This window comes from Vulpes lagopus, chromosome 12, assembly GCF_018345385.1.
Source record: "Vulpes lagopus strain Blue_001 chromosome 12, ASM1834538v1, whole genome shotgun sequence".
Classification (NCBI taxonomy): domain Eukaryota; kingdom Metazoa; phylum Chordata; class Mammalia; order Carnivora; family Canidae; genus Vulpes; species Vulpes lagopus.
In genome coordinates this window covers 59,406,480-59,540,708 of record NC_054835.1, presented here as the reverse complement: position 1 = coordinate 59,540,708, position 134,229 = coordinate 59,406,480, and the positions used below count along the sequence as shown (strand labels likewise).

Sequence of the window (134,229 nt, the reverse complement as noted above, 5' to 3'; positions counted from 1 at the left end):
CTAATTTTTATGTAACCTTTTTCCTCTTAATTTCTAAATGATTTCATCATAGTCAAGGAATGTGAACTGCATGATTTCAGCTCAGTTGACCCATCAGATTTTTTTTTTCAATTACATAGGCTCCACGCCCAACATGGGGTTCAAACCCACAACCCTGAGATCAAGAGTTGTGTGTTCCACCAACTGAGCCAACCAGGTGTCCCATCTATTAGAATTCTGCTTTTAAATTATTAATTTATTTATTTTAGAGGTAGGAGGGGCAGACAGAGAGAGAGAGAGAATCTTGACCAGGCTCCATGCCCCACGTGGAGCCCGACATGGGGCTTGATCTCACGACTCTGAGATCATCACTTGGGCCAAAATCAAGAGTCGGATGCTTAGGCAGCTGAGCCAGCCAGGTGCCCCAATCGATTAGATTTCTTTTGTGGCCCAATAAATGGACAATTCTGTGACTGGTCCGCTTGTGTGAAAATAGTAGAGCTTCTGTTCATCCATCACAAAGTTCTATTATAGAGATCTGTTGGATCGCATTCGTGAATGGTGCTTTTCGAAGCTGTCATATACTTGATTGTTTTTTGTTCACCGGGTCTCTGGGTGTCTGAGAACGCTGTGTTAAGATCTATGTGCAGATCTGTGTGCACTATAATCTTTTAAAAGATTTTATTTTCAAGCAATCTCTACACCTGATGCGGGGCCAGAACTCACAGTCCTGAGATCAAGACTTGCGAGCTCTACCCACTGAGCCAGCCAGGCGCCCCCTATAATTTTTTGCTCTTTGTGTTTTGAAGGTGTGTTGGTTGGTTTATAGCAATTCGTGATTGTTGTGGCAGACTGTGTGCCTTGAAGACGGGGGCGTCCACGTCACCTACTGTTGGCCAAGGAGATGTGGGCAGACACGTCTAAGGACTTCTCCTAAAAATAAAAAGGAAACTTTGTCGAGATAAAGCTTTACCCCTTGGCCCTTCCCTCTTCCTCATTTTTGGAAACAGGATGTAACTAGAGGCGCAGCAACCATCTTGCCACCATGAGGACACGAGACACATGCTGCCAGAAGGCGGAATCTGTGCCTCTGACCATTTCCTCAGGTAGCTCTCTTAATCTTGGACTGCCAACATCTGCGCTTTGCCTCATGAGACCAACAAACTCTGTGTGTGCAGGTCACTAATAAGTTTTATGTTATTTATTTTTTTAAATATTTTTAAGGTTTTATTTATTCATGAGAGACACAGAGAGAGAAAGGCAGAGACACAGGCAGAGGGAGAAGCAGGCTCCCTGCTGGGAGCCCAGGACCCTGGGGATCACGACCTGAGCTGAAGGCAGATGCTCAACCACCGAGCCACCTAGACGTCCCAAGTTTTCTGTTATTTGCAGCCAAACAGCTACGGAACAGCTGACGCAATTGGCGCGGCTCTGTGGCGGCTGGACGTGAAATGCGGTGGCCTTCGGGGGGTCTCTTCTGTGCCTTTTGCCTTGAATTCCATTTCTCTCACTAATATCGCTACATATGTTCCTTTTTGTTAGCATTTGATTCAGCATGTTTTCTGTAATCCCATGAATTTTTCTTTCTTTTCGTTGTGGTAAAATATACATGCGAAATTCATCATTTTAACCACGTATAAGTGTAGGATTCCGTGACACGAGGAACATTCACAATGCCGTGCCACCATCACACTGGTCTGGCATTTTAAAATTTTGAATCGAAGCACAAAATACATACAGACACGCACCTATATTAAATGTGTAGCCTACTGGGGCGCCTGGGTGGCGCAGACGGTTGAATGACCAACTCTTGGTTTCGGCTCAGGGCATGATCGCAGGGTCTTGAGATCGAGCCCCACACTGGGCTCTGCACTGCGTGGAGTCTGCTTAAGAGCCTCTCCCCCTGCCCTTACCCCTGTGCTCTCTCTCTCTCTCTCTCTCTCTCTCAAATAAATACACCTTTAAAGGAGTATATGTGCAGCCCTACAAACTCCCGTGTAACGGTCACACCGCGCACCCCACATGCAGATCAAGCAGCCGCACATTTGCCTGCTGTCACCTGTGAGCCTCCTACATTTTCTCTGCTCGTGCAGCATTTTCCTTCGGGAGGGCGTGCAGGGGCAGGAACTCTGTCTCGCACTGACTGGCGTCACCAATAATGAAGTTTAACATTTCACACGGCAGACGGGGCAAGCACCGGAGGTCCAGCAGTGTCTCCCAGGCCTGGGGTCCTGTGCTCCGACTCAGAGGTGGGGAAGGGCCGGCTCTGCCCTGAGCCTGGTTGCAGGCTTCCCACCCAAAGCCAGTAGGACCCAGGGGGAGACCAGAACATCTCCGGGAGCGCGCCCAGAAATAATGAGCTTGTCCTGGAGCACGTGTCCCTTTGCAGGCGTTCACACCCACCCCACCCGGATCCGCCTTCAGCAGCAGAGTCACCAAGATTGGCCTGGACTCTTCTGGGCACCTTAGGGGTCTGTGGATCCTTTCTCAGAATAAGGCCTTAAAATACAGGAAACACATACGATTATTATAGAAACCAGTTATATTGGAATACAATCACCAAGGTCTATAGGGCTTGTGTATGTTTTGTAGGCGTGTGTATTGACATATTGTAACAATCAATATGTGATATTTGAGCATCTTCATTAACACATTACATCACTACAAAATTTTGGAAGTACTGGTGGACAGAAGCAGTATTTCAGGGGTGCCTGGGTGGCTCAGTCAGTTGGGTGTCCGCCTCTGGCTCGGGTCCTGATCTCGGGGTCCTCAGAGGGAGCCCCGCATTGGGCTTCCTGCTCGAAGGGGAACCTGTCTCCCCCTCTGCCTGCAGTTACCCTTGCTCATTCTCTCTTTGTTGAATAAATAAATAAAATCTTCTATTTTTTTAAGATTTTACTTTTTTTTTAAAGATTTTATTTCATTTACTCATGAGAGATACAGAGTGAGAGAGAGAGGCAGAGACATAGGCAGAGAGAGAAGCAAGCTCCATGCAGGGAGCCCGACGTGGGACTCGAGCCCTGGTCTCCAGGGTCAGGCCGTGGGCTGCAGGCGGCACTAAACCGCTGCGCCACCAGGGCTGCCCAATAAAATCTTTTAAAAATAAAAAAGAAACAATATTTCAAGGGGTCTGCAATAATTGTAGGGTGGTTTGAGGGAGTGTCATTGCAGTCAAGTTGTGTATTCATAACCCGAGGCAACGCCAAGTTGCAGTTGGGAATGAGAGAAAAGATGGGAATAACTGTCCCAGGCAGCCCCGGGGCCTGGGACTCCATCCAGGAGCTTCCCGCCTGGGCTCTTTCCATGGGCCCCGGTTGGGTGTTGGGACCAGGCACAGGTCTGGACTTTGAACTTTTTTTAAGTATTTAAGTATTTTAAGTATTTAAGTTTTTAAGTATTTAAGTTTTTTTAAATATCTTTTTTTAAAGATTTTATTTATTCATGAGAGAGACAGAGAGAGGCAGAGACACAGGCAGAGGGAGGAGCAAGCAGGCTCCATGCAGGGCGCCCCATGTGGGACTGGACCGTGGGTCTCCAGGATCACTCCCTCGGCTGAATGCAGCCGCTCAACCTCTGAGCCACCCAGGCGTCCCTGGACTTTGAACTTTTATTTATCCCTTTTATTTATAAAGTCTCTGCCTTTGAATGCAAGACTTTAACTTCTTCACGTTTATTGTGATTCCAGTGTACTGAAACCCAGTCCTGTGATCTAGCCTCACGTTGCCATTTGCAGGTTTCCTGCCCGCACCCCCCACCCGCCGTCCCCCTCCCGCCTTCATTTCCTGTTTCTGTTGGATTCGAAATTTATCTTTGTTCTAATTTTTTCTTCTAATGGTTTGGAAGTTCTTGTGGCTTTTTTTCTTAAATCATATTTCTATTCACCTAGTCGTTACTTAAAATTTTTAGCATTCATATTTGAACTTACCTTTCCCTACCCATGTCGAGAATGAGTCAGTATCCCGATTGTCCACAGGATTAAGACACACTTTCCAGCTTTATTTCCCTCCTCCTCTCCCCACCCTGCTCAGGATGAGATCATCTGGATTTTCCTCCCAGACTGTTGAGAGTATTTTCCAGCACGAGTTCCCCGATAAAAATAGTTTCACTGACTCCTGTAGGCCATGTCTTCCTCTTGGATTCATTTTTCGTTTTGCTAGAGCATATAATCTAGTAATTATGTCAGATAGTATTTGTTGGAAATAAACTCTCCGAACACTTGGCATGACCCAAAAAAGTGTTTGTTTTTCCTCCCAGCTGAATGGCTGTTAGGCCTGGCAGAGAATCATAGGCTCAAATAATTTTCCCTCCAAACTGTGAAGGTGCCCCTAGATTGTTTGCAATCCAAAGTTGCTGATGTCTGACATCAGGCTTATCCTTTTCTTTCTTTTTTTGGAAGTAACATGTTTTCTTCCTCCACCGCCCTCCCCCGCCCCCACTGGGAGCTTTTATTTGCTCACTTTGTGTTCCAAAGTGTTGTCATGTGTCTTCTTGGGTCCAGGGCGGCTTTCCTGTACTCTTCACTGACGGAGAGCATTTCCCCTGGTCTCTGTCCTTTGGAATTCCACTTAAATAACTGGATGTAGGAAACTGTGAAATCATTTTTCTCGTTTCTTAAATTTTCTTCCTACATTATAACTTTTTACCTTTCACTCTGTGTTGTACAGAATTCTTCAGCCTGACGTCCCGCCTCACTAGTTCGTGGCTCAGCCGTTTCTAGTCCGCTCCTTGGCCTACCTATCGAGTTGTGGTTGCTCGTCTCTTCATTTTTTTAAAGTCACCTCTATGCCATACCTGGGGCTCGAACTCACCACCCTGAGATCAAAAGTTACATGCTCCACTGACTGAGCCCACTAGGCGCCCTTGAGTATTTTTTTTCAGCATTTTTTTATTTCAATGTCCAAATTTTTTACACCCCAAGATAGTTGACTTCTGGAAGGTATCTTTTAATTTTATTTTATTTTTAAAGATTTCATTTATCTATTTTCCAGAGAGAGAGAGAGAGAGAGCACAACCAGGAGCAGAGGGAGAAGGAGAAGCAGGCTCCCTGCTCAGTGGAGCAGGACTCGATCCCAGGACCCCAGGATCATGACCTGAGCCGAAGGCAGACACTTCACCGACTGAGCTCCCCAGGCGCCCTTGGAAGGTATCTTTTAAAACTTATTTTAATTTTTTTTTCCACAACAAACATGTCTTTGTTGTTTTTTCCTCTGAACATAAAAATAATACATTCTTGTAAAAATCTATGATACCTAAAATTATCAAAAAGAAAAAGAAACCAAACATCATCTGAGACTTTGCTTCCTCAGATGCTGTTTTTTTTTTTTTTTTTTTTCAGATGCTGTTTTTAAAGGATAAAAATTCTTTTCTCCCTGATGGTATTACCGATGATGTTTTAAACATTCTACGTGTTCCGGAAACTCTTGCTTCTTCATGTGTTAGTGCAGCTAAACTAATGTTACACGTACACTCCGCACGTAACTGCTCACACCCATTAGAAGCTTCTGTATCTCTCACCACCCGCCCAGGGCGAATGTTCCAGTCGGGGGTGTTCCACCTATGACACGTGGCTTCCGCGGTCCCCCTGACTGTCTCCGCTCCGGCCGAGGGAAGGGGAATCATGGAAGAAGGCTCAGAGGAGGTCTCCGTGCTAGTCTGCAGCTAACACACGTCGCTCCTCGCACATGCTGTTGGGCAGAACTAGTTACCCGGGGAGCCCGGGAACGTCGAGCATCGGGGGCCCGTGCTGGACGTGGACACATCTGCCCTTAGGCCTCCAGAGGTCCAGCAGCGCCCAGGCTTCCCACCAATCTCGGGGCGGGGGGAGGCGCCCACCCAAAGCCCAAGTCTCTCACACGTGTGCAGCCTCCCACTGGGCCCAGGTGTGCATCCTTCCTGTCCACCTGACGGTCTAGCTGTCCGGGGACCTGTCCCCTGCCCCCTCCAACCTCATCCTCACCGGATCTTTGCTGCAGCTCCCCCCCCCCCCCCACCGTTGGCCCAGCTGTCTTCCCTGAAGGCCCGGGAGCAATCGGGGTTCCTGCTCTTCGAGGTCTAAGCGCTCGGCTCCCGTCCAGTGGGTCCCCGGCCCCGGGGCCACTCTGCAAGCTGACCCTCGCTTTTCGCTAACGCCACAGCGAAGCAGCAGGCACCTGCCAGCGCGCGCCCGGGCCCTAGTCTGTCACTGCCCCGGTTTTCCCAAATGTGCTGCCGCGACATAACACGGGAAGTGTGTTATTATTTCCAGCTCACCAGAGCCGTTTCCCCGGCATCCACAAGCCAACCGCTAAGCCAACACCACATAGTTTAGGGCTTTGTCACGCCAGCTCCCTGGGCACCCACTTCTGCATCAGTGAGGGTGGGCGTATTAGTCAGCTGTTGCCACAGCAATGCTGCATAACAAACCTCTCCGGGTTCGCGGCAAAGCAGCCTCCCGATGCTCACACCGCAGCTCTGAGGGTTGCTGCAGGCCGGTTCCGGCGGCTCTGGGGCTCCCCCCCCCCGCAGTGAACGAGGCGGACCCCGCTGGCGCACTTGGAGCCCCCACTCGCTTCACACCGGCCACCAACGTGTTGGCCGAGGGAGTCACACTGCCGAGTGCAAAGTCCAGGAGAGGGGCACATCCCGCTCATCCCGAGGCCGTGGCGTGGCCGGCAGACGTGAGATTCTGGTGCAGGGGAGCGAGGAGCGGGGATCCCGGGAAGTTAAATCACCCCCAATGCACAGGCCCTGGTGTGCCAGCGCAGACCTATGAGAAGCTTCTTTCTCTCTGGCGAAGCCACAGGAAAGGCCCCAATTTGGCGGTGGCCTTAGCTCCCGCCTTTGTTCAGGACCCCACGCTGACGGTGACCAGCGGTCTCTGAAGCTCCTGTCACCGGCTGCCACCGGTTAGGCTCCGGGAAGGGGAAGCGTGCGGAGCAAGGTTCTAGCCTGGAAGGCGCACCTGTCCTTCTGCTCAGGCTCCTCCGGAGAGCGGCGGGTGTCCTGGCCGCACTCCCCGGCTAAGGAAACTGGGGAACCGGGGATCCCTGGGTACCTCAGGGGTTTGGTGCCTGCCTTCGGCCCAGGGCGCGATCCTGAAGACCCAGGATCGAATCCCACATCGGGCTCCCGGTGCATGGAGCCTGCTTCTCCCTTTGCCTGTGTCTCTGCCTCTCTCTCTCTCTCTCTCTGTGGCTATCATAAATAAATAAAAATTTATAAAAAAAAAAAAGGAAACTGGGAAGCCGGGACACGGCGTCCAGCCCGCGCTCTCGGGGAGGGGCATGCGACCCGGGGGACAGCTGCAGCATCCGCCCTGCGTCGCGCCTCCACTAGTGCTGCTCGGTTGCCCACGGGTTGCCGATTCCAGGTGGGTGCTCCTCCTCAGACGCCAAGTTTGCCATTTGTCCGTCAGCAAGCTGTCAGTGGCCTCGAGCCGCTGGGTGGAGGGCCCAGCACGCTGCTGGGGGCGTTGGGGACCGCCCAGGGGGGCGGGGGACACGGGCTCCCTGTGCCTTCCAGGTAGCAGTCACAATAGGGTTTCTTCCTTGTCCACCGTCCGCTGCCGGGCACACCCCAGACCCCCGACCCCCGACCCTGCAGCTGCTGCCCCTGAGCTACCATCAACTGCCAGCCTGGCTGCCTCTGCGCTTGTAGCTTGGTTTCTTCCCTCAAGCCAGGGCGACCGTTCCCACCATCACCCATCTTCCCAAAGGCCCTGGGGATTTCTGGTCCACTGAGGGCACCTTACTGTTCTTGTGGTTAGAATGAATTTTATTTTATTTTTTTAAATATTTTATTTATTTATGCATGAGAGACATAGAGGCAGAGACTCGGGCAGAGGGAGAAGCAGGCTCCATGCAGGGAGCCCAACGCGGGACTCGATCCCGGGTCTCCAGGATCACGCCCTGGGCTGAAGGCGGCGCTAAACCGCTGAGCCACCCGGGCTGCCCTAGAATGGGTTTAAACTCTTCTGTCATTTCCTGGTTATCGAGGGTGGGAGTCCAGAGACTGCTAGGAAGGGTCTAGACCACCATCTGTACTCAATCTCCTTGTGGCACCTAAACCTGATCGGTTCTCAGGACGTGGGACGCTTCATCCCCAGGACAACTTCCAAGGCCAAGCTGATGGGGTCTGTGGGGCCTGGGCCATGGAAAGCCGCTGCTGGCCTTCTTGGACCTGCCTCAGGATCCCCTTGGCCTGGAGTGGGGAACCCCAAAGTGGACACTTAGAGGTCACTGTCTTGTGGCCTTGGAAATAGGGAGCTGCCTGGTGACTTTGGTGGCATCAGCTCCAGTGGTGTGGGGACCGAGAATCCTCAGGCCAAACCCTATGAGTCCTGGGACGGTTGTGACATGGCAGGTCCCTCTGGCAGCCAGCACCTCACTCCAGTGTCCACCCCCCACCCCCCACCCCCGGGAGGGTCCGCACCCTCCAGAGCGGACATTCCAGCGTCTGCGTAGGTCCAGTGCTTTCAAAGTGAGCCACCCACAGACTGCAGTGCTCAGGTTTCTACTTTGGTTTATTTGCGATTTTATTTTGAGCCCAGATTTGGAAACCAAGGCAAGTTTGGAAGCCACCTTCTCTGAGGACTGTCTCCTGGTGGAACTAAGGCTGTAACTTCTACCTCCAGAGAAGGTAGGGAGCGGGCGCGGAAGGCCCCCCAGGAAGAAGCAAGCCAACCTGCTTTTCGTGTGTCTCCCTGGGGGGGAGACCGGGAGGAGCAACTTGGCATCCTGGGGATGGGGGGTTCACCTCCTCCCTCGGTGGGGAGCGAACAAGGACATCATCCAGGGGCCAGAACGCGTCCCCCGCACGGGGCGGGGCGTGCAGGAGGGCTCGGCGGGGACCCTCCCCTGGGTGGGTGCTCCCGGTGGGGGGCGACCCCGCCTGCCCCAGGAGCGGGGCGCAGCAGGCACCAGCCCTGGGCATCTGGGAGGCTCCGGACCTTGCTCAGGGGCGCCGGCTGGGCCGCCCCCTGCTCGGGGTGACCCGGGTGAGCGCGGCCACTCCCACCCCGGGGGACCCGGTCTGGGGCGGAGACGCCTCTGAGCCGCACGTCCCTGGAGGCTGCGGCGCTCAGGGTCCCCTCGCTCCCCCGCCGGGGACACGCGGGTCCCGCCGCGCACGGTCACGGCACAGGCGGCTCCGAGAGCCTCGGGCCCCGCCGCGGGCCGCCCGCCTCCGCCCCGCCGCGCGCCGACCGGGTCCCAGGCTCCGCCCCCCGCGGCCCGTCCGGGCAGCCCATTGGCCCAGGCGCGCGCCTCCCGCGTGTCCGCGCGCTGCCATTGGCCCGAGCCCGCGGCCCAGACAAAGGGAGCGGCGGAGGCGGGCGGTGATTGGGCGGCGGCGGGGGAGGGCTCGGCGCGGGGGCGGGCCGGGGGCGGGGCGGGGCGCCCGGGAGGGCGGCGGCCGCGGGGCGCGGGGAGCCCGCCCCTCCGCCCAGCACCCCTCCCGCCCCGGGGCTCCTGCCCGGACCGCGGCCGCCGCCGCCTCCTCGTCTTCCCCGAGGGCTCCGCGGCCGCTCCGCAGCTCGGCGGGGGACGTGCGCACGCGGGGCCCCGGCCGGGGAGGATGCGCCCGGGCCGGGGGCGGGACCCGCGACCCGAGCCCCGGCCCCGGCCCGCGGGGACCCCCCGGGAGGAGGCGCGGGCCCTGGCGCCGGCTGCAGGACGCGGCCCCGGCGGCGGGCTCCGCGCGCGTCCGGGGAGGGGGGGACGGGCCGCGGGGCGACCGGCCGGGCGGGGAGTGGCTTCGGGGGCCCCTCGGAGCGCCGCCAGGTACGTGCGTTTCCTTGTTTCCCGCGCGCCCCGAGCGCACCCGGGTAGGGAACGAATAAACCCGGCTGGTGTGTAAGAGCCCTTCGCTGCAAGCGTGTGTCCGCGGGCTCCGGGGCGCCTCCTGCCCGCGCCTCTGCCGCTCCGGGCGGGCCCCTGGAATGCACCCAAGAGACCACGAGCCCCGCCTCGGCCCGGAGCTGGGGCGCCCGGCTTTGTTCCCCGCACTCTCCACCCTTCTCCCCTGGAAAACCCGGATTCCGTGGAGCGCTGCGATGCTCAGTTCGGGGGGAAGCTGGAATGGGGAGACCCGAGCTCGGCCGGTGCAGGGCTGCAGCTCCCCTCGCGCTGCAGCGAGCTCCTCCTGGCCCCAGGAGCCCCGGACTTGCCAGTTAGGGCAGGCCGTGGGCTTTGTTTTTTGGGGGGGTTGATAGGGGAGGCCGCATAGCCAGCCTGGGGCGGGCTCGTCCCCTCCCCCATGCCCACGTCAAACAAAAGAAGTCCTCGGAGAATCGTTTTGGGGGGAGAACTCTTCTGATAGTGAACCTGTAACCGCCCCCCCTCCACCGCCCCTGCTCTTAGGACCGAACTGAATCTTTGCAACAAAGGGGAGGGTTGGAGAGGGTCCTCGGAAAGGGCGCAAAGGGCGCGCTTTATTCGGGGGATACTCTAGGGAAGGGAATGCGTCTTCTCCTGCCCACTCTCCCACCCGGACTGATGGTCTTTAGGTGATGTTCGGACGCGGGGTGCTTTTGTTTGGAGACTTTCACGAAAGAGTCCTACGTGGGAAACTGGGAATTCGGCCTCTACCGGGTGGGGGGGAAATCCCCCTTTGGAGTGAAATGTGTTCCTCGCCGTTAGAGGGGAGGCTGAAAAGGAAGAGATTTGATGATTAAAGCGGAGGGGGGCATTTTGTGGCCGTTTCTCCCGCTCCCCCTCCCTCCATAAATGAGAACAAAGGGCCCAGGCGAAAGGGGTGGGGGCTCAAACGGGGCACACTCTTAAGAAAGGCCTCACCTCCCAGGCCCCCTGCACACCCGAATATTGTCTTTTGAGTCTGAACTGGGAAGAAAAGGAGGCCCCCACCCGGGCTCGGGCTCTGTACCGATACCTAGTCCCTAAGACCCTGCTTCAGTTCGTCCCAAGTCGTGGTCACCCGGCGGGGGAGAGGGGCCCCGATGGCTAGAAGGGCCTCTCCTCCCAGCAAAGTGCAGACTTTCGGTTTCCAGCTCCAGGGCCGCGGCCGAGGGGTTCGCGGCGCCCTCGCCGAGCGCGTCCCTGGTCGCCCGGGCACGGCGGCCCTGGCGCAGACCCGCATCCACCAAAGCCCCGAATAAAACTCAACAAACCGTAAAGGCTCCCGATTCCCGGAGAAAAGGCACCGAAGATTTATGGTCCCCCGAATTCCCCACACTCTAATTATCCCTGTTTTTAGTTGACTTATGGGTGGTGACCACTAAAGTCATTTTCCATTTTAGAATTTTTTTTTTTAAACATGAAAAATGCAAGTTTCACTCCTTTCTTACCCGCTTGGGCGGATCTTTTATCTTGTGGGAAGAAAAGAAATCCGGCCTCCCTCTGCCTTCTCTACTGCCTCCGGTTGGGCGCACCCGGCCGAGCCCCCTCCACGGACCCCTCCACTGCAATTTAGGGGAAGTATTTTTTTCTTTCTCCCGCCGCCCCAGGGCACTCACAGGGAATCCTCCCAAGGAGCCCTGCCTGCTGGCGCGTTGGACGCGCTACCGACGCTCCAGGCTCGGAGACCGGCCCGGGGGTCTCGGCCCCCACCCTAACCGGTGGCCGAGGGTGAGCCGGCCGGAGAGTGAGCACCCCCCTCCACCCCGGGATGGTCACCCTCCGTGGGGGGACCTTCGCCTTCCTGGAGACCCAAGCAGGGTACCGCCTGGGGCATCCTGGGGCCCCGGCCGTGCTGGGGGGGGACCCCGCCGATTCCCCGTCGCTGCCTAGAGGCCCATCCCCCATCCTCCCTTTGTTTGCTTCTCTGGACACTGAGTTGAAAGTGGCAGGAACAAAATAATTAGATGGAAGTCAGAGATTAGGCGGGTGCGCTGGCGGCCTCGGCCAGGCCTGGCCGACACTCCGCCGGCGCCTCATAAATCTGCGGCCGCCTGACACCGAGCCGCGTCCTCCGGTTACCTGGGAGTTTCGAGCCACTCGACCCCCTCCCTGCCGTCCCCCAACAGCCCTCTTCCGGAGCGCGGGTGGAGAGTCCCGGGGCGCCCCAACTTCTGGCCGGTGCACACGCTGGACCCAGCCTGGAGTCAGTTAATTCTGGAAAACGGACGGAGGTGTCGCCGAGGGAGGGTGTGGTCTGGGCAGGGAGGGCTCGGACCCCGGCCCCCCCCCCCCCCCCCCCCCCGCGGGCACGCAGTGCAGCACCCCACTCCCCGGCTGCCAGCCAGGTAACCGCTGCCGGGGTGCTGGAGGGCCCTGCTCCGCGCTGCTGCAGCACGGCCCGGGGTGGGCACGGACAAGGGGGTGCCGAGTAACCCCTCGTGGGCGACTCCTTTGTCTGGCCCGGCCACTGCGGGGAGCCGCCACCAGTGCGCTAGGCCGCAGGCCCTTCCCCGGCCCAGGTGTGCGGGCACAGGGACGTCGGTAGGGGCCGGGCCACGCGGTCCCCGCACCGGGGCCACAGGGCCGGTGCCCGAGCTCTTCGGGGCCCATGTGCGATCCACCCGGGAGTCCCGTCCTGGACGCGTCCAGCCACCGAGCAGAAGAGAACGCCGAGGACGTCCCGGCCGGTTCAGATTGTTTTAAAAACTCGAATTAATTGGTAAAACGGTCACCGTGCTTCCCAACACGGAGAAGGGGTGAAGGGAGGAAAGCCTTTTTTTAATTATCCCCCCTTGTTGTGGCGGTCCTACCTGACCTCTTCCTACTATTAAAAGAAATGTTGCCACATTTAATTTTTGTTGCCATGAGATATGGAGAGGGTAGCCCCACATTTTGAAGTAATTTGATAAGCCTTCAAGTAGCAAATCCGAAAGGGAGGCTGGCCCCAGGTATGGTTGCCTGATAGCCTGAATTTACAATGAAAGCATTCTCCTTTATGGATATAATAGATTAGATTTCACAACTTAATTCACCGGAATGGCTCCGTTTAAGGGAGCTCCGGCTGATTTTATTACGCCAAGCCAAATTGGATGTTTGTGGTCTTAACGAAAAGCGATTGTGACATAAAATATATAATTTTTTAAAGTAAAAAAGAAAAAAAAACACACACACAACGGGCTCGACCCTGTCTCCCCCCACCCCCATCCTTCCTTCCCACTCCCCGGCTCCCCAGTTTGGGAAATACCAAGAATTGTTTGTTTGTTGATTTCTGCCCCAGAGACAGGAACTCACACCCCGGGCGGGGGCGGGGGGAGCTGCCGCCGCGTGTCCCCCGCGGCCTCTCCCGCCCGGCGCCGCCCGGTACCGCGCACTGGGCGCCCTTTCCCCGCAGCGGGCTCGGGCCGCTCCTCTGGGTCCTTCGCCGTGTGGAGAGCGCAGCACGGGCTGCGGAGTCTCGGGCCGTCCACGCGGGCAGACGCACCCCCCCGCCCGGCAGGGCCCTTGGGGACCCTGGGGACCGAGCAGGCCCGGCCGTGCCACCGCGTGCCACCCGCCTGCGCTCCCTGGAGACCGGGGCTCGCGGGACCCTCGGCGCCCTGCCCCGCGGGCCCGAGCGGCCAGGGTGGGGGGCAGCCCGGGGAGCCTCCAGGCCCAGCCGGCCCGCCCGGAGCCCGCGCCCTGGGCGCCCCGCTGCCCCTCCGGTGGCGGCCCTGCCCGCTCCCCCACGTACTGGGTGCTTCCTTGAGCCCTGCTCATCCCAGCCTCCAGGGGCACAGTCCCCTTCCCTTCCCCCGGGGCAGGGCCTCGCCCCGCCGGCGGCCTGGACCCGGCGGCCTGGATGCGCCCCAGGCTGGGCTGGAGCCTCCGGGCCCGAACCCCGCACCCGGGCACCCGGGCGGCCAGGGCGGTGCGCGCCTTAAATTAGATCTCCGCGGCGCCTGACCTGGTTTTTTTCTCGGCCCGATCACAGCAGCAGCTGTTTTTTCCAGAATTCCTGCTGCTGGGGGAGGGGCGTTATTATTATTATTTTTTTTGGTTGTCACAACCTCCTGGAAATATTCCCTGGCCTCGGAAAGTGTAACAATAGCCCAGCGGATTTCTGGAGGAAGCGCCCCCTCCCCTGCCTTCTGCCGGGACGCCTTTGCCCTCTGGCTGTGGCGGGGACCTCAGCGGAGAGTGGGGACCTCCGCCCCTGCCGCAGCCCCTGCCCCCACCCCCTGCTGGGCTTTGGGCTCCGTCCGGCCCTGAAATCTACCTCCGCCTTGGGGGCCGCAGGCCCGGAACTGGGGACCGAGTGGCCTTCTCCACCATCAGCCCGGCTGCCTGCTGGGCCCCGAGGTAGAGCCTTCCCACCTGCCCCCACCCCTACCGGGGCCCACTCCAGGTGGCCCCCAGGCGGAGCGTCCCTTCCCCAGGAATCTTATTCCTGTTTGCTTTCGGGGTCAGCGCTAGCCCAGAGGCAGTTAAAGATTAATGGGCCTGGGGCCCTGGGGGCTGGGCTGGGGGTGCCGGGGATGGAGTCCGCACAAGTGTTCTCAGGGCTCTCGGTGTCCCTCTCCATTGGGCACAGAGTCTCATTCAAACCCCAAGGTCGAGCCGAGGTTTTAAGAGGGTCACAGCCACGTGTTCACCTGTCCTGCCCGCGCCGAGATGGGGAGTTCAGTTGCCACCCGCAGCCGTGATCAGCCCTGCAGGCTCCTAGTGGATAGTGTAGAAGGAGGAGGGGACCCCCTGGGCCTCCTGGCCCTGTCCTGTCGTGGTGCAAGAAGCCGGGGAAGGTGGGCTCGGGGAAAGCCAGGCTCGCGCCCGTCCTTGTGCAGTGTGGCCGATCTGGGTCTCTCGCGTGAGCCTGGCCACGTCAATCCCGTCTGCTCCTCGCTCCCTGGGGGTGTGCAGTGAGTGTGGAAGGGCTGCCGGGGCCCTTACACAGCCATGTTTGCATCATCGCCCTCCTTGGTCAGGAAAGAGAGTGGGGGGGTGTCACAGCCCCCACCCCCTCCTGCCCCAGGCACAGAGCTCTCTCTTCCCAGGACCCCCTGACCCCTCACCCAGGAGGCAGGGACTCCACCTGTAGCCTCCAGGACCAGCCCCAAAGCCTCTGATTCTGCTCATAAATTTATTTACCCTCGAGTTACGCAGGTGCGTGGACGTGACCCCAGCATCCCCCAGCCTGCGTGGACAACAGGAATTGAACTTTAGTCTTCAGGCGATTAAGGCCGCAGGGACTAGACTTCATTAGTAGTTGTTATGCAATAAAGGCGATAAGATGGCCCCTACTTATTATTTCAAAATGCGATTTATTTTAATTTACGTTTTTAAGTACTTCTGGGGTTTGATGGGGCACTAGGGCATCAGCGGAGGGGCCGCAGCCCCTCCACCGGAGGGACAGGAATGGCCTGGCCCAAGTCGGCCTAGAGCAGCAGGAGACGGGAGGGGAAGCTGCAGCTGCAGGCCGAGGCCATAGGCTGGCAGATGTAGAATATTCTGGGCTGCCTTTGAAAAATCGGTGAAAAGTCACTCTGAGGCCTTGCCCTTCTGTTCCTGGACCCTGCGGGGCGGGCCTGGGGAAGCATTCCTGAGCCAGACAGCTGGAAGCTTGCTGGCAGGACTGTCCCCCAGGGCCCTGGGATCTCGCGCACAGTGGTCCTCCGCTCATCCCGCGGGCAGCAGGGCTGGTTCCTCACGTTCACAAGGAGGCTGCCCCGAGGCTTTAGAAGCACCCCCGACCCCCGTCAGGAGCCTACCTTGGCTCTGCACCCTTCCCCAACTCCTGGCCTTATGCGTGGATCCCACTCCCGTTTCTGAAGGCTCTGGAGGGTCCAGCTGACTCCTGTGGACTCTCTCTGCCAGGCCAAGGCCTGGGGGCCCAGGGAGCCCCTGCACGTGTACCTCCTGGTTTCCTTCTGCACCCCTCTGCCCCCTCCCCATCCCGTACTCGGACTACGGGCCAAGGCAAGAGCCAGGATGGGATTGGGGGGGTGGTTCCTGAGAGGTGGAGGAGCCAAGGCTAGCAGAGTGGACCCCAGTGTTGAAGTGGAGGGGCCTGGCTTTGCACAAAAGGGAGAAAGGACGTGAAAGACAAGGACTGGGGACCGTCCAGCAGGACATCTGAAAACCTGAAACACACTCGGGCCCTGGTTGTCACAGGATCCAAGGCCACCAGCTCCTGCATTCAGACGTGGTGCTGAACTGTCAGCTTTGCTGTTCACACGTGTGCACTGTGAGAGCCAGGGCTCCCAGCCCAACCTACCACGTCTGGCCCCCAACACACACTCACACACTCACACTCTAGCAGCAGCGGCCCAGAAGACCAGGACCAAGGCAGCCTTGCCCCTCCTGCCATTTGCCAGTGGCCATGGGTGGGTAGGGGCTGGGGGCGGCCTCCTAATTCCTCTGTGGCCCTCCGAGCTCCTGAGGATCATGGAGTCTACACCTGCTTCCCCGCACGGCCCTCGCCAGGACTGTCCTGGGTGTCTGCCTGCCTCTCCCTACCTACTCTGGGTGCCTCGGTTTGCTGAGTTAATTGGCAAACTTCCCCAGAAGTAAACTTGGGGATGGAAATTAATAATTTTCCTGGCATTGAACTCACTGCTAATTATGCCAGCTGGGAGTCGGGGGCCCGGGTGCACAAGGACCCCTGAAAAGCCATTAGTCAGGAATCCCCCCCATGCAATTTAGGGGCTGCACAGCCCCGGTGCCCAGGTGGAGCTGCAGCAGGCGTGAGGGTGCTTTGGAAGGGTTCATGCCACCCCGCCTCCCTCCCACTCCAGATCTTTCTCTGGGTCACCTGGGCCTAACGGGGTCTTCTGGGTGCTTCCAATTGAGGACTGGAAGCCCTCACAAGAGAGGTGCGGGAAGTAGGGGGCCTGACTGGGTGCCCAGAGACCTCCAACTGTGGGGGTGGGGAGGCCCTGAGAGCCCACGAGGGGAGGCCGGAGGGGGTGCCCAGGGGCCGGGGTGAGGGAGCAGGGCCACCTACCCCTGTTTGGAGCTCTCCTTTTGGAGATAAGTGACCGTGGTCTCACTGGTCCACTCGCGGCAGAGGGTGCCTGGTGCCGAAGACCTTGCCCCGGGACTCCCCCAACCTGGAAAGAGGCACGGCCTCCTCCCTCTCATCTTAGGACTCTGGGCTGGACAGGCCCGGTCCTGTTGGGGTTGTGAGGGGCACGAACGCTCTGGCCGAGCAGGCCTCCTCTCGGATCCACCGTCCCAGGAGGGAGGCGGTCGGGTCCCCAGCAGGACCTCCGTCCGCTGCTCCGCAGGTTCCTCGGCCTGGCCTTCAGCACCTTCCAAAAGATGTGATGGTGCAGGGGTTCTCGGGGTCCCTGGCGAAAACCCTGACGCCAGGCCCTCCCCTGGAGAGAGGTCTGGGAGGCGTGGGGGTGACGCAGGGAGTCCAGCTACCGAGCACCCAGGACACCGGGAGGCGCTGCCGGGCCGGGAACTGGGGCAGCGGCCTGGGATTCATCTGGCCCCGCCGTCCAGCCCACCCAGCACCTCCGTGCTGCCAAGATGTGACCAAAGTGCAGCCGGAGGGGCCAGGCTATGACCGAGGGGAAGGCAGTAGGAACGGAGCCAGCCCTGCTGGGCCGCACGGCATTGCTCCCAGCTACCGGGCACCACTGGACGGGCCTCTCTGCTCACCTGGCAGGTGCAGAGGCCACCTGTGGCCACCTCAGCCGTCCTCTGTTTACCCCGAGCCGTGCTGACCCCGCCCTGGGCTTGGTGGTTTTCTGCTGGGCCACCGCCCTGCCAGCCCCAGGCACCCTGAGAGGACTGCCAGGCTGCTTGGTCTGGAGGCCACAGGGACAGGGGGCAGGAGAGAGACGGGGAGGAAGGGACCTGGCTCCCGCCCGCACCTGTACCTGCTGCATTTACAGCGTTAGCACCCTGGGTCCCCCTGCCTGGGGACGAGGAGCGCAGAGAGCTTCGGTAGCTTGCCCAGGGCCACACGGCAGGATTTGAACCAGGTCTGCCGACTGGGAAGCCGGCCTTTGTCCAAGACCCGACAATACTGCAGATTAATTAAAATCGTCATCCCAGCAGGGCACCCGAGGGGTCCCTCCTCCCACCTGGGACTGGGTCCATGGCCCTGAGCCACCCAGCTGACCCGGCTTCCTGGGCTAGGTGGGCTGGGCGGCCTGCTTCGGAGGCTTCCCGCACATCTCCGGGGCCCCGGGGTGGGCCAGGGGGCCAAGGGGACAGGAAGCTCTGGAGGACAGTGCTAGGAAAGGGGCGACCCTTCCAGGAACAGTCTCACTCCCCCCCCACCTGTCTCTGTCCCGTGGGGTGGCCGGGTGTGTGGGTCAGATCAGCACAGGACACACTGCCCTGGCGCTGACCCCGTACCCCCCCAACACACACCCCATGGCCGAGGGCCTCCGCGCACCCAGGGGGCCTGTCCCTGTCACTGCAGGTGATAGTGTCCTTGCAGGAAGTCCCCACGGGCTTAGGGGAACTTTGCAGATACGGCCGCCCTGTCAAGGCCCCCCGGGGCGAGGGCATCCCCAGGCACCACGGGGGGAGGCCTCCCCAAGGGGAGGGGCACGGCAGGAGCGGGGGAGCAGAGGGGTGCCGGCTCTCTCCGGGGTTGCAGCCCCTTCTCCCCACCCCTAACCTCTGGACACGCCAAGTCCTGCCCATCCTGCCCCTGACCTCTTGTCCATAGCTCCACGACCCCTTCGGGGCCTGATCCCTTATGCGTCACGGCCCCGCTCCCGGCCTCCCTGACCCAGCCTTTCTCCCCAGTGGATGCCATCCACCTGGACCCACGCATAGCCAGGAGCGTCCACAGTCCATACACCGTCCCCGGTGCCAGGCCTAGCAGGCCTCCGCCCTCCCTGACCACGTCCCAGCCCCGGGATGGCCGTCCTCACGGCATCGCAGCACCGGGGACATTCAGGGGGCAGCGCTGGCCCTGGGGAGACCCCGGAACCAGGGTGGGCAGCGGGATGCACTCCCCTTCCCACCAGGGTGGCCCTGACAGGTGCGTGCAGGGGCCCAGCTGGGGCCGTGAGCTCTGGCCCCCCATCCTGGGGCTTGGGAATCTGCTGTTTGGTGATGCTTTCATCGAAATGGAATTTGCTCTCTGGTTGTTTATCGATTTGGGTTGCTGTGGCCGGATGGGCGTGGCTTGCAGGCGGGGGGGGGGGGGCACCCCCACCCCGCTGCTCCGACCCTGAGTGGGTGGGTGCTGCTGGTGAGGAGGCGGGTATGCTCCCCGTCCCCGCTCTGGGCCACAGCTCTCAGGGCTCCCGCCCCCCCTGGGCTCCCGGAGTGCCTTCTGTCCAGGTCCCGGCTCCCCCGGCCCTGCCGGCCCCCTGCAGGTGCCCCCACGGCTCCCTGTGGGCGGGCCCGTCGGGGGATCCCCCTGGCAGATCCAAACCACACGCTGCTCCGATGGCCTAGTGCCCACTTGGCAGCGGCAAGGCGCGCGGGCTGGGAGCGCTGGAGACGGCAACGGAGAGGCCCTCCCCGGGGCCCCCAGAGCCCCCACACCTAACCGGCGGGGCTCCCCTCTGCTGCAGCCACAGCACCTTCGGGATTGTGTCGGAGGAGGGCTTGGGGAATCAGGGAGGCCAGCCCCCTCCAGGGAGCCCTGGCCTGACCCCACGCCCCTGGGGCTGCAGGCGCTCCACCCCCCCAGCCCCCCGGAGTCCCGTGTGCTCCCCTCTGGCCCCCGGGTCAGCTCCGAGGACGCCCCGCAGGCAGGTACCACGGCGACGAGCCTGCCGTCCGGGCCTGGGGGTGGCGGACGGCCCCGTGGAGCCCCTGCAGCAGGAGGGGGAGGCCAGGCCCGCGGTGGTGACCGACTCGCCCGCCTCTCAGAGCCTCCGGTCCCCCGGGTGCCTCAGGTCGCGGGTGTGATGCTCTGTCCACGACACTGGACCTGAATCGAGCCCAGGGAAGAATGAGGAAACCCCGACCATAGGACGTTCCGCCAGCAGCCACTCTGGAGGCTTTCAAAGGTCAGCGGCAAAAACGGCGAAAAGGTGGGGTGTCCGCTCTACAGGAAAGGGGGTTAAGGAGACGGCACAGTGCGAGGCCCGGGCAGGGTCCGGCCCCCGAGGGCAGCGGCGAGGGGACCTGGGAGACGGTGCCGGCTACCCCCAAGGGTGTTCGAGAGCCCGAGAGCCCTTCCGGGACACCAGCTGCCCACCTGCTGGGGCCCGCCCGTCAGATGGCCGAGCATTCCGGAGTGAAGTGTCACAGCGTCCGCCACCGACTCCCTAGTGGTTCAGCGATTTTCTCTCAAGGGAGGAAAGAGAGCAGATGCCACAGCATCTTTTAAAAAAGAGCTGCTGGGAAGTGGGAGGGTGCCGGGCTGGCTCAGCCAGAGGAACATGTGACTCTCAGTCTTGGGGTTGTGGGTTCGAGCCCCACGTTGGGTGGGAAGGTTACTTAAATACATAAACTTAAAAAGATTTAAAAAACCAAAAAACGGGATCCCTGGGTGGCTCAGCGGTTTGGTGCCTGCCTTTGGTCCAGGGCATGATTCTGGAGACCCGGGATCGAGTCCCACGTCAGGCTCCCGGCGTGGAGCCTGCTTCTCCCTCCTCCTATGTCTCTGCCTCTCTCTCTCTCTCTCTGTCTATCATAAATAAATAAATAAATCTTAAAAAAAAAAAAGCTGTTGGATACAGAGTGAACGTGCACACATATATTTTACTCGTAGGTACTCGCAGAAAGATGCCTCCTGGGGCCCTTGGGCAGCCCCCGCTCCTGCCAACACCCACGGACTGTGCGGATCCCAGCGCCCGCTCTGGTTTCTGTGGCTCCAGTGGCCCCCACCTTGGCAGTCTGGGGTGTTCGTGGGGGAGGTTGTGTCGCTCAAGAGCACCTGAAAGGAAGCTCACAGCCCCCCCCCCACACCTGTCCTCACACCTGAGGGACAGAACAGCCTTGAGGGCCCCCCAGAGGCACTTGAAGGGGAAACCTCAGTAGTCACACAGTCCTGTCTCACATACAGACACCAGGAGTCTGCTGTTAACTCATTTTTATTTTATTATATTTTTATTTTTGTTTTTTATTTTTTTTAAATGGAATATTGTTTTTATTTATTGAGAGAGAGAGGCAGAGACACAGGCAGAGGGAGAAGCAGGCTCCTTGCAGGGAGCCCGATGCGGGACTCGATTCCGGGACTCCAGGATCACACCCCGGGCTGCAAGGCGGCGCTAAACCGCTGTGCCACTGGGGCTGCCCTATTTTATTATATTTTTGAAATATTTTATTTATTTATTCCTGAGAGACACAGAGAGAGGCAGAGACACAGGCAGAGGGAGAAGCAGGCTCCTCGCAGGTAGCCCGATGTGGGTGGGACTCGATCCCAGGACCCCAGGATCACGCCCTGAGCCGAAGGCAGATGCTTAACCGCTGAGCCGCCCAGGCGCCCCTTAACTCATCTTTGGATAGGAAACAGAGGGGCACCTAGGGGGGCTCAGCAGTTGGGTGCCTGCCTCTGGCTCAGGGCGTGACCCCGGGGTCCTGGGATCAAGTCCCACATCGGGCTCCCCGCAGGGAGCCTGCTTCTCCCTCTGCTCCTGTGTCTCATGAATAAATAAAATCTTAATAAAAAAAAAAAATAGGAAACCAAGTCCAGGAAAGACTAAAGCTCAGGAGAAGCTGGTGACACCGTGGCTCAAGCCGACCCAGACCTCACCATGCACGGGGCCCCCCTGGAACCCGCGCTCGTCCCCGTCCACGCTCCACAGCCCTGGGCGGGCTCCTCTTCGCCACTGAGGACGAGGGTCCCGTCCCCGGGAGGGAGGGCGGCACAATGAGCACTGAGGACTCGGGCCCGGGCCACCTCATCGTCGTGAGGTGGAGCCTCCTCGGCCGGCTGGGCCCTCCAGAGGCATCGGGGAGGCCGCGGCCTCTCGTCTCCTGCCCCTTGAGACCCCGGGCAGCCTGCAGAGCCCCCTCAGCCTCCCCCCGGCTGCCCCCAGGCCCAGCTCACCAGAGTTTGCCTCTTCCCCTCCCCTGGTTAGCCTTTCCTGTGCGTGAGACCCCACACCCGCCGGGGGACGGTGGGCCTCGTGGGGGTGCAGGGGGCACGGAGGGCAGGGCCGGGGCTCTGAGCCAGCTTGCAGGCCTCCAGTCTCTGCTGTCCCTGAGGCCGGGGGCTCCAGGCCGGGGAGGGACTCCCAGCCTGCTCCTCAGCTCACGTCACAGCCCGGCCCCCCCAGGCTGCCGGCTGCCCGGGGCCCCCCAGGCCCAGCCGAGGCTGACGGTGCTGGCCTCCCCAGCTCAGACGCCTCCCTGGTCGGGACGTGCCCTCTGCCTCTGTCCGCTCTTGGGCACGCCTCCCCCACAGCACGGGGCTCCACTTGGTCCCCTCGGGCCAACAGGCACGCCTGCGTCGTGTGTCCATCCCTTGGAGGTGCTCAGCAGGCTCAAGACAAGAATCCGTATTTCTCCGATGCGGGGTGAGCCTAGAATGCAGGAGTCTGGCTCTGACCCCCCATGTTCTAGAAGCACTTGGACTGGGGGGGTGGGGGACCCCAAACCCATGCCCATCGTGTGGGCCTTGCCTCCCCCTCAGGACTGCTCCCCTCCCACGTCACCGGGACGCCAAAGGACAGGAGTGAGTCCCCCGGCCAGAGAGGGAGGCAGGTGTGAGGCTCGGCTTGGGACACAGCCCTTGTGCACCCCGACGCCAGGAGGCCCTGGCCATCTCCTACCCCCTGTTCCCCACAACGTCCCAAGTCCTAGATCCTGGTCCCCCGGACCGAGTCAGCCTGGCCCTGCCCAGGAGCCACTGCTCTTCGCTCTGCCAGGAATTTGTTCTCTGCTCCCCGGCGGCATCTCCTTTGTCAGGACTCAGCCAGCTCCGGAGAGGCTGGTGTCCTGGTGCCACTGGGCCTGGCAGACAGGCCTCTCCTGCTGCCGCCTGGACTGGCCCCCCTCACCCCCCCCCCCCCCGCCAGCGTGTCCTGAGTGGTCCCAGCCCCCTCCACCAGGGAGCGTGTGGGAAAGCTCTGATCCCGGTGTGTGCTCCCAGGGCCCGGAACGCCTAGCCCTCCGCGCCAGGGGACAGACGGAGGGGTCAGGCTCTAGGTCTCGGGAGCCTTGGGGTCACCTGTGATGCCTGCAGAGAACCAGGACCAGGTGCAGAGGCCCGGAGAGCCAAGCGGCTCACCAGGGCTGGAAGAGCACAGGAGCCTCAGTTTCCAGCCCTGCCATCAAAGCAGGTGCTCCCCGCCTCGGGTGGAGCCCCCCCCAGCTGAGTGCCCGGGACTCGGGCCTGGATCCTGGGTGCTGGGCCCCGGGGGGAGCGCAGCTGCAGTGCCAGTGCGGGGAAGCTGCCAGGCTGAGCCGGCCGCCCTGGCCTGAGGCCTGCGTGGGTGTGGGAGGCAGCCCGCAGCCCAGCCACACCTGTCCCGCCGCGGGCCCTGGGGTGGGGTTTCCCATCTGTGCTGGAACCGGCTCAGGTTTCTCACTTCACCCCGGGGCAGGGCGCAGCGCGAGTGGACCCTGGCCAGCGAGGAGTGGCCGCCCGGCCTGCGGCCTGCCTGCCAGGGCTCCGCGGACGGCGGGCAGGGCCGGGCTGGAGCATCGGGGCGCCTGCAGGGGCGGGGGGCTCCCTCAGGCCTGGGGGGCAGCTCCTGCCGGCCCGGCCCCTCCGGCCGCTCACCCGGGCCCCTGTGGGGGGAAGGGGGCGCACGTCCCGAACCTGGGTGCCCCCAGGCCGCAAACCGCTATTCGCCCCACACACCTCCTGTCACTTCACGGGTTTCTTTTTCACCTGCTCTTGTCCCGGGAGTCAACATCTGTGCAGTTGAGGGCGTGACGTGTCAGTTTTGTTTTTTCCAGCACATGCTCAGAGAGATCATGCATTGAAACCAACTTCCGGGGCCGTCTGTGGATCGGGTCAGGCACCCCCACCAGGGGCAAGTCCAGTCCCTGCTTTGCAAACGTGGGGCCCACAGGGGGTCCGGGCAGCGGCGCAGGTGAACTGAGCCCGTGACCCTGAGTCCAGTCTGGAGCCCCCCGCCTCACCTTTGACAGGCCTGGACCCCCAGAAGCAGCCTCTCTAGGCACAGCCGGGGGTGCCCGCAGTCCTGGGGACAGCGTGCGTGCAAACCCTGGGTCCCGAGCAGGCTTCCCGTGGGCCCCACAGCCGCACCTCCCCGCCGACACGTGTTCGGGCTGCGCCCCTCGTCTCCTCGGCCTGCGCGGGGTGACCTCAGCCCCTGGGACCCACGTCTGGGAGAGACCAGCATGGCCAGACCTTCCAGCCGGGCCTGCAAGTCGGGGCGGAGCACAGCTGGGCGCGCCCCAGGCCCAGGGCCAGCGGCCTATGCTGGGTGGAGTCCGCAGCCCCCCGGGAAAAGCCAGGGTGTTGGCGGGTCGCGGAGGCGCCCCCTGCCGGACAGAACCTTGGGCCGCGCTCGGCCTCCTGCCCTCCGCCGCTGGCCGCCCCTCTCCCCGTCAGGGGCAGGCAGCGAGGAAGGGAGGAGCCTGCGCCCCTCTGCCCTCCTCCCTGCACCCCGGCCCCTCCGCCAGGCTGCCAGGTCCACCCCTGGGGCTCTGAGCCTGGGCCTGCTGGGGGGCGGCGCCTGGGAACAGTTTAGAGTCGGACACAGTGTAGACAGGGCCCCTGAGACACCTGGGCTGGGTACTGGGGGTCCGGGGCCATGTTCCCCAGAGGGAGGCTGGGTGTCCCGAGGCCAACGTTATAAGGCACTGGTGACCCGCCAGTGTGGGACTCGTGCAGGCCTGTGTCCACACTCAGAACCTCCAGATAGGTACATGCTGCTCTGGGCACCTTTGACAGATGGGGAAACCGAGGCACAGGGTGAAGGAGTCACGCCTGGGCTGGGTTGGGCAGCGCCGTGGGGAGATGCCCGCTGGCCCAGACTCCAGGCAGCCGGCAGGTCAAAGCGCCCCACACGGCTGCCTGCGGGACCCTCAGCCACCCGCAGCTGTTCCCCGACATCTCCCATCTTCCCGGATTCCCCTCTGGCCTCAGGGGAGACAAATATTTTTTTTTTTTCAAAAGTAAAAATGGGTTGAAAGAGGAAGGGGGTTTGGTAGCTCCTTAAAAAGCCAAGCACAGAGGGGCGCCTGGGTGGTGCGGTGGGTGGTGTCAGACTCTTGGTTTCAGCTCAGATGTGATCTCAGGGTCAGGAGATGGAGCCCGTGTCGGGCTCTGTGCTGGGGGTGGGGGGTCTGCTTGGGATTCTCTCTCCCTCTGCCCTTCCTGCTTGCGTGCTCTCTCTCTTTAAAATAAAGAACTCTTGGGGGATCCCTGGGTGGCTCAGCGGTTTAGCGCCTGCCTTCGGCCCAGGGCGCGATCCTGGAGTCCCGGGATCGAGTCTCACATTGGGCTCCCGGTGCATGGAGCCTGCTTCTCCCTCCTCCTGTGTCTCTGCCTCTCTCTCTCTCTATGTCCATCATGAATAAATAAATAAAATCTTTTAAAAAAATAAAGAACTCTTTAAAAAAAGCTAAACATGGAATTACCGCGTGACCCAGCAGCACCACTTCTAGGTCTACATCCCGCAGAACTGAGCACAAGGACGTGGACACATGTGGACACCCGTGTTCACAGCAGCGTCGTCCACAAAGGACAAGAGGTGACACAACCAGAGCGTCCATCGGGGCGGGGCGGATAAGCAGGAGTGCTCCGTCCAGGGGTGGAGCAGAGGCACCGGGCCTGGGGCACATGGGTCTGGGGATGTCGTGCCGGGTGAAGGAAGCCAGATGGGAAGGTGACATAGAGGGTCTGATCCCGCGTCTCGGAAGCACTTAGAGCGGGCAAATCCGTGGAGTCAGAAAGCAGTCTGGAAGCTGCCGGGGCTGGAGGGAGGCGGAATGGGGAGTTACTGCTTGATGGGTCTGGCTTTCCATTTGGGGTGATGAGAATCCTGCAAATTGACAGCACCTAGGGTCCAGGATGCCGTGGACATGCTCAAAGGCCCCAAGTTCTACACGTCAAAATGGTTACGGGCGCCTGGGCAGCTCAGACGGCTGAGCGTCCCACTCTTGGTCTCAGCTCCGGGCGTGATCTCAGGATCGGGGGTTTGAGCCTCGCGTTGGGCTCCATGCTGGGCGTGGTGGAGTCTACTTAAGAAAAAAGGTTAGGGGATCCCTGGGTGACTCAGCGGTTTGGCGCCTGCCTTTGGCCCAGGGCACAATCCTGGAGTCCCGGGATCGAGTCCCACGTCAGGCTCCCGGCATGGAGCCTGATTCTCCCTCTGCCTGTGTCTCTGCCTCTCTCTCTGTCTATCATAAATAAATAAATAAATCTTTAAAAAAAAAAAAAAAGGTTAAAAGGGCTGATTACATGTTATATAGGTTTTACCACATTAAACCAATGATTTTAGAAGGAAAGGGCCCATGAGAGGCACGTAGGGGCTCCCTGGGCCCCCGTCCCCGCCCCATCCCTCTGAGGCCCCAGTCCCCAGCCCACCTCCTCGGCGACTCGGCTGCCAGACAGGCCCCGTGGAACCGGAGACGAAAAGCAATCCTGTCCACTTTGCTTTTCTTCAAAGGTGGACGGAAAAGGACGACGCCACGGGCACAGATATGGGCAGGGCATCACCTGCAGCCTCCTGCACCCCTCGCGGGTCGGCCGCTGCCGGCCTGGACTCGGGGGCTCTGTCGTCGCCCCCCCCCCGCCCCCGTGTGCGGCCCCACCCCTTCTCGGTCGCCGGCCAGTGCCTGAGCCCCCCCAGCGGCAGGAATGCCAGCCTGAGTTAGGGCCTCCTTCCGCCCCTGCCCGCCGCGTGGCGTCGGGTGCACCGTGACCTTCCTGGGCTGCTGAGTCTGCGCGGAGTCACCCCACAGCATCAGCAGTGACCTCCGTGTGTGAGCCTGAGACACCGGCCCCGGTGGTGCTCCAGGACGGTGCTCCTCCCGCGGGGCCTTCAGATGGCGAGGCGGAGCCCCTGCTCTACCAGAGCCTCCCGTGTCACTTGGCAGCCCCCCCCAGCCCGTGGGAAGAGCACAGGCCTTGTGGGAGGCAGCGCCACTGCTTTCAAGCTGTGCTGCCTCGGGGCAGAAGCTGACCGTCTCCGACTCCTTTTTCCTTTACTTATAAAGTAGGGTAACGCCATCCAAGTCCCAGAAGTGTGAAAATTAGTGTAAGAAAAGCACTTATTGGTAGGACACTTAGACAGCATATGACCCCTCACAAGTGGGTTCTGGGTGAGGCTGGTCTCTATGTACTGGGTTGAATGGTTACCACCCCCCCACCCCCCCCCGCCATACATCTACCTGGAACCTGTGAGTGTAATTTGGAAAAAGGGTCTTTGCCAGGCCACCCTCACTCAACCCACTGACGCCCATCGTGCGGGGCCCATTGTTACACCATGTTTCCTGCCCAGGTTGCCCTGTTCAGCCCCCAGGCCGAGTGCAAGGGCCACCATGGGGCGTCCGGCCTCCTGGGAAGGAGCCCCGGGCCCACTGCTCCAGGAATTCTGCTTTGTCCCCTCCCCTGGGGCTCGGGGCCCGGGTGCTGGGTCTGACTGGCAGGCAGCGTGCAAGGCGCCAGCAGGGCTCGAGAAGAACCAGTCGGCCTGCAATGGGCCCTGGCACGTCCAGGGTCCTCTGTGAGCTTCCGTGTCCTCATTGGCTGAACCCGGGGCACCCGTAGCTCACGTAAGTGTTGGAGAATCACCGGCGTCATATTTACCCAAAGGCCTCGGTGGCTTGGAAGGCTGCTGTGCTGTTACTGCCGCGAGCGTGCAAATGCTCCCCGGAGGGGGAAAGGCCCCGCACGCACGGTGCACGGTGTCGGCCTGGAAGGCTCAGGGTGCAGAGAGCGCGCTGGGGACTCCCTGGGCCCAGGCAGTCCTTGGCTGACCTGGCTGCGGCCCCAGCGTGACCCCAGCTCCCCGGCCAGCCCTCTGACGCCTGGGCAGGCTAGGACACGAGGGCCTGGCCCTTGCAGCTCGGCGTCCAGAGTCGGGGGACGGCGGTCCCAGCGAGAGGAGGAGCTCCGGCGGGTGCCCCCCGCCTGTCCTGGCCGTTGTCACCCCCACAGGAAACAGGCCCCGGCGGCGGTGGCCTTGGCCTGGGTGCCGGGGTTCGCGCGCCGGGCTGCCCAGCCCCACGGGTGTGGAACCGATTTATTCGGTAGCTTTGCTGCTGATTAGTTGCAGGTGAGTGGATGGCACGTGGTTCGTGTTGTAACAATATTTTGGGACAATTAGATTGAAACCACATTGTTGGAGGGCCTGCTGGCAGCTCGCCGCAGCCCTGCACTCTGTGTGCCCTTTGCGGCTCCCGGGCTGGCCGGGCCACCCCCAGCCCTCTGGGGGCCCCGGGGCCGCGAGGCAAGGGGGCCGGGGCCTCCCCCCGCACCCCCAGCCGGCTCTCGCCACTGGCCTCCGGCTGACCCCCGCCTCCCCGTGCCCCAGGAAACAACTGCTGGGAGCCGTCCAGGGGAGGTGGGGGGCCTGCGGGGCCCTGAGGGGGCTCCCGGGCTGGAAGGCCACCCCCGCCCCCGATGTTATCTTGCACATCCCTGCCCCTCCTCCGAGAACAGCCCCCTCAGCGCTCCTGCTCCGCCCCTGCCGACTGCACCCCGAGACCACACGCCCTAGGAGACAACTCCCAAACCCAGGGACCCCAGAGGAGGAGGGGGTGGGGTCAGGTCGGCCCGCTGCTGTGGGGGTCCTCGGTCCCGCCCCACCCCAGTCCCAGGCCATGGGCAGAATGGCCTAGACGCCGGGTCATCCCTCCCACCACAGGCGGTAGGGGCCGTGCACCCTACGCAGGCCCTCCGAAGAGGCTGAGGGCCCAGGGTCCGTCCTGCAAGGGAGCCCCAAAGGCCCGGCTCAGACTCAGGAGGGCAGGTGCTAATGTCCAAGCACAACAGAGTGGGCGGAGTGGGACAAGGCCAGCCCCCACTCCGGAACAGCCGGTGTCACCCCTGGGCAGGGCCGGGGCGGCAGTGGGGGGCACCTGCAGATGGGGATTTTACACCCAGACACACCAGGTCCACTCTGAGCCTGGACTAGTGCAGGATGGGAGGTGATGGGGGTGGAGGTGTGCTGCCTCCTGGGGCAGCATCAGGGGCTCTGACCTGCCTTCGCGTCTAGAGAAGCTGGGGGCAGGCAACAGCCCCTGCCCGAAGCATTCTGGGATAGCCCCTGGGGTGGGGGCTACGCTGGGACCCTGCGGCGGGGGGTGCAGCATGTGAGGGGCACGGGGCCCACCACTCAGCCCTCACACCGGGGTGCTCCTGGGTGCTGGGTGCGGGGTGGGAGTCTACCCCAGGGGCCCACCCCTGCCCCCGGGAGAACCCCCAGGACCCCCGCAGAGACACCAGTAGGACCGTGGGAAGGAGAGACTGCGGTTTGCGACCAGGTGCCGGGGGTTATCCGGACGCGGTCTCCACGAGGCTCGTTAGCAGCCTGTGCTCCTAACGCTTCCAGAGCACCTACGAGTAATTTTTCCGAATGAGAGTTCCCTGGAGTTCTGCTCACTTGCCCACTTTAGCTCCTGCTGTTCCTTGCCTGGGACCCCGGGCTCTCCCGTCTGCCCTTCCGCTCCTGCGCAGGCCTGTGACACGGGTCAGTTCCAGGGACCAGACGGGAACAGGCCCAGGGCCTGAAATCTCGGGTATGTCTGACGTCCGGAAGCCACCTGGCAGGTCCCCGGCACACAGAGGGGACAGCCGGGTTTCCCCTCCAACCCCACACGCCTGGCTCCATCCCGGGAGGCCTAGCCTCGCTCTGGGGCCTGAGGCTTGGCGCTGTGGAGGCCCCTCTGCTCCCTGGGCCCTTCACCTCGGGACTGTCTCTCTCTCTGAGTGACTCTGCCCTGTGTCACCACCCTGTGTTCACGTCTGTGTCCTACCAGAACCCCTGTCCTGGCCCAGGAGTGAACAGGGGGCAGGCGGTATGAGGGCCATGGAATGGCCCTGTCCCGGGTGGGCAGGGGCCTCTCAAAGCTTCTGGAAGGCTGGCCCACGCCTCCTCCTTTCTGGGTGTCCCCGGAGTAGCTCTTCAAGGCCCTCCGCAGCCCCGGGGCCCTGCAGGGAGGGCGCCTTCCCCAGGGCAGAGAGAGGCCTGCTCCTCGTTGTGGCGTTGAGGAGGCCTCAGAGTCGGGGTGGGAAGTACGCACAGAGCACCCTTCTGGGCTGAGGGGGACCAGGCCAGGCTCCCAGCCCCGAAGCAGGAGCTTAGACCCACCTTGTCCCCAGATATGGGGTGCTGGCACGGGGACTGGATTCAGGCCCTGACAGCCAGCTCAGGGGGCCCCTGTCCTCCTGCAGCCTGGGGGTCCCTGGGCCTTGGCAGCCACAGGCAGCAGCAACCCCCCTCCCGCGGCTCTGGGCTGACGCTGGCGGGCGCCCTCACCCTGGCACACGGCCTCCTTAGGATCCGGGGGTGTCTGGAACCGTGGGGAGCGCCTGCCCCAACACAAGCGCTCCCTCCCACCCACAGCCCCAGGCAGGTCATTCGAGGGCATCTCTAGGGCCTGGCCTGAGTAGGAGTCGCTGTGTGCTTGTCACATTGCCTGTGGGCGTGTACACACCTTGGGTGCCTCCAGGGCGACCTCACACTGACAGGTGTGGGACAGGAAGCGGGAGAGGTGGTGAGGCCCCCACAGGTGCACCCAGCCTCAGCTGCAAGCGGGGGTCCCCTGGGAACCAAGTCCTCCCCGCCCTGGGACTCTGGCCTGGGAGCCAGTGGCCTTGCCTGGGGACGGGGCATCTCCCTCCATCCCACGCCGTGTGCTGCATGAGTCCGGCAAGAGCTCGCCTGTGACAGGCCCAGGCCTCAGGCTCAGGCTCATGCAGGCAAGGGCGACACCCCGGTGGCCATCCCTGTGGGGCACCCAGCCCCTCACCGGCCCTCAGGCCGCCACCAAGGACCACGCATGAGAGTGGAAGGGAAGCTCTGGGAGGGTGCAGGCCTTGCCCGGCTGGGTCCAAAGGGCGGAGCCACACACCTTCCCTTCTGATTGTAACCAAGGCCCTTGGGCAGCCCCGGTGGCTCAGCGGTTTAGCGGCGCCTTCAGCCCAGGGCGTGACCCCGGGGTCCCAGGATCGAGTCCCACGTCCGGCTCCTTGCATGGAGCCTGCTTGTGTCTCTGCCTCTCTCTCTTTGTATCTCTCATGAATGAATAAATAAAATCTTTAAAAAAATAAAGCGAGGCCCATGGTCGCCTCCCATCAGCGGGTCAGCCCGTCAACCCCAGGGCCCCACGGAGTTGGGGCAGGGGCACGGCCAAGCTGGCCAATCAGAGCAGGCCACACGTTGATCACCTGGGGGGGGGGGGGGGCCTGGGCCTCCCCCACCTTAGTAGAAGGTGGCCACAAGCAGGGGAGGCACCTGCTCAGGGTGGCCTAGCACCTCCACCTCCAGTCGGGCACCTGCAATTAGGAATGTGGGGTGCAGACCTGTCTAACTAGAGGGGCGCTGGTCTGCGGCTTGCAGGGCGGTGGGGGGAAGGACCTCCTGCAGCGAGGCAGGCAGACCCCAGGAGCTGGCAGGGAAGAGGGCGGGAGGCCTGGGGCTCAAAGACCCAGCCTGGAAAGCATCTGTATTTCTTTTTTTTTTTTTTTTAATTTTTATTTATTTACGATAGTCACACACAGAGAGAGAGAGAGAGGCAGAGACACAGGCAGAGGGAGAAGCAGGCTCCATGCACCGGGAGCCCGACGTGGGATTTGATCCCGGGTCTCCAGGACCGTGCCCTGGGCCAAAGGCAGGCGCTAAACTGCTGAGCCACCCAGGGATCCCCAAGCATCTGTGTTTCTGTAAAGACAACACAAGCCTGGGGAAACAGATGTATGATCACAAAGTTACAGGATGGGCTGAGAATGGGGGGCCGATCCCCCACCCCGACTTGCTTTGCTGGGCTAACAGTAGGGCAGGGCGAGCCGGGTCCTCCCTGTCACCCCCGCGTGGCTGGGAGCCCAGTGTGAGGCTGCCTGGCTCCCAGTGGGTGGACCTGGGATAACCCCCCCCAAACCACAGTGAAGCTCACCCGTGCCCATGGGGGTGGGGGGGACACAGGAGGCCTGGCACCGTGGGGGCCCAATGCACATCCAGGACTCGGAAGGGCTCTCGCACGGGCCTGTGGGGCTGGGGAGGGCCGCCGCACATAGGACCTTTGCGCTCCCTCCCTTCCAGATGTGCGGGGTCACCCGCTTTCCCCCACAGATCAACCCAGAGCCCAAGGCACCCCGGCGTCCTCCCCGTCACCCCCGGGGTCTAACCCACATCCCTCCTCCTGCCCCCACCCTGCTTCTTCCCGGAGGCTCTGCTCTGCTGAGAAGGTGCCATCTACCCCCCCTCGGGGCAGCAGCTACAGGTCTCCCCCCAGGAGCACCCCCTCATCGGCACCTGCCCCCGCCAGCACCCCTCCCCCAGCACCCCTCCCCGTACCAGCACCCCTAGCACCCCTCCCCCACTAGCACCCCAGCACCCCTCCACCCTCTGGCCTGGGGCTGTTTGGGAGGGAGGGCTGGGGGGGCACGGGGGGGGGTTGTGACTGGCGTAGGGAACAGGGAGGCACGAGGTGGCCCTGATGCCCAATGCAACCCCCACACGGTAACGCCCTCCTGCGCCCACAGCCCCCGGGGGGGCCCACTCTGTCCCCAGCACTGCCTCACCGGGGAGCCGCGGACCTGGTTCTTCGGCTAAAGCGTAAAATCAGAGACCCTGGTCCCCGTGGCTGAAGCCCACAGCTTGGGGGGCCTGGCCCCCACCTGTACGGAGGCCACACTGCAGGCTGCCTTCAGGGGAGCTGGGATGGAACTGGGATGTGGTGAGGAGGCAGTGCCCTGGGGGGGGAACCTCCTGGGGGAGCCCCCGCAGGAGCTTGAGTGAGAGGGACACATGAGAACAAAGGGCAGGGGGGCCAGCAGGGGGTGGGACCCCGGGACGCGCCCTCAGGGGAGGTCCCAGCAGGGGCACTGGGTGCTCCAGCGGCTGGGAGACCGGGAAGGTCAGTGCCACCCCCCGTCACAACAGGTCTGGGCCCTTTGGAAGCATCGACTATCCGATTACTTCCTTGGCTGCCCTGGTTTCGCCTCCACACACCTCCCTCGTCTGCCCGGTGGGCGCCAGCGTGACAGCGGGGCCCTCCCTGGGGTGGGCACACGGGGGGCCCAGAGCAGGACCTGGGTTCCTGGAGCTGCGGGTGCCCGTCTGCCCACCGGGTCCCAGGGGCACGCCACGGCCTGGGTGGCCTTCCCGAGCACACGTCGGCTCTGGGCTGGGGGCCAGGGGCCTCTATGCACGGCTGCCGTGGGCCCCCCGAGCGTGAGCCTTTAGGGGACACTTCTGACACACGTGTTTGGCGGGCTGCAGCCCAGGGGCCCGCTGCCGACCCCTGTCAGCGCACCTGCATCGGGCGTTCCTCCGTCCCCTTCTCACCCCTACGCCCTGGGGTAGCTCCCAGGGCCACAGGGCCTGCTCCCGGGGCGCGCAGGGAAACCCCAGCAAGCCTGCTCGTCTCCTGGGGCTGCCAGCGCGAGGACCACAGGTCCGTGGCTTTAAACAACGGACACTGATTCTCTCCCAGCTCTGGAGGCCGGAGCCTGAGAGCCGGGTGCCCGCAGGGCTGGTCCCCTCTGCCACTCAGACGGGGAGCCCTGCCTCGCCTGTGTCCCAGTTCCTGGGTCTCTGGGCCGCTCCTGGCACCCCTTGGCTTGTGGCTGCTTCCCTCCAGTCCCCCCATCCCCGCCGCGTCTTCACATGGCCTTCACCCCCTCCGTGCATGACGTGTATCCTGTCCTCCTCTTACGAGGACACCTGTCATGGGTTTAGGGCTCCCCTATTCCAGCATGACTCTTCTCGGGATCCTTACCTGAGTCACATCTCCAAAGGCCCTTCCTCGACACCCTGAGACTCCGGGTGGACACACCATTCAACCCACCGTGGCGAGTGACCCTGGAGACCCTGTCGTCATGGTCAGGGAGACAGTGGGTGGCAGCTGGCCTGAGCCTGACGGAAGACTCAGCAAAGCAGATGTGACAAGAGGAGGGAATGAGGGAATGAGCCCTGGGGGGCTGGCTAGGAGGGGGGGGGCCCGGCAGGGCAGGGGGAGCAGGCCGGGGAACAGAGGCCGGGGCCCTGAGGGGGCATGGCCCGTGCTGACCGTGGCTGCACCTGTGTGCCAGGAAGGAGAGGGGACAGGTGTGGGGCTCCCTGAGCACGCGGCCTTGGTTCACAGGTCAGGCCCACTGGTCTGGACCGCTCCGTGAGCCCGCTGAGCGCCTCGGCCCTGGGGGCATCCAGCTCCCTCCCTGTGGCCCCAGGGTCCCACAGACGGGCTCACTGTGTGGGCGCCTGCGGCTTCCAGTGGTAACTTCCGGCCTCCTCCAGCTGGGGACCCAGGGACAGCCTGTGGTCAGAGGGGTGACAGTCGGGAACGGGCGAGCTGTGCAGATGGCAGGACAGGACCCTTGGCGTGGGTGTCGGTGTCCATGGTCAGGGGGTGGGGGCGGTGGTTGGGAGCCAAGGTGGGGGCCCCAGCATGTTCGAGTGAAAGGGGCAAACACCTTCGAGTGAAAGGGGCTCAGCCTGAGGGGCCAATTTCTGGGGACTGAAGCCGTCGCTTCACAACCCGGGTCTAAAGGGAAACCGATAAAACCCGAAACCACCAACAGAAAGAGAAATTTATTACACAAAATGTTTGAAATGTCTGCATGATAAAAGCATCATTATTAATAAATGTCAAAAGGCAACAGACTAATCAGGCAAATGCAGCTCAGAACCACAGGGAGACCCCCCCTGCCACTCCTGGGGAGCTGGGGACCCAGCCCAGCTGCGGGGAGGCAGCCTGGGGCTCTGGGAAAGCTCGGGCACCCCGCCGCTCCCCCCTGCGGGCTCACCCTTGAACGAGCCGCCTCCTGCTGGGATGTTCCTTAATAGACACCCCCCCCAGAACAGCCCCATGGGCCGACCAAAGGGACACACCCCGAATGTGGTCCACCCGGGTCACGGTCCTTAGGTGGCTGTAGGAGGATACACACCACAAACAGCGGATATGTCTCAAAATCGTCGTGCTGGATGTAGGAGCTGCTTGTTCTACATGATTCCATTTCTCTTGAAAATATTGCATTTATCGGGCAGCTCAGGTGGCTCAGTGGCTTAGTGCTGCCTTCAGCCCCGGGCGTGATCCTGGAGTCCCACGTCGGGCTCCCTGCATGGAGCCTCCCTCTGCCTGTGTCTCTGCCTCTCTCTCTCTCTCTCTCTCTCTCTCTGTGTGTGTGTCTCTCATGAATAAATAAAATCTTTTTAAAAAATCTTGTATTTATTTATTTGAGAGAGACAGCGAGCGAGCGCACAACAGGGTGGGGGAGGGACAGAGGGAGAGGGAGAAGCAGACTCCTGGCTGAGCAGGGAGCCCAACAAGGGACTCGATTCCAGGACCCTGAGATCATGAGCTGAGCCCAAGGCACTTAACCTGCTGAGCCACCTGGACGCGTCTCTGATTCCATTTATATGAAATTCTACAAAAGGCAAAGCCATGCTGGAGTGACAGGAGGGGGATTGGTGGCCATGGGACTGTCATCGGGTGTGGGGCTGATTGTAAAATGTCCCGAAAGAGCTGCCCTGGGGGGCCCGAAATGTTCCACCTTGATCGTGGCGCCCATTACGTGGCTGTAGACATTTATCCAAACTCACCGAACTATATAGCACTTAAGATGGGTGCATTTTATTGTCTCTAAGGTATATATTAATAATGATTAAATCTTTTTTTTATTTTTTAAATTTATGATAGTCACACACAGAGAGAGAGAGAGAGAGAGGCAGAGACACAGGCAGAGGAGAAGCAGGCTCCATGCACCGGGAGCCCGATGTGGGATTTGATCCCGGGTCTCCAGAATCGCGCCCTGGGCCAAAGGCAGGTGCTAAACCGCTGCGCCACCCAGGGATCCCAAATAATGATTAAAATACATAAAATAAAGTAAAATAGAATAAATCCACCAGGACACGAGTTGTCACCTATCAGACGACAGAGGTCAAAATGATTGGTGAGACCCAGCTGCGCCAAGGACACGGGGCGCGAAGCTCGGGCCTGCGGGGGTGATGCTGGCACGCTCTTGCTGGGCGGTTTGGCAATAGCAATCGAGATTTGAGACATGCTTGCCTTTTCACCTAGAATTTTCTCTTCTAGGAATTGTATCTTCCAGATAGGCTTGCACAAGGGCGCAAAGATGTGAACAGAGGCGTCCTCTGCCGCAACATTTGGTACATGGAGAAACTAGAAGCGTCCAGCCGTGTAGGAGCGGGCGGGGCGCTCGGAAGCTGAACATCTGTCCCAGTTTCCCGGGACCGTCCCGGATTAGCCCTGAAAGTCCCCAGGCCTGGGAAACCCCCAGCGGATAAGATTAAATAAAATGACCAAGTTGCAGGTGGCATGGAGCCATTCACAGACGTTTCCTCCGGAGACCCGGGGTGCTGGGGAGACGCTACTTCCCCTTTGCACCTCCTCGTGCCACTGGTTTCATTTATTTTGTGCGTATACGGATTTTATAATTAAAAAAAATATTTTCTTTAGGAAATGTGACCTCGGTCTGCAGTCAAACGCGGTGGGTGGGGCCTCTGAATTACAGCCCCCCCAGGCAGGTGGGGGCGGGGGAGGGGCCCAGGACCCCTTCAGCAGGAGAAGGGGTCTGGGACGGGGAGGGTTGTCTCAAGGTCACAGTCTGGGGCCCCGGGTTCCCCCCGCAGGGGAGGCTGTGGACCTCTGGGCGGCCTCCAGCCCTCCGCTGCCTTTGGCTGGTGTGGACCCCTCTGAAGGCGCCCCCACCCGGATCCGCCCCCCGGAAATTGGCTCGGCTGCGGCTGCCTTTGAACCCAGGGCCGCCAGCGGCCGCCCCCCAGCCTCAGCCAAAACAACGCAGCCCAGGATTGTCACGCAGATCGCAGATCGGCTGGGGGGGCCCCTGAGCCCGGCTAATTCCTGTGTCTTAATGAGTGGGAAGACGAGCTTTTTATTCATCACTGGGGCTTTAAAGATTGCAGTAAAGTGGCCCACTTTATAAAGAAAAAATCAATAGAGAAAACAGGAGTATGTAAATGGACAGAGTGACAAAAAGCAGGCCAATTACCCCCAAAACGAGACTCAGTTATGGCTCCATTAACTCAATTATATTTTCAAAAAGATTTCTTGCGAGGCCCCCACCCCAGCCCACCCCCACACGCCTGTAATTTTTACATCAACTTCAAGCCATTAAGTTGCATTAAATTATTTTGTGGGAGAGAGAGGTGTGTCTGGGGAGGGGGAGCTGCGGGCCTGTCCGGCTCCGCTGGGGGGCTGAAGGCACCCAGGGGCGGGGGCACCCAGCTCTCAGCAACCCCTTCCCCCTGCCCCCCGACCGGCCCCTGGGACATGGTGAGGAGGACGCCACAGGCTCCCCACCACGTGGCCACACCAGGTCCTGCTGGTGTCCCGGCCCGAGGCCCCCCACGCCCTGCCCCTGCGCTGGCATCCGCGGACCACCCCCCTCTGCAACCCACCCCTACCCCCACCCCGGGGCTGGTCCTGAGCCTGCAAGTCCATGGTGGGTACCTAACCTCCCTGGCTTTGTGAGCCTTCTCTTTGTCTTGTTCCAGTTGGAAAACTTCGTTTTTTCGAGAAATAGGAAAATTCAGTATTTTTAAAAATCACCACCCAAACTGGAGACTGAACAGGGATATATCCGACTCCCTTTGCCGTCTCCCTGAAAGTGAGGACCCTAAAGGACACTGGGCAGGTGGTTGTCCCCGCGTGGGTGGCCCTTCTGTTTGCCCAGGGGTCCGGGGGTGGGGGAGGCCTAACAGCCCCCTTCCCCCCCCACCCCTGCCACCCTCCCTGCCCCACGCTGCCCAGAGCCGGCCCACCTCCGCCCCCTTCCTCCACGGCCGCCCGAGGCCCGAGGCGCCGGCTGTAACCTGCTTTTCTGCCAGCCGCCCCCAGGGATCCCAGGCCTGCCCTACATAAGCCTGTGTCTGGGCCAACCGGGATGGCGCTTAATATCAAGGATTCCAGGAGGCTGGAGGAGGAGGAGGAGCGCTGGGGCACAGTGGGGCGGAGGAGCCGTCAGCCGCAGTGTCACTAGGCAAGATGTCCAGGGACACGGGGCCAGGCCTGGGGCCAGAGAATATGAAACCAGTGGAGAGGCAGGCTGAGCAGGGGGTGGGCGACGCCGAGGCACGCGCCAGGGCCCCTCTAGGGCTGGCACAGCCAAGGCTTAGGTCACAACACAGACAATCACCGAAGAATCAGCCCCCGCCTGCCATTTGGGGCACGAGACCCAGGCAGCAAGGGGCCCGCTCAGGTCAGGCTCCGGGGACAGGTCTCCAGATGTCGCCAGCACCTGCCAGGGGCTGTGGGGGCGGCGGCAGGGAGGGAGGAGGGACAAGGTGAAGACAGAGGCCTCTGTGACCTGGAGGAGGTGGCCGCAGGGGCAGCTACTGGGTGACGGCAGCGTGGGGGCACTTGTGTGACCTGTGGCCCCTCATAACCCCTGCCGACCACACGCACCCCAACCTCATTGAGCTGATGCAGCTGCAAGACAGGCCCCCACTCCCTGCTGCCCACAGCGGCCCACTCAAGAGCCCGGGGCAGGGCAGGGATCCACAGCTGGGGGAAGGGACACGCACATGGACGCGTGTGTGCACAAGTGAGTGTGTGCGGAAGAGCAGCACCTACACCCGCTCCTGCCATCTGCGTCCATGCCCTGGGGAGCCTGAGGCTGGGCAGTGTGTGTGTCTGGATCCAGAAGTGGATCCACAGGAGAGTCGGTGCTCCAAGCTGGGGCCACCGCGTGGTGTGGGAGTCCCCAGGTGGGGGGGGGGCGTGGGGCCAGGGGGTGGTGGTGCCGGGGTGTGGAGGCAGCTGGGGCACCAGGGCTGGCAGGCTGGCCATGGTCGGGGCCCAGAGGCATCAGCCAGGGGGTGCGGGGGTGACAGGCTGGCGGGGTACTGGGGAGACCTTACAAAGCTGGCTGGGGAGCGTCCCACCCCCACTGCAGCCCTGCCCCCGACCAGCGCTCCCCAGCATGTGCCCTTCTATCCCCTCATCCGGCCCAGCACCCCCCTCAGAGACCCCCTCTCAACCCCCAAGCCCTGAGGATGCCTTCCCTAGCCGCCCTCCATCCCCTGGGGGCCCAGCATCCCCGGCTGTGGGGGACCCCGCCTCCCTTGGGCCTGGACCCTGGTGTCTCCTTGCTCCGTCTTCCTTATCAGTCGTCTGTCTGCTGACTGCCAGGCCACAGGCCTCCAGCCAGACGTGCCCTTGCCAGCAAGTGGCCTGAAAGGGCCATTGTCCCGAGGGGCTCGGCAAGGGCGTGGAGACCCGTCTGCTGTCAGCCAGCCACGAGGTCAGACCCAAGGACCGAGGACCAAGGACGGGGCCGAGCCAGTCTCAGGAGGCTCTCCAGGGCCAGCGGTGCCGGGACAGCCAGGGGGCCCCAGGGGCAGTGCCCAAGCAAGGCCTGGACTCCGCGGCCACCTTCTCTGCGCGTGGTCCTCCTCCCGCGTGGCGAGTCCAGGGCCCCGGAGCCTCTGGTCCAGCTGAGCTGCAGGAGGGGCTTCCCGCGGCCGCCCAACGTCAGTCAGTCCCCGTGTCCTCCTCCTCGTGTCTCTGTCTCCGGGCATGTCTCCACCTCTGCACCCGCCCCTGTCCTGCCCCCAGTGCCCGGCCCCCGCAGCAGTCAGGCTGCTGGGCCATCAGAGGACAAGGGGTGTCCAGGGGCGCCACGCCGCAGCGGGCACCGGGTCACCTGCCGAGGGCCCCGCAGCTGGGCGCTGCCCCTGGGGGGTGGGTGCCTGCGCGGGTCTTCTCCCCGGGTCTGCTCAGGGGAAGGCCCCTCCCGTAACTTCCCCGGCTTTTCCCCCCACAGCATGAGCTGGGGGTCCTCGGCCGAGCTCTGTGGGCAAGCCCCGCAGCCGGAGGACGCGGGCGGGGGCGCGAGGTGGGGTGAGCACAGGAGCTCGGGGAGCAGCTGCGGTGGGCGTGGAGGCCCAGCCCTCGGGAGGCCAGCACCCCCTCCCGCCCCCGGGGACCTGAGGGGCAGCGAGGTCGCAGGGCCCCCCAGGGCTGGTCCCGTCTCCGCCCAGGGCTGTGTGTGCGGGGGTGCAGGTGCGGGGGTCGCCCCGGTGGGAGTGGAGCCCGGCTGGGGGGCCACGGGCAGCCCCGGGCTCCCGTCAGGCCCACGTGCTCTTCCCACCGCAGAGCCCCCCAAGCTGATGAGGGCGACCTTGAGGGCTCTGGCTGTCCCACACCGACGTCCAGGCATCAAGGTCACCGCCAGCCTGCGCTGCAGGAAGGGGGAGGGGTGGCTGGGAGGTCGGGACGAGGAGGGGGAGGGAAATAAAAAGAGATTAGATTTTGTAAAAGGTGCTCTCGCGTCTGCTGACACCGTCTCTGGTCTCCATCCGTTTTATAGCCTGACGGCTCAGGCAGCCGGGCCCCCTCCGTCAGGGCGCGGGGGGAGGGGGGGAGCCGAGGAGCCCCCCGGGGCGGCCTGCTGGACGTGCCACCCCTCCCCCCGGGCCTCTGCTCAGGGGCCGCCCGGGCGGCAGGACGAGGGCGCCCAGCGCAGGCAGGACCCCGAGGAGGGAGGAGAGCCCGGGCCCGCGGGCGGCCACTAGCGCTGCCCATCTATCCCCCCTGACAGGTCAATTTTCTCCCATGTTTTACAGAACCTTTCAGAGCAGGAAATGTGATCCTGCGGCTGATTTATGTCCTTACCTGGTCTTTGTTCACCAGCTGCCCTCTGCAGGGCTGCGCCGGTGTCCAGCCCGGCTGGAGGACCTCTCCCCGAAGGGGTTCCCACCCTCTCTCCCTTCCGGGGGCCGCGTGACTGCGGGGCTCACCTGGGAGACGGGGGATTGGGCCGCCACTGCCTTCCGTGAGGGGCTGTCTAGGGGGTGGTTTGAATTCCCCGTCCGCTGGGCTGGCCTGGGGACATCCTTCTCGCCACCTGCGCTCATGAGTAGCGTCCTGGGCCCCATCTGGGTGGGGAAGGGTTGTCCCTTGACAGCGTCTCCCCGTTTGGAAGGGACAGTGACGGGGATCATTGTGCTTTTTCTTTCCACAGTAAATCCACTTTTGTTTTTCAGACTGTTCTTTGATGTCGTAGCTGAGCTCCCAGGGCACACCTGGGCACAAGGGTCGCCTCCCAGCAGGTCCCTCCTGGAGGAAAGAGCTGTCCCTTCAGCAGCTGCCTCCGGAAATAACGAGAAATCTTTTGTGTACAACTGATGAGCTTGCAATCTTCCATAAAGTGGCCCAGAACGTACTTAGGAAACTTCCAGTGGACGTTCCAAGGGAAGACCGCTCAGTGTGACGCGGCCGCTGCCCAGCCCCGGGCAGGCAGACTCTCCCTGGCTCTGTCACCAAGTGAAGGCCCAGATGGAGTCCCCTGGTGTGGCTGACCAGGTGACCTGTCCAGGCTGTGCCTCCTAAGAGGTCGGTAATGCTCTTCCTGCTTCTCATCCGCCCGGGGTCTCTGCTCCCAAGTCCACGCTTTAGCCGCCTGTTTCAGCTGTGAGCCATCCCACTATCCTTCCCACCTGACTGATGGTGAGAACAGCCCTGGTTGCTGTCACCTAAAGCTGATTGAAGACATTTGGCCGACACAGGACCCACCAAGATAAAACTGACAGGGTTGGGACTTGAGATTCCACTTGGAGGAACCTGTAGTCCAGGTTATACCCACCCACCCACCCACCCACCCATCTGTCCATTCATCCACCTACCCGCGCATCCATCTGTCCATTTATTCCCTCATCCATCCTTACCTATCTATTCCTACCTCTGCCACTCACCTTCCTGAACAGGCCGCTAACGATATTCCAGGCCTGGTACTAGGCACCGAGACCACCATGGTACACAAGTCCTTCCATTAGTCTTGATCTAGGGGAAGACACAACAACACGTAAGTCCAGGGGGCTCTGGGTCCATAGAACCCCTTCCCGGGGGAAGGAGCGGGCCAGGGAGGCCTCCGGGGGAGACTGGAGCTTCCAGATGGGTAGGGAAGGCAGGCCTGCGGGGCAGAAGCCGGAAAGTCTTGGTTTCTTCAAGGTGCACGGCCCGAGGAGGCCAGAGAACAGAGCCGGGGGCCAGGAGGAGGGCTCGGAGCTGCGGGCCTGACGTGATGGGGCTCACTCTACCCATGGGAGACGCATGAGCAGTCCTGTGTTTTGGTGGCTGTGGCTGTTGCACTAGGGGTGGGGCTCTGAAGGGACGGGGCACACCAACCAGCTAGGACACCCCAACACCCAACTCCAAGAGACTTCCTGAGGTCCAGCAGGAGCCTTTCCTCTGGCCCCGGGCTTTCCTTCTCCCGGCCACCCTCCCAACCCTCCAGCCACGACTGGCATTTCAGCAAAAGTCTCCTGACAAACACGATTGGTTTCACAGATGAGCGTCTGGGGGTGCAGCAGGGGCCCCAAACCCAGAAGGGCCCTGTGCTTTATTGTTGTCTTGAAATTCTGAATAAGAAAGAAAGAAGAAAGAAAGAAAGAAAGAAAGAAAGAAAGAAAGAAAGAAAGAAAGAAAGAAAGAAAGAAAGAAAGGAGGGAAGGAAGGAAGGAAGGAAGGAAGGAAGGAAGGAAGGAAGGAAGGAAGGAAGGAAGGAAGGAAGGAAGGAAGGAAAGAAAAAATTAATTCTGAATAAATTCCCCTTTTAGCCTGGGTTTGGTGCATGGGACCCTGGAGCGCAGCGAGAGCAGAGGAGACAGGTGCGTGGCCCGTGCCGTGCGCCTCGTGGGCAGGGTCCAAGAAGCCCCGGGAGCCGATCTGGGGGCCGTGATGCGAGAGCCCCGGGTGAGCACAGGGTGTCCCGTGTGGGGAGCAGGGGGGCCCTGCAGCCTCCGCGGCTAAGGAAGCTGGGGTGGGGGGGTGGGCGCGCGGGGGGATCAGGTGACCCCGGGGCGTCTGCCTGGCCTTGGGGTGCACTCCGGCGTGTGCTGACGGTTTACAGTTTTCTTCACTGAGAATGACCTTAAGGAGCCAATAAAAGCCCCACGAGGAGGGGAGGACGGCGGAGGAGGGAAAGCTCTGTGCTGCGTCCCCTTCCTTCCCCGGCGTCGTCCCGCCTTCAGCGCTGGGCCCCGCAGGGCAGGCGGTGGGTCCTGCAGATGACAGGGGGACGTGCTCTTACCCACGGCTGGGGGGCCGCGTGAGAGAGGCCTGGGCTGGCACCTCTCAGGAGTCGCCTGTGGGGGTGACTCCCTCCCACCGGCTCGGGTGACCTCCGTCCCTTGTCCGCTAAGAAACTGAGGTGACCTTGTGGCTCAGCCTCCAGGGAGGAGCTCCCCACACAAAGCGTCCCTTTCAAGACCCCCGCCACGGGCTGGGGCTCCCCAGGAAGGATGACTGCTTTCCCCAGAAGAGTCGGGGCTTCTCGCCTGCGTGGGCCTCCTCTCTGTGCCCCCAGAACGCTGAGCGTGGACTGGCGGTCGTCTGCGTGGACAGGAGGGGGCAGAGGACTGGCACCGCCGTGATAAACGGCTGTGGGTTAGCCACTGTGCACTCTGAACCCCTGCCTGCTGGTCCGGGCCGGTGAGCACCCCACTGCCTGCCCCGCATCAGGGGAGGAGGAGGGATCCTCCCTTCTCCAGACACACCAGGGGGTGGGGATGACTGGAGGAGCATGGCCAGGAACCCGGGTCTGGGGGACCAGTGGGCCCTGGGTGACTAAGCTTGCTCAGTGCCCCCAGCCTGAAGTCTCAAACCCACCTGTGTTACATGAAAACGTCGTCTGTGTTTGTCCGGGCACCCAAACGACAACGACAGTGACACCAGCTGGCAGGATGGTATCCACGTCCCCAACACACCTGCTGTTTCACCTCTGACCCAGGTGCTGCGACTGCCCCCTCCATCCCCAGGGCACAGGGGCCTGTGAGCCACCAAGAGCCCAGCGAGAGGAGGCCTGTTTCTCCAGTGCAGAGATAGTCGTGGCCCCACCGTGGCCACTTCCGGAGTGAGGGATGGGCGCCTCCGGGGGTGGGGTCCTGCGGTGCTCCAGCTTCTGTGAGACCCCATTCCTGCCCCTGCCATGGGAGGGGTGGGTTAGCAGTACATTTCAGGGGAGGAAACTGAGGCGGGGGTGAAGACCCTGGTCCAGGCTGAGGGCAGCAGGGTGGGGAGAGGATGTGGGCCTCGTCTGGAGCCTGCGTGTGGTGTGCATGGAGAAGAGGGCTGAGGCCGCCACCCCCGACGCTAGGCAGGAGAGGGGTGGGGGTCCTGCAGCAGGTCAAGGCAGAGACCACTCCCCACCACAGGAGGGGCCTGAGGATCCCCACAGTCCTCAGGAACTCAGGGGTCAGTCAGACCCCTGCCCCAGCCCTCCGTGGGGCCCCCAGGGACAGCTTGTCCCACCCCTCCCACCTGTGCTCCTGTCTCCATCCCCCCCAGGGTGTCACAGGCTCTAATTACCGGGGCTCCATCAGCCCAGGGCCCCTGCACAGCTGGGGAGGCTCTCAGGCTCGTCCCTCGCCTGGGCATGTCGCATTCCTGCATACCTCCCTGTGGCCCAGTGTCCTGCTCTAGTGCAGGGCAGCCTTGGGGGGGCTGCAGCTGCGGGTTGAGGGAGCCTGGATACAGCCCAACTGAGCCCCAGGGCTCCCAGCTGTGTCTCCCTCCCCTCCCCACCGCAGCCCTTCCTCCAACCTGGCAGGGAGAGGAGGGTAATTCATCACTCAGGGCCCACGGGCCGCCTGGGGAAGCACTGGTGTCCTGAGGGCCAGGGGAGGACTTCCCCAGGAGGGCAATGTCCCAGAGAGGCAGGACCATCTGCTTGGCTGGGGTCTCCCCCCATCTGCTGCAGGTCGTGGCTTCCCCTGGAGCCTGGGCAGGGCCCTGGGGTCTTGTGGGATGTGGACAAGCCCTCCCTGGGGCACACCTTTCAGGGGTGGGGAGGATCAGTTCTGGGGAGGCGTCCCTGCGTCTGGGGCCCGCCCAGGTGGACCAGTGTAGAAATGGGCATCTCCCCCTGGGGGTGCTGGAGAGGAAGGCCGGCAGGGACCCCCAGGACCTCCCGCCCCTGCAGGCCACACCTGCCCCGGGGGCGCTGCTGCAGTGGAAATGGCTGTTCCCCACTCTCTCTCTCAGAGCCTTTGGGGTGTTTCACCCACGTGGCAAGCCTGGGGAGCCTGGGGAGGGCCCAGCAGGGGATGGTGGGGCGCTGGCTGTGCCGGCCCCTGAGTGAGAAGGGGCTGAGCGGCCCGCAGCCTGCGAGGAGGCCAGGGGAGCGGCTCCTCAGTGAGGAGAAGACTGTAGTGATCCGGGAGGCAGATGGTGGTAGCCTGGATCCGGGTGGGACAAGCCGAGTGTGAGAGGTGGTCGGAAGTGAGGCTCTCTGAACACGGGCTCAGCAAGACTTCTCGACAGACCAGATGGGGGCTGTACTAAAAGGGAGAAGCTGAAGATGCCCCGTGGCAGCTGGAGCTCCAGCCATCACATCCGCATTCCAGGCAGCAGGAGTGAGGAAGGAGGGGAAGGTGATACGGACACTGAGAAGCCTTGCGGAGGCCGGGGACAGTCATGTCTTAGCCGGCTGCCTGCTGTCAGCACTGATGGCGAAGTGCAGCTAACAGGGGAGAGGGGAGCGTGGATGCAGGTCGGGGGGCCACTCGGGGGAGCACAGGGAGCACGGGGAGCACGGAGCCCAGGCAGCCGGCCGCCGGACACCCCTCCCCTCTGGAGAGGACCAGCAGTGACGTCACTCGGAACAGAGCACCGCACCCCCGGGGTCCCCCCACCCGCGGCCGAGCTCCGGCTCTCCCCGCAGGGCCTGCCGTCCTCCACCCCGGAAGGCCGGGGCCCGACAGAGTTCCAACTCCAGGAGCAGCATCGTTTCCACTCTTGGGGCTCAAAAAGGAATGAGAATTTGTTTTCTTGGGGGGGGGACTTTCATCTCCGCCGTCCAGCGGCTGGGAGGGGAGGGTCCTGCGTCTCCCACGCACCTGTGCAGAGAAGCACGGCGGGGAGCGGGGCAGGTGGCAACCCAGCCCCCCTGCTCTGTTCCGACCCGGCCTGTCGCTCTGTGCTCCCTCGTCTCCCCACGCAAAGACCACGGGGACACCATGGAGTGATGGCCTCAGACCCCCAAGCCGTCTAGGGGGCGGCCTCTTCACGCCCGTCCCAGGGCTGAGCTCCGGTCCCTGCAGCGTCCCCCCCTCACCCCACAGACCTCCTGCTGGAGCAGGTGCCGGAAGTGAGCAGCGCAGGCCGGAAAGCTCTGAGAACACTGGAGGCTGCCAGTGCTGAGGTGGACACCCCAGCACCCTCTCGTTCCAGAATTTGCTCCAGGAGAAGAGAGCCTGCAAGGCTCTGGGCCTCTGAGCTGGGGTGCGTTTGCATGAGGGGAGCCCGGCAGGGACTCCACGGGACCCGCGCCCACTGGGCGGCCGATGCTACAGAGAAGGGCAGAGGGCACGAGAGCCTGAGAAAGCTGGGCTCCTGCCAACGGGGTCTCCGAGGGCGGCACAGAGCCAGGGCTTCAGGCCAGAGTGGCCACCTGGCGGGGCAGGCCGGAAGCGACAGAGGTCAGAGCCGACGGGGAGCAGCACGGGTCCCTGGCGGGCTCCTCACCTTCCCACCTTCCCACCTTCTGCGCCCGCAGGCACCTGCTGGAATCAGGGCAGGTTTCCCCTCGGCACGTGCCTTCGGCAGGCCCCGGCAGGGCCCCCGGGTGCTCCAGGGTGACTGCTTCCACTCAGGTGGTCTGTGCTGGGTGTGCAGCTGGCCTGGGCGGCCAGGGCGGTCAGGGTGGCCAGGAGAGACGGCGGGGGGCCTGGAACCCGGGGGTGTCCCGAGCAGGCGGCATGCCCCTGTCCTGGGGCCCAGAGCCGAGCTCCGTGAGCCGGGACGTCCAGGCACAGGGCTCTCCCGTCTGCCAGGTGCGGACACAGAGCCGGGGCTCAAGGTGTTGGCAGTTCCGTCCTGCCGAGCTCTCTCCCGGCGCTGACGTTGCTGGCACCCCTGGCCCGCTGGCGAATGGCTCCAATCCCCGCCCGCCTTCCCGGGGGTGCTCTCGCTGGGTGCACATCGCCCTCCGCCCTTTTCGCTCACCAGTTACTGCATTCGGGCCGCCCTCCTCACCTTAAGCAATTACATCTGCAAGGATCCTATATCCTTCTCAAAGCTCCTCAAGGGCCCGCCTGCCCCAGCCCTGCCCCCACCCAGGAAGCCAAGGCCAAGGCCCTGAGCAGCTGGGGCGTGGCCCTCGTCGTGCCTGGCAGGGGCGGGGGGGGGGGGGGGGGTTCCAGAGGTGACCCGCGGAGGGGATGCTCAGGGATTCCTATTCCTTCTGCTGGGGCCGCTGTCAGTTTTACGGCCGCGGGGTTGTATAAACAGCGGGAGGTGGGGACGGAGCCGCAGGCCTGGGCTTCCCCCCACCCTCCATCAGACACCTCCCAGCAATTGGGGCAGCCTCAAGCTCTGCAAGGGGGAGAACCAACCCGAGAGGGATGCAGGCTACAGTTTCTAGAGGGTGCACCCACGGGCTGCAGTGAACAGTTAACCTGCACCTGCCCGGCCCCACACAAGGTTCCCCAACACCCACATAGCCCGCACCCCCCTCCCCGGGTCCCTGACACTCATTTCCTGGCCTCCCGTCATGCCTGCTGGGGGACAGAGATAAAGCCGCTCTGTGGGAGAGAAGGGACCGGTCCTTGTCGGGACGGTTGCATGCCCCATCACGGGGAAGCCCGGGTGGGGTCATTGGCTCCACCGTCCACTCACTAACGCGGGACTCATCCTGCCCACTGGCCCACGTTCTCCTGCCACGGGCTCTCCTAGGGCCCTCGCTGAAGCGGCCACAGCTTCCACGCAGACTGAACCCAGGGTGGACCCCTGCATTTCTTCAGTGAGAATGGAGGTTGGGGGAGCAGGGGGAGACACACCCCTGGCAAAGCAGCACCCCACCCCCTCCGGCTGGGGAGGAACAGGACCCTTGCCTCACTGCAGACAAGTGCCAGTGTCCCCCTCTTTGAACACGGAGGCTGGCAGCACCCAGAGTCAGGACCCACACCCAGCCTCCTTCCCCAGATAGTGGTGGGGTGCCCCAGAGCAGCCTCACAGAGGGTCACGAGCGTGCCTGGGGTCACACAGCCTTACAGCTTTCTCCCATGTGGCCCATCGGCTGTGGTGGTCAAACTCACGTGCCAGTCGGAAGTGTGGACAGGGGTGCGGAGTCAAAAATGGCCACGGTGCTTCCTCTCCCTGCCCCTTCCTTTCCCTGACTTACACTCCAGTCCTAAAAACTTCAGGGGTGGGGATGGGTAGGATGAGGTGAGTGTCTGTGCCAGCAGGGATTGGGAGGTGGGGAGGCCACCCAGAGCTGATGTGGATAGGGACAGGGTCCAGGTAGGGGGAGAGGCGGCCAGGGGTGGGGACGTGAGCCCAAATGAGGTGGGACAGGCATCAAGCCTGTCTAATCAAGCTGTCCACGGGCACGTTACCCATAATTGGACAAAGCAAAATCTCGCAGCACCTGATAGGATTCAAAGAAAACATGGCATCACCTTTACGGGTTCCTGCCAAAGGAACACAACTTAGAATCTCAAAATGGGGGTGGTAGGTAGGATAATGCCCTCTCCAGAGATGTGCACCTCTTAATCCCTGGAACCTGTGAATATATTTCCTTATATGGCCAAAGGGATTTCGTAGGTGTGACTAAGGTTACAGACCTTGAGATGGAAAGACTATCCTGGGTCATCTGATGATCTCAATCTAATCATATTTCCTTAAAATTGGAAAACTTCCTGGCTGGATCAGAGACATGCACTGAGAGAGGGAGCTGACGCCTTCCTCCCTAGCTCTGAGAGTGGAGGGAGGGGGCCATGAGGTGGCCTCTAGGAACTGGGGGGTGGCTGTCAGTTTGCGGTTGGCAAGAAAACGGGGATCTTGGTCCTGTCTTCCCGAAGAAGCGCATTCTGGCTACTGAAGGAGCAGGAAGCGGATTCTCCCCTTGAGCTTCTAGAAAGGAGGCGGCCTGCCTACACCCTGACTGCAGTCGCGGAGATCCATACTGGACTTCGGTCCTACAGAACAGTAAGATAAGGGACTTGTGTTGGGGAAGCCGACAGTTCAGTGATTTGTGACAGCAGCCATGAGAAACCAATACAGCGAGGAGACAGCGGACAAACCCAAACTGAGGGACACGGGGTTAGTTATCAAACACATAGAAGGAATTCCTGAAAATTCATAAGGACAGAGATAAACAGTTATTTAGAAAAATGGGTAAACACGAATGGGCATTCCACGAAAGAAGTATGACTGGACGATAGAATTTGAGTAGGTGATTGGCCTCATTTGTAACTAAGGAGAACAAAGTAAAAGCAAAATGAGATTTCATTTTATTCGCCAGATTGGCCACATTGATGGTACCAAAGGAAGGGGATAAAATATTTTATTTTTATTTAAAGATTTTATTTATTTATTCATGAGATACAGAGAGAGAGGCAGAGACACAGGCAGAGGGAGAAGCAGGCTCCATGCAGGGAGCCCGATGCGGGGACTCAATGCCCTGAGCCAAAGGCAAATGCCCAACCACTGAGCCACCCAGCGGGAGACCACAGCATAGAGCGCTCAGGCCAAACTGAGCTAGCCAGTGCTTTTGTAAATAAAGTTTTATTGGAACACAGACACTCGTCTGTTTATGTACCGTCTAGGGCTGCTTTCGAAGAGCTGCAACAGCAGAACCGAGTAGTTGTGACTGAGGCCATATGGCTGCACAGCAGAAAATACTTGCTGACTCTTAAAAAAAGTTTATTTATTTATTTGAGACAGAGAGCACAGGCATGGGGAGCGGCAGAGGGAGAGGGAGAGAGGGAGAGGCAGACGCCCCAATGAGCAGGGAGCCCGGCACAGGACTCGACCCCAGGACCCCAGGATCATGACCTGAGCCGAAGGCAGGTGCTTTACCCACTGAGCTGCCCAGGCGTCCCCCGCTCTCTGATTCTTTACAGAAAAAAAATTTCCAGCCTGTGATGTAAACGAGCAACCCTCGTAAGTCCTGCGAAGAGCAGTAGCTGGCGGCAGCGAGGCTGCGGCTGCTCTCGAACCCATGGCTCCCGGGGAGGTTTCCGCTCGGCAAACTGATCTGAGGCCGCAGCGCCACCGCGTTGCCGCGCAGGGGCCAGGTCGCGGGGAGCGCTCTGGTGCCGTGGGCAGGAGCGAACACTGGGTGTTGCGGGCGGTGTGAAGAGCAGAGCTCCCGAGTGCAGGGGCAACGGAGGAGTCCGGCGAGCAGTGCGATGGTGAATCTTGCCAACAGTTGAGCGGAAAAGGACGTTGCAAAACAATACGGATGTATGAAGCCATCGGTGTAAAAATAAAACGTGCGAAGATGCTCTGCCCAGCACACTGCTGGGTTAGGGGGGCCGGGACGTGGCTTTCACGCAGCAGAGTCCACGGCAGCCGTGGCCTAAGCGGGGCTGTCCGTGTCCCCGTCACGGAGCAGCACGGCGAGGCAGCGAGGGCTGGGACGCGGCTCTGCTCCGTGACGTGGCCCAGGGATCCAGGTTCCTTCTAGCAGCGTCCAGGTGGCCCCACACAGCTTCCCCCGTGACCCCGATGTTGCCGTGGGACGAAGCTCCTCTAGCTGCAAGGGAGTCTGGGAAGTGCGTTCTTTATTCTCAGCAGCCCTACGTGCCGGCAAACCTCGGGAGACAGAGTAAATGGATTCCAAGGGACAAACAGCAGTGTTCCCCGTAATTGCCTGGGGGACGCATCCATGTGCCGTAACCCTTTAAAGAAGAATAGCGGAGTGATGGTCCCCGACGGTGATGACCCCAGGACAGCTGTGAGGAGGACAGGAGGGTGGACGCGTGGGGGCACCAAAGGGAGTTCTCTAAGTTTCTCTTAACATCCTGCCTCAGAGCTGCGCGGTGCAGTCATGAGAGTCATTACTCGCTGTTAAAACACCTTCCCGGGCAGCCCCGGTGGCCCAGCGGTTTAGCGCCACCTTCGGGCCGGGGTGTGATCCTGGGGACCCGGGATCGAGTCCCACATGGGTCTCCCTGCATGGAGCCTGCTTCTCCCTCTGCCTGTGTCTGCCTCTCTCTCTGTGTCTCCATGAATAAATAAATAAAATCTTTTAAAAAATGAAAACAAAAACATACCTTCCCGCCCCAGAGCCTGTCATAGAAATTTAAGAGGTTGCAGACTGAATGTCTGGTTTACACAAAGGTGAGCGATGGCGTGGACTATTTTGGCTTTGAATTAAGTACTTTCTTTTTTTCAAGGTTTTATTTATTTGAGAGACAGAGCAGTGGGGAGCGGCAGCAGGAGAGAGAGAGAGTCTCAAAAAGACCCCTGCTGGGGGGATCCCTGGGTGGCTCAGCAGTTTAGCGTCTGGAGACCCAGGGTCGAGTCCCCCGTCGGGCTCCCTGCGTGGAGCCTACTTCTCCCTCTACTTGTGTCTCTGCCTCTCTCTCTCTGTGTCTTTCATGAATAAATAAATAAAAATCTTAAAAAAATAAAAGGCTCCTGCTGGGTGCAGAGCCTGATGCGGGGCTGGATCTGGGGCCCCGAGGTCACCATCCAAGCCGAGCACCTAGAGCTGCCCCTTAGCCAAGAGCACCCCCCTCCCCGCTCCCGGGTGCAGGACGCTTCCCCTGGGACCCCTCTTCTTCCCCTCCAGCGCAGGTGCAGCAGAGCCTTGCCTAGGGCTGCCCTGGGGAGCTGAGGAGTCAGCTTGTCCTAGGACATAAGGTCCCCCACGCCCCACAAACGCGGCGGCCCCTGTCCCCTGTCCCGCAGCCTCAGGTTCTTCCTGCACCCTGCTAGGGCCCACCTGCCTGTCCGGAGGAGGCCCTTCCTTCCAGCTCCCGTCCCTGCATCCGTTCCGCGGACACCGGGGGGCTGAGCATCTGCCAGGTGCTAGGAATTCACACAGGTGGCAGGGCCTCCCTCCGTTCCCACTGCTCCCTGGCAGCCGCCTCCTTCTTGAAGCCCCCCCTGCATTTCTCCAGTCCTGCGCACCTGTCACGTCGCCCGGGTCCGCGTGCACTCCTGAAGGGCGCCGGCCCAGGGAGCAGACCCCCACGCGCTCTCCACGAGCTGTGTGCCCTCCGCGGAGCCGCCAGCCCCTCTGTGCCTGCACGTGTCCCCTCGCGAGACGTGGGTGCCGCCTCCGCGGACCGGGCTGGGTGTGCACCTGCAACGGTGACGCCGGGTCCCCGAGGCCCGGCAGGCCCCGCCCCCGCCGCAGGCCCCGCCCACAGCCTGCCGCCGCAGACCCCGCCCCCAGCCCCGCCCCCGCCGCAGGCCACGCCCCCGAGGGTCCGCACCCGCTTCCCATTGGCTTGCGCGTCCTCCGAGCCCCGCCCCTTCGGGCCACGCCGCATCCTTCCCCTCCCCAGGGCCGCAAGACTCCCGCCTGCCCTCCCAGGCGCGCCTCTCATTGGTGCGCGCCCGCGGAGCCCCGCCCCGTGACGGCACTTCCGGGAGGAGGAGCCTGCGGAAGGCGGAAGTGTGCGCGGAGAGGCGGCCGTGAAGACCAGGTGAGGTGTCCCTACCTGGTCCCAGGCTGCTCTTCCGCGTCTGGGCGCGGGGACCCGGGGGCGCCCAGCGACGGCGAGTGGGGGACGACGCCATGAGGCAGCCGCAGGGCCTGGCGGGGGCTGGAGGTTGACCGTCCCTGCCGCCTTCCCCGGGGGCCGCCGCCTCCAGGCAGTCGCCCGTCCCTCCCAGCGTGTCGCGTCCAGCCGTGGCCCCAGCTCCTCGGCCCGGGCTCCTGGGCCCTCGGCCCCGCGCGATGACCGCGGCCGCCGCCTCCAACTGGGGGCTCATCACGAACATAGTGAACAGCATCGTGGGGGTCAGCGTGCTCACCATGCCCTTCTGCTTCAAACAGGTGAGTGCGGCGCGCGGGGCTGCGGCGGCACCTGTCGGGCCGGCCCGGGGTCGCGGGTGGACGGTGGCCGCAGGGCTCCGTGGGGTTTCCCTTTATTACTGTTCCTTTTTTTTTCTTTTCCTTTTAACGATTTTAAGTAATCTCTAGGCCCAACGTGGGGCTGGAACTCTGGGGTCGCCCGCGCCCCCGACGGAGCCCGACAGGTGCCCCCTCTTTGCTCCTTTTATTATTTTTAAGAGTTTATGTATTTATTCCTGAGAGACACGGAGAGAGAGGCCGAGACCCAGGCAGAGGGAGAAGCAGGCTCCCTGCAGCGGGGACCCCGCTGTGGGACTCGATCCCGTGACCCTCGGGGTCACGTCCTGGGCCCAAGGCAGGTGCTCCACTGCTGAGCCTCCCAGGGGCCCCGCTACTGCTTTTAAAACCTCTGAGCAGACCTGCACCTGCTCCGGAGCCCACAGGTCCAGCCCTGCACGCCCCCCGGGACTCGGTGGGGGGTGTTGGTTCCAGGGTGATGGGATTGTGGGTTTCACCAACGTTTACACGCTGCTGTGGCTGAAAAAAAAAAAAAAAGATCTGAAATGTATTTCGAAAACAAGAGTCGTGCCAGCGTTACAGACCGCATGGAAAAAAGCCACGGTTTTTGCATCGTGGACCCATGTAGCTTCTGTTTAATCCGCAAGTAAATGGGCATTTGGGGCTTTACAAAAGGGAGGCTGGTGACGTCATCCAGCGGGGCAGCTTCTTTCCTAAAATTGAAGTCCTCGGCCTCACCTGGACCAGGGGTGGGTGCGGTTGCTGGTCCCCCTGGGCGCTGGAGGGGGCTGGCAGCATGTGGGGGAGGAGGAGTGCGGCACCTGGGAAGGGCAGGTGGCTGCAGGGCACAAGGACCAGCCTTAGGCATGAAACCAGATAAGGAGAAAAATGGAAATAAAATGCATACTTTGGAACTGAAAGTGGGCACCCATAGTTTAATTTTAGATTAACAAACATTTTGCCTTTTCGAACGTAGCATCTTTTGGACAAAAATAGGACAAACTTTTTTTTTTTTTTTTTAAATTAAAATCTGGCGACCACCGATACCCCGACTTCAAGCCGACCAACCTGAATTGCCTCAGAGTTCCCATGTGAGTTATTGATGACTGCGCTGGCAAAGGCGTGGGCAGGAGGACAGGGCTGCTCTAGAGCCCGGGGGGCGGCCGCTGTGACCTAGTACCGTGGATCCCATTGTGCACGGCCACTTGCGGGCATTTCTGGAAGGACCATGTGTCCCAGGGTGCACTGCCACTTGCTAGCATGGAGCTACCTCCTGGGGCAGGTGTGGCTGTGCATCTGCAGGCCCAAGGCCTCCATCCTCCACCGGGATCTGACTGTGCTTTGCAGGCACTTGGAGTCTGCTGTGTGGTGGGCACAAGGTCCCTGTCAGGGCATTTAAACGCGGGCCAGACCAGCGCGCCTGGGAGGAGCGCACACTTAGTGGTGGAGGCCCATGTTCAGGCAGAGAACCGCAGGCGCTTCCCCCTGTCCTGAGGGCCTAGCAGAGCAGGGACCCCTCTCTTGGGTGGACGCAGCATCTTCTCCCGGGGAAGCCCTTGGCCGGAGCACAGCAGAAGGCCAGTGGGCAGCTTGGGGATGCGTGTGTTAGCCTTGGCCAGCCATGTCATTTATTTATTTACTTATTTTAAAATTTATTTGAGAGTAAGAGAGTGAGCACAAGCAGCAGGGAGGGGCAGAGGGGGAGGGAGAAGCAGACCCCCTGCTCAACAGGGAGCCCCACGCGGGACTCGATTCCAGGACCCCGAGATCATGAGCTGAGCCAAAGACAGACGCTTCGCCCACTGAACCACTCAGGTACCCTCAGCCATGGTATTTAAAAAATTTTCGTTTTGGGGTTTTTTGTTTGTTTTTTTGTTTGGTCTTAGTAACTTGGGTACTTTTCATAAAAATTAGCATTTCACACACACATGAAAATTAGCATTTCACTGAAGTATAACACACATGTAGAGAGGTGCCCTTTTGGGTGTATTCTTGGTGAGTTTTCCAAAAGTGAACAAAATCTTGAACTAGCTGCCAGATTAAGGAACAGAGCATGGCTAGCCCTGCTCGTCCCTACTGCCAGGCCTACCAGCCCACCTGTGGCACCCTAGGTCAGTAGTACCTGGGTTGTAACTTTGTTCTGTGGCTCCTCCTGGCTCCCTGTAGCCCTGTGTGGCCGTGCTGCCGTCTCGGCCTTTGCTCAGCCTTCAGGGTATTTCCGACCTGGAGTTCTGCAAACACCTGTGCACAGGCTTTGACGCCATGTGTGCAATTCTCTGGGGTGTTGGTCTTGGAGCAGAGTAGCTGGATCGTAGGGTATGTGTGTGTGTTCACCTCTGGGTGAGACTGTAGGACGTTCGTTTCTTCAGTTTCTATTTATTTTTTCTCTGCGAATATGTTTGATACCGTAGATTACACAGAAGAGGGAGCAGCCTCACGAGGGAGCTGACCCCGTGGCCCAGCAGTTTGGTGCCGCCTTTGGCCCGGGGTGTGATCCTGGAGACTTGGGATCGAGTCCCACGTCGGGCTCCCCGCATGGGGCCTGCTTCTCTCCCTCTGCCTGTGTCTCTGCCTCTCTCTCTGTCTGTCATGAATAAATAAATAAAATCTTTTAAAGAATAAAAATAAAATAAAAAGAAGAGGGAGCAAGAAGGAAAAGACATCTAAGGGAGACACCCAAAAATTCTTACAAAAGTCCCAGGCTGGCTGCAGCCCTCAGGAACCGAGTCACCATTGATGTTAGACACTAATATAAAGTTTTACAAAAGTTTGCTTATTGCAGCACTCAGGTACTTGTCCAAAAGGAGGGCTCTCTCTACAGGCTCCTGACTGTGATGGGGACCCAGGTACCTCACCTGGCGCAGGGGACCTGGAAGCCAGAGAGGAAAGACAGATAGAAACACACAGTCAAGGGCGTTCTCTGCTGGTCCTGCCTTCGGTTTTTTCCTTGCTCTCACCGCAATCTCAAAACCTGGTCCCAAGACCCCGTGCTTATTTTAAAAAATGCTCTAGCCCTTTAGACTTTCCCCGAGGCTTCCTAGTTCCTGCCCTGAAGCTGTTTCTTCAGCTTTAAATCACGGATGAACCTGCTATATATAAACACGGGCAGACAAGTTTCTGCATGAACACGTGTTCGTTTCTTCCGGATAAATAGCGAGGAGTGCAATCGCTAGGTCAGATGGCGTCTATTTAACTCATAAGAAAGGTGTAAATGTCATTTTTAATCTCTCCCCGCCAGAATGTGTTCACCACTCCGCGCTGTTGATCCAAGTGGCTAGAAGGTGCTATATCGGGGTGTGCGCAGGGAGCTGGGGCGGCTGGTTGTTGGCAGTGCCTCACTGTTCGCTGAGACTCGGTGGGGCCGTGGAGGAAGTGGTTCCCTGGCACTCTTTCAGGGTCACAAAGCATGTGGCCACCACATGCAGAGAATTGGTCCCTTTCAGTGCTAGGAATTGTCACCCGTAGGCAGGGAAGTGAAGCAGAGCCGGGGCCTGGCATCTGCAAGAGTCTGGGCTGGGGGCGGTGGGGGCGGTGGGGGGGGCAGCAGAGAGGGCTCTCAGGAGCCATGTGTGTGAGGCAGCAATACCAGGTCATGTCATTTTGTCTCTTTTCCTTCCCGCTCTCCAGTGTGGCATCGTCCTGGGAGCCCTGCTCTTGGTTTTCTGCTCTTGGATGACACACCAGTCCTGCATGTTCCTGGTGAAATCCGCCAGCCTGAGCAAACGGAGGACCTACGCAGGCCTGGGTGAGGACGGCGGCGCTCGGCTGGGCAGCCCTAAGCCCTTTCTTGGGAAGCGCAGCGTTCGAGATCTGGGTGCAGGGCCTTGCTCCTTTATTTACTTTACGTCCACCGTATGCTTAAAGAGTTCCTTGAACAGCAGGTTTTCTTCCTTATTTTAAAATTTAATGCCGTTTTTAAACACCATTATGAGAGACACATGCTTCACCGGGGTGACACTTACTCTCCTGTCTCCCGTTGATGCAAATTCCAGTGGAGCGTCTCCCTTTCCAAATTCAGGCAGGACCAGTGGCCTTCAGCCCCACTGTGCACTTGCTCATCGTCTGCCTGTCCTGAGCACCCAGAGCTTTCCTCCAGAGCTGCCCGCCGGGGTTCTGTGGCACTTCCCTGCTTTGAGGGTATGGAGGAGATGGCCATCGGGCCCGGGCTGGTGGCTGGGATCCAGTCCCCCGTCTCTAGCACTGATGTTTCCTGATGTTGTTGGTTGTAATTTCATTTCCTTTAGGTCTTTCTTCCTTTGATTTCGGCCAAGGGTGAGGAGGCTGTGCTTTCTGCTTCCTTTGGGTTTGGACTGCTTCCTGGGCCACTTGGCTCTGAGAGCAGGGCCCTTACATTCCCACCGCCCTCGGGCTGCTGTGCTCTGCATCCCGTGCTGGCGGTATTTGCATGGGGGTTCTCAGGAGCTGAGGAGACTCCCCGGGCTCTGGATGAAAGAGCCCCCCCCACCTCAGCCCCCGCCCTACCGCCTGCCTCCAGCCAGTGTGTGGCCAGGTCCATGCAAAGCTCTCACAGGGAGAGGAGGCGGCGAGAGGAAGTGGTGTGCAGATTCCAAGGGGCCAAACAAAATAAAAACATCTGCAAGGTCCACGCGTGGGCTTTTGGCAGCACCACCTCTGGTTTCCTTCCAGTTCGTCTGCTTTTCATTGGCACCAAGATACTAGCATCTGTTCTGACCTCAGAGCTGAAGGAGTGCCTCCTTCTCTCCTTCCCCATGAGAATGGTGCCGTGAGGCTCTCTCTCTCTCTCTCTGTTGCTGGAGTCACTTGAGGAAGTGACAGTTACAGGTAAAGGGACCACGCTGATGTGACCTGACGCAGTTCAGGATGCCACGTGCTCCAGGGCACCCCTTCCTCCGCCTGCAGGGCCGTGGCCTTCAGGGTAGCCTATTTCTCCCCTCCAAGGGTCTACTTTTGCCAGGGTTCCTATGGCACGTGCCCCTCGAAGTGCTTGGCTGTGCCCTGATGGGACAAGTGGCCCTAGACCGCGGAGGCTGGTGGTTCTTGACAGCGGGCTGTCTGATTATTCTTAGAAAGTCTGGTTTGGCCAGGTGGGAGAGGCTGAAAGGAAAGTGGGCAGTGGCCACCCTCATACTTGGCCGCCTGGGGCTCCTGCCTTCACCTGCTGGCCGTGACTGTAGCCCCAACTGCTAGAAGCACAAAGATCCCAGACCACCCGGGGTCTTCAGTTGTGTCTTTGGTCTCAGAGGAGGGGGCTGCATTGTGTGAGATCCCACGGACCCTGTGGCCCTGTCTGCAGCATCAGCTGCCTTGGATCCAGGCTCGGGCCCAGGACCGTCTCTCAGAAACAGAGACCCCACTGCTTGGAAAGGAGCCCTAGATGGGAAGAGCTGAGAGCCCTCGGACTGTGTGGGTCAGCAGCCCTCCAGCACCTGGGCAGACTTACTAAAAGGGTCTTTCTCCTCGCCCTCTGCCTTCTCCTGGGTGGGAGACCCCATGAGAGCTTGTACCACAGCTGGAGAGGGTTTCCTGAGAGGAGGCCCCCCTGCATCATCGGCTGGATCCGTGGGCGTTGGGCAGCCCCCGGGGGCAGGGATGTGACCAGATGGCCTTCAGCCAGACCTGCAGAGGGGGCAGGGCCTGGAGCGACAGACGTCACTCAGTCTCCGCGACAGGGCTGGGGTGTGTGTGTGGGGAAGTTCCATGGTTGTGTCCGCCATGCCCAGACGTGAGTGAGACTTTGCCCCGTTTCTCAGTTTGGTGAGGCCCCTCCGGTTTGGTGAGGCCCCTCCACTGGGACCAGTCCGCAGTTACGGCTCCGGGGCAGCGTCTGTTGACGTCACTTCGGTGTTCTGGTGGCTGCCCTTGGGGCCCGTTGGTGACTTTCATCCCCTTCTTACCTGCTGCTCCCTCGCCCTCTGTGTCTTGTTCATGGAGACTTCTCTAAACCTCCTTTTCAGAAGGTAGACGTGCCAGCCAGTCCGCCTCCCCTGGTGTTGTCAGCCCCGCGGGGCCACCCCAGGCCCCAGCCCCCGCCCTGCTGACTGGGGCTCTGAGCTCTCAGTTGTGAGCGCCCATGCTTTTGGGTCTGTGTCTGCGGGCCCATCGTTTGGCCATCTGGGGTCCCGGGGTCCTGGTCCACCTGCTGCCTGCCCCTGGGCCCGGGTGGGGCCTGCAGAGGGCCTGTCCAGCCAGTTTTCTCCCTGCCGGCCTTCAGTTGCGTGACCTGCATGTGTGGCTACCTGGTGGGCTGAGGGCTGTAAGGCCAAGCTTTCTGACACCCGGGGGTCTCTACGTCCTCATGTATCCAACAAGGGCTTTCTTGTTCCCTGAGCGTGTGGTGCTGGGGAATCAGATGCAGCCCAAGGCCTGGCTCTGGGGACGACTGGGTCGAGGTTACCCTCATATCTTGAACAGCACAGTTTGGCGTGTGTCCCACCTTCTCCGGCCTGCTGGTGCTGGGCAGTGGTCAGGAGGAGGCCTTGGACTGCTGGGGGAGAGCGGGTCCTGCACTGAGCCGGGTAGCCGGAGCGTTAGCCCTGTGTCCACAGCAGCCTTAGAGCCGCGGGCCAGGGAGTGGCCCCAGGGGGAGAAGCTGCTGCCCGGCCTCCCAGGGGAAGACCGGGAGAGCCCTCTGGACGCCCATCCTCGCTCTGCACAAGGGCACTGGTTAGACTGGGATGAGGCCCGGCCTCGTAGCCGCAGAGTGCCTGTCACAGGGAGGGCTGACCCAGGAGCTCCGGACTGCACCGAGGCATGCTTGCTTAGAAATCCTTTTGCAGACACCTGCCAGCCCCCCGAGGGACAGTCCTGGGCCCCCTCCGCCCTTCCAGTGTGTGCTGGGTGGGAGGCTGAGGGCTGGGGGCTGCTGGATCTGCAGCACATGGATCTGCACATGAGGTGGGGGTGGGGGAGGCTGGGGCAAGAAAGGGGTGAAGGGAGGGCGGAGAGGCCAGAAACTGGGACGGCCCCATCCAGGAGGTCGTCCTGGGCGGCCCCCTGCCTTGCTGGAGTACCTCGCTGTCCAGGGTGCCGGTGTGTCCTGGAATTTCTCTGGCAGCTGCTCTGAGCATTTGGAAAGTGCTGTAGATACTCAGCTTCCTCGAGGGGAAGGGATGGCCGGAGCGGGGCCACCTCTGTGGGGCACGGAGTTCCGAGTCTGGCCTAGAGGCGTGGCCGTCCTTGGGAGCCTCCGAGTGCCTCCCTTTGGTGACAGCGGGCCTTGGGCTGCTGGCTGCTGTCTGGAGTCCTTGGTTTGTGAAGGTCTCGGCGTGGCCTTGAGTCTCCGGCATCAGACGAGCCGGGGAGGCCGGCGTGACCGTCAGGGCGGGGGCCTGTGCTGCTCACCGGCCCTCTGCCCGCGCGTAGCCTGTGTCTCGTGCCAAGCTCCCTTGCTTTTGGCAACGCTGTACCTCTTCCTAAGTAATTTAGAAGTGACGAGTGTTGTTTGGACTCATTCACAGCAACTGGCTGCATGTTTCCTGCTCTCCGAGCCTCCTGGGACCGGCAAGCTGGGCTGTGCTGTCACACGCACCCCTTTCTGGTCACTCCCGGGAGATGGGAACTTCCTAGAGGGTGGGAGGACGCAGGGTGCCTGGGCCACGCTTGGGTCCTAGGACAGGTCTTGCCGAGCCAGCTCTTGGTGTCTCGTCTGCTCGCAGACTTCTGTCAGGGAGGGAGGACGGGCAGCTCCTCTCCGCTGGAGAACGTGCAGAGCTGCACTGGTCGCGCCATCCCCCCTCCGGCCCCAGTGTGCGCAGCTTCGTTTGTGGGCGCCCCCCACCCCAGACTGTGTGCGGAGGCCGCCACTTCACCCCAACAGCTTTTTTTTTTTTAATGAAAAAATTCAACTGCCTGTGTCTTTCCCTCTTTTTTTGTTCTTTTTTTCTGTGGTTTCCATTTGGATGGTAGAGCTGAAAAAAACACAAGACTAAAATCTTTTCTTTTTTTTTTTAAGATTTTTTAAATTTATTTATTCATGAGAGACACACAGAGAGAGACACAGGCAGAGGGAGAAGCAGGCTCCATGCAAGGAGCCTGATGTGGGACTCGATCCCGGGTCTCTAGGATCACACCCTGGGCTGCAGGCGGCGCTAAACCGCTGCGCCACCGGGGCTGCCCACAAGACTAAAATCTTAAAATGCTCTCCTTATACCCTTGAAACGCCAGACTGGCCTTCCTGGCTTCCCTGGGTGGTGTCCTGACCGGTGTGCTTCTCATGCTGTCGGACTGAACGCTGATTCTCTTTCTCTGCACTAGCCCTGCACGCGTACGGAAAGATGGGGAAGATGCTGGTGGAGACCAGGTACGTGGTGCCGCTCGCCGGCCTCACCCCCTTCCTCACCTGCCCCGAGGAGGAACCTGAGCGCCGTTCTACACCCACCCACACGTCTCGGACATGGACTGCTGTATGAAGTCATACTTTCCTCAAGTGTCCCTAAATAGTTTAAAGTTCAACCTATCGTATCCTTAAAATAAGTGTCGGGCAAAAGTCTTATTTAAGTCTTACTGAAGAGGATGTAAAAGTGGGGAGCTGGGGACTCAGCAGAACCAGAGGCTTGGCTGTAGCTCCCGTCAGCATCGCCCCCAACACCTGCGCCCAGCCCCGCACGCTGTCGCCTCGAGGTGGCATTATACGGGAAATGTCCTGTCTTTCTCCCTTTGTTTGTTTTTTTAAAGATTCTATTTATTTATTCATGAGAGACAGAGAGAGAGAGAGGCAGAGGGAAAAGCAGGCTCCATGCAGGGAGCCCGATGTGGGACTCGATCCCTGGACTCCAGGATCATGCCCTGAGCCAAGGGCAGGTGCCAAACCACCGAGCCACCAGGTGTCCCATGTTTTTCTCCCTTTGGAGTGAAGTTTTACAAGATGAGAAGAATTGCTGGGAAATTACACTTCTAGGCTTATAAATTAGGGAATTGTGAATGCACAAGAACAATCCTCTGAGAGCAGTCGATTGTTATTTTAACTTGTGTAGCATCACGGTGGGTCTTGGTAGCCCTGGAGAGAACGTGCGCAGCCTCCTTGGAGAGAGAAGTGTAGTTATTCAGTGTTTGTTCCAAGTAAAAGAGCCACTTGCACCCGGCGCACCCCACGTCTGCAGGCCTGCGAACGCTGGAAACTCCATCTTGTGTTGGGCCAGCCCCGGGCGGTCATGGGCCGGTCGCATCGGCGGGGACGGGGCTCGGCCAGGGGAGGAGGACTCCTGCTAGGATGGGGCCCTTTCAACGCCACCTCCTTCTCTGCAGCATGATCGGGCTGATGCTGGGGACCTGCATGGCCTTCTACGTTGTGATTGGTGACCTGGGGTCCAACTTCTTTGCTCGGCTCTTTGGGTTTCAGGTGAGAACCTGCTCAGGGGCCTGGCGCGTTGGCAGGCTGTGGCTGCTCCTGTGGCAGCTCCATGTGATCCCCTGCAGGGCCACGTCTCAGCCCCATGGGGGCAGGTGAGGGTGAGACCAGCAGCCTGAGGTCGGTTAGGAGAAGCTTCTGGATGCCTCGGGGTTAGTTCCGGGCCTGCGGGTGGGAAACTCTGGGGGCTCAGTGAGGTGATGGCTGCCCAGCACACTCGGCTCCCCCCAGGTGACCGGCACCTTCCGTGTGTTCCTGGTCATCGTGGTGTCCCTGTGCATCGTGCTCCCGCTCAGCCTGCAGAGGAACATGATGGCCTCCATCCAGTCCTTCAGCGCCATGGCCCTCATGTTCTACACCGTGTTCATGTTTGTGGTGAGTGCCGGGGGCCTGGGGCTGATCTGGCCACCAGCTGCTTCCTGGGGGTGACGGGGAGGTGGTCGAAAGCTGGGGATGTGTTAGAGTTATTCCGGTGAACCCTGGGAGGGCACACGGGCCACCTGGACTTGGGCCAGCACCGCGAGGGCGCCGGGGCAGGGGCAGGGCCGATGCCCCAGGAAACCGAGTGTAGATGCTCCTCATTTTACCGAAGGGTGTTCTATGTATCGTTTGTGCTCAGGAGTCAGGGCGCCAGCGCTTCGTCACAAGGGGGCGGGTTGTTTCCTAGATGAATGTTCATAGCCGGCCAGTTCTGGGGGGTCCGGTGTGGAGCGCCCAGAGGCCTCTCAGTAGGAGCCCCTGGAGCCTGAGGGTCAGAAGTCTCACTCCTGAGTGAACGGGGTAAAAATCTTTGCCGCTTTCCTTAGAAAGCTGAGTGCTGGGTGGACGTTCCCGGTCCCCCAGGTGTGAGGGCTGCCCAGTGGTGGTAGCACTACTCTCCAGATAGCCCGGTCCTCTGGGGCTTTGTCTTAAAATGTGGGGACGCGGGGGGGGCCCCTGGCTGGCACAGTTGATAGAGTGTGTGACTCTTGATCTCAGGGTCGTGAGTTCGAGCCCCACGTCGGGCACACAGGTTACTTTAAAAAAAAAAAAAATTGTCCAGATGGGTCTGGGAAGGGCCTGCCCGGTCTGCAGGGACCGTCCTTTCACCTGAGGCAACGGAGGTGGGCAGGCAGGTGGGCCTCACTGTGCCCCCTCTGTGCTACGCGTTTGGAGCGCGGGCAGCTGCCCCGAGTGCCAGGAGGCCCTGCGGCAGGAAGTCCAGCTCGCGGCACAGCACGGGGCAGCGAACTGGGGGGCTGTGCGTCTTTAGGTGCCCAGCCCGGCATGGGGGTCCCGAGTCCTGCCCTGTGTGCGGGTCGGTCCTGAGCGCTCCATTCTCGTCCTCGTGCAGATCGTGCTCTCTTCCCTCAAGCATGGCCTGTTCGGGGGGCAGTGGCTGCAGCGGATCCGCTATGTGCGCTGGGATGGTGTCTTTCGCTGCATCCCCATCTTTGGCATGTCCTTCGCCTGCCAGTCGTGAGTACCGTCTGCCCCCAGGGGCCCGAGGCGCGGGGGTGCTCCTCGGGCGGGGGTCCGAGGCCCGGGGAGGGGCGTCGTCTGCTCTCTGTAATGGGCGATGCAGGCCACTGACTCGTAATGTCTCGTTCCGCTGTGACTTGTCCCCCCCCAAGCTGAGGGAGAGAGCTGTGTGTATTTTTATCGAGAGAGAACTCGACTTTATTCCTGAGATGTGCTGTCGGCAGCACTGGGGACAGTGCCCAGTTCGCCCCCTCCCCCCAGAAGAGTTGGCTGTGGGGAACACAGAACAGCCCAAAACCATCTGATTCACACAGTCCCAAGCATTTTGCCAGAATTGAGCTATTCGTGTGAGAATATTTAAAAGGAAATTGCACAAACATTGACTTCCGACTGCCACCGGGGCGCCTTCGGAGGGGTGTGCGCGTGCGCGAGTGTGCTTTCTCTCTGGCACGCGGAGCTCTGTGAATGCAGATCAGGCTATTTCCATAATTCCAGCAGCATTACCTTCGCCACCGAATGACAAGAGCCAGTGATTCATGCCCGGTCGGAACGGTAACCCGCTCAAAAGAGAGGCGTAAATCCGGCACGGACGGGAAAAGACCATCAGTGCACGGGGGGGTTGGCAGAGCCAGCCCCCCCGGAGCTCCAGTGGGCATGTATTGTGCCAATCGTAAACTAATGTGGCAGATAGAATTTGCTCGTGCTGCTGTGTTTACACCCACATGCGAGATCCAAATCGTCATTTCCCACTTACTGTCTCTCTTGGCAGCTCGGTTTCCACCAGAACATGCTCCTCTCTTGCTGTTCAATGTCCCCATTATAATTGGTGACAGAAGTTACAATCTCTTACGGTGTACCTTGTTACCAGTTGTCCTTTTTGTCTGAGTTTGCTTTTTAAAAAATAAACCCGCGGTTGGGCTTTTTGCTGGTGGCCACGTCGTAGCCGGCGCACATCTGTCAGGTTTGGTTCTTAGGTCAAATTACAGCTTCTGGAAGGGCTGTGAGCCCACATCCTGTTCTTCTGCACAAAGGGGGCGTCGGCGCTATGGCTATGCCCACGTTCTCCGCAGTGAGCGGCTGGCAAGGGGGGTCCACAGAGCTTGGAGTGACCAGTTTGCTGACCTCCCCGTCCTTAAAAACATTGGTCTTTGCCAAGGGCCGAGACAGAGCTCTCTGCTCCTGCTGTGTCTCTGCACCAGAGTGCATGAGAGACAGGGACTTGCCCGGTGACCCCCAGGTGACCACCAGGCCCTGCCTGCCTGACTGGTGGACTTTTTGCAGGGATGGGCCAGGCCTCTGCTTTGCTCTTCCTGTCTGGCCCTTTCTGGTCTTACTTCATCGTAAACAAGTACTTTGTGGTGCAGAGCCAATTAGGCCCTGTGGGCCAGAGAAGCGGCCAGCACAGTGCTGAGCCCAGAGGGGCCTGGTCCACGTGGAGGCCTGGGGCTGTGTGTAGGGGCTACATGTGCAAAATCCATCTGACTGGGGTAAAGTGAGTCTTGGGACTGCTACACAGGTGGAGGGCCGAGCTGGGTGGTCACTGACATCTGCGGCTCCCACCAGTGGGTTCCTGGGGCCTGGGCAGGATGAGACGGGCCTGCCACCTTGGCCTTTCCACACTCGTTCATGTTCCCCGCACAGGGCACAGCCCTGTCCCCACAGTACCTGCAGCTCCTGGTGTGTGCTGGGGGCTGGGGGAGGGAAGGCCCGTCCCAGCCCGAGGAATGTTTGGGCTGTTTCCCCTCTGGGCCTTCTGCCGTCTGCTTGGGGTGCACGGCAGCCTCTGCCTGGCGCCCTCCAGCCAGGCCGAGAGGAGGGCACCTGTCCCGGGCGCCCCCTGCCCACTGGGTGCCCCGGCGGGAGGGTGTGCCTCAGCCGGGAAGCACGGGGGTCAGCTTCTGCCCGCCGGTTCTCCCACCAGCTCCTGTGTGCTTTTTAGTGACGTTTCCTCTTACTTTCTCAAAGGTGGTTTTGGGGTTTGGCTCAACTGACTGTTATGCTTGTCCATGTATTGGCAATGATTGTCTGCATCCTGACGCACCCCTGCCAGCTGGCATCCTGCATGCGTGACCGCTGGCCGTGGCTCCCTCTCCTCCCGCCGGGACGCCGGGGTACCCAGGGTGGAGAGTGCCGCCTCTCCATCCCTCACTCTGCACACAGCTTCAGCCCCGCCTCTTTGTCTGGACTCCCCGAGTGTGGCCTCCCTTCCCAGGTCTGCACACGGCCCTCCCCTGTGCCTCTGCCCCCCGCCCCTCCCACCTGCTCCCCTCAGGGACTCTCTGTTTGCCGAGAGCCCGCTGGACGTGTCTCTTCCACCGCCGGCAGCACCGTGTGGCTGGCCCTGGGCCGTGCGTGGGACAGAAGCTGCTCTTCTGTCCCTGCGGGCTCCAATTTCCAGCACGGAGGCGAGGGCAGGTGGCCCGGCCCTGCTTCTGTTTGTTTAACTTTCTGTCCTCTTGACGGCAGCGCTCCGAACCGCTTCCTGCTTCCCCTGTAAGCACGTGCTGCCTCGGTGCAGCCCAGCACTCCGCGCGGTGGTCACGCCCCTGCTTCGGCGGGACAGACGGCCTTTCATTCTGTGGCACTTCTGAAATGTTTACAGAGAGCCCGTGGGGGGGGCGCTCCGCCATCCAGACCCCGGCCGTGGCCCCGCGTTAACCTTGGCGTGGGTGTGGTTGGAAGGAAGGTGCTGGAGACTCGGCGGGGGACCTGGGAACCAGGCAGCCAGGGCCGTGTCTGTCTCTGGGATCCCCTTGGTGAAGTTGCTCGTTTCTCTACAGCCAGGTTCTGCCCACCTACGACAGCCTGGATGAGCCGTCGGTGAAAACCATGAGCTCCATATTTGCCTCCTCCCTCAACGTGGTCACCACCTTCTATGTCATGGTAGGAGCCCCGGCGCGCCGCCCCCGCCTGTCCCGGGTCAGAAGCCGGCTCGCTCTCCACCCCTCGACCCCTCGCGGGCTTGCCCTTTGCTCCTTCGCAGCGACCCTCCCCTGGCGGCCCCGCTGTCCCCCTCTCCCCCCAGGTTAGGGTGGGTGCTCGGCGGCACCCTGGCTGGGGCTCTCCTTCCTTCTCTCCGAGACCTTTGCCGACCCGCTGTGGAAGGGGCTCTGTTTACTGACACTGAGAAGTGCCAAGTAGTGGAGGAAAGTTGTCTTTGATTCCAGCCCGTGGGTGCGGTTACAGTTAACACGTTGGTAGACTTCTCATCCGGCCTCCGTGTTCCCGTTTGTTCTGTTCCCTGAGCTGCGTGGCGTCTGCGTTCCCGTTAGTTCCTACACCTGCCCCACGCACTGTTGTCCGCACCGTGTGTCCGTCCATGGCGAGCACGGCTGGCCCCTGGCTCCCAGGTTTGGATTTCGCCCCAGATGGAGGGCAGCTTCCCTGTGCCTGCCGCCCACCGCTGTGGGTGCAGTTCCCCGGGCAGGAACCCCACGAGCGGGGTGGTCTTGCTGCAGCCCCCGGGCTGTGTCCAGGGGGAGTGTGGCCCACCACGCGCCCCCCACTGTCGCCCTTCCACAGGTAGGCTTCTTCGGCTACGTGAGCTTCACTGAGGCCACTGCGGGCAACGTGCTGATGCACTTTCCCTCCAACCTGGTGACTGAGATGATGCGAGTGGGCTTCATGATGTCGGTGGCCGTGGGCTTCCCCATGATGATCCTGCCGTGTCGACAGGCCTTGAACACGCTGCTTTTTGAGCAGCAGGTAAGGTTCTTGAGGCTCTTCAGGCGGCACTTTGCCAGGAAAATGTTACTCTGTGCATCTTAATTATGTTCTCTTCTGTTGGCTTGCACGGGTTCTCTAGTTTTCGGGGCTGTGGCCGGGGGAGCTCTTCCTGGTTAAAAATGGAAAAGCTGGAAAAAATAAATAAATAAAAAAATGGAAAAGCTGGGATCCCTGGGTGGCTCAGCAGTTTGGCGCCGGCCTTTGGCCCAGAGCGTGATCCTGGAGACCTGGGATCAAGTCCCACGTCGGGCTCCCTGCTTGGAGCCTGCTTCTCCCTCTGCCTGTGTCTCTGCCTCTCTCTCTCTTTCTATGTCTATCATGAATAAATAAATAAAATCTTAAAAAAAAAAAAAGGAAAAGCTTTGCTTAAAGTGAAATCTCTTAGTAGGGATTTTTTTTTTTTTTTGAATCAACTCTGGAGGAGAGAGACTGTGTCAGAGCACACAGGGGTCTGCCCACATGGGAGGCATGGAGCCGTGCCCGCTGTCCGAGCAGATAAGGCCCCCCTTGGGGGCTGTCACCCCCAAATCAGAGGTGGAACAGGAAACCCCGAGGTGGGAGGAGCAGGAACGTGGAAGAGCTGGCTTTGCAGGCAGGCGTTGACCACAGCCAGGTCAGCAGCTGGGCACTGGGGTCAGTACACTTTGCTTTTTATGTTTATATAACTGAAAATTTTAACAGTTTGACAAGAAACAGCCTAAGAGGCTGGGTTTCATTCACTTTCACATGTGCAGCGGTGGCACTGCTTTAATCCATTCATTCATTCATTTATTTACTTTAAAGATTTTATTTATTTGTGAGAGACAGAGAGAGAGAGGCAGAGGGAGAAGCAGGCTCCCTGTGGGGAGCACGATGTGGGACTCGATCCGGGACCCCAGGATCAGGCCCGGGCTCCCCCACCGCTGAGCCATCCGGGCTGCCCATGCTTTAGTCCTTTATGAGAACTTTTTTTTTTTTAAGATTTTATTTATTTATTTATTAATGAGAGACACAGAGAGAGGCAGAGACCCAGGCAGAGAGAAAAGCAGGTTCCATGCAGGGAGTTCGATTCGGGACTCGATCCCGGGACCCCAGGGTCACGCCCTGAGCTGAAGCCAGACACTCAACCACTGAGCCACCCAGGTGTCCCTTATGAGAACTTTTCAAAGGTATAAGATTGGAACTAAAAGTGTCTCGGTTCTCTAACTGTTGCTAAGTTAACAGCAATAGGTCTGCGTGTGATAGCTGGTGCCCCATGACGTGGGGGTGACCCCGCGCCTACCTTGGGAGCCCACAGACCCACCCACAGCTTTTCTCTGTGGTTGTGTCTCGTGTCTCTGGCCTGAGGTCCTTAGTGTGGTCTGCGGTGTCAGCAGGACTCCTGGCAGCCACACAACTTGAACTGGGGGCTTGGGGTCTCAGACCTCCAAGAGAGGGGGTCCAATAGCCAGACTGGGGGAGGTGGACCACCTGGGCCTTCAGAACAGTAGAATTCGGCCCGCTGTCCACGTGGTTGGCATGTGCTCAGGGCAGCTTCCTGCCAATTTTGCCACCAGAGCCAGCACCTCATGGCAGAGGCTGAGCCCCCAAGGACTGGCCATCCTCCCCACTCTTCATCCCCCACCCTGTTAGCTGTTCAGGCACCTAGGCACCAAGCGTGGCATGATTTGGCACAGTCCCTGGGGTCTGCTCCCAGGCCCCGCCTCTGCGCTGTGAGTTGCAGGCTTCCCTCTTTCCCGGTTTGATGCAGACCTGTGCTTTGTGTACGAATAGCATTTGTGTTTCCATATATAATACATTTTTATCATTAAAAAATATAAAATCCAGAGTGGCCTGAGAGGCAGTGTGAAATCAGGAAAGAAAATGCAGTTCTGTCCGCCCTCCCACAGATGACGTGGCATTTGTGCGGGCCTCTTTAGAGTCCTTTCACTGAGCTCTCCTGTCTTCCCTGGGTGTCTCCATGGAAACCCGTAGCACCTCTGCGCTCTTGCTCTTCCAGCTTTTGTGGGATGCTCTGGTTGTTGCAGTCCTTCACGCTTGACCTCTCAGGGATGACTCTCGCCTGACCTTCACACACAGAGTTTCCCCTTCTCCCTCTCCTCTTGGGCCTCTAGGTAGATTTCTAGGCAGGAGTTCTTGGGTCCAAAGGTCCAAAGCCCTAACACCCCTCCTCGCCACAATTGGTTCAAGTTGTCGTCCTCAGGTCGGTCAGAAATCTGGGTTGCAGTCGCCCCTGCCCATCCTGAGACAGCCGCCTGTGTAAAGATCTATTGTGGAAATGGGGTGCTTTGAAATTCTACTTACAGAAAGGTTCTGAGGCTCGCCTGGAGTGGGGTTTTCCCAGCCCAGGAATGGGAACCGTGCGTGGTTGGCCCTTCCTGGTGCCCAGCACTGCTCTAGAAGCTTCACTCCTGCTACCTGATGGGGAGATGCGTCTGCTGAATGGGCCCTGGGGGAGGAGTAACTTTGGGGTTGGCGCAGTGTCCACTTTCCTTCTCCTGGGACTGTGTGTCAAGCACCTGGAAATGAGGACAGACTGCAGGGCAGTGGGTGTGTGTGGAAGTGTGTGCCACCCTGGGAACCCTGTGCCGCCCTCGGAACCCAGCAGCCTGGCTCCGTGGGACTGGGGCTGGGCCTGGGTCTGGTGGCCACGCTCCTCACCTGGTCCTGTTTTGAATCTCTCAGGCTCTGCTCTGATGGGACACGGAAGGCCCGATGCCATCCTGGCGTTGTGCTGCCCTGGGCTGGGTCACCAGTTCACAGGAACGCTGCTCAGCCAAGTCATAAGGCTCTGGAGTCACCTGCCGGCCACGCACACCCACCCACCTGGGGCACCAGCCCTTTAAGGGAGCAGGGAGGAGATCGGTCATTTCAAAAGCTTTTTGTTTTTGTTTTCTTTCACCTAGCAAAAAGATGGGACCTTTGCTGCCGGAGGCTACATGCCCCCCCTCCGGTTTAAAGCGCTCACCCTCTCAGTTGTGTTTGGAACCATGGTGGGTGGAATCATGATCCCTAACGGTAAGTGGGAGGGCTGCCCCGGCTACGGGTTTCCTGCGGGCTCTGTCTTCTCCCCTGTCCTCCGTCCACGTCCTCGCTGTGATGTGGAGGGACCCTACGGCGGTTGCTCCTGGAGTCTCGGTGTTTAAGACACCCAGAGTCTCACACTACACTCTCTGGTCTCAAAAAAAAAAAAAGGAAAAAAAAAATCTAGAGACTCCTCGTGAATCCTTCCTTTGGCTCCCTGAGAAGCACAGGACAGGGCTGCAGCCTCCGGGACCACGGGCAGGGGTACAAACCTGAGCCGTTGACCCTGGGTGGGGACTGAGACGCAGGGGCAGTCTCAGCCTGATTGGTGAGATCGTGGTGATGTGGCGGCTCCTTCCTTGTTGTTTGTTGACTCCTGATTTCGATGGCACGTCACCAAGGGAGGGGGAGGGCCTGAGCGAGGCCGAAGCTGTCACACACTTATCCCAGACACAGCTTCTCCTATCAGACACCGGTGGAGCCTGCATGGGCTCCCCCAGGCAACCAGCCGGGTGCCGATGCTCTGCCCACGTCCTGTCGGTCACTTGCCGAGAGGGTGGTGATCTAAGTTGAGCCATCAAGAAGTCCCCACTGGACCCCAGGTGCTCTGTGCTGCAGGCCTCGCTCTGTGCTGGGCCCCGCGGGAGGACACCTGCTCCTCCTGCCTCCCTGCTGCTCTCACGATCAAGGGACGGAGCTACGTTGCCTCCATTTCACTGGCCAGGATCCTGAGGTGCAGGGAGCGTGGAGCTTGCCCGAGACTCCTAGCTGGAAAGGCATGGCCTCTGCTTCTCATGGGGCTGCTGACCCCACACTGTCCTTTGTCTGCGGAATCAGACAGGATACCCTTCAGGGTGCTCGGGGCACAGAGCCGGGGGTCTCACTCCCGCCAGCACTCTGGAGGCGGGTGAACGTGGGCCTGGCGGCAGGGCTGGCTTGCCCGCCTGTGCTTGCTGGAAGCCTTCGTTTGCTTCCTCACCGGAGCCCCTGGCACTTACCCCTTCCTGTTGTTTCTTGTTCCCAGTGGAGACCATCCTGGGCCTCACGGGCGCGACGATGGGGAGCCTCATTTGCTTCATCTGTCCAGCTCTGATCTATAAGAAAATCCACAAGAACTCCCTTTCCTCCCAGGTGAGTGCTGCTCAGTGCCCCCCAGGACTGGCCTGGGTCGTGTTCCCAGATGAGCTTCTAGTATAAAAGGTTCTGAGGGTCTGGGAGGCTCAGGGTTAGGTCAGGCCGCTACCACGTGTATGTGGGGAGGTCCCCGGGGCCTGGTGTGTGTGTACAGAGACTGGATGGTCCGTGTGCCCCCACCCTGTTCCCATTCCCCTGCTGGGGCCGCCCTCACTGTCTCGCTAGGGGACTGATGGGGTCACCTCTGCGGTGCTCTGCCATCAGGGAGGAAGCTGTGCCGATCCTCTGTGGACATGAGTGTTGGGATGTATTTGAGAGCGTGTCTGTAGGAAGCTTTCTGGAAACGGAATCCCGGTGTCTGAGAGGGAGTGTGTATACCCGCGGTGGCTTTCAGCCGAGGCCCACGCAGAGGTCCGCGCTGTCACTCCACAGCCGAGCCCAGGCCGCTTTCCCCTCTTCAGCCTTCAGGGATGTCGAGCGTCTTTTCCTGTGTTTATAAGCTACTGCATTTCCTTATCTGTGAACCGTCCAGGCTTATTGCTCATCTTTTATGGACTTACTGAACTTTTCCTTTTCAAGATGTTTTGGTAATGGTTTCAGGAGCGCCGCAGAGCCAGCAATACAGCAAAGCACCTAATTCTCCATGCGGCTTGATGACCGTTTGCCAAGTGAACCAACCACAGGGCCACCGTCTAGGGCAGGTTTAGAACATTCCAGCACATTCCAAAGCTTCCCTGCCGTGTCTCGTTGTCTTTCCCCTCCGAGGGTTACTGCTCATCTGTCTCTTAACATTTGGGAGTAATTTTTTTAAAAAAGATTTTTATTTATTCATGAACGACACAGCGAGAGAGAGGCAGAGACAGGTCGAGGGAGAGGTGGGCTCCTTCGGGGAGCCCGATGCGGGACTCCATCCCGGATTCCGGGATCACACGTTTGGGAATAATTTTGCCTGTCCTTGGAGTTGGTGTAAACGGAGTCTCAGTGCGTGGCTGTGTGTGCGTATCTGGCCTCCTCACTCCAGCGTCACGTCTGAGCCGAGTCGCGTCGGAGGTGGAGCAGCCCGTTCTCCCTGCTGCGTGATCCTGCCTGGGTCCCCGGAGCACACGGTGGGGCTCTCGCACGACTCGTCCGCGATGTGTGTCCAGTGTGTCGGTGACCCACGGGGGCAGGGTTATTATCGGGTCCCGGGGTTGTGACTGTGAGGAGATTTCGCCGGCCTTCTGGTCCTCGGGCACCGAGTTGGAATTCTAGCTGCGTTAGCATCTGCGTGCCCTTCACAAACGCCAGCCCAGCCGCTAGCCCCTCCCTTCCGGGGCCTGTGGTGGTACTTCCTTTGGGTTTTAATTTGCGATGACTAATGACGTTGAGCACTTTTTCATGTGCTAATCAGCCACGTGAGCACCTTCCTTTGCGAACATCTTTCACGTTTTGCCCCATGTTACTTCCTAGGTTGTCTTCTTCTTAATGATTTCTGGAAGTTTTCAAATGATTCTAGATCTAAATCTTTTTTTCAGAAATAAGATTGCAAATGTTTTCTTTCACTCTTGGCTACCTTTTCATGTTCTTTATGATACTTTTTCACCAATAGGTGTTCTTAATTTTATCTTATTTATTTTTGTTTTACTTTTTTGAAGGCTTATTTATTTCTGAGAGGGAGAGCGTGTGGGAGCACCTACAGTGGGGAGGGGCAGAGAGAGAGGGAGTGAGAATCACTAGCAGATTCCGTGCTCAGCGTGGAGCCCCACCTGGGACTCAATCTCATGACCCTGTGATCACGACCTGTGCAGAAACCAAGAGTCCGATGCCCACCAGGCTGTGCCACTGCCACCCAGGCGCCTCAGGTGTTCTTCGTTCAAGCGTAGTGCAGTTTGTCACCTCTTGTCTTGGCTGGGTGCTTTTTACACGCTGCCCACTGCAGGGTCCTGCAGGTCGCCTCGGAGGTTATGTCCTGGTAGCTTTTTATTTTCACGTTCACACTCAGATGCGTGCTCTGTCTGGAATGGTTGGGGAGGTAGGGTGAAGGCTCTTAGCTGATGGCACCCCTTTCCCTGGCACTGCGGTGGCATTGCTGTCACCTGTCACCTGTGCACACAAGGGACTGCTGGGGACACTTCTGCTGCTGGTCTCTTGGTCTTGTCCTCATGCAGCCCTCATGTCCATGCATGTCCCCACGCTCCGAGTGCTGCGGCTTGACAGTGAGTCTTCTCGGTGGGCGGTAGGAGCCTTCTACCTTTATTCTCCAAGAGGGTCTTTGCATCACCGGCCCTTTGCATTTGCAGCTAAGTCGCAGCGTCTGCTTGCCAGCTGCCTCCCACACAGCCGTGTTGGATTTCGATGGGGTTCCACCAAACCGTGGATGGAAGGACTGACCCTACCCTTCAAGTCATGGCACTTCCAAATTTTCCTCGTGTCTTCTTTTACCCAAGGCTGCTTTGGATTTCCAGACCGTGGGGATTTCCTAGTAATCTCTTGTACCAACTTCTGGCGCAATCCCACTGTGCTTGGAGAACACACACTGAAAAATTTGAGTTTTGGTCCTTTGACATTTGTGAGACTTGCTTTGTGACCCAGTGTATGGTTTGCTCTGATGGATGCTCGGCAGGCTGTGTGTGGCCGGATCGGGTTACTAACTGTGATTGTCAGATTTTACATGTTCTTGCTGTTTTTTAATCTTGTTTATCAGTTATGGGAAAGATATGGCAAGCTCACCGTAATTGTAGATTTGTTTATTTCTCCTTTTAGTTGTATCAGCTTTGCTTTTTATCTTGAAGCTATGTTGTCAGGAGCATACAGTTTTAGGACGGTTATATCTTGTTAAACTGACCCTTTTTCTTCTGAAATGTCTCTTTTTATCTTTGGAAATGCTTCTGTCCTTAAAGTTGGCCTTGTCTGATGTAGTATGTGACCAACCCGGTTTTGTTTTGGATTTATATTTACACAATACAGGTTTTTCCTCTTTTCTTTTTTGATCTCTCTGTGCCTTTATATTTATAGCATGTCTCAGATAACAGCATATTTATCCAGTTTGTTAATAGGAGTATTTAAGACTCTTTATAATGAATGTAATTACTGATGGGGGGGGGGAATTAAAGCTTTCATCTTGCTTTGTTTTTTACTTGTCCCATCTGTCCTTTTTTGTTTGTTTCTTTCTTGCTGACTTTTAGATAAATCAAGCATTTTAAGTATTCATTTTTTATTTTTCTATTAGCTGGAGTTGCACATTTCTGTTCTAATGGTTATACAAGGCAGTTTATTGAAGTTGACTATTAAGTTGTTTTACCACTTTCCACACAAGGCAAGAATCCCATGATATTTTGCCTCCACTTCCCCTCCTCTTGCCTTTGGTGGTGGTGTTCTTGTGTATTTTACTTTTCCACAAATTTTAAATATCCCAAGACATTATTACTACTGTTTTAAATTGTCAGCATTTATTTTTATTGCTCCTTTGCAGCCTCTTGGTTTTCTGTCACTCAGTCCTGCCTTCTGGTGTGCTTGGTAGTTTGCGGCCACTGTGTTTGAGAAATGGTAGAGGTTCTGGGTGATGGTGTCTTCCAGCAGAAGGCCTGTGTTCAGTTGAGAGGAGTCTTTTCCTGGTTTGCCTCACTCCTGGGGCACAGCCCTTCCAGGGTCTCAGCTAACACCCTGCCCTCACGTTACTAAGTTCTCTGCTTAGCTTCCATCGTCTTGGCAGCTGCTCTTTGCACCTGTCTGCATAGCTGGTAGCTGGCATGTGCCTCGGGGGGTGGGGGGTGAATTGCACACCGAATGTGGGTGCCCTTCGCTGAGGATGGTGGCTGCCCAAGTTCTGGCTGCTGGAGAGCCCTCAGCCCTGACCCCTGGAGTCTGCCCCAAGCATCACGCAAACTCCAGGCTTCTGCTCTCTTGCCCGGTGCTCAACACCGCAGATCTGGGGGGAGCCTGAACTCACAGGACCTCCATGCTGAGCTCTATCCTCTGAGGTGTCACCCCAGTCTGAGTGGCCAGGGTTGTCTGCCAGTGTCTTAATAAGGCAATTTTAGTGAGTTTGGGAACTTATGGCACGAGGGGATTCACCAGGCCGCTGCTGCCAGATTGCAAATGTTTTTCCGTTGGTCAAGTACCTTGGACTCTTGTAGGGGAAAAAAAGGTCGTTGTTAGAAAGGCTCTTCTTCTTCAGTATTGTTTTTAAAAATTCTTTCCTCATTTCTAGTACTTTCATGACTTCATTTTTTTCATTTAAATCTTTGATTAAAAAAAATAAATCTTTGATCATCTGTGTTTTATTTTGGGGCTCCCTAGACACCGAATCACTGGTGCTGTCGCGGATGTGCAGCGTTGCCACTCCTGCAGACTAAATCTTGTACGTACTCGGGGCTCCTTTGAGACTTGGCATTTGAATGTGCCGCTGGCCCGCCTGGTCATGCAGCCTTCCGTGCTGCTTGCTGCCATGGCTGTCGTAGTGTCCCCTGCATGGTGACGCATCACTCTGGAAACTGTTTCTTCTTTTTAAAATTTGGATCCAACTTTTTAAAGGTTTATTTATTTATTCTTAGTAATCCCTACACCCAGGGTGGGGCTTGAACTCACGACTCTGAGGTCAAGAGTCACACGCTTACTGATGGAGTCTGCAAGGTGCTCGGCTCTGGAGACATTTTAATTCTTTTTTTTTTTTCTTAAAGATTTTATTTATTCAGGAGAGACACAGAGAGAGGCAGAGACACAGGCAGAGGGAGAATCAGGCTTCTCAGCGGAAGCCTGATGGGGGACTCGATCCCAGGACCAGGATCATGCCCTGAGCCGAAGGCAGACGCTCAACCACTGAGCCACCCAGCTGTCCCAAGATATTTTAATTCTGGTCCTCTTCCTCACTTTTATTCATGACATTTCTGGATATGCTTGCCTGTTCGTTTTCCATATAAATATTCGAATTAGTCAATCTGACTCTTAACAAAACTAAATCCAGTTTTTTGGTTTTTGTTTTGTCTAATTGGAATTCATTGAAGTTGTAGATTAATTTAGAAAGTGTCATTGTCTTTGCGCTCTGGTGAATCTGCTGTGTGTACCTAGCAGCCTCCCTGTGCAGTCATGGGGTGTGGTGTCCAGCCCGCATGTCCCAGACCACTGGACGGTCGCATGACCGTGTCTGCCATCCCCAGAGCTCCTCTTCCACTAACTCTCCCCCTGCTCGTGCAGGGAGCCTGCCTGTTTCACATATTAACCCTTTACCCTCCTCACTTGTTGCACTCTTAGGGCACCTCTGGGTAATCTCACCCCCTCCTTTCCAGTTGCTAGAACTTGTCTTTTGTCATCTGTGTGGCCTGCACCCCCGGCTGTGCTGCTGGCAGCGTGAGGGGCCAGCTCGCCATCTCCTGACTCAGCCGCGACAGCCCCAGGCGCTGTGGAGCCCGGTGAGGCTGTGGCTTCACGCATGGGAATGAAGATGCACATTCACACAGCTCCACACGCACTCCGCAAACACACGTGAAATCGTGTTGCCGAAGCGTCTGTCTACGCCTGCTTCACTATGTTTTTTAAAATCCAGAAAGCACACAAACTGAATTAACCAGCTGTGGAGACGGTTGAGTCTCTCCCTCTGGAGAGTCAGGTCACAAGGCAGTTCTGGGCCATCCGACTCTGCATGCTGTCCGCGCGAGCTGCTGTGTTTTATTTCCAAACACGCAGCTTTAATGTTTTGAGGAAAAGAAATCTTCCGAGGTACGAACTTGGCAGTGTGGCTGGAGTTAGGTGCAGACCTCGGTCCGGGGGTGCACCTGCTGGGCTCCTGGCTCCTGTCCCAGGAGCTCTAGCTGCTGCTCCGATGGAAGGCACAGTCCCGGCATCGGGCCTGGATCCGCTCTCCCGGCCCACCGGAGCGCTCCTGGGCACAGCTGCGCTTGTCCCTGGACAGGGTGCGTGGGCGCTGGGTGCGCCGGGCCTGGGCTGCAGATGGTCTCAAACAGAGGAGCGTCCTGAGAAGCATCCTCGTGGGAGGAGCAAGGACCGTGGACACACCGTGAACCCTTAGTGAATCCAGAAGTAACTTTGTCTGCCATCGTGAGTTCATTTATCCCGAGAATTGGAGAAATTGGACGTGGGGGAGGTGCCGGGAATTGACGCACCGCGGCCTGGGAGCCAGCAGGGGGAGCAGGAGCTGCCCCCCCCCCAGGAAGGCGCCGAGCTGCGGGCTCACCCTGCGGCCCTTCTCCGGGCCTGAGTTGGTCGGGAGCCCAGCGGGCAGCGGCGCCCAGGCAGGGACCCGAAGGCCGGTGCTCCTGGAAGGGTGTAAGTGTGAGCATGCACACCGGGGCTCGGAGACAGGGAGCCCCCGCGGGCTTCGTCCCACCTGGCCAGGGCACCGGATCAGCAGGCTGGGGCCGGGTGGCTGTCGGACGCCGAGCACACCGGCCTGGGGACCAGAATCGGGCCCCCGCCCCCAGGGCTATTTGAGCAAGAGGTGCGGGGTTGGAACCAGCGTGTACTTCAGACAGGCTCACGTGTGAGAAGTGGAAGTGAACATCTCCACCCTTGTGAATCCACCATACGTCAACAGTCTTCTCTCCAGGAAGCTTGCCGTCCCCCAGCATTGATGGGGTTCATGTCTTTTATTTTGAGTGTGATGTATTCTTTTAAGCCCAGAAAGCCGAGGGTTAAAATGAGTCGTTGCAAGTCACAGGTGAAATGTTGCCGTTCCAGTCTCCTGTGGGAATGCTAAGGGATGTGCCGCGAGGGTCACATCAGGGATGGCCCCAGCGGGCGCCGGCCTCAGGCTGCTCCGGAGCAGTGTCCTCCCTGCACAGCCGGTGACACCGGCAGAGCGGCTCGTCCCTCCGTGCGAGTCCTGGGGGCTCTCACCCACCTGTCCTTGCCCTGTCCGCACGGGTCCAGGTTAGGAGATGAACTTCTGTTGTTGCCTGTCAGCAAGGCCATTTCTGCTGTTGGTTGGACAAATATAAAATGCAAGGGATTTGGGGATCCCTGGGTGGCTCAGCGGTTTGGCGCCTGCCTTTGGCCCAGGGCATGATCCTGGAGTCCCGGGATCGAGTCCCGCGTCGGGCTCCCTGCATGGAGCCTGCTTCTCCCTCAGCCGGTATCTCTGCCTCTCTCTCTCTATGTCTATCATGAATGAATAAATAAATCTTTAAAAAAAATGCAAGGGATTTAAAGTGTCCTTCTTACCTTTAAAAATGACCTTGGTCACTTCTGGACACCGTCATTGCCCCACTCATCTTACCTTCCCGGGGAGAGGATGTGGTGTGCTAAAGCTGAGCATCCTCAGGCTCTCGGGACAATAACTTGGTGGGAGGTCGTGGTCCCGGTCATACTGTGGAATCTGCAGGTGCTGCTCTGGCTTCCCAAACCCCTGCGTGTACCTCTGGTGGCCCCCTCACAGCTGGCCGTGGCAGGTCGGGGTTCACTGTCAGGGGCCTCCGGTGTCCACAGGCCTCCAGGACCGAGGGCTGACCTTGGGAGCGTGCCCTGTCCTTGGCCCCTGTGAGCACCCAAGCCGTGCAGTGGACTTGTTCTGGAGGCTTCTATAGCTGGCCTCGTCCACCTTGGTGAGCAGAGGCCCTTCCTCCGAGGAGCACCTCTTCTCCCCCTGGGTTGGACCTAGGAATGGCTCCCGGGTTGTTTTGAACTGATGCATTTTAAAGTCAACACGCCTTCTAGAAAAAGGTTTGCATCCTGGCTCTGAGGCTGTGTAGAGGTGAGGAGTGGTCCCCCTGGCTCTGGGGGCAGGTCTCCTCCAGGGCCTCTCCCACAGCCTCTGCAGGACCAGGAACCATTGCTCCCTGGAGAGAGCCCGGTGGGCCGGTGCAGGCAGGGCACGAATGGCCGTGTCCACTGCTGTGGCAGCACAAATAATTGTGCGCGCTGGTCCAGCGTGTGTGAGTCCTAAAATAGGCGCTGCAGGAGGCGACGGCGTTGCATAATGCAGGGCTTGGGGCACCGCATACCGAGGGCTGCGTCTCATCAGCTGTGGCTCCCCCACAGGAGGGCCGGGCTCGGGGTCAGGGTGGGGACGAGGCTCACCCGAGCAGGGCTAGCAGCCGCCTCCTCCATGGCTTTCTTCCATACCTGCCGGCGGCTCTGGGCGTGTCCGGCCCAGTGGGTGATGTGGGGGGCAGAACGATTGCGCCCAGGAGCCAGGTACCCAGGGGCCTGGGCTGCCTGCACGCCTGCTGGGTCGGAGGGCAGGGGTGCGGGGGGGTGGCAAAGTGCCTCCTTAGGGTTGGGCAGCTGCCCTGAGGTTCTTGCTCGTCTGACTAAGGCCTTTGGGAGCCTGACCTCTGCAGCCGTGGGTGCAGATGGGTTTGGCCCCTGCTCTCCAGGAGGCCTGGTCAGTGGGCTTGGGGTCTCCTCTGCAGACCGCCCTCGTGCTGCCCCAGCCCACCCCTTCCCCCTTTGCTAGCCCAGCTCCAGCAGGTTCAGCTGATGACTGGGTCACGCTCGCTAGTTAGGGACCATCGTCTCCTAGCGGCCAGCGTGGGTGGTGGGCAAGCCAGCAGGACTGCGGTACCTGTGCGCACCATGGTCCCCATGCCCCCTCCTTGCTTGCACAGGGCAGGGGCGCACAGGCTACCTGACCCCTTTTGCTCTTGGGTCTTTGTCTCGTCCAGGTGGTGCTCTGGGTTGGCCTGGGCATCCTGATGGTCAGCACACACACCACCCTGTCCGTGAGCGAAGAGGCCCCGGTGGACTTGGCCAAGGAAGCCCTGGCCGGCCAGCTTGAAGAGGCTGAGGGCATCATAAAGGCAGAGGCAGCGCGACTCCCAGGTACGCGACTCCCAGGTATGCACACGGCCGCCCGGCCCCGCAGCCTTCTCGGGGCCCCAGCAGCATCATCTCAGGTTGTGGCCCGCAGGTGGTGCTTGCAGGCTGTCTTACCTGCCCCTGTACCATCTGGGTGATAGAAGAGGGCGGGGGGCTTGCACGCAGGGAACAGGCGGCACACGTTGGGCAGTGGACAGCGGGAATGGGTTCAGGGCCGCCGTTCGCTGTGCCTGCAGGTGAGCACAGGCGGCTGTTGTCACGTTTGCTGGCTCTGTTTTGGGGATAAGGGTTCAAGCCAGGTTTTGCTTTGGACAAAGTCAGCAACACCCCTTGGCTTCGTTTGCTGTTCTGCGATGCTGGTGACCACTTGGCCTTCTACAGCTACAAGCCTGCACCGTGTGGCTGTCACCCTGCCTGTGGCCATACCTGTCACGGTGCAGGATGGTTTCTTTTTTCTTTTTAAATTTTGTTTATTTGAGAGAGAGAGAAAGCATGAGCAGATGGGAGAGGCACAGGGAGAAGCAGACTCCCTGCTGAGCAGGGACCACCCCACCCCTGCAATGCGGGACCTGATCCCAGGACCCCAGGATCATGACCTGAGCTGAAGGCAGACACTTAACCTGCTGAGCCAGCCAGGCGCCCTGCCGGGTGGTTGCTGGGCATGGCTTTCCAGGGCACAAAGGGGGCTCCATGGTGTCCAGAGTTGGTTGGGAGAGGAGTGTTCTGTGAACCCCCTGGCTGTCCCAGGCATCGATAGGAGGGTGTGGGGAGAGCCTCCTCCGTGCTGGCCCCTCACCACCAGCAGCGCTGAGTGGCATCAAGCTGGGGCACTCCCTGGTGGATTGTGCTTCTGTGGTGACGTTCATTCTGGGGGCTTCTGCTCTGACGATGGTTGGGTTTTATGCATTCACACCAATCGTGTGTCCATGTGGGTCCGACTCCCCTCCTCTGCAGATAGAACCCCACTTGGATTGAGATTTGCCAGGCTGCATGCCCCTGTCGGGGAGGCCCCTGCAGGGGGACAGTGCCTGTGCTGGTGGGTTTAACAGTGTTGGGAAAGGAGAGCCTGCCCCAGGTAGGAGTTCTGGTCACCCCACCTCCATGATTAACAAAGAAAAGGTCCCAGAAGGCTGGCAAGGAGTTGAATGTGCCCTGGGTCCCTGCTGGGCCGGGCCTGCCAGCAGTGTCTGTGCCTGGACTTGGAGAGCCCCTGGCTGGCATCGGCACCTCCACAACCTCCCCTGTGGGAGAACAGTCTCTCCTGGGGCTCCAAGGAGCAGGCTCTGCTCTCTTTTTGCCTTCTTGGGATGATGAGGGCTGGCAAAAAGATTCCCCTTTTGGGGTCTGCAGAGAGGACCCCTGGGAATGACGGGGTTCACCAGGGAAACAGAATGGTCAGCAGCCACCTGAGTGTCTTGCACCGAGCTGCACGGATTCAGCAACTTGGAGAAAGTCCACTTGAAGAGGGAAGTGTGTGGCGTGCACCTGCCCCTGCTGACGGCCCTGGCAGAGCTGGACTCGGGCACCCGTGACCCCGGCTCAGCCGGCCGTGGATTCCCCGGCATCAGGGGCACCGGGCTGCCTGTCCCCATGGCGCTGCGCCGCCGTGGTCCACGGCCTGTGCCGGCAGCTGCATCCTGTCGTGGCAGCCGGCCGCGGGCTCACCTGGAGCCCGCCGAGGCCACATCTGGTTTCCATTTCTTCCACGAGCCTGTAACAAAACACAGGGCCCCCCTCAGGAGCACATGCCGTGTGTTTTTAGCGCGTTCTCTGTTTCTTTCGCCCTCCGCCTCCCCCGTAATTGACGGGCCGCCTCGTGGAAGGGCTGGGACCGCGGGGCCTGCGCCGTGTGCGCCCTGTCGGACTTCTGCCCGGCAGCCTGCAGTGGGGTTTATTGGTCCCTTTGATGTTGCAGAGGCCAGAACGGTGCTAGCTTCCCTTAGAGCCCCGAACTGGCCCTGGGACAGATGATGGCGGTCCCGCCCTGCAGGGGACCCGGGGACTGGCACTCCTAGAGAGTGGAGCCCGGGATGCGCGGTGGTGTGGTGAACAGCACGTGTGGAAGAAAGAGGTTGCTGGGCCCTGCGAGGCAATTATCTGTTAAAAAGCCTAATTAGGCCATTTATCTCCTATCTGGTAGCACCCCGGAGGGTCCGGCAGCGCAGGTCGGATTCTGTAACACGTTTGGCTCCATCCTCCGAATGCGGCCATGTCCCCTCTCCCCCTTCCCCTCCCAGTGTCCCCACCCTGTGTCATGGTGTCGGGGCACCCCTGATGCACGCTCTCCCCGCCCCCCGGGCGCGCGGTTGCTTCTACTCTGGGGGGAGAAACAAGAAGGGCCAGGTTGGGGCCTCTGGGTGTCAGGCCGGGGAGCCGGCTGAAGGCTGTGGGCGGCAGCACAGCCATGGCCCTGGACGCAGGTGGCAGAGGGTGACCCAGGCCTGAGTGGGAGCTCGCCACTGGGCCCCCCGCCCCATAATCTCCCAAGGGCTTGCCCCTGCACAAGGCAGGAAGGTGACCCCACTCTGCGGCAGGTGCCACGCGTGTGTGAGGGAGACAAAGCTCTATGCACATCTGCCTCCTCTCCGCCCGGCGGCTTGGTCCCTGCCGAGAGGGGCTTTCCTCGGCCAGTGTGTCAGGACGCTGCAGTGAGCTCGTCTCATCCCTGCCCTCCCAGGCGACCTTGCCAGCCCCTCCAGACCACATTCACAGGGTCCCCTGGAGCAGGGAGGGCACTGCCTCGCGTGTGCAGCCCCCAGTGACCTGGACCTGCCCTCAGAGGCCCCTGGGGAGCCACTTGCCCACCTCTGCCCACGGGTAGACCTTGCCACTCTAGGGGACCTTGAGGAGTGAGGCTGGGGCCACCGTGGCCCCTTGAGCAGGAGGCTGGGGTCTGGGGAGCCGTTGCAACTCCGTACACTTGGAAAGATGAGAGAATGCAGAAGTCAAGGCTGCGCCTGCCAGCCAGACCACGAAGGGGGGTCTGAGAACCCCGCGCTCCCTAGCCCGCTCCCACAGCCACCTCCAGGGCGGGCGCTTTGGGGGGCGCCAGAAACCGGTCACACGGGAAGCCACCTGAACGCGGGCCTGGCTCTCTCAGGTGCTGTCAGGCGGCTGCTCTGGGTTTACAAGTGTGTGGCCCTGGGGTCCCATGTGTCTCCTGAATCGGGGTCCTCTAGGGGGCCAAGGACCCCACCCGATTGGAGCTTGATGGTCTGAGATGATTGCCTTCTGTCTTAACTGACCTCCGGGCCCCCGGGGAGAGGCTGGTCGATAGCAGCCACCCTCAGCACGTCCCCCGACCCGGGCCCTGGCTGCGGGCTTCCTCGGCCGTGGGCAGGGCCACTCTAGGGGTCATGCCGTCCACACTGCCTCCCTGATTCTAAAGACAGCCCGGAGCACAGTGTCGGGGTCTTTGGGCGTCCTTCCGGCTGAGCTAGAGTTACGGCCTTGATGCCCATGTGGGCCCTGGACAGGAAGGCCTGATGGGTGACCGTCCGTTGGCCTGTCCCAGGGGTGTGCAGCCTGCAGCACCGTCAGGCGGATCCCTTGCCACGTGCAGTGCAGTTCTGCTGAAAACCACTGGTCTCCGAGCACTGGGTGGAATGCGGCAGGGACATGGGCTCGGCACGGGTCTGCCCTGGGTCACTGGGTTGCTGGTCCCCGGGGGTGACAACCCTGATGGCTCTCTGTATCCCGTCTGCGTGGCCCCAGCTGCTCTTCGGTCACCCATCCCGAGGCTGTGTTTGGCTGGCGGGAGGCCCTGCTGGCAGGCTGTGCCCCCAGGGAGCCGGTTCCAGCTTGGGGAGCGCCTCTGGTCGCTGTGGACCGTGGGGCCACCCAGCCAGGTGCACCTCACAGGTGGTAGAGTCGTGTCCCCTGCCGCGGTTTCCAGGGGCCCCGCAGGCTGACTCGACCACCATCGGTCCCTGCCTCGCCACCCGCACGGGGGCCCACCTCGGCCCAGCCCAAGCCAGGCCTCCCGGCTCTCACGGCGACACCCTGGGTCCTGCTGAGACGGGACCATGTGCGGGCCGCTTGGTCCTATGATAGCGTGGCAGTTTCCTGTTTTCTCCGGGTTTTCCTTCCCCTTCTGGCCCTTTTTCTTAACTTCGTGATGTGCTGGACAGACCCCTTGATTTACGGTGGTTCCTGCGTGAGCATGGAACCTCTGGGAAGGGGTTAATTGTGTGACGGAGACCGGGACGATTCACCTGCTCTGGGACGTTCACACGCTGACTGTTATCAGCCACTTGGTTAAACTGTAGAGTCCAGAGTCTGCTTCCTGCTGGCTCGGCCCCGCCACCTGGCAGGGCCCCGGCCCCGCAGCGATCCAGTGAGGGTTCTGTCCCCGGCTGCCACCTGGCACCCATGCAGGTGAGGGCACCGCCCCAGGCCAGCAGAACGGTCCGCCTGGGACATTTCCTCTCCTTGGGGACAGCCAGAGGCCCGTCCCTTCTGGCCTTGGGGCGGCTGGTGTCCTGAGATGGGTCACAGAGGCTGCTTCTGGTCTCTGGGATGAAATGATGGCTCTTTAAAGCATCTTTTCCCAGGATGTTTAGTTTCTGCCACATTTGCCAACTTTTTAAATAGAGACCATGTCCTAACAGACTCTGTTCTGGTCCTGCTGTGCGGGCGAGCTGGCACGGACAGCCACGTGGGGACGGGCGTGGGGCAGACGCCGCTTCTCCTCTGCCTGTGGCCGTCTCTCTTCCTTGGAGCTGATCTTACTGTGGGCGGGGTCATGCGTGGGTTTTCCCAGCAGCATTCTCCTTGAGCATCTCAGCACCCCCACCGCCCCCGGTGCTGGCTTGTAGTGGGGGGGGGGCAGTGTGGCAGGGTGGTTGTCCCCAAGGGGGGACCCTGGGCAGATGCTGGCCCCAGGCCACAGCCCCCATCGCGTGGCAAATGCGGGCTCGTGCTGCCATCTGGTGGCGGCGGCCGGTGCTCCATGGTGCGTCCCTTTTCCGCACCCAGTTAGGTGTAAATTACATCTTGACATATTTTTGTTATGAATACACATGAAAAATGACAGTTTTTTGTGGTACTTAGCTGCTAATGATTGAACAGGAAAAAAAAAACTGTTTAGGCTCTGCCATTCGACTAGGAAATGTGATTACAATCTAGGGAAAACCGCCCAGTCCCATGCTGACGGGCGGTGTAACCACGCGGAAACACTGCTCAATTAGCTGTGCTGGGCTTGCAGGCCAGAATCCAGTGGTGGACGTGGCCGAGGACGGCCGAGACAAGCCGAAGCTGCCCAATGACAAAGATGAGATGGAGCAGGCCCAGATTAAGGGCCCCGTGAACGTGCCCCAGAGGGAAGGCACCAAGGAGAAGCAGGAGCAGGCGCAGCTGGACCGCCCGGGCCAAGGTGAGGTGGCATGTGTGGCGGGAGGGCCGGGGAGGGGCCCGCCTAAGTTCTGGTCCTTCCTGCCTCCTCCTGTGGCTCAGACGCATGTCCTCCCCCGGGCCCCTCCAGCTGGCTCGCAGCTGCGCCTTTTCTCAGTCTCTAGAAGTAGCCTCAGTGCTCAGGAAACAGTCCCATCTGGGAGAGGTAGCACTTGCCAGCCCGTGTCACCGGGACTCCGTTCACACTCCTGGGAAGGAGGGCTGGGCCAGCCTCCCCTGCCGGCTCCCTGATGTGTGTCTCCTCCAGGTGTGGCGGTACCTGTGGGCGAGGCCCACCGCCACGAGCCCCCTGTCCCTCACGACAAGGTGGTGGTGGACGAAGGTCAAGACCAAGACCAACCGGAGGAGAGTGAGCGTCCGTCCAAGCACGTGGATGAAAAGGCTTTGGGGGGCAAGGCGCAGATGGTACCTCCTCCGCCAGAGTCAGAGAGAGACCAACCCAGACAGGACCAGGTCTTGGAGGTAGCAGGAGGTCTCCCTGAAGATCCCCAGAACATTCCAGAAGGAAATGGTCAGCCAGCCATCAAGCCCATGAAGGAGGACCAGGGGCCAGGCGACAGGGGTCTGCAGCCAGGGCCCCAGGCCTTGCCCCCCGATGGGCCGGATGCTCTGGCAGCCGGCGCAGGGGAGAGAGTCGCCGCAGTCCCACTGCCGGGCCGGGCCGCAGGGGCCGTGGGCAGGCTGGCGGAGAAGAGCGAGCCCGGTGGGTGTCATCTGGGCCCCTGAGGCCCCTCTGGGGGGAGGAAGGTGGGGCAGCAGAAATCGATCGTTCCTCCTTCCGCTCAGACCCCCCCCCTCCCCTCCCCCGCTCGGCTCCCAAGATCAGCACGCCAGCGTGTGAGTGCGGTGGCCCTGCTGCAGCTGCTGGGGAAGCCGGGGGTGGTGGCCTGACAGCTGCCGTGGTGTCTGCCACACTGTTTGCAGGACCACTAAGTGTCAGGTGCCGCGCTGCTCCCATGCGTCTGGGCGCTCATGGGGACGCGCGGGAGCGCTTGACAGGTAGCACGTTGTTACGTGCCGTCTAAGCGCCGTAGGACGGTTCTCGCATGTTAATTGGTGAAGGTAGTTGACGCTGGCTCGCCGCCACGAGCCCATGGGATTGTTAAATATGTTTTTATTACTTTCCCGGTAATCATCGGGTCGGATATAAACTGACGGGTGGGGGTGGGGAGGAGGGTGTTTTTAGGAAGCATCTACCCCCCTTCTGCCTCCCCACCTGACTCCTCTGAGTTCTTTGCCAACCTCTCGAATCTCCATGTGTGCAGGCGGGAAGGCTCCCCTCCCGGGGAAGCTGGCCCCCGAGGCCGGGCCTCAGGCGGAGCTGCGGGAGCAGAGGCACGCGGAGGGCCAGGGCGGAGGAGGCCAGGGCGGAGGAGGCCAGGGCGGAGGCCACGCTGGCAGCAAGCTGGAGGGTAAGGCTTGGCTTTCTTGCCGCATCCTCCCTGGGGCCCGGAGCCATCTGCCCCTTCCTTCCAGCCCCGCAGCCATGACTGGGAAGGAGCCGCAGGTGCCTGTCCTGGGGGGAGCTTTCTCTGTCCCCTGTCCCCCCCACCGCCCCCCGCCACATAGGTTTTGTCTTTCTCCTCTTTTTCCTCTTAAAAAACATCTGTCGTCATGTCACATGGTTTTCTGTTCCCATTTGTAGCTCTTTTAAAGCAGCTGTGTCACTGCTCCTAATAGGAGTGGTGTTCAGCACCGCCAGAGTGGGGGTGTTCGTGCCCCCGGACGCTGCTTGTTTTCAGGATGTGCCTTCCCGGTGACCCGGTCGGGAGGGCAGGTGGTTGGTCCTGCCCGCCTCACCTCCGCCCCCGTGTATTCCGCCCCCTCAGCTTGGGGGGACGTTTGTGCCCATCTGCTGTGAAGACCTAGCACCTGTCCTGTGAAACAAAAGCTTGTCACACCTTATCTCTCCGGTAGTTAATCCTCCTTCAGACCTTGGTGCCTGTTCTGGGGTGACTTCAGCTGTTGGTTTGATGACCGCCCCCTCCTCGCGGCCCCGCCCTGGTGGGCGCTGCCTCCGTAGTGTGGGTGGGGGCAGCCTTCCTGACTCCTGTCTCCTGTCCTCATTTGGTTGGTGACCAAGGGGCCTGTGCACAGCTGCTCCCCGGTTAGAACTCCATCCCACCACCACCCCACCCACCTCCCGGCATCACCGAGTCTGTCTGCGGAGCGGCCCCACCCCTGTGAGCTGTGCGAGGGTGTTTCTTGCTGTGCCGCCGGGGTGTGGGCACGTGGGTCTTGGTGGAGCAGCACTGGGGGCTGTTCCCGAGACATATGTGCTCTGCTGCCCCCCTGGGCTGCCTCCCAGCCGGAGCACTGGGCTCGGGGCTGCCCGCTGAACCCAGGGACAGCCAGAGGCCTGAGCCAGGAGACCCTGGAGGTTGTCTGGAGTTAGGGGGCTGCTCTAGGGGTTTCACACGTGTTGCTTCGTGTCTGGTAGCCTCCCTGTGTTCGCTGATTCCTGTCCTTATACTCTGTTACCTAAACCTGTTTGATTCTTTTGATTTTTTTTCTTTCTGAAAAGACAATTTTCACGGTTTCCTACTCTGCCTTTCTTCCGTACGCCTCTCAATGGGATGAGCAGCTGAAATCAAAAAGATAGTAGCAGGTACGGACCCAGATGAGTGTGATCCAATCGGAGGCCTGCTTGGGGGGGATCTAAGAGGCCAGAACGGAGAAGGCACAGGCCTGTGTTAGCACGTAGCCTGCCCCCCTCCGGGCTTGGCCCCGGCCCCTCAGTTGGGGCCCCCCAATGTCCCAACTCACGCCTTTCCATAAGTGCCCCGGTCGTGGAGGACGATGGGTGCCGTCTGTATGTGCTGACGGGGGCCTGCGTGGAATTTCCGCCCTGTGCACGGCCGGGTACTAGTGTGTCCTGCATGTGCATTGCCATCCCATCTGTGGTCCTGGTGGGCTGGGGTCTGCCCGAGGACATGGCTTGTCACTACTCTGCCCCACCCGTTGCTTCTGGCTGGACATGACAGGCACCACTCCCCCCGCCCCCCAGCACCTGCCCTGGGGATGGGCAGTTGTGGCAGCATGTGAGGCTGTCCCTGTACTGTTGACCATTATATGGCCATGAGCCACGGGTATCCAGGGTGACAGCGAGGCTCATGGCCAGTGGCTGGTCTAGAGCCTGGGGGGACGACGCTGCAAACGTCCCCCATATAAAAGGCTGTGTGTGGAGCCCTGGTCCCGTCCACAGGATGTGGCCCTTCTGAGGCAGGCACCTTTGTGACCCGAGGGTGTCTGGATGACAGCGGGCTGGGAGTGGGGACTGCTGCTCTGGGGCTGGCTGAGGGGCCTCGTGCTCACAGGGTCCGTCTTCCACGTGCCTCGTTCTTGCTGTGGGCCTCTGGTGGGGAGGCCAACCCCTGTGCTATTGTGGCAGGTCACAGGTCACCATGGGGAGGACAGGCCAGCACGTGTGTGCCCAGCACGTGGGGCCTCACTGGGATGTGTGCTCTCACCACTCCTTGTGAACTTGCCCACCCACCTGCCCTAACCGCTCATGTCACCTTCTCAGCCTCCTGCTTAAGGACACACGTGTCATAGCAGTTACACGAGCCATGGCTGCCCGGAACATAGCTGAGCCAGGGCTGAGGCATTGGTAGTGAAAGGCGGGCTCCCTCATGCACACACTGCTGGCGCCGGGTGCTCAGACTCGGGGCCTCCTCCTGGGCCCAAGTTCTGGGTTAGGGGTGTGGGGAGAGTGTGGTGGGGCCTCTGATGCACACCTGCTGCGCTGCCCCCCACCCCCTGTGCCAGCCTGCACCAGCCCCCCGGGTGGCGGTCAGGAGCAGCCTCAGGACCCCTGTATTATCTGCAGCTGGCCTTTGCCTCATCGAGGTCCCAGTCCTGGTCACTGCTGGAAAGGAAGACAGTTTGTTTCTTAGATTGTCCCCTTGGAGGAAACTCTCCGAGGGCTGCTATTCTGATTTAGAGCAGTTTGTAGCTTGTATCCTCTAGCCCAGGACCCTGCTGTAGTTCCCACTGTGGCAGACCTCCTCTCTAGCTTCTCCCAACATTTATTCCCAGCGGGCGGCAGTCTGAGCAGTGGGGCCCACGGGAGCCAGTGCAGGCGTGGGGCGTCCCAGGGTGGGCATCCCACCACCGTCTGCCCGGCACCGCGCTTGTGTGGCCGGGACAGGCTCTGACTGTGCGCCTTCCCCTCGCCAGAAGCGGGCCGGGCGGAGCTGCTGGACCACGCCGTCCTGTTGCAGGTGATCAAAGAGCAGCAGGTCCAGCAGAAGCGGCTGTTGGACCAGCAGGAGAAGCTGCTGGCGGTGATTGAGGAGCAGCACAAGGAGATCCATCAGCAGAGGCAGGACGGCGAGGACGGCAAGTCAGGGCCGGGTCGGGGAAGGCGGCTGTCACTGGATGTGTGATCGCCAGCTGGGGCTCCCGGTGGCTCCGTGTGGCTGGGTCTGTGGCCCCGGGACCTGCAGTCCTGTGGGCAGAGCTTTGATCTGTGTGTGATTGCTGCAAGTTCCCCTCTCTGGTCCCCGTGGTGGTAGCTTCTGCTTATTTCTGTGGCTAAACTGAGACTTACTTCGTTTGCAGCTGAAGTGCAGCCGGAGCCTGGGGTGGCTGTCCCCAGAGGTAAGGAGCAGGAGTCCCACGATGGGGAGACGGTGGAGCCTCACCCCCAACAGCCTTTGGAACCTGCACGTGGAGCTCCTGGGCATCCCCCCGTGCCGCCCCAGGGACACGGCCCGCGCTCAGTGGAGGAGCCCGAGGGGGCTGCAGGCAGAGCTCCAGCTGCTGCTCCGGGCGCAGCCCGCACGGAGCCCCGGGCAGCCCAGGCTGAGCCGAGGGAAGGCCGGCAGGGCGCTGTGCCCGAAGCCGCCGACGCTGGCGTGCAGGAGCGGGTGCCTGAGCCAGGCCCTGCCGAGGTGCCCAGGAGCCCAGAGAAGCTTGTTGCTGCCGAGGTCCCGGAACCGGGTCAGGACGCTCTTGGCAGAGGCTCCCACGAAAGGAGACGATCCAGAAAAGAGGTGGGAGCCACTGGTGCCAACGTTCAGGAGGCAGAGGTCTTGGGAGCAAGAGAGACTGGGGACCTTCCCGCGAAGCCCCAGCCAGTGAGCCGAGACCGGGGACCTGCAGGCCTGTCCAGCAGGTCGGGAGGAGCAGCCCCTGGGGCCCAGGCCGAGACCGGTCAGCTGGCACACCGGGCTGTTTCTGCCGGGGGCCAGGCTGGGCAGCAGGGCGGTCACCTGGAGGGCAGAAAGGAGGCCGTTGGCGGGGACCGTGTGCCTGCTCTGGGGGTAGACCCTGCCGTCCAAGAGCCTGAGCAGAGGCCGGACCCTGACCTTGGGCCCAAACCAGCCGTCCCTGGGGCTCAGAAGCCAGACCATGCCAAATCCAACCGAGACCTGAAAGTCCAGGCCGGTTCTGACCTGAGGAGGAGGCGGCGGGATGTGGCTCCTGGGGCAGGGGGGGACCCGGCCCCAAGGGACAGGGTCATCATCAGCTTTAACCCTCTGCCAGATGTGCAGGTCAATGACCTCCGCAGCGCCCTGGAGACCCAGCTGCACCAGGCCGCGGGGGGCGCGTTGCGGGTGGTCCACGGCCGCCAGGTGAAGCAGCTGGCCGGGGCCCGGGAGGAGTCCTGAGTAGCCACTAGCCGCCACGGTCCTCCTGGTCGGCAGGTCTCCTCCCCCTACCACGCGGGGACCACGTGGGTGCCGAGTCAGAGGTCCCGCGGTGGCGGGGGTCTGGACGGCCTGTGCCTTTGCCAGCCCGCATCTTAAACTTGCCGGGGTGACCGAGCTCACCAGGACTCAGATGGTGCAGCGGCCGGCCGGGGAGCGTGGCCCCGAGGTGACACGGGCTGCCGTGAGGCCCACCGCCCGCCGGACTGCCTCTTGCTCTACATAGTCGTGGTTCACGTGATGCTCCGAGTGTGTGGAGAACTGTCACGAACTCGGCCTCTGCTCAGCTGCTCGGTGGCCACGGCTCCACGTGGGAGGACATGGGGCTGGGACTGCGGCGTCTGGGTCAGCCAGCTGCCAGCGTGCGTGGCCGCCTCGGCCCTTGTCACGGTCCCTCTGTGCTCCCTGTGCTTTCCCAAACTATAAAGTTGTTTTACAAATAAGAAACATCCCAATGTTGGGTCAGTGAAGCCGGTGTCGAGAGGAGCCTGTGTGGCCACGTGCAGGGAGTCTGCTGACCAGACTGGCGGTGTGTGCAACTGGGCACGGCACGGCCCCGGAAAGACCCTGCGGGCAGCCGGGTGGCGTTTGTGGTGTCGTATTTTCAAGGAACGGGAGAGCCGGTGGGCAGGGGTGGCCGTGGCAGGCTGTCCACCTGCGTGCCGAGGGCCCAGCAGCTGTGCCCCCGCCGAGGGCCGTGTGTGCCCCAGACCCTGCCGCCAGGGCCCGCTGGCTGGAGGTGCCCAGGCCCTCGGGAAGACCACCGCGGCTCGGCAGCCCCAGCCCTGGCTTCCGGTGTCGTCCTGCCCCTGCGCCTTTGAAATCCTGTTTGTTGTGGTTCCCGTGTTCTCGGGCAGCCTGAGGACTAGACCTGAGTAGTTCCTCCTGAGGCCGGGCACCAGCGCTGGCAGGGAGCCCCTGAGGAAGGGGGTGAGTCTTGGGGTGCTTCCTTGCTTCCTGGCCTTCGCTTAATAACTATCCTAGACAAACCCCGCTCAGTGGGAAAACCCCTTCTGGAGGCTGCCCTGAGGTCGGAACTCTGTGTTCGTATGTTTTCAGGGTGGGATTCTATTCCCGGGTGTATTTACCTGGACGTCTTACCTCAACCCAAGTTTTATGTCTTCCTGGAGGTAAGGCCTTTCTCCTGCCACAGGAGGTCATTTCCTTAGAGCAGGGACCCAGTCCCTGTGCCCCCCCCCCCACCCTTGGGGTCTCCCTACCATTCATGCTCTCCCGGCCTCCCCAGCCCGAAGTCCCTCAGGGAAGAACCGGGACCTGTGGGTGAGGCTCCTTGCCAGAACCACAGGGAGCTGGCAGGGGCTGGGGGCTGTGGTCTGCTTTGTGACCACAGAAGACTGGTGTCAAGACCAGCAGGTGCAGTGAGTGGTCCAGCCAGAGCAGCAGCAAGCAGGGCCATCAGTGAGTGACCGTCCTCGTAGGAGCTGCCCCAGGCGACTGGGGTAGGATCTCGTGAGGATTCCCTTTCTAGGGCAGGGCCACCAAGCCCAGAGGGCCGGGTAGGAGTAAGGATGGAAACCTGGTGCACACAAGCCCTGAGTTCAGATGCTGCCTGAGGACGAAGGGTTCTATGTGACGATGCAGCTCCAGGAACGGCTGCATCCAGACACCAGTTCTCTTGTATTTCCCCCAATAAACACGGTCTTGAGGATGGAGTGAGTTTGGGGATGCCAGAGAACTGACAAAGGCCAAGAAACTTGGGAGTTTGGTGTGTAGCCCGAAGAGGAGGGACACACAGGACGACGCCTGTGGAACGCGTCTTGCAGGCTCCTCACAAGAAGCTGCAGAGGTCGGAGTGGAGAGCGTGAGGGGCCAGAGAAGCCCGGCGTCAGGGTGTCAGGGATGCCTGGCTCCAGCAAGCCAGGGGCTGGGTGGTGCCCAAGGGCAGGGTGACCTCCATGCCTCAGGAGGGGCTCCTGGAGCACAGTCCCCAGGCATCCAGCAGGTGGCGCTCCGGCCCTGTGCCAGGCATTCAGGGGCGGGGCCACCCCTACTTTCATTCCCAGGTCAGGGGCAGGGCAAGAAAAGCCAGGAGGGCTTGGGCTCTGACCCTGGGGGGCCTCAGAAAGGCAGGCACCCCGCACTGCCCGGGGTTCCTAAGCCCAACCCTCCCTCGAGGGCACCTCTCAGAAACCCACAGGAGGCGGCTTCCCTTCTCTGGTGTGGCTGTGCTGTTATCTTTGGCACGTCCTGTAAACTGGCAGCTACATCTGGCGGCTCCGTTAGGCTCAAATAAGGTATTTTGGGTAAGAATTCTTGAGAAAGTGAGACTCCTGAGCAGCGTGTTCCCACAGCCCCGTCCAACAGGACAGCTCTCACGTGGTCTTTATTATCGCTTCAGCATCTTACTCTAACCCAAAGCCTCACACACGAGGCAGAAAAACCCACGCGCGCTCGCCCACCACTTCCCCGACGCGCCTGCAGTCCTTCTAGCTCTAAAAGTGTCAGACGTTTTGGAGGTTTGCCCTTGGCGGCCGTCAGCACCAGGCGCCCGGCTCTGCTCCCTGGGGCAGCAAACAAGCGCAGTGCTCGCTCATCCATCCTAAAGGCCTCCCCTCAGGGTCTTTTTGGCCTAGAAAATAAAGAATTTGGTGTGAACAGGTTAAGTTAGAAGAGACCATAAAACAAGAAAACCGTCCCACCAAACGCCGTCCGGCAGCAAACATCTTCCAGAGAGCCCTGCTGCGGGCGCGGGCATGGCCACGTGGCTGGAGGCTCAGGTGCTTGGAGCTGCCGCGGGCCAAGGCCCCCAAGCCAGGCCGCCCTGGATCAGGCCCCATGCAGGGCCCCCCAACACAGCGTGCTCAGTGCTCACGAGGCGGCGGGAGCTCCTTACAGAGAACGCTGAGGTGAAGCCCCAAACACTTGCCCAGAGACAGGGCTCCCTGGCACGGAGCTGGATGGGACCCAGCACCCTCTCTGCCTCCTCGGGCAGCTCTGTGCAGGGCTGGGGACTGCAGCAGACTGGGCAAAAAGGCGCTCATCGGTGCATTTCCTCGTGGTGACACTCAAGCACCCTCGTCCTGAACGTCAGGTCCCCCAGCTCGCAGCGGGGTCATCTTCCGTGATGGAGGCATGGGAAAGAGCCCCCGAGCTTAGGGCGCCCCGTGGGAGCGTCTGTAGGCGACCACGGCAAAGGAGCATACAGGTGCCTGGAACAGGTGGGCCCTCACCACAAAAGGTGCCACGGAGAGACCTGTGTGTAGGGAACGTGTTTGGTCCTTCCACGGAGCTTCTTCCAAGCCGCAGCCCCAGAGCGGAGAGTCCCCCGGGGAAGACTGCAGAACCGGGGAGGAAGCGCAGGGGACAGGTGTGCCCGGCTGCAGGCCCACGTCCTATGCGAGGCTGGCGACGGGGAGGGGGGGGACTGGCTGGCGGCAGGGGGGCGGGGGGGGACTGGCTGGCGGCAGGACCAGGCCCGAGCGACCCGGGGAGGGAGCCTCGCACTGTCCTCTCCCGGACAAGCGGCCAAGGCACAGCTGCCCGCGCGGGATGATCCCGGGACGTCGGGGGACGGACGGCCTGAGGTCCCGGAGGCCGCCGAGCTCAACCGCCCCGTCCGCGTCGGGTTCTCTGCACCAGCAGCTCCGGGGCACAGGGGGTCGCGGGCATCCCGGCCCAGCCCAGGGCCCCCTCCTCGGGCGCCGGGTTCCTGGAGCGCGGCCAACCCCGTGGCTCCCCGCGACCCGTGACTCCGCTTTGGGGCAGGGCAGGCGGCCACAGACCTCCGCAGGCTGCGCGTCGGCAGCAGAAGGGCCGTGACGCGGCGCGGCTGAGTCCCGGCCCCGGAGCAGCAGCCCCGCGGGGGCCAGACGGCCGGCGAGCGCCGCTCGGGGCTGCCCTTCCCGGGAGCGGCCTCCTGCTTGCCCTTCGCCCGGGGGGGCGTCGGGGGTCGGGCGGCGCCCGGGCCCCGCCCCCCCGCCCCAGTGTCCCCCGGGGGCGCCCACCTACCGCGGCGGCGAAGCAGCGCCGCAGAGCCTCGAACTCCGGCGCACAGAGGTCCTTCGCCAGGCGGCCGCCCGGGGCCGTGGACGCCTGCACGCACCTGCCGTAGGCCGCGGCCTGGAGGGCGGGCGGGACGCGCCGGGATCGCGACGGCCTCCGCGCCCGCCGGCCACCGCCCCGCCCGTGCGGGCCCCGCCTGTCCCGAGGGCCCAGCCCCGCCCGGCGGCTCCTCACCTCGGCCCCGCAGGCCGCTAGGCGCCCGGGGAAGGCGCGGAGGCGGCCCCGCACGCGCCCCCACACCGCTCCGTTCCCGGACATGAGCGGCTCCTCCCAGCACCCGTGGGCGCCGCCATCTTGCGCCCGCCCTCTTCCGGCGCCCAGCGTTCCGTGCGCCCCCTGATTGGCCGGGCCTCAGCCCCGCCCCACCGCTAGCCCCGCCCCTCTTCCGGAACGGCGACCCGGCTCCGGGAGCACTGCAAGTGGCTGGCGCGTTTGTCTGTCTTTGACCCGGGACTTCGGATTGGTTCAGGCTCACGTGGTGTGCCCGCCCCGCACGAGCGATTGGCCAGCTGGGCCCGGCGCGCGCGGGGATTGGAGGGGGGCCGCGACGGCGGGCGGGGCCGGAAGGTGCCCGGCATGATGGCGGCCACGCCGGCGCTGCGGGACCGGCTGAGCTTCCTGCACCGGGTGAGTGCGGGCGGCCGCTCAGCCCGCGCCGGGCGTCTTGCCGTCGCCCTCGGCCCCCTCCCCGCGGCGCTCACGCCTCGCGGGCCGGGCCCTGTTTCCTCTCCAGCTCCCGCTCCTCCTGAAGGGAACGTCGGATGACGACGCCCCGTGTCCGGGTTACCTGTTCGAGGAGATCGCCCGTATCCTTCGTGCCGGCCGCTCGCCCTCGGGCGGGGCGGGGCGGGGCCCGGGGCGGGGCGGGGGGCGGGGCCCGGGGCGGGGCCCGGGGCGGGGGCGCGGCCGACCGCGCTCAGCCCTTCCCTAACCACGGCCGCGCAGGCATCTCCCACGAGTCCCCGGGCAGCAGCCAGTGCCTCCTCGAGTACCTTCTGACCCGGCTGCACAGCGGCTCCGGCCGCGTGAAGCTCAAGGTGAGTCCCCGCGCGGCCCCGCGGCCCCTCCTCGCGGCAGGGCAGGCCCAGCTCCCACGGGCGGGCGGCGGGGTGCGGCGGGGCGCGGCGGGGTGCGAGCCGGCCGCCCCACCTGCCCGCCCCGCAGGTGCTGAAGATCCTGCTCCACCTGTGTGGCCACGGCTCCTCGTCTTCCGTGCTCATCCTCAAGCGCAACCCCGCCTTCATCCAGGAGGCCGCAGGTACCCGACCCCCAGGGGCACCCCCACCGCAGGACCCCTCCCGGCAGCTCCCGCCTGCGCCCCAGCCCTGCTGCGTCTGGCCCGTCACTTTCTGCCGGTGTGTCCTGCCCGGCCTGGGCGGCCCAGGCCCCTCCTGCCTGTTCTAGCACCGGACCTGCCAAAGATGCTCCGTGTCCTCAGGGTGTCCTCAGGGCCCGAGCCAGGGAGCGCCGTGAGCTTGCACGAGGGGGGCCTGGCCTGTCACCGTCTAGGCCACAGATGGGGCTGCAGGGGAGTCGCCTGTCTCACCCCACCCACACCGGGGGCTGTCCTGTTTCTCTTTAACTAGAACTTGGGGGACGTGCCCCGAGACCTTCCCTCAGGTGAGGCAGGAGTCCCAGCTGCAGCATCTACAGGCCCCACCGCGCAGGGAGTCTTGGAAGGGGCCACGTTCAGGCAGGAACCGTGCACACCCAGCTGGGCCCGTGAGAGCCCCGGGGAGGCACCTGGTGCACACGGAGGACCCCCATCGTTAGGCAGCACCTCCCCACCCCAAAGCCACCATCAGCCCTTCACAGACGGGCTGGGCAAGTCTGAGCACTCGGCGCCCCGGAGAGCATCCTGCCCCCAGACTTGGCCGTTGCCCCCGGTGTCCACCGGGGCTCGTGCTCGTCACCAGAGCCCCCCAAAACTCCTGTGCAAAAACAGCAGGCCTGCTTTGCTTACTTTCGCCGGCCGGGGCGTGTCTGTGCTGCCAACTTGCACACAAGCCGTCCCCCAGTCCTGCGCCCCAGGAACACGTGGCCGCAGCCTCCGTCTGCCATGCTCCAAGCCCAGGGGACAGTGCCAGGCTGTGGGGAGGTGGCCCCAGGGCAGGAGTCCCATGGGAATGAGGGGGTGCCATCCCCACTCACTGGAGGTTCGGCTCCCGGCTGCGGGTCCTGGGCCACCAGCGACAGTGGAGACGGCACAGTGCCATGGGGCTGGGAAGAGAGGTGCGTCTGTGATGGATGAGACAGAGCCTGGGGTGGGCTCGTTCTTTCTGGAGAATCTCACTTGCTGTGACCCTGAGCGCAGACCTTCGAGAGGTGGAGCTTGTGGGTCATGATAAAGAGCAGGCTTTTGTCGCCCGGCCCCCCGGGACCTCTGTGGGGCTTTGGATTGGACGAGATCCTCTGTGTGTCCTCTCGGCGGAAGGGGGTGCGGAGGTAGTAAGGCTGCCCCTGCAGGAACTCAGAGAGATGGTGGGGTCAGGGAGGGGGGCACCCTTGTCGTGCTCTGCAGGTCGACACGCAGGCCTGGCGTGAGCGTGGGAGCCGGGGCCTGCAGGGGTGCGGCCTCCATGGGCCAGGACGGGGGTGCAGCTCTAGAAGCAGCCTGGGGCAGGGCGTCCCGGATGAGGGGCTCTGGGTGCTCTCCAGGCTTTGTCCACGGGGCAGAGCATTTTGGGGGGTGGTAGCTTCCGCGGGCTGATGGCTGCTGTAAGGACTTTGACCCAGAAGTGCCGTCGTGTGGGGGATTAGAGGTCCAACTTGTGCTTTATGGAGCTCACCCTGACCCTGGGGCTGCCAGGGCCACCTGTCGGGGGATCAGAGTTGTAGGGGCCCCTGTGGGGGCCTGGCCACGGCCGGGATGGGCTGCAGCTCACCCCCCAGGGAATGCGAGTATTGGAGGGTCACCTCGGCGGTCAGCAGCGCCCGCTCAGCGCTGGTTCTCTGGCTCTGCCCGCAGCGTTCTCAGGGCCCCCGGATCCTCTCCACGGGAACAGCTTGTACCAGAAGGTGCGGGCGGCCGCCCAGGTGAGTCGGGACTCAGGTCGGTTCTAGGGCAGTACTGGGCCTTTGTTCTCCCACCGCCTGGGACCCTGCCTCTGTTCCTGCTGTGGGACCAGCCCCCCCCTCCCCCCGCCCAGCCTGGCCTCTGAGAACCCTGGGGATGGGGAGAAGGGTGGGGGGTGGCAGCCCGGCTGCACATGCTGAGCACCCTCCTCCTCGTCTAGGACTTGGGGAGTGCACTATTTTCTGACAGCCTGTCCCCTCCGCCTCCCTCCCAGGCTCCCAGGGGCCTGCTTCCAGCAGGTAGGCCGCCGTGTCCATCCCTGCCGCTGGGTGTTCCCTCGGGAGGGCCTGGGGTCCCTTCTCCCCACCTGCTGTCCTCGGCCGGCGTCCCACTCTGCGCAGGGCTGAGGATGAGCAGCCACACTTGCCTGCAGGCATGGGCTCGCAGTCCAGACCCCAGGGCACCCTCCAGGGCTTCGGCTACAGCAAGGAGCGGGGCCACACGGGTGAGTGCTGCGTGGGCTCCCAGAGCCGTGGGGGTGAGGGCCTGGCAGCTCGGGCCTGCCAAGCCCTGGAGGGTGGTGTGGCCGGGCTGGCGTACCCTGCCCACTCGACCTTCTCTGCCGGGGCCTGTGGGACGAGGCCGGGCGGGTCTGCTTAGCCAGCAGGGGAGAAGCCAGGCTGGGCCTTATTTGCACACACGGCTCCTTCCAGGGCCTGAGGGCGGAGGGCGCTGGCCTGGCTGCTACAGGTGACTTGGCAGGTGCGGTGCTGAGCTGGCTCTGCGTGCCCGGCCTGCCTCGGGGGCCTGCTGCTACTTGTTCTGGTCACGGCTCTGACCCCCCGGCCCTCAGGGAGCACTAATTCCTAAAGCGGGTCTGGCTTGGAGGCTTGGCCTGTCCTGAGGTGGGGTGATGGTGCTCGGTCCTCGTAGGGCACGTGGGTGGGGAAGGGCACGAACCACACCTGGATCGCGAGTGCTGCGACGAGCACCTGAGGACGTTCCCTGCTGCCACGTGGGGCCGAGGGGAGCCCTGGGCCTGGCTCTGCCGTAAGCTGTGGGGCACCCAGGCTCCATCAGCCCCGGGAGCATCCTGGAACAGAATCCACCGGGGAAGCTTCTGGAAGAACTCTGGTCCCCCACGTGGCCTCTGCTCTGTAACTACAGTTCAGATCTCGATCTTTCAAGGCCAGAGCAGAAGCAGTGCCTCCTTCTGGGAGACACGAGAGAGCGCGGGGGACGCGACCAAAGTGGGCCATCTCCCTCTCCCTGTGGTGCAGGCTCTGCGGGCGAAGCCTTCCTCTCCACCATCCAGAAGGCTGCGGAGGTGGTGGCCAACGCTGTGCGCCCCGGGCCCGAGAGCCCCAGCACCCAGAGGCCCCTCCCGCGGGGCGATGCCTACCAGCCCGCCGTGACGCCTTCAGCCAGCCACGGTGGCTCAGCTGCTGGAAAGCCGCTCTCCAGGGGCTTCTTGGGTGCCCGAGGAAGCGGTGAGAGCCTTCTGGGGGGTCTGGCTTCCCCCTGCCAGGGTCTGGGTGAGCAGAGGAGGCTGCGGGGACCGAGGGACAGGACTCCCTTAGTGTCAGCGGCCACAGGGTGTGGCTTGGGGAGGGAGCTGACTAGAGACTGGGGAAAGCGGTGCACCCTGGGTGGGGTCAGGGAGCCCTGCTGTCCTGTCCTGCCCGGCCCCAGAGGCGGCGGCATGCTCTGCGATGCTCCCGTGGCCAGAGCCCTCCACCAGCGTGGTGCACGTTCACCGTGGTCCGTGCTGGTTTCCTTCTCGCACAAAGCTTGTGCGTGGCGCACAGATGCTACCCTGCCAGCGTCTCACCAGTTGCTTGGAGTTGGAGCTCGAGTGTTACGGCCCCAAAGCAGGCAGGGCTTCCGGAGGGTCCCCCCTGTTCAGATACGGACCCAGGACCCCAGCTCAGCTTCTGCTGGTTCAGCTGGGGCCACAGTGACGCCAGGGCCAGCCTCCACAGCACACGCGTCCTAGCAGGGGCAGTAGGCAGCGCAGGTGCAACACAGAGCACGGTGCGGGCGAGACAGGACGGCGGGACAGGCGTCGGGGTGATCTGCACCTCCGCCTTTGGCAGAAGCTTCTGGGAGCTTGGCTGACTTGCGGGAAGAACATGAGGACTCACTGAGGATTGAGTCCTGCCCTGTCGGGCACTGTCTCTGCTGCCCAGGCCGGGTGGCCCTGAACCTCCTGCCACAGACCGCCTCCCACCTGGCCTTTGGTGCCTGGCACTGCTGTGTGTTCATGAGCTGGCCCTGGGGCAGGCGTGTCCCATATCACCTCATACCAGGCATTTTTCTGGAGCTCAGGACCTTCCTGAGCTGGTCCAGGTGCCACAGGAAGGAGCGCATGAGGCGAGTCAGAACCCCCACCCCCACCCCCCGCTCCACTCTGACTCCCAGTTCCATCCCTCACAGTCCTGAGACCACAGCCGGGGCAGGCTGGAGGGGGCTGGGACGAGCCGGACAGCAGCTCCAGCTCCCAGAATTCCTCCCAGGAGAGCGGTGACCGGAGCAAGGCCTTGGACTCTGGCAGTCGGTCGGGCAGTGACAGCCCCTCTGCGGCCAGCCAGGCGCCCAGCGACCTGGCGGAGCGGTGAGTTAGCCCCCTGGGTGCCCTCCCTGGGTGGAGGCATGACCCGCGGGGTCTTTCTCCGACCCTGACCACTGTGCCCCCCACAGGGTTGAAGCTGTGAGCCTGAGTGACTGCCAGCAGGAGCAGAACCTGGTGCAGACCGTGACGTGTGGGCCACATGCCTTTCTGAGCCGAGAGGAGGCACAGCGCTTCATCAAAGAGTGGGTCCCCTGCCCGCTCCCCGCCCTCCCTGCCCCCCGCCCCGGCCCCTTGCCCCCCATCTCCTGGTTGCCCCTTCCTGCAGGTGTGGATTGCTCAACTGTGAGGCTGTGCTGGAGCTGCTGACACGCCACCTGGACGGGCCCAGCGAGTGTGCGCAGATGGTGAGGCCCTGCCTGTGAGTGGGGGGTGGCCGCGGGTATGGCGAAGTGGGCAGGGGGAACTGGGGACCTCTTCATGTGGGGAGAGGGGGCTCCGCCCTGGGAGACGGGCAGCAGGGGGAGTAAGCACAGGATTCCAGGGGGCCTGCACTGGGCTTCCCCAGCATGGGGCTGTAGTTGGGCCAAGAGGAGGAAGGGAGCTGGTCAGATGGGTCTCCATCCTGGGGGGGCCCTGCTGACCTCCTGTCTCCCTGGCAGAGAGCCCTGGGCGCCATCGCATCCCTGGGGCGCACCGACCTGCTCTCCCAGGAGCACATCTTGCTCCTCACCCGGCCGCGGCTGCAGGAGCTCAGTGCAGGCAGCCCTGGACCTGTGACCAACAAGGCCACCAAGGTGAGCAGTGGGGCCCAGAGGAGCAGGTGACGGGGTGCCTCAGCAGTTTCACACCTGTTGGGGCCATCCTTCCCCCGACGCACCTGTACATGCCCGCTCCTGGCTGTGTGGGACAGGTCGTGCCCTTAGGACAGCTGTGGTCCCTGGTTCGTGGCACCTTTTCCAATTCCTGAACTTCCCAGTTCAGCTGCCTTACTGCTCAGCAGCTCTGCTCTGCAGGCAGCTCCCCACTGCACACACAGACACACACCCCTTGGCTCAGCTCACGGGCAGCCTTCTGCGGGAAGCCCTCCGTGCTTGCTCAGATGGATTTACCCTCCTGTCGTCCACTCTGGGTCGCGGTTCACGTATGTGCCGGGCGCTTCGATCCCTCCCCGGCCCCTAGGGGGCGGAAATGGTCTCATTCACCTGGAGTCCCTCTAACGTGCCTGAATTGTGTGCAGGCCTCCTGACTCTCATCGGGCAGGGAGCCTCTGGGCAGCCCCCCTGCAGCTGGGCCCCCACACCTCCTGCCTAGTGGCATCCTGGGCATCTCTGTTCTCCTGTGGCCACAGAAAACTCAGATCCTTAGCTGCTTGTCTTTAAATTGTCCTTCGTCGAAGAATCAGTGACCTGGTCATAGTGGCGTTTGTGGGGATGAGAGAGCAGGAGGAAGCCCTGTGCACAGCAGTGGGGAAGGAGCAGAGGGTTTAGGGCACGTTCCTTCCTTCAGCGTCTGGGTTGGCGCTGGCATGGTGCCCGACAAGGGACACCCTCCCTCTGAGCCGGCTCGTCACGCAGCCAGGCTTGCTGACAGGTGCGGCCGTGCATGCGCAGAGGGTTTGGCCGGTGTTGAAGGAGGTCGGGGGAGGACAGGAGGAGGAGGTCTGGGTGGGCGGCCGTGCTGGGGAGGGGTGTCTCTGTGCCCCCGGGGCACACGAACCCTCAGCCACCCCCCTTTCCTTCTGCGTCCAGATCCTGAGGCACTTTGAAGCTTCCTGCCGACAACGGCCCCCTGCCCGCAGGCCGCCCGCTGCACCCAGCCCCGCTGCTGCCCGCGTGGGCCCGTCAGACCTGCTCACCGACACTGTGCCTTTTGCCGGGAACCAAGCCTTCCTGCAGCCTCTGAGTTCCACTCTCTTCTCGCCCGAGGGCTCTGCGCTACCCCCTCCCCCGGACAGCTGCCCCCCGTCAGTCCCTGGGGATGCCAGGGAGGCTGAGACCAGGCTGGCGGGTTCTAGAGAGCGGGGGGCTGGATCTGAGTGGAGCCCATTGGGCGCGGGCCCCCAAAAAGGAGCACCGGAGTCTAGCCCGGGGCCCAGCTGCTGCCTGCAGAGCCCAGTGCCCAGTGGCAGCTGTAGCTCCCTGTTCGCTGGAATGGAGCTGGTGGCTTGTCCCCGCCTGGTAGGGGCCGGGACTACCACAGAAAAGGCGCCCCAAGCCCCGTGGACGTTGTCACAGAAGGCAGCAGCGAGAGAGCCTCCTGGCCTGGAGCCGTCAGCTTTCCCATTTCTAAACTCATGACCTTGCCACCCTGGGCCACACGTGGAGTCCTCGTGGCCCCCGGCCTGGAGCTCCCAGGACCCCTGACTTTGTGTTGTCCCATCTGACCTGGCCCCCACGGCCCACCAAGCAGTGGTTCCCCTTGGATCTGTGGCCGGCCCTGCTCTCTGGCATCTTCCCCTTGCTTGCGGAGGACGAGGCGCAGGCCACTCAGCACAGCAGATAGGATGGAGCCAGGTGGCATGGTGCGAGGGAGTCCTCGGGTCGGCTCCCAATCCAGACAGGTTTCCCACTCCCCCGCTGGGGAAGATGAACCCCCTCACAGGGCGGGCCCTCTGGCGTGGGGGTCAGAGTAGCACAGGGGCACTGCAAGGAGAGCAGGCCGGTGGGGGGAGAGCAGGTCCCACGCGGACCCTGTGGGTTTCTAGGCAGAACCAGGAGCTGAGCTGCTTGTTCAGGTCGGCCGCTGGGAGACCTGGACTGCTGGGCCTCCTGTGCAGCCCCTGGCCAGTCGTCCTGTCTGCAGACACTGTCAGGCCCGTTTCCCTGCAGCCAGAGGGGTCAGAACGGGGTAGAGGGCGCAGCGTGACGCTGGGTGGGGCAGGACGGGAGGTCTGGCTCTTCACTCAGAGCTCAGGGTCCTTGTGGGTACCCAGCTCCTCCGTGGAGGGACACGTCAGGAGGAGACGGAGCCCCGGCTGTGGCCCTTGCCAAGCTGCTACTGTTTCCAGTGACCACCCTGAGAGGAGGGCGTGAGGCTGCCTCAGTTTCTCTGTGTCTCTTATCAGAGGCTAGCTGTTGGAACTTGAATTCCTGTAGCAGCAGGCAGGCTCATGGCAGGGCCTGGCAGTGGAGACCTCAAGGGTGCCCTGGAGGCCTGTGCCTGCCTCGCAGCAACCAGGCTTTACATGGATTGGGAACCACGACTTGGGTCTTTATTTTCAGTTCAGATCGCTGCTCTGAGGCGGGATGGGGCTGTCTACAGGGGCAGGTCACTGTGGCCGTGGTCCGCGCTGTGGCTGCTTCCTGCAGACTTCGGGCTGGCCTCCTGAAGGATGCTGCTGCTGCAGGGCTCACACCTCCTGCACGTTCTAAGTAAACACTAGTGTTCACACAGACCTGCACTGGTGCCTTTTTGTGTGTGTGTGTGTTTCAGTGAAAACAGCATTAACAAGGGGCACACTTGAGGCCTCCTGATGGTAAATGTCGGGGAGAACTCCCTGCTGGAGCCAGCTGGTCCCTTAATGTTAACTGTGAGGTTTTAACCATGAAACAGTTTCTCAAGCAGGTGCAGGGCTCTTCAGGTCATCTCATCCCACGTGAGCATCGGGAATCTGTCTTCCAAGGAGCCGGTCCATTCCACAGAAGCTGTGTGTCTGTAGGGTCTGTAATGGTGCTCCATCCTTCATTTCTTAGGTTGATGACTTTTTCCACTTGTTCTTGATTAGTCTGTTTAGAAGTTTGTTAATTTTTTTTTTCAAAGATCTAAGCCTTTGGTTTTATTTTTCTACTGCTTTTATGTTTTGTATTTCATTGCTATCTGCTCTTTATTTTTCTACTGTTTTGAATTCATTTTTCCTTTTTTTTTTTTTTTTTTCTAGTTTCTTAAAAGTAGAAGCTTAGATTAGTGGTTTGGGACCTTTATTATTTTTCTAACAAAATCTTAATGCTGTGTTTTTCTCCAGATTGCATCCCATGAACTATGATAGTTTTATTTTTTTTTTTTAAGATTTTATTTATTTTAGACAGAGTGAGGAGAAGCAGATGGAGAGGGACAAGATTCTGTGCTCAGTCTCACGACCCTGAGATCACGACCTGAGCCAAAATCAAGAGTCAGACAATAAACCTACTGAGCCATCCTGGTGCCCCTTTTATAGTTTTATTTTCTAATTACCCTTGGGACGTCCTTTTATCTGATGGATTGTTAAAGGTGTGTTTTTCTGTTATTACTATTTTAATCCTGATACAGTAAGAGCATGTTTTCTATAACTTCAGTTGTATTCTCCAAGATTTGAAACTTTTGTTGAAGTTTGTTTTATGGCCCAGAATCTTGGGGAATGTCCCATGTGCACATGGTCTAGACAACTAGACCAATCTCCTTGATGAACATAAGTTTTGTTTTTTTTAATTCTCAAAAAAATATTACCAAATTACCAAAATGAATCCAATCCAATATTAAAAGGTTAACATGTGGGACACCTGGGTGGCTCCAGTTGAGCGTCTGCCTTCAGCTCGGAGCATGGTCCCAGGTCTGGGGATCAAGGCAGCCTGCTTCTCCCTCTGTGTCTCTGCCTCTCTCTATCTCTCATGAATAAATTTAAAAAAAAAAAATTTTTTTAAAGGTTCATATGTCACAAGAATTGGAGTTTATCCCCAGGATATAAGGCTGGTTCAACATCTGAACATCAATCAGCATAATTCACCAAATTAGCACATTTACAAAGAAAAATCACATTTTTAAAAAAAGATTTATTTATTTATTCATGATAGACATAGAGAGGCAGAGAGAGAAGCAGGCTCCATGCCGGGATCCCAATGCGGGACTCAATCCCGGGTCTCCAGGATTGCACCCAGGGCCAAAGACAGGCACCAAACCACTGAGCCACCCATGGATCCCTGAAAAATCACATTTTATGCAGAAAATGTGGGAGACATGAAATTTAACATTTCATTCATGAAAAAAAACTTCACATATGAGAAATAGGACCGTTTGTTTGACCTGGTCCCAGAGCTGACATCATAATGGTGTAGGACTGATTGGGAACAAGGCAGTCCTATCCATTCTAACCACTTCTGTTTGGCATTGTACTGGAAGCACTGGCCAGTTCAGTAAAGCAGGAGGAAAGGGGGACAAGTATGTCAGAAGGGGAACTTATTCACAAACATTACTGTCTATGTAGAAACCCCCAAAGAATCTACAAAAATTCCTAAAACTGATGAGTGAGGTTAGGAAGGGTGCAGGCTGCAGGGTAAACTATACTGCCAAATATTTTTGCATACTAGCAATAACACGGTGTGCAGAAAAGCACAGGAGACTGACAAGAAGGCAATGAAGGCCTGAATACACAGGCATACCATGCTCATGGAATGGAAAACTTTCCCCAAATTCATCAACAGATTTAACATAATTCTCATTAGAGTTACAGCTGGGTTTTTTTCTTGTAGATGCTGACAAGCTGATACTGAAACTTACAGGAAAAGTTAAAAATTGAATAGCCAAGGTAATATTGAAAAAGAAGAACAAGGATCCCTGGGTGGCTCAGCGGTTTGGCGCCTGCCTTTGGCCCAGGGCACGATCCTGGAGACCCGGGATCGAGTCCCATGTCGGGCTCCTGGTGCATGGAGCCTGCTTCTCTCTCTGCCTCTCTCTCTCTATGTCTATCACAAATAAATAAAAATAAATCTTGAAAAAGAAAAAGAAGAACAAGGATCCCTGGGTGGCCCAGCGGTTTAGTGCCTGCCTTTGGCCCAGGGCGTGATCCCAGAGTTCCAGGATCGAGTCCCACATCGGGCTCCCTGCATGGAGCCTGCTTCTCCCTCTGCCTGTGTCTCTGCCTCTCTCTCTCTCTCTATCATGAATAAATAAATCTTAAGAAAAGAAAGAAAGAAAGAAAGAAAAGAAAGAAAAAAAGAAGAACAATGAGGATCCCACTACCTGACTTGATTTACTACTCAGGCGGCACTAATGGAGACAGTGCGGTGTTGGCAGAAGTTCCCACAGGCTCAGTGGGCCAGTGTAGACAGTTCAGAAACACCCATATGTGGTCAGTCGGTTTTCCACAGAAGCGTTGGGGTAATGGGATGGGGAGAATAACCTAACAGATGGCGCGTGCTCGAGAGGTGAGGGGCGGTGGGCCTGGGGTGCGGGTCGGTGACCAGGTACCCGGGCTAGGGCTGCCTGGGAAGGGGCGCCAGCGGGGCTTCCAACCCGCAGGTAAGCGGTAAAGGGAGCTTCGTGGGTAGGGGGCGCAGCCGGACCCGTGTCCAGACGCAGGGAGGGTGTGGGCGGCAGGAGCTGGTGTTGGGCTCGGGGGTCGGCGTGGTCACCCGGGGGACCGTGGGCGCCGGGGCCCGCGCAGGCCGACTGGGTCCCAGAGAACCAGGCGGGGAGAGCCGCGCGGCCGCCAGGCCCCCGCGCGCCCCGCGCCCCTCCGCGCCCCCCCTGGCCCCCGCGCGCCCCGCGCCCCCCCGCGCCCCCCGCGCCCCGAGGCCCCGCCCACGGCCGAGGCCCCGCCCCCGCCGCCCCCGTCCAATCGCCGGCCGCTGCCCCTGGCGGGGGGGGGGGCTCCTCGCCGCGCGGCCCCGCCCACGCCGGGCGCCCCGACCGACAGCCCCGCGCCCAATGAGCTCCGGGGCGGCCGGGGCGGGCTTGCGGCGGCCAATCGGGGAGCGGCGCGGCAGGAAAGGCGGGTCCCGCGGCGGGCGGGGGAGGGCCCGGGCCCGGCCGGAGGCTGGTTGCTGGCGGCGGCCGCTCGCCCTCGGCCCGGCGGCCTCATTGTCACCTGGGCTCGGGGCCGGGCCGGGCCGGGGCGTCGCGCCTGGGAGGGCCTCGCACGGGCCCCGCCCCCGCCCCGCAGGCTCCCGGGCCGGGCTCGCGCAGGTGAGGGCGCCGCGCAGGTGAGGGCGCCGCCCCCTCCCCGTGCAGGTGCGGGCGGGGCGCTCGCGGGCCGCGGTGGGGGTCGGGCCCTGGAGCCGAGCGCTCGGGTGGGGAGACGCCGGGGCCGAGGGGTCGGGCGGGGCGGGGGCTGGGACCGCGGCTCGGGGCGCGCGGCGGCCGGGCTGTGCGCAGGGCCGGGTCGGCCCGGCCGTCTCCAGGGAGAGGCTGTTTGCTGTGTGGCTGCTGCAGCTGCAGCCAGGGCCGGCCTGGGTCCCGCGGGGTGGGGCCTGCGCTCGGGGACCGGCGGCGTTGAAGTCACCCCCGCAGCCGGAAATGCTCCAGTGAGGCCGGGAGTGGCAGGGACAGCCCTGGGCTCCCCTGGCCGGGGCCCCCCACTCGGCGCCTGGGCCCGGGGAGGCCGCTGCTGCCCTGGGGTAGGGAGCCCGTCGGCCCACCCCGTGCTCCGTGGCAGCGAGGGCCGTGGCCTTTCCTCCCTGGTCGTGTCCTGCCCGCGCACCCGCTCCTGCTGCTGGGCCGCGTGGCCCTGTCCTGGACGTTCTTACGAGGGGTCACAACGCAGGCCGACCTGTGTGCCAGGCCGCGGGAAATAAAGCAGGAGCGGGGAGCACCGGGCCGGCCCGGGCGCTCTCTGAGTGGAGGGGTGCCGGGCGGAGGGCCCCGGTGCAGAGGCTGCCATGGGAACCAGTTCGAGGAGCAGCGGGCCGGGGCCAGCTGGTTTGGCTGCAGCAGAGCGACAGCCCCCCGGGGGTGGGGGCAGCGAGGAGGTCACAGAGAGAGCAGAGTCGGATCCGAGGGGCACCGGTGTGTAGACTTTATTCTCTGTGCTCCAGTGTGGGGCCCCCGGACAGGTTTTGGCGGGTCACACAGTGTGACCTGAGACCCGCTGCAGAAAGGTCAGCTCTGGCCACGGGGAGGGGGAACGAGGGGCTGCTGTGCTGGTCCAGGTGCAAGGGAGCTCGTGGAGGGAAGGGCTGCGTGGGGAGGGGCGCCCACTGGCTGGCCGCAGGGGGAGCAGGGGTGCTGGCCAAGGGGGACATGTCAGCCTGGGGCCTAGGTCCTGGCCTGAGCCGGCCACAATCGTGGCCCCTGGAGGCGGAAGTCAGTGCCCGTTTTGGTCTCTTTGGGGCCAAGGCGCCAGATGCGCAGGAGGTCCTGAGGCGGGGGTGAGGGAACAGGGTGGGGCAGGAACCACCAGGGTCTGCGTGGAGCTCGGAAGCCAGACGTGGGCCCCCAGGTGAGAGGGTGGGTGGAGGGAGGCCAAGCCTGAGCCCGGGACCCCCTGACCTGAGGGGTGGGGAGCAGGAGGGAAGGGACAGCCCTGGAGACTGGAGGGTGGCGGGTGCTGGGAGGGTGCAGGGCCTGGGAGCGGGCAGCCGATGCCAGGACGCCTGGGGGTGCTCCTGGGGGCGCTGGGGAAACTCAGGGGTGCCGTGGCCAGATGAGTTGCAGACCCCGGGTCGGGGGGCAAGCATCAGACCGGGTCCCCGTTAGAACATCTCGTGGCGCGTGCTGCCCGCCGGCCTCAGGACGACCCCGGGGGGCGGCCCTCTGTAGACACCCGCCTGCCCGCCCGATGAAGGAAGGGAGGCTCGGGCAGGTGGGAGGGGGGTAAAGGCTGCCCCCGGCCACCCTCGGGGGGTCCCTCCGGAGAGGCGACCCTGCTCTGCTTCGTGCCTTCTCCTGGCCCCGCGAGGAGGTGCCTGCGAGGCCGGGCGGGAGGTGGCGGTGGGGCGGCCCGGCTCTCAGAGGGCGCCCGCTGCTTGTCTTGCCTGCTCAGGGCCCGCTCCGCCCCCATGAAGGGCTCCCGCGCCGCCGGCCGGCCCGCCAGCACCCCCGAGGGCAGCTCGGAAGGCGTGGACCTCAGCCTGACGGGCCTGCCCCCGCCCGTGTCCTGGCGCCCCAACAGCGCCTCCGCCGCCAAGCCCATCGCCCGCTCCTTCTCCGTGGTCGCCGGCAGTGAGCCAAGGAGGAAGGCGCCGGTGAGTGCCGGAGCCGGGTGTGCGGCGCCCCGAAGAGCCGCCCCACCCCTCAGGCTGTTGCCTCGTCCTTGCCTGTGGCCACCCCGAGATCCGGGAGACTCCAGCTCGTATAGACCAGAGACCTAACTCCCACGGGATCAGGCCAGGGTCGGGGCCTAAATCCTGCTGGCACCAACCCCTCGGTCCCTCCTGCTCCACCAACATTTGGATTAGTGGGGCCCTCGAGGAGCAGGAGGGGGTGAGCTCTGGCGCCCTGAAGGGACCTGAGGGGCAGGCTGGCAGCAGGTGCTGCGGCGGGAGCGAGCGGCCACGCTCCTCGGGGAGCCGTCGCCCACGCCCCGGCCGGGCCCACCCTCTTCCTCCCGGACCCTCACCATACAGCATCGCAGGGAACCACTCTGCTCAGGGAAGACGAGGCTTCTAGAGGCTGAGGACCTGCCCGCGCCCCGGGTCACGCCCAGGACCCCGGGGGCGCCGTCCTCAGAACCGGGAGACCGCGCTCCTCTCTGAACCGTTCTCCGAGGCCCGGGGAGCCCCAGGGAGGCCCAGGGTGGCATGCGGTGCTCCGGCGAGTGTCTGCAGCCCCCGCCACGGGGTGCTTGTTTCTCCCTGTCTGCAGGAGGGGTCCGGGGGTTCCCGAACCATCAACAACCTCCGCAGATCCAACAGCACCACGCAGGTCCACCAGCCGCCGGCTAGCCAGGCCTGGACCGGCCCCCCCAGGTAGCCCCCGGCGCCTCCCCTCCTGCCTCCGTCAGCCCCTCTTGCAGCCTCACCAGGCTAGGCCCCGGCTGGACACGGGCCTGACGCGACCTGCACTCAGGCCAGCCCCACGGGGGGCAGGGGGGCGGGCGGGATGCGCCTTGACCCATCCTACCTGCAAGTAGAGATGTGGACCCCCAGGCCAGTGGCTCTCGGCCTGCTCGTCTCCCCCTGTTCCTGCGGCGCCCTTTGTGCAGGTGTCAGGGTGGCCAGGGTGCAGCGGTAGCGCCCGGGGACAGAGTTTCCTGGTGGTGACCTGGCCCCTCCCGTCCCCCCGGAGGACGTGGCGTCCGTGCTCCTGGAGCTGGCTTCCCGGGGCTGACTGTCCCTGCTTGCCGCCCCCTCTCCCGACACAGGCCGGCCGAGAGCCCCCACGTCCTGACGCTCTCCGAGGGCAGCCCCGGTGGGAAGAAGAGGGCGGCTGGTCTGAGCAAAACTCCCAGCGAGAAGGCAGCCACATGGAACGTCCTGGTGAGGGCCGGCGCCAGGGTCTGCGTGGTTCCCGCTGAGTTCTGGGGGCACCTTTGATCCCAGCATCAGACATGGGGGAGGGGCACAGAAACCCACAGCCTGTGGGGGAGCCAGCGGGGGACGAGCCAGGGGCCTGGGCAGCAGGTCATGGTCCGAGGAGGTGGCATCCGTGTCGCCGACAGGATGACCAGCCCAGGGCCTTCACCTCGCCGCCCGACTCCCGGAGCCCTAGCACCGTCGGCGCACCCGTGGGCCCCCGGAGGAGAGAGTGCACCGTACCCCTGGCCCCGAGCTTCACTGCCAACAACAGGTGGGAGCCGCGGTCGGGGCGCAGCCCCCTGAAGCCCTGGGGGGCGGGGCACGCTGCATCTGTCATACTTGTCCAGGACCTGCGTGCTCAGGATGAACGAACGAGTGGGGAAACCAGTGACTGGCCTTGTCACCCGGGGCCCAGGGAAGGAGGCCTCGGGGGAGGCGTCTTGCATGCGGGGGCTCCTCTGGCCTGCGCCGCCCTCTCCCGCACAGGCCGGGCTTGGCGAGGCTCCTGGGGGGGCCCCCGGCCGCTCTGCGAGGCCCGGCCCGCATCTGGGGAGGGGCGCAGCGTGTTAGCCGGGGCCGTGGCTGGTCGGTGCGCGGGCTCGGGGGTCCCTCGTCGGCCCCCACGGCGGGCTGGAAGGTGGGGTTTGCTGTCCCGTGGCCGCCCTGCGCACCCCTGTGCACCCCAGCACACCGCCCCTCGGCCGCTCCGTGGGCAGGTGCGCGCCCGTCTCTGGGGCGGGGCTTCCACGCAGGGCTGGCACCGCTCTGCTTCATCCGGATTCTGGGATTTTGCGTATTTTTTTTGTGTTTCGTTTCTGCCGTGGAACTTGTGGACCCGGGCCCCGGATCCTCGCCCTGCGGGTCGTGCTCGTGTTTGCCCCGCGGAGTCGGGAGGGTTCGCCGGGGAGAGCGCCACGCTCGGGTGCTGCTCCCGTGGGGCAGGCTCCCGGACCCTAAAATGATCTTTGTTCCTGCGTGTTGTCTGCGTCCCCGCCCTTGTCCCGGACTTGAACCCTGAAGCTCCTCTGCGCAGAGAAGGCCCTCGGGGCCTGGGTCCTCCACCCGCCCCACCCTCTGCCCCCCTCCCCCTGCACGTGCCCCCGCCTTGGGGGGGCCTCCTTCCTCTGTCTTCTGGGCACAGCCTCCTGCAGACCCCCCTCCCCCCGCGAGGGCACCGGGCGGTGACGGGAGGGCCGGGTGGCGACAGGAGGGCCGGGTGAGCCCAGGGCGGGCCGGGAAGGGAGCCGTCAGGGTCACCGTGGCTCCAGGGCCCCTGCTGCGGAGTCTGCCCTCCCGATCCCTGTCCTCTCCGGGTGCCGCGTTGTCTCCAGACGTGCTTTGTGTCGTCCCCTTGCTCCCCCACATGGAATCTCGGGGTGCCTTTGCGCCCTGGGGCCTCCGCGCTCTCCTCGGTGCCCCCACCCCGTGCTGATGCTCAGGCTGCTCGGTCCCGGTGTCAGTGGCCCAGTGAGACTGCTAGAAGGTTCTAGAGAGCCAGCACCTCCCCGATCGTCGTCTCCTCTGCGTTCAGCGTCGCCCCGAGGGGCCTGCGTGCCCCGTGCTGCAAGCCTGCCCTGCCTCAGCCCCGCGTGGGCCTCGTCCCACAAGCTCCTCCTGTTGCCGGGGTGGCGGTTCTCGCTCCATCTCCCGGGGCTCCGACGGCAGCAGGTGGGGCCGTGGGCGCCACTGCGGGGTCACCAGCTGGGGGGCTGCGCTCCCGCCCCGTCTGTGCTGCGCCGTCTGGGGTCCGCCGTGCGGGCCGCGTTGAAATCGGCGCAGGCCACCAACAGCCCGTGCCGCAGACGCTGTCCCTAGGGTGTGTGGACACCGCCCCGGGGCCCCTGCCGATTCTCCGAGACGCCCCGTCCCGCCCCCTCTGGTCGTCCGTCCCCTCACGTCTGGAGTCTGGCCCTGGGGCCTTTCCCCGGGGTGCCCTCAACGTTGCCTGGTGGCTCACGTGGGGTGACCAGGGGGGCCGGGCTGCCGGCCTGGGGGCCCGCGCCGTCGGCGTCTGGGGCTTTTCTCCGGGCGGCTCGGTGCCCCTGGGGAGGGATTCTCCGGTCTCCCGCCCGCCACGGCGTCACCGGGAGAGCCAGCCTGTCGGAGCGGAGGGACGGGCTCGGTGCCCGGGTGCCGGGGGAGGAAGGGGTCTGCCGTGCAGCGTAGCAGAGCCGGGTGCCTCCACTTCCCGCAGCTCTGTGGGGCTCCCCTGGTCCCCAGCCCCCTGTCCCCAGCCCTCCACGTGTCACTCACCACTGCCCCTTCTGATCCTCACCTTGTTAAGGTCTGTGGTCACGTCTTCCGTCCTCGTGTGCTTATACCACGTGTGTTCCTTCCCGGGCGTTTGAGGGGCAGAGAGGACGGTGTGTGTCTCCCGCCCTGTTTCGCTGCCCCAGGAAGGCGCATCCCCGTCGACGGGTGGTCTCTGATCCATGTCCCCACCACAGGCGTGTCCACTGCCAGGGCCCGGGTGCTCCCTGTGCAGCTCGGGTTCTGCTCAGTGGAACGCCTGGGGGCGGGGGGCGGGTGCTGTCCCGGGCCCCGAGAAGGCCCCCGCTGTCGTCGGTGTGGCGGCCGTGGAGGGGCCTCAGGGATGCCTGGATGATGCCACCCCCTCCCGTGTCTTCCGGCAGGAGCAATAAGGGCACCGTGGGCAACTGCGTCACCACCATGGTGCACAACCACTACACCCCCCCGGAGAGGGCGCCGCCCCCCAAGAGCTCCAACCACACAGCTCCTTCCCTCAAGTAAGGCCTGGCTCTGGTCTGGGGCAGGTCGGGGCGCTGGTGCTGCTGCCCTTGCCCGCGACGGGCACCGGGGCGGGGGGCGGGGGGCACTGTACAGGCCAGACCTGGTGGGCAGTCAGGCCAGCCTGGGGCTCAGCCCCGCGTGGGGTCCTGCTGGGGAAGCCGCAGCCACCCCTGGAGTCTCCAGAGCAGCCCTGCGCAGGCCAGTCGGGGGCCGGGACTGCCCACGGGTGGCTCGGGTCACTGTCCGGCTCTGGGATCCTGTGACTCTTGAGACCGCTTTGCTTTTTTGAACGTAATGAGCTCGTTAATCACGGGGGCCACCAAAGTGGATGCCACCGAATGGACCCCGGGGTGGGGCGGGGGGCGGGCAGGCGGTCCTGGGGATCTGCTGGTGCTCGGGACCGGGGAGCAGGCTGTGCTCGCTCCTGAGGTCCGGGGGTGCGGGGCCTGGGCCTACCGCGAGCCTTTTCTGCGCTTCCCGGTAGCAACATCCTCAAGGCGGCCACCGGGGCTGGGGGCAGCGGCAGCTTCGGGAAGCTGCAGGGGGACCAGGCCGGCAGCAAGCATGTGGCCCAGAACAACGCGGGGGGCGCCCCGGGCCCGCTCAGACGGAAGGAGGTGACAGAGGAGGAGGCCGAGAGGTGACCGGGGGCTGGGGGCCGGGGGGGTGGGGGCTTGAAGCTCCCGTGAGAGAAATTTCCAGTTGATAATAGTTTTAGAACACGGAGGCTGCCGAGCTCAGGTCACACGATGGTGAGGTCGGGCACCAGCCACTCCGTCACCCGCCTGGCCGTGTGCCTGTCCCGCGGTGGCCACTGCCCTGTCCTGGGTGCTCCAGGGGGGCCTTTGCCAAGTGAACCAGCAAATGGTCCCAGGAGCCGAGATCAAGGCTTTTTAAGGTTGACTCCACTTTACCCAAGTGAACTGATTTATGCGATGCTCCCGCAGGATGAGGGCTGGGCTTGGTGAGTTTGGGCACACGTGTGCACCTGTGTCGTCTACACCCACAGCCACCAAGACACAGAAGGTCCGTCACCCCCACAAGCCCCCACATGCCTTTTATCCAGCTTCTCCAGGCCCAACCCTGGCCACAGCGATCTGTCCCCTTAGGGCTTTGCGTTTTCTAGAATGTTCTGAGGGGGCAGCACTTGGTCCGTGGCCTATCACGCCTGGCCGTGTCCTTGGCTTGCCGCTCTCTGTGGGGCGTTGCCATCTGTGTCAGGATGCAGCGTTCACCCCCAGCCAGGCGGGCCTTTGGGTTATTCCTGGGGTTTCGTTTCTGCGGGAACGTGCAGCCGTTAGCTTCCCTGCCCACCTGGGCCTTCGGGGATCCAGGGACAAGAGGCCGTCGCTCGCTCAGCTGCCTGGTTCCACGGGACACGGGGCCCAGCCTCGGTCCCAAGCCCTGCTGCCCCCTCCCCCCCAGGTTTATCCACCAGGTGAACCGGGCAGCTGTCACCATCCAGCGATGGTACCGCCACCAGGTGCAGCGGCGCCAAGCCAGAGCTGCCCGCCTAGAGTGCCTGCCAGCATCCAACCAAGAGGTCAGCGTGGGTGTGTGAGCCGTGCCCCGAGGAGGCGGGCGAGGGTCTCGGGGGTCTCAGCCGCATACAGTGGGGTTTCTGGGACCCGTGGGATTGCAGCCTGGAATTGCCCTATGGCCTGTACCCAGTCTGGGGGCGCCCTGCTCCCTCCCTGCCCCGGGTCAGGGCCTGGGGATCGGGACACACCTGCCACCTACAGTCTGAGTGGGTTTCTGGCTGCAGGGCCCCCGCCCTGAGGTGCAGAGCGGTCTCCCCACCCGGAGGAGCCACTGGCTGCCTGGACGGACGCTTGTCTCCTCTGGGGCAGAGAGACGGCAGGTTGGGGGCCGGGGTGTCCCGTGGAAACCAGGTCTGCACCGGGCGGCTCCATCTTCCCAGTCAGACCAGCTGTGGCTTTGGCTTCCACAGGAGCAGCGGCGGCAGCTGGGAGGGGACAGCCTCCTGGACCAGCACCAGAAGAAGGAGGCGGCCAGGAGGAAGGCCCGGGAGGAGAAGGCACGCCAGGCCAGGCGAGCGGCCATTCAGGTGCGCCAGGTGACCCGAGGCGTGGGGACCCTGTGCCAAGGCAGCAAACGCTCGCTGGGTCTGCCCTCTGTGGCTGAGAGCAAGACCGTGCCCCCGGGGGACCCCTGCCCACCACCTTCCCCGAGCCCTCCTTCCCCACATCCCTGGTTGTTGGGCGTCGGGCAGCTCGGCACAGGGTGGGGGGACGAGGGGCCTGGCTGTGTCCAGCAACACTGCTCAGAGCTGCCCCTCACGGCAGGAGCTGCAGCAGAAGCGAGCCCAGAAGTCAGGTGACCCCGAGCTGAAGGAGGCCTGGGGGCCAGAGAAGCCCCGGCCTGCCCAGGAGCTGCCTCCGAGGCCGGGGGGCACCACCCACGCCCCCCAGACCCACAAGGCCAACAATGCCGGTGAGCGCAGTAGAGCCCGCGGGCTGCCCTGTTCCCTGCCGCACCTCTGCCTCCGGCCTGTGCACCGTCAGGGTCATCAGCCCATCCCCACCCCTACCCCCCTCAAGGTCATCACCCCACCCCGACCTTTGTAAAGGTCATCATCTCACACCGAACCCCCAAGGTCACCACCCCACCCTGAACCCCATCAAGGTCATCATCTCACCCCGAACCCCCCCCAAGCTCATCACCCCGCCCTGACCCCCGTCAAGATCATCATCTCACCCTGACCCCCCTCAAGATCATCACCCAAACCCCCTCAAGGTCATTACCTCCCCTGACCCCCCCCCCCCACGAGGGCTGTGGCCCCTCCCAATGTCCCCTACCACACTTTGTGCCACGGCCCATTTGGCTACATCCCCCCATGGAGGAGGGGCCTCGGCTTAGGCTTTGCTGCCCTGCTCCTCTTACTCTGCAGCTGGTCAGGGGACCCACGGAGCAGTGAGGCCGGGAGTCCTGGGGTCGCACTAGTTCCCCTGACCCTTCACCCAGAGGAGCCCGTGTTGCCCAGACTCCCCGATGGCCCATGTTGTCCTGCTGTGCCTTCCCGAGTGTGGCCCCTTCTCAAGGGCTCCTCGGATTTGCTGCCCCGGCGGTGGGACGCCCAGGTGGGCCAACGCTGTGCTCTCTCGCGCAGGCGCTGGCTTCCCGACCGCGCGCCCAGAGGAGCCCTGCCAGTCCGCCTCCCCCTCGTCCCCGGAGCCCCGGCAGCTGGCAGAGGACAAGCCTCAGGTGTCCCTATGGCTCCTCCTGACTTCCCTCCCTGGCTTCAGCTTCGGGGCGCGTCCATGCCTGGGGCCACTCATGCCAGGAAGGGCTGGGTCGTTGCTCCAGTGCAGAGCTGGGGAGTTGGGGCTTGCTCTGACATCCCCCCAGACTTTCACAGACACCCTGGGGTGGAGCCCCCTGCACCCGCTTGCAGAAGGGAGCGGGAGGCTCCGAGGTTAGGTGTGGGCCAAGGGGCGAGAAGGCCAGCCCCAGGGGCGCCCTGCCTGGCCACCCTTCTCGTTTCCCTGGAGGTGGGTTGGGGCGAGTCCAGGCCACGTGGCTTCAGTGGGTCTCCCTCCTCCGTGTCCGCTGCAGGATGCCAGCGCCCAGGGCGTGCCTGGTGAGGATCTGGAGGTGGGGGACCCTGCCCGGAGCAGGGCCAAGTCCAGGGCGACGCTGGACGAGCTGCTAGACACACTGAAGCTGCTGGAAGAGGAGCCCGAGCCGCTGCCCCGTCCCAGGGCCTACCGCAAGGACAAGTACTCCTGGACGGATGAGGTGACTGTGGGCTGCGACTGCACACGTCACGGGGGCACCGTGGGAGCACCTGACTGCTTTGGTCAGGACCCCTGAGGGCCACATAGGGCTTCATTGAGTTCCCCCCACTCTTCTGAGAGCTCTCTGAGATTTAGTATGCTCAGTAATCCTGGGGTGGGGAGAGAGGGCCGCCTCCTTGCTGGGGGCCCTCAGCGATGCCCTGCAAGCACCTGGGCAGCCGGAGAGGCCCTTCCTTCCAGACCAGGTCCAGCCGCCTTTCCCAGCTGCGCCTGTGCACGCTCCTGCCCCAGGGTCCTGAGCTGCTCCTGGAGGCCAGTGCAGAGCCCTCGGCCACCCCACAGCCTCTGATGCTGCGCCCCTTCCCCTGTACCTGTAGGAGGACGATGCCAGCAACCTGACAGCTGACAACCTGGAGAGATTTGGGAAGCTCAGCACGTGCGACGGTCCCTCCGAAGACGGGACCCTGCTCTCTGAGGCCAAGCTGCAGAGTATCATGAGCTTTCTGCACGAGATGGAGATGGAGCAGTCGGGGCAGGACCGGCCGGCCTCGGCCCCCCAGGTGTGGAGAGGCCCCGGGAGGGACGGCAGGTCCTCACTGGGGGGACAGGGCCTGCCTGACGTGCGCTGCCTCCCCAGGGGCTGGCGCTGGAGGACGGGCGCCCGGAGCCCGGGTCCACGGTGAGCACATCTGTGATGCGGCTGAAACTGGAGGTGGAGGAGAAGAAGCAGGCGGTGGGGCTGCTGCAGAGAGCGCTGGTAACGCCCCCGCCCCCGGCCTCGCCCACACGCACGCGCACGCTGCACCTGCTCCCCAGCCGGGCGCCCTGCCAGTGCTGCTCCCTGAGAGGCCTCGCCTTCCGTGTCCCCCTCCTGGCTCTCTCTGCCCCGTTGCCGCCCCGGCACCCCTCGCAGGTGCAGCAGCGGGACCTCACCGTCCGGCGGGTCAAGGAGACCGAGAAGGAGCTGGGCCGGCAGCTGCGGCAGCAGAGGGACCACTACGAGGCCACCATCCAGCGGCACCTGTCCTTCATCGACCAGGTGCCTCCGCCGGGCAAAGGGGCGCCAGCGGGGCGGGAAGGGGACCGGGACCTGCTGGGCGCATGGGGTCATCGGGGTCCAGGCCGGCTCGGGCCTCTCGGAGACTTCTAGATCCATGAGCCTCCTCCCCTCTGCGGAAACAGGTGGCACCTTCCCCTGTGGGAACTGCTTGGCGGGTCATCCAAGGCATCATGGTGTTCCCCCCACAGCCATGACCTGACCCTGCCCCGTGGCTGTGTCCCCCACCCATGCTCTCCATCCGCTTGCCGCCTGCCCTCCCAGCCCCAGGGCCCCCGCAGGCTCCCACAAGGCGGGCGGTGATCACGGGGACAGGGACCCTCTCGGGGCAGCAGCTTCAGCCCCGGCTCCTGATTGCAGTTGATTGAGGACAAGAAGGCCCTGGCGGAGAGGTGTGAGGCCGTGGTGGCCGAGCTGAAGCAGAGAGACCAGAGGCGCAAGGACAGGGAGGCCCAGGTGCAGGAGCAACACGAGCTGGTGAGCCTCTCGGCCCGGTGGCCTGCGGCTGGAGTGGCCGTCTCTGCACCGGCCGTCCTGCGGCCTGCCTCCAGCCCCGCGGTGCTCTCAGGCCCTGTGGGGGCAGGTCCCTGCCTGGCCACCCCAGAACCGGGCCGCCTTGGAGTGTGAGAGTCACGGGGGCTTGTGCACCCACCATGTGGAGCCAGGAGTGCACACGTGAGAGCCTCGGGCCTGTGGCCCACACACGGGGTGCCAGCCAGCAGCCCAGGCAGCGGACGTGCCGCCCCAGCACCAGCATCTGTCCCCTCCCTGCCCTGGAGCAGCTTCCCTCTGGCCGCCTGGGTGCTGGACGCTAGGGTGGAGGCCGAGGGACTCGCAGTCCCCCCGCCGTGTCACGTTGGAGGTGGCAGGGAGTGCTGGCCACGTGTGAGCCTGAGCGGCCCCCCCTCTGGGCCCTGGGGCAGGGGACCTCACCTGTTTTTCCTGGTTTTGCTGGCCGAGGACTGGACCCCTGCTCATCGTGCTGTGCCGGCGGCCGCCATTCACAGGCTCCCTCCCCCGCCTGGCCACGCTGCGCACACTGGGGGCAGCTGGTCCCCACGCCCAGAGCTGACTCTGCAAGGACGGGCACTAGCAGTTTTTTTTTTTTTTTTTTAAGATTTATTTATTTGAGAGAGAGCGTGCCTGCAAGCAGACACACAAGTGGGAAGGGGGCAGAGAGAGACTGGGGAGAGGATCTCAAGCAGGCTCCCTGCAGAGCGTGGAGCCCAATCCAGGGCGTGACCCCACGACCCTGAGATCACTACCTGACCCGAAACCAAGAGTCGGGCGCTTAACCGACTGAGCCACCAGGTGCCCCAGCACCAGCATGCCTAAGGTCCACCCCCCCGGCCAGCGCAGAGTCAGCTGGTGCTAGGGACTTGGGGTGCCCTGTGGGGCCCCCGCCTCAGGCCTCCAGACTGGACCCTGCCTCCACCTCTGGGGAGGGCCGAATGGGGTCATGGGCATGTGCGGGGGAAGGGGCGGGTGAGGCGCAGGGGTCCCTTTGCGTCTCCAGCTTCCTCACCGCTGCCCTGGGGACTTCCCCATGTCCTTGCTGGCAGGAGATCAAGAAACTCAAGGAACTGATGAGTGCCACCGAGAAAGTCCGCAGGGAGAAGTGGATCAACGAGAAAACCCGAAAAATCAAGGAGATTACAGTCCGAGGTGGGGGCCGGCCAGCCCCTGGGGCGGGTCAGAGGCTGACAGGCCAAGGGCTCAGAGGCAGCCACAGGGGGGTCCTGGGCAAGGACAGTGGTTTCCATTACAGCCATGGGAGTGACCACCTTCCCGGGGAGCCCCGAGACCTCAGGTCGGGTGACCCCATCCAGCTGGCTTGGAGGCCTGGTCGGTGGGGTGGGGAGGCAGGCCACAGGCCTCACACGCAGGTCCAGGAGGGGGGCCCTGCGTCCCCTCTGCCCCCTGAACTCCTCCACCTTCCAGGGGAGCATGGGGGGTGCCCCGGGGTTCCCTGCCACCTGGCACCATCGCTGCTCCTCCCGCATATAGAGTGGGTCTGGGGGCTGACGGGCCCCCTTCCGCTGTGCCCACTAATGCCTGGACCAAGGGGAGACCCCACAGGCCTGAGCCCCAGGGCGGGGAGTCGGCGGGGAGTCGCAGTGCCGCAGGCAGAGGGATGGGCCTGCCCACGGGGGCTCCACCGTGCTTTGGGCTGGAGCCTCCAGGGTGGCCAGGGCCAGGGACCCCCTAGCTGGATGGCAGCCCCAGTGTCCCAGTGGGTGGGAATTGGGAGTCCCTGCAGCCCCGGGGGCGAGGCTCGGGGCCCCGGGCCAGGGGTCCTCTGCAGGCCCCACAGCGTGGTGCCCTCCCTCCAGGCCTGGAGCCCGAGATCCAGAAGCTGATCGCCAGGCACAAGCAGGAGGTGAAGAAGCTCAAGAGCCTGCACGAGGCGGAGCTGCTGCAGGCGGACGCGCGGGCGGCCCAGCGCTGCGCCCGCCAGGTGGAGGAGCTTCGGGAGCAGCTGGAGCGCGAGAAGGAGGCGCTGGGCCAGCAGGAGCGGGAGCGCGCGCAGCAGCGGTGGGTGCCCCGGACACGGCCTGGCCCGGGAGAGCTGGGATGTCCGGGGCGGGGGGGGGGGGGGGGGGGGGGGGGGGGGGGGTTGCTGAGCCCTCGGTCCCGGTCCCGCAGCTTCGAGCAGCACGTGGAGCAGGAGCAGCGGGCTCTGCAGCAGCAGCGGCGGCGGCTCTACGGCGAGGTGGCCGAGGAGAAGGAGCGGCTGGGCCAGCAGGCAGCCAGGTGCCGCGGGGGGCCCGCCCGCCGCCTCCTCCCCCCGCGGCCCTCTCCCTGGCCGCCCTGCTGACCTTGCTGACCTGTCGCGGCCCACAGGCAGCGGGCGGAGCTGGAGGAGCTGAGGCGGCAGCTGGAGGAGAGCAGTGCGGCCGAGGGCCGGGCTCTCAGGGCCGAGTTCGAGAAGGGCAGAGAGGAGCAGGAGCGCCGGCACCAGGTCTGCGCGCCTCCCTCCCCCCCCTCCCGCTGGGGTGTGGGGCGCGCCCGCCTGGGGTGCAGGGGTCACCACCCAGCCCCGCCGGCTGGGGAGCTGGGCTGAGCCGGGCTGGAGCGGCGGGGCTCCCCGGCCAGCGGCCTGCGCACCCACAGCCTGGCGCGTGCCCCGGAGGCTCGGGGCCTGCTCTCACGGTGCCGCTGCCCCCCAGATGGAGATGAAGGCCCTGAAGGACCAGCTGGAGGTGGAAAGACAGATGTGGGAAGCCAACTGCGCCAAGAAGGAGGTGGGGAGCGGGAAGCAGCCCCCGGCCGGCACCCCGGGTGTCGGAACAGCCACGTGCGGGTTCCCCGGTCTGGCCGTTCAGGGTTGGTGGTGGGGTTGGTGGACGCACCGGACCTGAGTGCGCTGGTTCAGGCCTCCTCCGGGGAGACTGGGGCGGGGCAGGTCCCCTGATGGCAGAGCAGGACCTTCCTCCCCCTCCCTTCACCCACGTGGCTGCCCCTGCAACTCGCCCGTGTTCGGGGAGCACCGAGGAGGCTCCCTCCTCAACTTGCGGTGCCTCCCCCGGGAAGCGCCGGCCTGCACTGCCGGGTCTTCTGGAGAGAGGCCGTGTGGACAGGCGCCCGGGGCCATGCAGGAGCCGGTGGCCCGTAGGCCTGGGGACCGAGCAGCCTCCTGTCTGCCCCGTAACCGTGCGCAGGCGTCACTGCATTTGTGAGGCACGTTTGTGGACGCGGGGCGGCTGGGTCAGAGCGTGAAGCCTGACGCGAGTCTCCCAACTGCCTGCCCTGAGCCCGCCCCGTCCGGGTCCTGCCGGCCCCAGGCTGGAGGTGTCCAGACCCCCCCTCGGACCCCGGGCCCCTGCCGGGTCCTGACCACGGGGCCGACGGGCGCAGGGCAGGGCGAGGTCCTGTGGGCACCCCTGCGCCAGCCCCACCGAGCCCCTGCACCCCAGGAGGCGTGGCTGCTGACCCGGGAGCGGGAGCTGAGGGAAGAAGTCCGCAGGGGCCGGGACAAGGAGATCGAGCTGGTCATCCACCGGCTGGAGGCCGACATGACGCGCGCCAGGGAGGAGAGCGAGAGGGCGGCGGAGAGCCGGTGAGGCCCTGTCCCCGGCGCCCGGCTCGGCCCTGAGCGCCTGGGCCCCCTGACCCCGGCCCTGCCCTGTCCACCCGCCAGCGTGCAGCGCCTCCGGGACAAGTACGACGCGGAGCTCTCGGAGCTGGAGCAGTCGGAGCGGAAGCTGCAGGAACGGTGCACGGAGCTCAAGGGGCGGCTCGGGGAGGCGGAGGGCGAGGGCCTGCGGCTGCAGGGCCTGCTGCGGCACAAGGAGAAGGAGCTGGCCCGCGTGACGGCGGTGAGCGGGGCGGACGGCGGCCCCATCCCCACGCCCCCCACCCCGGCCACCCCCTCACTCCCTGCGCGCCCGCCCAGGTCAACGAGCAGCTGGTGGGCGAGCGGAGCGGCCTGGCCGAGGTGCTGCGCCGGGAGTTCGCCGACCGGCTGGCCGCCTCCGAGGAGGACACCCGGCTTGCCAGGGCCGAGCTGGCCGAGCTGCGGGCCCGCCAGCGGCTGGAGCTGGAGCAGCTCTCACGGGAAAAGCAGGCGGAGCTGGAGGAGGTGCACCAGAGGTGGGCACGGCCCTGGAGGCGCCCCAGGGGGTGGGGGGGGCGCTGGGTCTGAGAAGCGGACGCGGGCTGCGGGCTGCGGGTCCACCTCTCCTGGCAGCTGGGGCGGAGCTGGGCGTCCAGGCCACTGGGGGCTCCGTGTGACGCATGGCCCGAGGGCCTGGCCGGCTGAGCAGCAGGCCCCCCAGCAGGACCGGCTCCCCAGAAGCGCCCCGCGTGGGTCTGCAGAGAGGCAGCTCCCCGCACCCCCCACCCCCACGCCCCCATCCCAGGCCTGGATGAAGCAGCTCCTGTGTGGGAGGAGTCCAGGCCCCGAGGGGTTAGCAGGGGGGCAGCTCCCCTCCGTCCCAGGGCTGGGGTGGGGTGAGCACAGCCACCCCCCTGGCCCTTCTGGGACGGGGCCCCTCCCAGCTACTGTGCCGCTCGTCTGAGCTGCACATGGCCCCTGGGGTCTGGCCAGGGGTGCGGCCCCGAAGCCCACCGCATGCTCCCCACAGGGTGAAGCTGGCCCTGGCGAAGAAGGAGGAGGCCGTGCGCAGCCTCCGGAAACAGCATGAGGTGGGTCCCCGAGGCCGGGCCTGCCCGGGGGGCGCGGGGTAGGGGCGACTCGGGCCTGACCCCTGGCGGACGGCGTGTTGCAGGCCGCGGTGAAGCGGGCCGACCACCTGGAAGAGCTGTTGGAGCAGCGCAAGTGGCCGTTACCGAGCGCCAAGTGACCACCGCAGCCCAGAGGGGTCGACAGCAGCAGGGCGGGGGGTGCCTGGTGTGAGGCGGACCCCAGCCCGGCCCCGGCCCCACCGACCCCGCTATTCCTCTGCCCTGGGCTCCGGTCATCCTGACGTTAGAGCACCACGCCTGCATTTTAACAGTAAAGAGGTGTTTTTCATACTTTGTGCAGCCCCTGCCTCGTCTCTTTCTCCTGGGCTGCGGGCTGGGGTGGCGGGGGCTGGAGGCCAGGCGTGGGGTGTCCCAGCCCCTCCTGGTGCCTGTGCCTGCTGCAGCCCCTGGGGCTGGGTCCCAGGCCCCCAGCAGAGAGAATGGCTCTCGTTCCAGCCTGGGCCTCGATGGGCCCTGTGGCTGTTGGTCCCCGTGGCTCCTGGGCCCTGTGGCTCCCGGCCCCCGTGGCTCCTGGGCTCTGTGGCTCTCGGCCCCATGAGGCTCTCGGCCTCCGTGGCTCCTGGGTCCGTGGCTCTCAGGTCCCGGGGCTGGTCTGCTCTGCCCCAGAAGGGGCTCGGAGGCTCCTCCCCTTCCTCTCCAGGAGCCCTAGCAGCTGCTGTTCTCTCCCAATGGCTGGTGACAGCGTGGCCCTCCCAGGAGACCCTCGTTTTCCTTCCCTCACTTGAGGACACCCCCCCGGAAGTGCGACAGCCGGGAGCCCCTGAGGAGTGGGCACTGGCCAAGAACTGCCCGTGAGGAGGGCGGAGGCCCACCCGAGAGTCGGGAGGCCTGAGAGGGGAGCGCCGAGGTGCTCCTTGCGGACGCGCCTCCCCTCCCTCTGCCGGCCCTCGCTCACCACGGGCCCCCCTTGCTGCCGCCGCCCTCCCCGCTGCCTTGGGGTGTGTCCAGCTGCGGTTTCCTCACCTGCACGAGTCTTTTCTCTCTTTGGTGCTGGGGCGGGGCGCCGCGGGGACACACGCCAGCTCCCTCTGGCCTGACTCCTCCCGGGGCGGGAGCCTGGGCTGGCCCCTGGACAGCGACCCCGAGCCCGAGCCCCTCCTCACGGGCTGTCGCGTCCTGTGAGGTCCCTGGATGGGGAGGAGAGCTCGTGGCCGTGCAGCCGGGTGTGGCTGGGGCGTCCAGTTCCGGGGCATGAGGTGAGGGGGGCTGTCCTGGTCTCTGCGGAGCTCCAGCCCCTGCTCCCCTGTCCCTCGGGGCCAGGGTTGCCCTGCGGCTCACCCTCTCCACCGGCTGTTCCAGGATCCAGGCTGGCCTCCGACGCCTTCTGCTGGAGCCAGGAAGGGCGCGGGGTGGGGCTCCTCGAGGGGAGGGCGGCGGGCACAGCTCAGACCCCTCCCTGGGCTGCAGCTGCAGCCAGAAGGAGCTGGCTGGTCACTGACTGTGGCCAGGCTCCCAGGAGCACGGCGGGGACTGCACGGGGGAAGACAGGTCTTCCTATCGAGGCTCTGACCTCCCTCCACCCACCAAAAAAAAAGGTATTTTTGTCTGAAGCTGTTATTAGGAGTTGCCATGGGGAAGTGGCTGTAAATTACTCAACTACGTAGTTTTGCAAGTAAGGTATCAGCAGATGGGAAGACGGTGGTGTCCAGAGAGCGCGGCAAGCAGGAAAGCCAGGAAACCCGTAGAGATGGGCGGAGGTGATGCTCCAACCAGAGGCAGGCCTGACCTCCCGGCCCAGGTGGCACTGGCCACCACCAGCAGGAGCACCCCAAAGCCCCCTGTGGACAGAAGAGGGAGACACCCTGGGTTTCTGGTGGGGTCCCTTCCCTGGATGACCATGGGTTATAGGGGCAGCTGGAGGGATCTCTGGCGCCACCTCACCTGGACCCCTTCCCAGGCCCCCTGCACCCGTGGCCCTCTGACAACCTGCCTCTGACCCACCACCCTCTCTGGATACAAGTGACAGCACAGATACGTCGTTGAACTTGCGGTTGGATCTGTGCTGCGGGGAACTCGGAGCCAAACAGACCCCCAGCCTGCCGGGTGGGGTGTGCGCTCCTGCAGGGGGCAGGCCAGGGGGCGGGGGCGCTGACTGGCCTTGACCCTTCAGAACTCCTCTACTCCCTTCCCTCGCCTTTAAATGGAATTTTCTTTCCTTTCTCTGACTTCTTGGGGAGAGTTCTTAGACCACTGATGGTCGGGCTTTCCCTTCCCAGTCCACACAGCAAACACTGAGTTTTCTTCCAAGCAACGTGAGGTTTTGGTTTATTGTAGTTTGGTTATTCTTAGGTTCAAGATATTTTCTAATTTCCACAGTGGTTTCTGTGAACTGGGAGTTGTTTTGTGCTGCATTGCTTTTCTTTTTAGTTTACGGTTTCTAACTTGATTTACCTACGGTCAGAAAGTGCCTTCTATATGTTTCTTCAATGCTCTGATTCAATTGAGACTTGCTTTATGGACACCATTTGGGCAATTTTGGTAAATATTTGTTGATTTAAGGAGAATGCAGTTGTTGGATGCAGAGTTGATCTGTATCATTCGGGTTGAGTTCATTCATGGTATTTCTAGTCTCCTGTATCCTTTTTTTTTTTTTTTTAAGATTTTATTTATTTATTCATGAGCAACACAGAGAGAGAGAGAGAGAGAGGCAGAGACACAGGCAGAGGGAGAAGCAGGCTCCATGCAGGGAGCCCGACGTGGGACTCAATCCCGAGTCCCCAGGATCACACCCTGGGCTGCAGCCGGTGCTAAACCGCTGTGCCCCGGGGCTGCCCTCTCCTATATCCTTAATGATTTATTTTCCCTCCTTGCTCTGTTGGTTCCCAAGAGAAATGTTAAAATGTGCCACCATGATTGTGCATCCTCTTTCTCATTCCAGTTGGTTCATTTTTGCTTTATGAATTCTGAGGCTGTGTTAGTGGGTGCGTACATGTTTAGAGCTGTGTGTTTTCCTAGTGAACTGACCCTTCATCTTTATGAAATGGTCCTCTTTGTCTAGCAGTGCCTCTTGCCTGTGGTCTCTTTCATCTGATAGTGGTGCCTGTACCCACTTGCTCACGGTAGTGTTTGTGTGGTGTATCTCTGTGATTCTTTTTACTTTCAGGCTTTGTGTGGTCCTCCAGTTAAGTATAACTTGAAAACAACCACAGATAATATGCAAATAAATGAGTGTGGCCAGGTCTGGCCTGCACTGGGCCATTTTTGGCCCCTGGTCCACAGGGATTTCTTCTGCTCTGAGGGGTAGTGAGGCAGAAGGATTGGCCTAGCTGTAGCCGGACTCCAGTCTCTATGAGGACTGGCTTGGTTCTCCTATCCACACTCCCCACTTCTAGCCCCTTAGAGCCCCAAGCCAAGCCCCTCCTCCTCCTCCCTGGCAGATACCAAACACCCAGGAGGCTGCTGGATGCCCTCCTTAGCTTCTCAGTCTCTTGGCCACTGTTACCAACGACTGATGAGCAACCTGTGCCAACATCGGGCTTACCTCTCAAAGCCTTTCTTCCCGGGGTCTCAGATCCCCATGTCCTTGACACTTTTCTTACTCATAATAAACATAACAAATACATGAATATTATGGTATATTAGTGGGAGGTGAGTACTATGGGGAAAGATACCAGGGCAAGGAGATGCAGAGCATGTAGCAAGGCGAGCGTGATGTGCAAACTGTGGGTTAGGATTGACTTCTTTGGGAGGTCACATTTGAGGGAATTTAGAAGGAGACAAGGGAGTTAGTCATGCAGATGTGAATCTAGAGAAGAGCATGCCAGGCAGGAACAGCCATGCAAAGGGAGCAGCATGGCTGGAATCGGGGCCTGGAGGAGAACCAGGACATGAGGGGCATTCCAAGGACTCGGCTTGACAAGGGAGCCTCTAGAGGGTTCTGAGTGGAGCGATAGATCTGACTTGTTTTTTCTATGTAAGCTCTATACCCACCATGGGGCTTGAACTCATGACACTGAGATCAAGAGTTGCGTGCTCTACCGACTGAGCCAGCCGGGCGCCCCAGATCTGACTTCTATTTTTAAAGGACCTCCCTGCTGCTGGGTTGAGAACCACCTGTCAGAGGGTAGAGGCCGGGCAGCTAATCTGGGGGCTATGGTAGCCACCCAGGCAAGAGGGGTGGTGATCAGGATGGTGGCAGGGACAGGAGGACGTGGCTTCCTGAGGGTGGAGCCAGTGGGATTCTCTGGAAGGTGAGGAGAGGAGGGGGAAGGTCGGGCCCTCTGCCACCTTCACTTTGGGGCTGGTCAGGCCACCTCACACCTTCCTAGAGGGTGTAGAGTCCCACGCAGCAGCGGGAGGACGAAGGCCTCCTGTAAACCCGCCCCAATGCTCACCCCCACTGGTGGACCTGGGGGCCGGGTGGGGGGCCCAGTGCCCTCCGGGGTCCAGGTCCAGGATGGGGGGGGTGCAGCCAGCGCTCCCCACGTGTGGGCCGCAGAGCTCCTGGCCTGATCAGCCCAGGCCCAGGAAGGATGCACAGCCGACTGGTGGGACTAGGGACTCCGTGGAGCTCGGCCTCGGGCTCTAAGTCTGAGATGACGTCTTCACATGACCCGGGGTGTCAGGAAGCCTCGAGGGCTCAGGAGTGGGGAGCAGGGCGCAGGGGGCAGGGAGCCCCGGCCCACAGGTGGGGCCTAAACCACAGGATGGAACCCCCCAGGGGCAAGCAGCGGAGCCTGGAGGCCCAGCTGGGGGCAGAGGGAAGCAGGCAGGCAGAGGACTGACCGCCGGTGTGCGGCTTGGGGCACATGCCAGGTCCCCCTCGGCTGCACCCTGGAGTCGCAGGTGTCCCCACGCTGTGTCCCTGTGCAGCTGTGTGAACCCAGGGCAGCCTAGCGGAGGCCAGCTGGGGCTGGAGAAGGGGTGTCGGTGCCAGGAGCGGCGAGAGCCCCGTGGTGTGGGGACGGGGAGGCTGTGGGGCCGGGGCCGCTGCACCCACCCAGCCAGCCTGCGTGCCCCCCTCACTCCCACACTGGCCCACCCCCCCAGCTCACACACTCCCCCCAAGAAACACTCGGGCTAAATCGTTCATTTAATGACACTGTTCTTCCATTTTCCTGGCATGAACTATGTCCACCCCCATGGCCCCCTCGGTCAAGCATGCAAATGTCCCACGATGCCCAGGGCCGAGCGTGGTACTACTTCTTCTTTGGAACTTTTTCCTTTTTGATCAGTTCAGAAAATTCTAGGATAGGAGACAGATTTCTAGTAAATAATCCCCGGGCCTTGTGCCCCTCAGGGCCTGCAGACCCAATGGGGAGGCACGCCCTATTTTACGAGGGGGGGGTCTCACCTGTAGGGGATCCCGTGGCCTGCCCTGCTGGGCCCTGGGGAGCAGGGCCGACCAGAGCTGTGCCGTCTGCACCCCCCGTGGTTGCTGTGGGCCCTGTGCCCCCACCCAGGGCCTGCGTGGTGGACTAATGATGGACTGGGTCATCCTGCCTTTCTCAGTGGGGAAACTGAGGCCCAGTTGAGAGGCTGGGGCGCTGAGTCCTGAGCCATCCCCTCGGCCAGGCTGCCCTCTGCGATCCTGGGGCTACCTGGCAAGGCAGGCTTTGCGGGCCCAGAGAGCTGAGCTCAGGCTCCCAGCGGGCGGGGCGGTGTGGAGGCCTGTCCGTCCCGGGCCCCGAGCCTCGCTCGGCTGTTCTCAGGGGCCACCGTGCTGCCCTCTGCCTTCTGGTCCCCGAGCCAGCCCGGGGGGTGCTGTGAGGGGACCAGTCCTCGGGGTAGCCACGGGGGCCTTGGGCTCTGGTTCCCACCTTCAAACCTCCCCCTGCCCCTCAGACCACCCCGCCCCCGCCCAGCTGACCCTCGCCCACTTGGAGACCGTGGGCCCCCCGCCCCCGCACACTCAGCATCTCTGACGCTTGGTTTCCCACTGTGCGGGGCTGCACCCACCCACCATGGCCGAGCGCCCCGTGCCCGGGGGTGGGGGCCAACTGGAGGCTCCTGGGGTCCCCCCCCAGTCCGCACCCACCCACCTTCAAAGTCAATCCTCCCGTCGCCGTCCGTGTCGGCCACCTGGATCATGGCCTCGGCCTCCTCGTCCGTCAGCGGGGCGGTGGGCCCACTGCTGGGAATGGTGGACAGGATGTACCTGGGTGGGGGGGCGGGGGGCGGGCTCGGGTCAGAGCTGGGGGTCCGGCCGGCACCCAGTGGTTTGTACGGGGCCCCCTCCCCGTCCTACAGGTGGGGAACGAGCCCTGCTGGAGGGGGTGTCCGGGCCCGGCCCCAGCGTGGAGCGCCTAGACTTTCTGGCCGGGCCCGGCCCCCCGGGGTGCTGGGGGGCTCAGTACCCCACCCCCGGCCGCGGGCCATTACTTGATCTCGTTCCACTCGATGAAGCCGCTCTTGTCCTTGTCCAGGGTCTGGAAGGCCTGGCGGATGGCGCTGTCCAGCTGGCCCGCGGCCTGGAACTTCTGCATGTGCTCCAGGAACTTGAGGTAGTTGAAGGAGCCTGGGACGGCCGGGCGCGGGTCACCGGGGCCCAGGGGGACGCTTCCGCCCTGCGGTGGGGACGGGCCCCTCCCCCCACCCCGCGGGGCCGGCGGCTCAGCCCCGGGAACGGGGAGCCCCCCGATGGGCTCCTGTGTCCGCGGGGCGGGGGGACAGTGCCGGGGACGCGGGGCGCGCTCTACCGTGATGCCTCATGTCCGTGGGCAGCAGCTCTATGTCCTTGTCCGACAGGGACGTGCCCATAGCCAAGGCCATCTTCTTCATCTGAGAGGAGAATTCCTCGTCCATGGTGGCCCTGCGGGGGACGGGAGGCAGCTCGGGGGCGCGCACGGCAGGGGACGGGGCGCTCTGCTCGGACCGGAGCAGACACAGTCCCCGCAGGTGCCAGCTCCTGCCTCCTGAGCAGGGTCCCCAGGGGCCCAGACCAGGTGTGCGGCTGCCCTTGACCGCAGAGGACACTCCTGTACCCGGGGCCCCCCTCTTGCCGGCGGGCCACCCTGAGTGTCGCTTGTTCTCATGGAAGAGGCCGAGGCCCCCAGACGGTCAGTGAAGAGCACAAGGCCCTTCCCTCGGCTCCGAACAGGTGGTGGCTGCCCTCAGCCCCCTCAGCGCCGCCAGGGAACTTCCGTCTGTCCTTCCAGGCCCGCTCAAAGCCGCCTCCTCCGGGAAGCCGCCCCGGTACCCCAGGCCCCACCTCCTTCCACCGTGACTGTGGCCCACAGCCCTGGCCTCGCCCTCCCAGGCCCCGCAGCGGGGCGTGCTGACAGAGGCCAGCCTCGGGTTGGCTCCGGGAGATGGGCGCCCGGGCGCCCCAAGCGGGGAGGCCCGCTGCCCCCCGTTCACGGAGAGTCGCTGTCAAGCAGGAGCCACTGAGGCAGGCCAGGCTTCCAGCCGGGCGGTGGGGGTCTGGTCACAGGCTGAGGGGCCAGCAGGTGGGGACCGGGCTGTCCTGTGGCCCTCAAGGCAGTGCCTTGTGACCTGCCGGGCTCTCGGGTTGCTGTCCCCAGGGGGGGTTGGGTTCTGGGGCTTGTGGCAAAACAGCTATTTCAGAGGCTCCTTGGCCTTCTCAAAAGTTCACGAGGTTGCAGAACTTTCCAGAGCATACTCCCAGGGCCAGGGGGGCAGCCCGGGGGCCCGTGCATCCTGTGTGGGGCTGGGCAGTAGCCGGAGGGGTCTCTACTCTCCTCCCGATAGAGGAGCCACGGGTCAAAGGTTGCAGCTCAACCCTGGCAGGAGCCTGGCGGGGGGCAGGGCTTGCTGCCTATGCCCCCGGACTCCCCGGCCCCGGAGCGCCCCACGGCTGCCCTGGGCCTCGGTCTCCTCATCTGTGGAGTGGGGAGACCCCTGCCCATCCTGCCCCTTCTCAGGGTCAAGTGAGGAGCCAGGAAGGAAGGTAGATGCTGGGGGAAGGGCTCTGGGCCTGAGATGGGCCTGGAGCGGGTCGCCGGCCGTCGTGTCCGGAAGGAGGCTCCTGGGGGGCTGGCCCGGGAGGCGGGGGGCAGCTGCCATCGGAGGCCGGTTCAGAGGCGAGACCCGGCTTCCGCTCTCCCGGGCCAGGGTCTCAGAGCTCCGTGCTGCAAGGAGGTGCCCTGCCCGCCTCTTGGCCACCCAGTCCGACGCCGCTGCTGTCAGGGGTACCCCCGCAGGAAGGCAGGGGAGCCCGAGCTCGGAGCTGGAGCAGGGGCGAGCCCGGGGCCTCGGCTGCCCCATTGGTTTATTTATAGCCCTGATCCAGGGCCCGGGCCGGAGCCGCACTCACCCCAGAGGGAGGCTGACGTGTCCCGCCAGGGCTGGGGGCTGGGAACTGCGGGCACCACACAGAGCCAGCGTCTGGTGCCCCACGGCCCCCCCAGCCTCCTGGGCTGCTCTCACTTGGCGCCTCCCGAGCACGACCCCTCCCTCCCTCCCTCCTCACCCGGACGCCTGCCGTCCTGGGGCCGCGTTCTGCTGGCATCTGCCAGCGAGTCACCCACCAAGCTCAGGTGCTGACGGGAGAAGAACGCTGCACGGGCTGGGGGCAGGGGTAACAGGCGGGGGGCCCGGCAGGGGGGGCCTGGGTCCCAGGGAGCGCGGGGCTGGGGGCTGACAGAGGCCGTGAAGCCGTGAGGGTGCCGCCAGAGTCAGTGGGTCTGTTGGCCCTGGGGCTCCCGGTCCCCCACTCCGCACCCGGGGTCTCGAGGTCTCGGCCTCCCCACACGGCTCCCCAGCTCCTGGCGCTGTCCGAGGCCATGGAAGCCCAAGCATGCGCAGGGCCCACCCCTGCGGCCCCCAGCTGCCTCCAGACTGGGGCTCCCCGGGGACCACCCCTCCCCTTCCGCCTCCTTGCCCTGCGTTCCCTGGGCCTCCCTGTGGCCTCCTCGGCCCCCCGGGCCTCCGCTTGTCCTGCGGATGATAACGCGGCTGGGCAGCCCGGCTGGGCCTGGAGCCCACACCGCCCCTCCCGGGCAGGGCTCACCTCCGCCTGGTTTCCCTCGAGGGTTCTGGGGAGGCAGGTCAGGCTGGGGTGCTGAGAGTCTGCCCCAGGGGCCCCAGCTTTTATACCTGCGAGCACTGGGGCTATTGACAGCCGGGCTGCACCTGTCCCCCCGCGCCCGCCCCTCCCGGCCACTCCCGCCTGGCGCTGCCTCCCCCAGGGGCTCACTGGCACTTGGCACCTCCACGCGGGGCAGGCTGACCCTGGGCAGCGCCCGGCCTCCCCGAGCCCAGGGCGGGGGGGGGAGTGGGCAGCTGGGGGGCAGGTGCGGTGTCTGCCGCGTTAGGTCCACCCTGCCCCCGGCCATACCGTGTGAGGGAGGGCGTCCAGGACGGGCTGGCCGGGGCCGCCAGGGTCACGGGGGCGTGCAGGCTCACCCGCAAGTCCGAGAAGCCACTGGACCGGGGACCTCCTCCGGTGAGCAGCCAGGCCGGGCAGCTGTCCTTTGTCCCTGGGTCACCGTGGGGGGCCAGGGAGCCTCGGTGGGGTGGGCCAAGTGGGGGAGGGCAGGGGAGGGTCCGTGAGCCCCAAGGTCCTGGGGCGCAGGGCCATGGGAACCCAGGCAGCACTGCCCTCTCCCTGGGGGGGCCCTGAAGGACGGTCACCGGCTTGAGCACGAGGAGACCAATGCAGACGCACCCGAGGACTCCTGCCTGACACCCCTCAGGTCCTCTGGTTCTTAACGAGCTGCGCAGACCCCCGGGGCAACCTCTTCCCAGCCCCCGGCCACCACCGGCTGCCCTCCGTGCGGCTTCCCTGCTCCGCATTTTGCACGGCGTGGACGCGGCTCTGAGATCTGCTTTCTCTGCGTGAGAGTCGCTCGCGCGTCCCCGGGAAAATCACACGTTCTATGCGCCGCCTCGTGTAACGGCTTCACACGAGGCCGGCCATGCTCCAGAAAGTTCCTCCGCTGGCCGCCTGCTGCCGGACCCTGAACCGATCCCAGTGTTTCGCTGGTAGAGATGCCGGTTCAGCGTGTCTCTGTGGGGGGCGCCTGTGGCTCCGAGGCCGCCCGGGAGCTCCCAGCGCGGGGTGCACCCCTGCACACGCCCGCGAGGCCCCCAGCAGGCAGCACTTCCCCGCGCCGCACGTGGCCCTACGGGGGAGGCCGCTCCGCACAGGCAGGAGGAGCCACATGCGCCCCGGGCCGATGGACCCCGACCCTCACGCGGACGGGAAGAAGCCAGTCACGGAGGAGCCCGCGGCGCGCGGTGCGGTTTGTATAAAATACCTCGAATTGGCAAATCCACGGACCCGCAGAGACAGAGGGCAGGTCGTGGCTGCCGAGGGCTGGAGGGAAAGGGAGAGAGGAGTCAGTGCTGAACAGGTACAGGCTTTTCTTCTGGAGAGGGGAGAATGTTCTAGAACTGAATAGAGGTGGTGGCTGCACACTGTGAACGTGCTGAATGCCCCTGAATGGTTCACGTTAAAATGATTTGTTTTGCATTATGTGCATTTCCTGGATTTAAAAAAAGGGGGGGGCAGTCCTGGTGGCTCAAGGATTTAGCACCTGCCTTCAGCCCAGGTCGTGATCCTGGGGTCCCGGGATCGAGTCCCACATCGGGCTCCCCCCGTGGAGCCTGCTTCTCCCTCTGCCTGTGTTTCTGCTTCTCTCTCTCTCTCTGTGTCTCTATGAATACATAAATAAAATATTTAAAAAAAAAGGAATAGGGGCCCC

At 62.3% G+C, this 134,229-nt stretch overlaps 5 protein-coding genes and 1 long non-coding RNA gene across 11 annotated transcripts; 3 read left to right on the top strand and 3 right to left on the bottom strand.

Moving 5' to 3' along the window:
• Nucleotides 1–10,442: 10,442 nt before the first annotated feature.
• LOC121473858 lies at nucleotides 10,443–12,407 on the bottom strand. Its single transcript, XR_005983250.1, has 3 exons — nucleotides 11,892–12,407; nucleotides 11,261–11,374; nucleotides 10,443–10,603 (listed from the first exon to the last, which is right to left on the bottom strand). It is a non-coding gene; the product is annotated as an uncharacterized LOC121473858 (long non-coding RNA).
• Nucleotides 12,408–52,182: 39,775 nt separating this feature from the next.
• On the top strand, nucleotides 52,183–91,535 carry SLC38A10 (solute carrier family 38 member 10). 2 transcript variants are annotated; one of them, XM_041725865.1, is made up of 16 exons: nucleotides 52,183–52,587; nucleotides 56,251–56,368; nucleotides 60,859–60,904; nucleotides 61,849–61,942; nucleotides 62,183–62,326; nucleotides 63,285–63,409; nucleotides 66,193–66,295; nucleotides 66,935–67,117; nucleotides 70,024–70,135; nucleotides 71,166–71,272; nucleotides 79,873–80,029; nucleotides 85,233–85,400; nucleotides 85,686–86,141; nucleotides 86,704–86,850; nucleotides 89,618–89,779; nucleotides 90,002–91,535. In XM_041725865.1, the coding sequence occupies exons 1-16, from the start codon at nucleotides 52,489–52,491 to the stop codon at nucleotides 91,051–91,053; spliced, it is 3,273 nt and encodes a 1,090-aa protein (XP_041581799.1). In that variant the 5' UTR covers nucleotides 52,183–52,488; the 3' UTR covers nucleotides 91,054–91,535. The 2 variants fall into 2 exon arrangements, with proteins under 2 accessions (XP_041581799.1, XP_041581798.1); XM_041725864.1 differs by having other exon boundaries at nucleotides 79,873–80,044.
• Nucleotides 91,536–93,395: 1,860 nt separating this feature from the next.
• On the bottom strand, nucleotides 93,396–95,448 carry NDUFAF8 (NADH:ubiquinone oxidoreductase complex assembly factor 8). 2 transcript variants are annotated; one of them, XM_041726459.1, is made up of 4 exons: nucleotides 95,290–95,448; nucleotides 95,062–95,172; nucleotides 94,284–94,388; nucleotides 93,396–93,682 (listed from the first exon to the last, which is right to left on the bottom strand). In XM_041726459.1, exons 1-4 carry the CDS (start codon nucleotides 95,371–95,373, stop codon nucleotides 93,653–93,655), a joined length of 330 nt encoding a protein of 109 aa, XP_041582393.1. In that variant the 5' UTR covers nucleotides 95,374–95,448; the 3' UTR covers nucleotides 93,396–93,652. The 2 variants fall into 2 exon arrangements, with proteins under 2 accessions (XP_041582393.1, XP_041582395.1); XM_041726461.1 differs by lacking the exon at nucleotides 94,284–94,388.
• Nucleotides 95,449–95,550: 102 nt separating this feature from the next.
• Nucleotides 95,551–104,103, top strand: TEPSIN (TEPSIN adaptor related protein complex 4 accessory protein). Of its 2 annotated transcripts, none has more exons than XM_041726458.1 (13): nucleotides 95,551–95,742; nucleotides 95,849–95,921; nucleotides 96,061–96,152; nucleotides 96,280–96,373; nucleotides 98,084–98,151; nucleotides 98,406–98,430; nucleotides 98,565–98,636; nucleotides 99,412–99,621; nucleotides 100,568–100,745; nucleotides 100,832–100,945; nucleotides 101,029–101,107; nucleotides 101,363–101,497; nucleotides 102,452–104,103. In XM_041726458.1, the coding sequence occupies exons 1-13, from the start codon at nucleotides 95,692–95,694 to the stop codon at nucleotides 102,998–103,000; spliced, it is 1,740 nt and encodes a 579-aa protein (XP_041582392.1). In that variant the 5' UTR covers nucleotides 95,551–95,691; the 3' UTR covers nucleotides 103,001–104,103. The 2 variants fall into 2 exon arrangements, with proteins under 2 accessions (XP_041582392.1, XP_041582391.1); XM_041726457.1 differs by having other exon boundaries at nucleotides 95,562–95,742; nucleotides 98,352–98,430.
• A 3,299-nt stretch (nucleotides 104,104–107,402) lies between these two features.
• CEP131 (centrosomal protein 131) lies at nucleotides 107,403–123,892 on the top strand. 3 transcript variants are annotated; one of them, XM_041726514.1, is made up of 27 exons: nucleotides 107,403–107,579; nucleotides 109,375–109,576; nucleotides 110,196–110,299; nucleotides 110,695–110,809; nucleotides 110,992–111,119; nucleotides 113,482–113,595; nucleotides 114,084–114,239; nucleotides 115,025–115,142; nucleotides 115,365–115,460; nucleotides 115,551–115,667; nucleotides 115,906–116,053; nucleotides 116,730–116,824; nucleotides 117,176–117,358; nucleotides 117,735–117,917; nucleotides 117,995–118,114; nucleotides 118,271–118,396; nucleotides 118,775–118,891; nucleotides 119,977–120,079; nucleotides 120,748–120,949; nucleotides 121,061–121,168; nucleotides 121,259–121,376; nucleotides 121,585–121,659; nucleotides 122,332–122,474; nucleotides 122,556–122,733; nucleotides 122,811–123,007; nucleotides 123,502–123,562; nucleotides 123,646–123,892. In XM_041726514.1, exons 2-27 carry the CDS (start codon nucleotides 109,391–109,393, stop codon nucleotides 123,718–123,720), a joined length of 3,366 nt encoding a protein of 1,121 aa, XP_041582448.1. In that variant the 5' UTR covers nucleotides 107,403–107,579; nucleotides 109,375–109,390; the 3' UTR covers nucleotides 123,721–123,892. The 3 variants fall into 3 exon arrangements, with proteins under 3 accessions (XP_041582448.1, XP_041582449.1, XP_041582450.1); XM_041726515.1 differs by having other exon boundaries at nucleotides 107,403–107,596; XM_041726516.1 differs by lacking the exon at nucleotides 115,365–115,460.
• A 4,825-nt stretch (nucleotides 123,893–128,717) lies between these two features.
• Nucleotides 128,718–130,372, bottom strand: PVALEF (parvalbumin like EF-hand containing). Its single transcript, XM_041724299.1, has 4 exons — nucleotides 130,261–130,372; nucleotides 129,944–130,079; nucleotides 129,604–129,719; nucleotides 128,718–128,807 (listed from the first exon to the last, which is right to left on the bottom strand). Exons 1-4 carry the CDS (start codon nucleotides 130,364–130,366, stop codon nucleotides 128,761–128,763), a joined length of 405 nt encoding a protein of 134 aa, XP_041580233.1. The 5' UTR covers nucleotides 130,367–130,372; the 3' UTR covers nucleotides 128,718–128,760.
• Between the last annotated feature and the right edge of the window lie 3,857 nt (nucleotides 130,373–134,229).

What these genes read in the sequence shown, in the direction of transcription:
- NDUFAF8 (XM_041726459.1), bottom strand. Translation starts at nt 95,373, where the DNA reads ATGTCCGGGAACGGAGCGGTGTGGGGGCGCGTGCGGGGCCGCCTCCGC. An exon ending in GGCGCTGCTTCGCCGCCGCG is followed by an intron (nt 94,389 to 95,061) that starts GTAGGTGGGCGC and finishes CCGGTTCTGCAG; the next exon opens with TCTTCCCCGGGGGACTCTCC. An exon ending in TCTCCGTGGCACCTTTTGTG is followed by an intron (nt 93,683 to 94,283) that starts GTGAGGGCCCAC and finishes TTTATTTTCTAG; the next exon opens with GCCAAAAAGACCCTGAGGGG.
- PVALEF (XM_041724299.1), bottom strand. Translation starts at nt 130,366, where the DNA reads ATGGACGAGGAATTCTCCTCTCAGATGAAGAAGATGGCCTTGGCTATG. An exon ending in ATCGAGTGGAACGAGATCAA is followed by an intron (nt 129,720 to 129,943) that starts GTAATGGCCCGC and finishes CCCCCCACCCAG; the next exon opens with GTACATCCTGTCCACCATTC. An exon ending in CGGGAGGATTGACTTTGAAG is followed by an intron (nt 128,808 to 129,603) that starts GTGGGTGGGTGC and finishes CTCCTATCCTAG; the next exon opens with AATTTTCTGAACTGATCAAA.
- SLC38A10 (XM_041725864.1), top strand. Translation starts at nt 52,489, where the DNA reads ATGACCGCGGCCGCCGCCTCCAACTGGGGGCTCATCACGAACATAGTG. An exon ending in CTCGGCTCTTTGGGTTTCAG is followed by an intron (nt 61,943 to 62,182) that starts GTGAGAACCTGC and finishes GGCTCCCCCCAG; the next exon opens with GTGACCGGCACCTTCCGTGT. An exon ending in TGGAATCATGATCCCTAACG is followed by an intron (nt 70,136 to 71,165) that starts GTAAGTGGGAGG and finishes TCTTGTTCCCAG; the next exon opens with TGGAGACCATCCTGGGCCTC.
- TEPSIN (XM_041726457.1), top strand. Translation starts at nt 95,692, where the DNA reads ATGATGGCGGCCACGCCGGCGCTGCGGGACCGGCTGAGCTTCCTGCAC. An exon ending in CCTGTTCGAGGAGATCGCCC is followed by an intron (nt 95,922 to 96,060) that starts GTATCCTTCGTG and finishes ACGGCCGCGCAG; the next exon opens with GCATCTCCCACGAGTCCCCG. An exon ending in CCCAGCGACCTGGCGGAGCG is followed by an intron (nt 100,746 to 100,831) that starts GTGAGTTAGCCC and finishes TGCCCCCCACAG; the next exon opens with GGTTGAAGCTGTGAGCCTGA.
- CEP131 (XM_041726514.1), top strand. Translation starts at nt 109,391, where the DNA reads ATGAAGGGCTCCCGCGCCGCCGGCCGGCCCGCCAGCACCCCCGAGGGC. An exon ending in CAGCCACATGGAACGTCCTG is followed by an intron (nt 110,810 to 110,991) that starts GTGAGGGCCGGC and finishes TGTCGCCGACAG; the next exon opens with GATGACCAGCCCAGGGCCTT. An exon ending in CCAGGCGAGCGGCCATTCAG is followed by an intron (nt 115,668 to 115,905) that starts GTGCGCCAGGTG and finishes CCCTCACGGCAG; the next exon opens with GAGCTGCAGCAGAAGCGAGC.